The following is a 144,179-nucleotide window of genomic DNA, read 5'->3' as shown; positions in this document are numbered from 1 at the left end:
AATGGGCGGCAAGTAATGGAAAGATGTTCCAGATGAGGCGAGCAGGAATGCGACAGAATGGAGATATTCCTGGGATCACACCATTTCTTGTTGATCATGAAACACACTCCTCCGTCCCTGGATTTACCGGCCTCTGCTGTTCTGTCCGTCCGAAAAACAGAGAAGTTATCACTTGGCATTACAGCAGTGTCCGGGACCAAGGACAAAAGCCATGTTTCGGACAAACAGATGATGTTACAGTCCCTAATGTCCCGTTGGAAACTAATCCTGGCTCTAAGATCGTCTGTCTTATTATCCAAGGATTAGACATTTGCGAGCAGAATGCTCGGAAGAGGAGGACTGTAAGCCCTTTTCCTGAGTCTGTCTCGAATCCCAGTGTGTTTCCCGCGGAGTTTCTTGATCCGTCGCCTTGGGGGGTTATTGTTTATCTCCGCGTTCCGAAGAATCTCCAGAGGCCACGCTGGATTCGTGGCTAACGTGTCCTAGAACAGGTTAGTGTAGCGGTTTCCAATGTCCATAAGTGTTTCTATGTTATAGGTGATCAGTGCCGACGTGAAATGTGTAAAAAGAGAAAGTAAAAGTAAGTAAAAAAGTAAATTAAAGCAAAATCTAAGCGGAGCGGCCTGGACGGCGTCCGAACACAGCGGCGCCATTTTGAATACATTTTGAATAATTGTTGGCAATTTTAATATCCATGTCGATAATGAAAAAGATGCATTAGGATCAGCATTCATAGACATTCTGAACTCTATTGGGGTTAGACGACATGTTTCAGGACCTACTCATTGTCGAAATCATACTCTAGATTTAATACTGTCACATGGAATTAATGTTAGTGGTGTTGATCCTATGCAGCAAAGCGATGATATCTCAGATCATTATCTAGTCTTGTGTAAACTCTATATATCTAAAGCTGTAAATTCTACTCCTTGTTACAAGTGTGGTGGAACCATCACTTCTACCACAAAAGACTGCTTTGTAAGTAATCTTCCTGATTTATCTCAATTCCTCAGCATATCCAATAGCTCAGAACAACTTGATGATGTAACAGAAACTGTGGACTCTTTTCTAGCACTTTAGATACAGTTGCTCCTTTACGCTTAAGGAAGATGAAAGAAAACAAACATAACCCCCGGTATTTATTCAATATAGTGGCTAAATTAACGAAAAATAAAGCATCAACAGGTGTTGGCATTCCCCAAGAGCACAGCAGTAATGACTTTATGGACTACTTTACTTCCAAGATCGATACTATCAGAGATAAAATTGTAATCATGCAGCCGTCAGCTACAGTATCGCATCAGATATCGCACTATAGATCCCCTGAGGAACAATTCCACTCTTTCTCTACTATAGGAAAGGAAGAATTGTATAAACTTGTTAAATCATCTAAACCAGCAACATGCATGTTAGACCCTATTCCATCTAAACTACTAAAAGAGCTGCTTCCAGAAGTCATAGATCCTCTTTTGGCTATTATTAATTTGTCATTGTCATTAGGATATGTCCCCAAAACCTTCAAATTGGCTCATTAAAAAAACACAACTTGACCCCAATGATCTTAATTACCTGACCGATGTCAAATCTCCCTTTTCATAACACACGATGTACTCGTTACATCGTCAGAAGAAAGGCATCTACGCTAATATTTGTCTGTTTCTTTCTTATTCTGTTTCTCAGTCCGTGTCTGGATCAGATGGTGGATCGGCGCCGGCAGATGATGTCTCCCTGATCGTCAGCGGAGGCTGGGACACCTGAATGAGCCCCAGGGACATATCCCCAGTGAAGACCTCGACTTAAATGCAATAAAACTAAAAAGAAAAGAAAATAACTAAAAATATAATAAAATACATAACTACATAATACTATTATTGTTAGAAATTACTATATAAAATATAAATAAATAAATTTATACATTTAAAATTTTAATTAAAACAATAAATAAACAATTATCTCCTGGCCAGAGGAGAACTGGCCCCCTAACTGAGCCTGGTTTCTCCCAAGGTTTTTTTTCTCCATTCTGTCACAGAGGGAGTTTTGGTTCCTTGCCGCTGTCACCTCTGGCTTGCTCAGTTGGGGACACTTAATTTCTAGTGATTGTCAATTTGATTTAGCAGATACTATTTAAACTAAACTGATCTAGACAATGACATCTCTGAACTCAATAATGAAATGCCTTAACTGAAAATTGAGTGTTTAATTTTATTTTATACATTACTAACACTCTATCCTCCAATTTGATGCTGTTAAGTGCTTTGACACAATCTGTTGGTAACACTTTAGAATACTGTTCCATCATTAATGAATAACTACACAAGAACACATGAGTAACGCAATATTAGCACTCTAGTAACTATTAGTAACTAACAAGAAACTCTGATTAATGAATTAGTAAGAAATAGTGCTTAGTCAAATGTGGTAGTTCACTATTAGCTAATCAGTAACTATTATTTTTTCATACCTCCCTAAGAACTACTGTATACGTACAGGTTCATAATTAATATGAATAATACATAATGAATAATTAATTCTAAAGTAAAGGTCATGGTAACCCACTAGTAATGACTCAAATATTACCAAATTCTTCAGAAGGAATTACTAATTATTTGGATCAGTATTCTAAAGTGAAGATCATGATAACTCCCTACTAACGACTGAAATCACTGTAAGCTTTTGAGAGTGTTGTAAAGCATTGGATAGTAATTATTCAGGTGTTACTACATCCTTTTAAAGGAATTACTAATTTTTTGGATCAGTATTCTAAAGTGAAGATCGTGATAACTCCCTAGTAATTACTGATGTCATTGTAAACTTTTAAGGTTTTTGTAAGGTTTTGTTTAGTAATTCATTTTGCTAGATTTGGTAACACTTAAATCATTACTAGTGGGTTACCGTGATCGTCACTTTAGAATACTGATCCAAATAATTAGTAGTTTCTTCAGAAGGATGTAGTAACACTTGAGTCATTACTATCCAACACCTTACATACATTTCAAAAGCTTAAAATGACATCAGTCAATATTAGGGAGTTATGATGCTTTTCACTTCAGAAGACTGATCCAAGTAGTTAGTAGTTCCTTTAAAAGAATTTGATCATTCTGGAGTCATTACTTGTGGGTTACCATCATCTTCATTTTAGAATTAATTATACATTATGCATAATTCACATTAATTATGAACCTGTATACAGTAGTTCTTAGTAGTTCTCCAGGATTTATATAAAAAAATAGTAGTTATTGATTAGCTAATAGTGAACTACCAGCTTCAACTGAGCGCTATTACTTACTAAATCACTAATCATAGTTTCTCGTTAGGTAATAGTAATTACTACAATGTTAATAGTGCATTAGTGACTTGTTCCTGTGTAGTTATTCATTAACAAAGGATCAGTATTTTAAATTGTTACCAATCTGTTAAAAGCACTATATAAATAAAGGTGACTTGACTTAACTTAATATAGAGTCACGTGACGTGCTCATGAACCTAGTCACACTTGAGTAGAGCTCCGTACGTCTGGCCTATTAATTAAAGTCTCCGACCGCAAGCGATAAGATGGACAAGATGGCGAACACGGTTACACACTTTGAGGACATTCTAAGAAAAAGCTCCCCAGAAAAAGCAAGAGATTTTCTCAGATCCCTTTCATCCACCAACTCTCAGTGAACTCCAGCTGGAAATTTGCTGTCTAATCGGAGAAGAAATGCTCTAAATGGTTAGGTGACTGTGTCTTTCACTGTTCACTTTAATGTGCACTTCTTAATTCATAGTTCATTGTGCATACAGTATCGCTTACCGATTATGATATTTTATTTGTTTTAGTTGTATTCTTTATCTCTCTTTTCTTTTCTTTCTTTTATCTTTTTTTTTTAAATAGAAATACTACCTAGTCAATATGTGACTATGAGGCCAAATGTTGGTGCTACAGTAATGTGCAGGTTTTTGTTGACGCCATTGACCATGTTAAGGGGTGCTGGCAGATCAAGGATTGTTCTTGTGGTTTAATGGTAGACTCAACTGGTTTTATTTTCAAACTTGTATTTTGTCTTATTATGCAGTAATTCTGTTTGATACCTATGACTGACCTTAATATTCTGAGAATAAACGTACAGGTTTTCTGGATTTTTTACGAAGAAGAAAGATTGATATAGTGTTAGTTCAAGAATCCCATTTGAAAGAGGAGGATATACAAAGGTGTAATAATAAGTTTTATGAAGTGGTATCTCACTCATCTTCGGATACAAAAACCAAGGGTGCCCTAATATTGGTGCGGAGGACTTTAAATATTACTATTTTAGAGAAAGGTTGTGATACAAATGGTAGAATAACACATATAAAAACAATAGTGGAGAATAGGAATATTGTATTTCTCTCAGTTTATGCCCCTTGTACTCCTAACCCTACTTTTATCTCTTGAAGTTTTCAGATTTTTAAATTGTATTGGGTGCAGATAAGAATTCTGTAATGTTGCATATCCTAGATAGATCTGGACCAAAGGAATCATACTCTCAAGCTTTGTGTTCTGACAAACTTCGGCAATGTGTAACCTCATCCTCATTGGTGGACAATTGGCATTTATTAAACCCTTCTACTAAGTCTTTCACTTTCTTTTCTGCTACTCATAAATCCTATTCGCAAATTGACTATATTTTCATATACTTCTTTATCTTCAGCTGTTTGTGAAGCCGATATCTGTTCCTTATCTCTGTCAGATCATGATGGAAATTTGTGCAGATTATCTTTGATCCCTCGGCCATCTCGTGCCACTAGATGGCCATTTAACCCTAAATTGTTACAGGATGAAAACTTTTGCAGTCAACTCAGAAATAAATTTGCTGAGTTCATTGAAATGAACCAAGGTTCAGTGGATGATCCTCGAACACTTTGGAATGCAGTTAAAGGATTTATAAGGAATTGTAACCCACCTCCTCTCCACATGGAGGGATGTTGAAAGACGTTCACAACTAGCTACAAAATGGCATAGGCATTCACCTATTTTCCACAATAATAACCTTTTGTCAGTCAGTACTCCATTTTATTGTGCACAATTGACTCATAGTAAAGTAAACACTCTGGGAGATATCTATGATGATAGTGGTTTAAAATCCTTCCAGAATCTTAAAACTCAATATAATCTGCCAGGCACTTCCTTTTTTATGTATTTGTGTATTAGATCGGCCCTATGGACATATGGGCTGCCTTGGAACTCTCAACTGCCTGTTCACCCTTTGTGCATGTTTTATTTTCCGATCAGGAATGGGGTATGTTTAAATTGTCTTCTAAAAACCCTAATCACCAAATGATTAATTGGAAATTGCTGCATAGGGTTTACTTGACTCCAATGAAATGTTTTTATATGAATCTGTCGTCTTCTCTCTAAAAGTGTAATCTTTGTTCCCAAGGAGTTTTAGGCACGTTTTTGAATTTTTTTTGGGAGTGCCCGTCTCTCTCACCTTTTTGGACTCAGTTCTCACAGGACCTATCATATTTGTTGGGTACTGAGATATGTTTGACTCCGTGCCATTTTTTCATGAATGACTTTTGGGACTTCACCTTGTCCATCCAATAAAGATCTTTACTGTTAGCTGCTCTCACAGCAGCAAAAAATTGCTGTCTAAGGCGGTTTAACTCTCCGGCACGGCCTAATTCTTCAGGAATGCTCTGCTAGTGCTGAGGCTGTACTTATGACCATTGGAACGATTATCTAGGGCTGGTCGTAACCTTGGTTCCCTGAGATACAGGAACGAGTACTGCGTTCTGTGCCGTGCCATGACGCTGCATGACTCTGTGTCATTGCTTCCATCGAATTTACCTAAATTCCTATGGCGATGCGCCCTCTTATATAGCCAGATGGCACCGCCCATTCTGGCGGGCTTTACTGCCATAGGCTCGTGCAGCACCGCGTTTTTTTATTCACTGCACGAACCAATGGCCATGCAGTTACACGAGATTGAAAAAGTCTGCAGTCCTCAGAGAAAAAGGAGTTTTCCCATAGTGTCTAGAGACGCAGTACTCGTTCCCGTACCTCAGGGAACCGAGGTTACATAAGTAACCGAGTACATTTATCCACCAGCAGGCGTTATTGCATCAAGTCAGTCAGCACAGACTGCGATGAAACTTGCGCTGAAAACATAGTACTGCCTGCGTCAACAGGAGATCCTCCTGTCCTTCATGCAGACCATCCAGGGAGCACACAAGACAAAGAACTGCCACCTTCAGTCGAAAATGCAATGAAAAGGAGGCGTGCAAATGAGCTGGATGAGGACATAAACTATAACCGCTGTAAGCTTCTCAAGCTTGAATGCGCAAAAGTAGAAGAGGAGATCCTGTAAAATAAAAAGTGAATGCAAAAAAAATAGACCTAGAAAATGTGAAATTAAACCTGGAGGTCATTAAATTACAAGAGGAGTTAAAGCCTCTTGGCTACACCTTCAACGTTGTTGAAATGTAGTGTCATATTGACAGATTTATTTTCTGATACTTTGTTAAAGGCCAGTATTAAAGAATTGTTAAAGTATGCCATTTTTTAGACCTGCTGTTCATTATTACACCATGTTCTAAATTATTATGCAAGTAACATACCAGTAGGATCTCATTAAAATAAATATTTAGCTTTTAGTTTTTTTTTTCAAAGAAAGTGTTTGTTTATTTTATTTCTCATGTTTTAAGATAACCAGTATCAATCTTAGACAGGTTAGTTAATTAGTTTGCCAGGTGATAGGGAAACCTACTTAAAGAGGTTGCACATTATTAAGCAAGTCGCAGCTCTTGCAACAGGCATGAAAACAATATCGCAAAAACTGAAAAGAGATCATCCAACTGTCATAAGATTTGTGAGTGATTCACAGCACAGAAGAATTCGATCAGATAAAGGCTTAAGAAAGGTGTCTGTCAGACAAATTAATGTTATTAAAAGGGCAGCTATAAAAAAAAAAAGCCACTGTTGAGCAGCAAACAGGTATTTGAAGCTGCTGGCGTCTCTGGAGTCCCAAGAACCTCTCGATGCAGGATCCTTCAGAGGCTGGCAGTTGTGCATAAAGCTGCATTTCGACCATCCCTAACCAAAATTCACAATGAGAAACGTTTGCAATGGGCTCAGAATTACATGAAGACTAATTTTCAAACAGTTTTATTCACTGACGAATGTCGTGCTACAAATGATGGTCCAGATGGACGGAGTTCTGGATGGTTGGTGAATGGCCACCCTGTTCCAACAAGACTGAGACATCAACGGTGTGGATCACGTGATGCTTTCATGATCCAAGACGCACATTAGCTGAGCTCTGCATATGTAGCCCGTTTTTTACTGTTGTTGGACTTTTGTTTCATTTGGGTTAGTTTTTTCGTTTGCCCTTGGTCTGTAGATGTCACACAGTCAGAAACTCGCTTATCTTTCACCATCATCCTCGCCAATTAAGAAGAAAACTAAATCAGCAACCGCAGCGGGCCGAGCGGACATGGAAGACAATATGGTGATTACTATGAAGCGATTTGAGGACATTTTGAAAACTGAATTAGCAGCAATGTGCACCGAATTTGCCTCTCACTTGACTACGGTCCAAAATATGTGCTCTAAAGTAGACTTTTTAATCGGGGAACAGAGAGAGCAGAAAAAAGTGTTCAACGAACACACTAGGCGTCTGGATGCCCTCGAGCAACAAGTGATTGATCTACAGGACCGCAGCAGAAGCAGTAATCTCCGCCTGCTAGGACTACCTGAAGTGGCCAAGAAAGATGAGCCTATTGGCTTTCTGAAACGGTCACTGCCGGTCTGGATCCCATCACTTGCAGGCAGAGATATCGAGATCGAACGTGCACATCGAGTTTACTCCAGAGCTTCGACAGATCACTCCAAACTGCGAGTGTTTCTCTTCAAACTGTTACACTACAACGACAGGAATTTTATTCTAAACGAAGCAAGACGCCACGGTCCTGTAAAAGCAAATAACGGTGCGATGTTGAGCTTTTTCCCCGACTTCTCTCCCACAATGGCAAAGAAGCGGAGCTCCTTCAGTACAATACGGAAGGAATTGAAAGAGCCAGGCCTACAGACCTTTCTTCAGTATCCTGCTACGCTGAAGATTGTCATGAAAGAAGGCGAGACCACACTAATGCACTCACCGGACGAAACGTGTCCATTCCTGAGCTCCATTCCCGCTCCTCATTCTCCTGGGATGGACGTGGCATGAGGGTTTGAAAATACAGAGTGGTTCGAATTCTGATTTACTAATCTGGAACTTTGTGTGACAGTCTTCTACTGGCAGTTTCTTCATGAAACTTGGTATCACTAATGTACAGTTTTTAATGTACATGATGTAATTATTTACCTTTGCTTCCTCGTTATAGAGAGTATACATATCCCCTCCCCCCTTTTTTTTACTCCACTTTATTACTCGTGTGAATTCAAAGTTATTTTATTCTCTTATAATTGGGCTAATGGCGGTGTTCTATAGAATTGCACAGGCTGTCATGTTAATGTCACTGACTTAGACAGGGGAGGGCGGCAGCCTGGGGTTTGCTGCGACTGACAATAAAACTAAAGGTGTTTCTCACTGATCTCACAGACTTTGAGATTGTAATAGGAACAGATATGAATGCTGTAATGTCCAATGAACTTGATAGATCTGGTGACAATTTTTCTTACTCCCAGACTGTTTCTACTGAGCAACTTAATCAGTGCATAGCCCCTTTTTCATTAGTAGATGCATGGCATTTATTCAACACCCTCCCAAAAATCATACACATTTTTCTCAGGTAGACACAAATCATATTCACGGATTTTTCTTTTTTTTCCTTTTCCTTGACCTCAATGCTACTTGAAGTCGACATCTTTCCCCTTTCACTTTCAGACCATAGCAGTAACTTTTTGAAGCTTTCAATTACCCAGTGACCTTCATGAGCCCCCAGATGGCGCTTTAATTCTAATTTATTAAAAGATGAGTTTTTTTGTGATCAATTCAGAAGTAAAGTACATGAATTTATTGAGATCAATAAAGGCTCGGTAGATGACCCACAGATATTGTGGGACGCGACAAAGGGCTTCATAAGGAATTTTTCAATATCATTTGCTTCCTTTCACCAGAAAATTCACCGTAAGGAAATCTCTGACCTGGAATCCAATCTCCGATCATTAGAACAGGCAAACCAACATACTTTTAATGATTGTACGGCAGCTAAAATTGAAACTATTAGGAAAGAACTTAATTTGTTGTATAGAGAGAGAGAGACAAATTTCTTATTCAAAGATCCAGACAAAACTATTATTTTCAAGGTAGCAGACCTAGCCATTTACTGGCTCTAAGACTACGTAATAGTGAAAAAGTTGCTAATATTACAGCGGTGAAATCTCAAACCGGCGAGGTTCTGACTGACCAGAAGAGCATAAATTACACTTTTCGTTCCTTCTATTGTGAGCTATATAGTTCCAACTCTAAATATAAACCCACATCTTACACTTTTTTTATCTACTCTTAATCTTCCACATCTGTCAGAATCAGACTCTTGAGTCTTTAGGTAGGCGCTAGGCCCGATCCTCCAGTGCACGCCTCTCCAGAATCCGCACTTCCAGAGCGCCCCCAAGAGTCCACGCTTCCAGTGCGCCTCCAAGTGCCCGCTCCTCCAGAATGCCAGCCAGATCAAGCCCCTACTTCCCCCAAGGAATTTTTTTTTGGGGGGGGGGTAGTAGGGCTCCAGCTGTAGAGGCCGAGGCAGGTCCCCTGACCCACCATGGATCCCGGAACTGGCGCCACTCTGGAGGCTGTCTGTCGTCATGTCTCCTGGTCCCTGGAGGCCTCCAGAGCTTTATAAGCCCTGTGTTTCCCTGTCTTCACGTCAGCTGTTATATGTCATTCTGGTCTCCTACGTTCCCTATGATCCGGCTTGTGTTTCATTAAAAGTCTGTTTGTTGAAGAAATCCTCATCTCCTCGCTCCTTCGTTCCCTCGCTCCTGGTGTTGCGTGACAGGCAAACGTCCCCGAATTAAATTATCTACTTTACAGCATAACAGATCAGATGGTGGCTGGTCCTTTCCAAATGTTTTATTTTACGCTGACTCATTTACTCTTCATGCACTGTCAGCCTGGTTTAACCCTCTATAGGAGTAATTGTGAATTTACAACTTAAAAAATAATTGAATTTATATTTTACATATATTTAGGATTAAAATAATTTTCCAAAATTTGTTTTCTTGATCTGACCTTTGACCTTTTTTTTAGGGATCCGTCATTTATAACTGACGTTGTCCCATTACGGTAAATTATTTTTGCCAAAGTGTCTGAAACTTCACACACTATCAAATGCTTTTTCATTATCTTTAAAAAGTAAAAAGGTCTTACTTTTAATCAAAAAACATTATGAACATTCAATTTTTTTCTCATGCTTAGTGTTTCAAAAGCATTAAAACAACTTTAACATTGTGTTTCACCTTGGAATTTCAAATCAATTATTGTAGCACAAGTGAAAGTCAACAATACTCTTCTTTTTCAGTGTATCCCAGACATAAGTAGATGTTGACTTGTGCAGTCATCATTGGAGCATTGCTGCCTGTCAGTATAGTAATGACAACAGACATATGCATCTTTCCTGACCTCTGGTTGTTGTATGGATCACATCTTTCAAACTTTCAAACATACAATAACGTACCCAAATGCCTGATTTCCATAACCATCACTGCCGTCACACTCATTGCTTCTAACCTCATTGGTCCTCAACAACTTGTTTTATTACTACAACCTGATTTTCTGATGCACTCATATCACTATCATCAATACTTTCTGAAATAAGTACAGACTTGTCTCACCATCTTCCAAAAATTAACCTAAAACACATGCATAAAGGCTATTATACTGCCTGCCAATACTGGTCAGTAGTGCCAGCTACACCAAATATGCATCACATAATATGACTTTGTCAGTTACGCATGACGCTCAGATTTGTTGGTCTCAGGTTTGTTGTTTTTATAAAAGTGCATTAAAAATGACAAAAAACTTTAGAAAACACATTTGGATGTACAATTATATTTTTTATAACTTGAATTTATATGTATTTTCTAGCCTAAAATGAGCTCAATATGAAGCCTTGAGAGCATGTGACCTAACATGTGCTAATGTCTCCTTTGCTACTTAGTTACCAAAAATGTGAAGCACATGGCTAATATTTTTTATTTTACTGGTTGAAGGGGATTTCATTTGACATCACTAAAATAAAATTTTGTTGGTTGAACATTAATATTGTATTTTAAATGCAATTTTCTTAGCGTCATTTATAAATGACGATACCCCATAGAGGGTTAAACCAAATGTGTCAATCTCATGGTGGGCCATTGAAGAATCTCTTGTTTCTCCACAAAATATAGAGGATTTGGTTTATGCTTGTGTCTCACTTAGACAATTTAAACTTCGTTTTGGCCCTATCATAAAACATTTTATTTCTACTTGGAGAACGGCGACCAGGAAGATAGAGCCAAACTTGAGATGGTATCGTCATTCACCTTTGTTCCATAATAATAATTTTTTATCAGGTAAAACCCCATTTTACTGCCCACAATGGATTAAATGTAAAGTAAATTCCTTTGGTGACATTTATGATGACAAAGGCCTGAAATCATTTCAAGATATTAAGGCTCTTTTTAACCCACCAGGTACTTCCTTTTTCATGTATCTTCGCATTAGGTCAGCGATTCACGCATATGGAGTTCCCTGGGATGCACAATTACCCGTACATCCCTTGGGAAAAGGCATTCTTCCCACTCATAATTCTGTTATTTCTGCTTCAATTATTTACTCTTTTCTCCTCAAACAATCATACAAACTATTATCCATAACTATCTGGTCTAAGGATATCAGTGGTGACTTACAAACTTTATTTTCTGATCAAATTTGGGAGACAATCACATTGGGCCTATTATCAATCTAACGTAGAAATGACCGCAGATCCGTGCGCACAAATCAACTTACGACAGAGTTCACGTGTGATTCATGAAACATTCGTATGCCGCCAGTCTCATCGTACGAATGATCACACGTTGGTAAATGTGGCGGAAGAACACAATCATCGTTTGAATATCACGCCCCTAAAAACAACCCGGTTTAGGAGCCTCGCCCCTAGAGTTTACGACATGGAGAAACGAAACCCGGTCAAAAGGAAGTAATCTCATTAAAGAGAAATTGATCTCACTCCAAAAACACCCGTTAACCTTGTAATTGCAAACAATTAGGCTACATTCATTTCTGTATTTTTATAATAGTCCTATTTAGTTCCCCTCACTCTACAACAAATATTTTAAATTCAACTGTATTTAGAACAGACCAAGAATGAAAAATAAGTAGTTAATTATATATTAAACTATAAAATAAAACATAAAATAGGCTATAGTGGCATTCATTATACACAGCATACAAGCAAAACTGAAACGGCATTGGGCTCACGAGCCGGTCTCATTCCACAAGAATCCAAATGTTTCCATTTTTGCCATATTTGTAACATTTGGTTGCTAAACTATTATTCATTATGTAGCTTAAATAGGGCTTTGTACTTCACTCGTGTTCTAATATCTGTGTAAAATCCTTCACATGCACAAAATGTTTGTTTGAGCGCTGCACGTTGATTTTTACAGCAGGCCTTTTAAAATAAACAGTGTAAATAAACTTTTATGTTTGGTTGACTGCATTTTAGTTTGATGATGAATGGCTGAAATGTCAGGCAACGTTAGAACTAATGTTTTTTGTGTGTGTAAGGTACCCGTGTGATCAGATGGATTAAATCAAATAAAGATAGAAAAGAAATACAATGCATTAACAGTGTCACAAAAACGAGTGTAGCCTATACTTGTTGCAGTTTTTTCCCTTTTGTTTATGTTACTTAAATTAGGCATATAGCCTATTATATATTTTGTGTAGTCCTATTTATTTTATTCCTTTTATAGACTTAAAACACTTTTATATGCTTGTGTCACCTTCCCCAAATTGCAATTTAGGTCCACAGGGGGCACTCGGTACATATTAAAAAAAAATTTGGTAATCCTCTGCACTTTCTCCTTTCTGGTCTCAGCTTGCTCATGACATATCATTCTTATTAGAAAAGGATGTGGTTTTGACTCCAGGGCCCGTATTCATAAAGGTTCTAAGAATTCTCTCAGAGAGCTCCTATTTTAGCTTAAAAATTTCTAACTAGGAGTCTTAGATTGGTCCTGAATCACTCTTAAGCTGAGAGTAACTTTGAGCAAGGAAAAGACAAAAACTTTTATCTTAGTGAGGAGGCGGTTGCTAGGAATGACACAGTCTTTTGAAGACTGTGATTGGTTGGTTGTCAAGAAGGAAATAAAAGAGCGCTTTTAAGAGAAGGGTATATTATAAGCCTTCACTTCGAAATTACAGGCGTAATTTTTCCTCTCGCTCTCTCACACACACACACTGTCACGGTGCACACAGCATGGAGGAACAAGGAACACGCATATAAGGACGTAACTCAAATAATAACCTTCTTTAATGAAGGCAGGGCAGGAAAAGGCAAAGCAGACATCAAACACCGGGGAGTAACGAGTAGACCAGACGAAACTTAACAGACAGGACTATAAATACACTGGATAATGAGACAGACACGGCTAGACAGGAATAAACTAATGATTACATCAGACAAGGACAGGAAACAAACCAAATATGGGCACAAGAGGCAGGAACACGACACACACGACAGAGGTCTGACATAACTAGTTGGGCGCTCAGGACAGAAACATAGGCCGTTTCTCAATACCAAGTTCGCAGAGTCTGGACTTCCGTCCTTTCGAGTTTGGACTTGCCAAGTTCGACTCAGAAGAACGAACTCTCGAGGACGGGAGGACGAACTGAATTCTGGGTTATGGCCCGTATCAAGTCCGCACAAGTCACCTCTCGATGCATCCTCGGTAAAAGGGGCGGATCAAGAACACATCCGGGGATTTGAACTGGACTTGGCTAGATGTGAACTTTGAATTGGAACAGTACTTGGGCAGCGACTGATGACGTTTCACAAGTCCACAAGAACACAAGTACAGACAAGTACGCATATTGAGAAACGGCCATACACCGGACGGGGCCTCCAGCGCGAAACCGACAGCCGAAGGCCGAGGTGGAACAGGAAACTCAGGAGGCCATGGCAGGTGGTCTTCATGGCCGTGGACCTTCTACCCCCCACCCCCCCCCAAAATTTCCCTGGGGCAGCTCGGGGGTGTCCGGGACCAAACATACTGGCAAAAGTTAAAAAGACCTCGGTCACTGTCTGGTCAAATACGGCTGCAGCCGGCCGGCATGAAAATAACGGCAGCAGCCGGCTGGCTTGACCAGACACTCAACGGCAGGGACCGGCGGGCTGGAGGAAGCCACAGCCGGCGACGGGCCGAGTGACCGCGGACGGCGGGTTGGCCTTCCCCGCGAAACAGCGAACTAGAGGGGCCGCGGACGGCGGCGTGATACCCCGCGGGTCCGTCCCGACAGTGAGCCGCGGACCCCGAGAACGGCGGCGTGATCTCCCGCAAACGGCGGGTATGAGTCAGCGGCGATCCGGCGGGCTTGACTCAGCGGCGATCTGGCGGGCATTGAGTCAGCGGCGATCCGGCGGGCTAGGGTGAGCCGCGGATGGCGGCGTCACTTCAGGGAGCCGTGGACGGTGGGTGGACTTTCCCCACAGACCGCGGCGTGAGTCCCGCGAACGGCGGGCAAAACCCAGGAACAAAAAAAAAAACACACTAGAAAACTGGACAAAACAAAACGAAGTGAAGGGACGACGCTTACTGTTTGGAGTGGTCTTCTGTCACGGTGCACACAGCAGGGAGGAACAAGGAACATGCATACTAGGATTAACTCAAATAATAACCTTATTTAATGAAGACGGGGCAGGAAAAGGCAAGGCAGACATCAAATACAGGGGAGTAACAAGTAGACCAGACGAAACTTACTTAACAGACAGGACTATAAATACACTAATGAGACAGACACAGCTAGACAGGAATAAACTACATCAGACAAGGACAGGAAACAAACCAAATATGGGTACAAGAGGCAGGAACACATATATATTGCCTGTCTATTAGACGTATATGTAGTCGTTTAATAGCTGTCTAATTGATGACTATATATTCTTGGGCTATGGTTAGACGTCTATTAGACGTATATATGTAGTCATTCAATAGCTGTCTATTCTTGGGCTATGTTTAGACGTCTATTAGATTTTCACTGACAGCCCAAAATTAGCCTCGTTTTAGCCTAGACGTCTGGGCTGTGTTTTGACGGCTATTAGACGTCTATTAGACGCAAAATTGCTTGCTGGGACACTACAGAGGTCTGACATACACATTATATATGTATATATATTCTTTATTTTTTATTTACAATGCTGTCATACTTACTGTGTTTTATAGGAAATTAACAGAGACATAGCCTAATAAGTGCTGTAACAGACCCAAATCATCACTGCTGCATAGTTGCATTTTTCCAGTTGCCAAATATGTTAATGTAGTGATTACGTCCATTTCTGGCGCTATGGCATTTCAGCGCGGTGTCGGAAATGTTAGCATGTCTCTAATAAGATCGGTCACAAAGATGATCCCTACTTCACGTTAATGTGTAGCGTCTTATTAACTCACTGTCATGCATTGTGTGCAACACATTTCTTCTTCCTCTTCATGTTTCGTCCATTTTCTCCGCTGCTAAAGAAACCCTTAAGCCCCTTAAAAGTCCTCGTCCGTAGGCCTACTCCTAACAATTTTGGACCTTAAGACCTCTTTTAAGGGTTGCATTCTGAATTACTTTTTTCTTTACTAGGATCTTTTCTTTAATTCTAAGAGGAAACACCCACATTTCTAAGAATTTTCTTAGAATTTTGTTACTAGGAGCAACTCTTAGCACTAAAATTCTTCATGAATACGGGCCCAGATCTTTTCTTCTTAAATGATTTTTCTGAATTGGCTCTGTCTCCGCAACAGAGAAGCTTACTTTTAGCTCATACTGCTGCAAAGAAAATGTTATTCAGTCGCTGGGTTCCTCCCCATTCAATTACCAGACGGGTTTTTTTCTCTTTTGAGTAAGTATTTTTCTCCACTGCAATGTTTTGTATTTTCCTCAGCACAGTGTGGGTCTGCCTAGTGGGTTGGTGGGTGGGGGGTATGACTGCAGTCTAGATTGGAATTGGTGTGTTATGTTTTGTACTATCCTGAACTGACTGCCAATAAAATAATTGTTCTCAAAAAAAAAAAAAAGACTGAGACATCAACAAGGAGCTGGTGGAATCATGATTTTGGCCGGAAAATTGGGAAGTGAGATGGTAGGTCCCTTTAGGGTCCCTGACAGTGTCTAAATGACCTCTGCAAGATATGTGGAGTTCCTAACAGACAATTTTCTGCTATGGTATAGAAAGAAGAATCATGCCTTAAGAAATAAAATGATTTTCATGCAGGATAAAGCACCATCCCATGATTGCTATGGGCATAAAAAGAGAAACAAATCATGGTGTGGCCACCATCATCCCCCGACCTCAATCCTATTGAGAACCTGTGGAGCATCCTTAAAATGAAGGTCTATGAGGGTGGGCGGCAGTATACCTCCAAACAACAGCTCTCGGAGGCAATACTGGCATCCTCAAATGAAATACTGCCAGAAACTATACATGGACTTACAAGTTCAATGGATGAGAGAATTGTTAGTCATCTCTAAGAAGGGTGCATATATTAATATGTAACTTAACCTGTATATAGTTTTATTTTTTAAATTGTGTTTATTTTTGGAAAAATTATCTGTCGATGCAGCACATATGACAGATTTCTGTTTTGAGTTCATTATAACCCATTGAATGTTTTCAAAGTGCATTCTACATAATTATTTGGAACAACATATTTTGTTTTTGTTTTTTGTTTGTATTTATTTATTTATTCAAAATATCAATAAAACTCTTGACATTATCAGTTCTTTCACATGTAATAACATTCTCATTGTAAAACAATAGTTGAGGATGAAATTAATCCTTAATGATACTGACTGATTCGGAAAAACAAACAAAAATGGCATGTGCATAATAATTTGGAACGCGGGTGTAAATGTAATTGCTGTTCATAACACAATATTATGTTTTAATATTTATTATTCTCATAGTGTAATATAGTTTTTTTGTATGCTTACTGTATTATTTGTTGTACAGACACCACAAAATATATTTGACAAGAAAAGACAAGATAGTTTTTACTTTCAGCAGAACAGATTTTTCCCCCCAAGAATTCATAAATATAAAAAATGTAAGTAATTGAATGCACAACTAAGAGATATTAGATTTTAGATATTCACAAGTGAAATTAGTAATACTGTAACGTAATAAAAAATGTAATATTAAAATTTAAAGCAAATAGTTTAATTTAGCTCAAAGGGAATCATTTATGATTTTATAAGGAATTTGAACAGACTCACTGTTTCACGGCTGATCACTGAGGCGGCAGTGATTAATTGACCAAGCCATATAACATCTGTCAGGAATCCTGGCCATGAACTTCCATTAACTCACCACCAGAGGTCATGGTCAGAGGTCGTGATGGCCATCTCTTTGACCATCGGTCTTGATTATTTGCCCCAAATTTGACGGTCTCACTCCTGAATTGGAATTATCAATAAGTGTTCTTTTGTCTCAAGGTTGTAAGCTGTTCTGCGAAAAAGTTGGTTAGTTTGCTTGCTTCAGACCAGTGGTGCCAGAATCAAATTTATGACATTGTCCTGTTTCCTTGGGGCCTCTCTGAATTCCAGCTCCTCAGATTTCAATGTTCTGATGCATCTTAAATTTGTCTGATTCAGTCTCTGATATTCTACAATACAAAGTACACTTATAATAAATGGAATTTAAAGTTTAATTCAAATAATCTATGAAGAATAATGCAATTTTTATAAAGATTAATTATTGTAAATAACTTGTACGTATTGGCCAATTGGCGAATATTGACATATTATATAAAAAGACAATTACCCTATGTGTTTTGTGCAGTTTAAGTGAAATGGTTCTGCGTAATGAAACGCCTGACAGTTGCACCCTCCTGCACTTCTGGATCTTGGAACTGTCTATATTGCTCATCCTGTGGGACCTCCTCAATCTCTTCACCTCCCAGATCATCAACTGGCATCTTTCACAGCATGGCCAAATTATGCAAAACAATGCATGCTCCTGTCACCTTTGCTGCTCTCTCTGGCTCCATTGCAATTCCTAATGAGGACAATTGATTAAAAACTTGTACTCCATTTGAATTATTATCCTGTCTAAACAGATAAACAAATAATCAAACAAATATAAATATGCAGTCACATAGGCTTACGCCTGTGAAAACATGACCACCTCCTTTTTAAAACACCAATACTTCTTTCAACTGTTACTCGTGTCTTGGTATGTGCAGAATTGTATTTTTCCTTTGCTTGCGAGGACCGATGGTGTCATCTGCCACTTTTTAAGTGGGTATGCAGAATCACCCAGCAGAATGCCACTAGACTCGCCAGAATCAAATTTGTCGTAAATGATTGATCTCCTCAGGATAAAGCTGTTGTTCTTTTAACCAGGCCATCTAATGACACAGTTTAAAAAACATAAATTTGGGTCAAAGATGACTTGGGTGTTTAGCGAATGAAATCCCTTCCTATTAACAAAAGCATTCTCATCCACTGTGGGTGCTTCTATCTTGATTTGTGTCCCATCAATGCAGCCAAGTACATCAGGGAAACTGGCAATGACATGGAATTTTTGCCTGTTTGTATTTTGTCCGTTAATGCTTGGCATGCATATGTAGTTGTTCATATGGCGACAAAGGGCAAGTGACACCCTGCAGACCACTCTTCAAACTGTAGATTTGTGAATCTGTATGCTGTCGCTTACGAAGTTCTGCATTGAACCTGTTGCATAGCGTAAAGCAACGCACATGTAGGCTGGGAGAGAGAGCGTCATTTTAGTCTTTTCAAGTTGAATATCAGACGCTATCAATTCTGTTATGCGCAGTATTTCCTCTCTTTTGAAGCGTAAACGAGCATATACGTCGACATCATCATACAGTTGCATGCAAAAGTTTGGGAACCCCTTGCAGAATTTGTGAAAATGTGAATAATTTTAACAAAATAAGAGAGATCATACTAAATGCATGTTATTTTTATTTAGTGCTGTCCTGAGTAAGATATTTTCCATAAAAGATGTTTACATATAGTCCACAAGACAAAAAAAAATTGCTGAAATTATTAAAATAACCACATTCAAAAGTTTGGGAACCCTTTCTTAATACTGTGTGTGGTTACCTGGATGATCTACGACTGTTTTTTTGTTTTGTGATGGTTTTTCATGAGTCCCTTTTTTGTTCTGAACAGTTAAATTGAGCACTGTTCTTCAGAAAAATCCTCCAGGTCCTGCAGAATCTTCAGTTTTCCAGCATCTTTTGCATATTTGAACCCTTTCCAGCAGTAACAATCGTTCTTAGTGTGAAAAGGTGGATCTCAAAATCATACAGTCACTGCTGGAAAGGGTTCAAATATGCAAAAGATGTTGGAAAACTGAAAATTCTGCAGGACCTGGAGGATTTTTCTGAAGAACAGTGCTCAATTTAACTGTTCAGAACAAACAAGGGACTCATGAACAACCATCACATAACATCGTAGATCATCCAGGTAACCACATACAGTATTAAGAACCAAGGGTTCCCAAACTTTTGAATGGGGTTATTTTAATAATTTCAGCAATTTTTTTGTCTTGTGGACTATATGTAAACATATTTTATTGAAAATATCTTACTCAGGACAGTACTAAATAAAAATTACATGCATTTTGTATGATCTCTCTTATTTTGTTAAAATTATTCACATTTTCACAGATTCTGCCAGGGTTTCCCAAACTTTCGCATGCAACTGTAAATATCCAAAGGACAGTCGTCTACGAACATGCGGTTCTTCGTTATCGATCACAAGCTCATCAATGTGATCAAATCTGGCTACCATCTCTTTTCGACCATTATTCATGGGCAGAGGCTTCCGTAAATATTTAGTTGGAACAGAGTTACATTTAAACTAAGTTTAATGGTGCAACACACAAATAGTTAGTAGTGCATAAGTTGTAACTTAGTGTCTTTTTACATCGCAACTAAGTTACGTTGTAACTTGTGCACAGCTGGTGCAACCGGCCCCAGGTCTAGATACGGACTGTGGGTGACTACGGTGACTATCTGGTCTCGATACAGACTTTATCTGGGTGACTACAGTAACCATCTGGTCTGGATATGGACTGGATCTGAGTGACTATACGGTGACCTCAGAATAAAAAAGAAACAGACCGTCGGGTGTTATGGTAAGTGTTCCTGGTTCCTGTTGACCTAATTAAAGGGTTAGTTCACCCAAAAATGAAAATTAGCCCATGTTTTACTTACCCTCAAAGGATCCGGATGAATATCCCGGAGCACCTGTGTCGGCGGCCTACTGCCACTATTTGCAAGAAACGCAGCAAGAGACGTGGCAAGCGCGGAGGTACTGCTATCAGACTGAAAGCTGGAATGGATATCTTTGTTTGCTGCTCTATTCGACGTGCGGCGGATGTACCTTTTCGCCACCGTAGGATTCGGCCTATTGTACCTGGCTCCCTTGATGTGCCTACGGTGTGTCTACTTTCACGGATTCGCCGGGGTGGATTGCACCCTCAATTTCTTTGCTCGCTAAACAGGGGACCTCCAACAGAGGGCGATCCACCGCCTCCGGATGGCATTACATAACGTGCCGTCTTTGGTAAATAAGACTTTCATTTTACATGACTTTTTTATTTTGCGAAAACTGGACTTTCTGTTCATGACGGAAACATGGACTAAAGATGGGGACTTGAGTACTTTTTCCGAACTAGTTCCTCAAAACTGCTGTTTTTAAAAACTCTTTCTGTGGCCACATTATTTAGACTAATGCTTATAAGAGTTTTGAGTCTCTAATTGATATGGCTAATAGAGGTTTGTGTGCTGTTGTTTACCGACCCACACAGTTTAATAATGCTTTTGTGAGTGAATTTGCAGACTTTTTGGGGAATGTTAACTATGTATGATCAAATTTTATTGCTTGGTGATTTTAATATCCATATCTGTTGTCCTGGTAATCCGCTATCTAAGGATTTTTGGTCATTCATGGTCATATTTTGGACCTGGTATTTTCCCATGGTTTTCCCATTATGGACATGGAGATTGGAAACACTGGTTTCTCTGATCACAATTCTGTGACTTTTACTACTGTCGATCAAGTAACGTCACTACATCTGCTCAGGCCCTCTGGGTTCACTACTTTTCTCCTACAGCCTGTGAGGACTTTGCTACTGCCTATGTCATATAATACAAAATAAGTGGAGCAGTGTGATTGATTGGTTAACCTTATTTCATTTTGGAAATTGTTGTAGCAATTTCTGTCTTAATCTATTATATTGTTTGCCGTGGATTAATTTATTATATTGTTTGTGGTGGATTCACTTTTATATTGTTTGCTGTGATTTTGTAGGACCATTGATGGTACTGTTTTCCCTCTTTCACAAACTGCAATAACAACAAACACTAATTGACACACCTGTGGAACCCCGTTCACCTCAGCGATCTAATTTGCCAGCTGATCAGATCACTCCCAATAAAAAGGACGCTAGATCTCTTACCGGGAAGATGCGCTCCGGACAGATGAGCGAGCCGTGTGCTGAAGCGGACTGTTGCTGATCTTTTCCCTCGGTGTTGTTGCTGGCTGGATTTCCTGTGCCTGGTGGAGTCGAATCCCAGACTCTGCTGTGTCAACGCTCACAAAACTCCGACTAAAGGGAAGTGGTTCTTGTTTTTCCCCACGCTGATGTGGTTTTAATATCTGAGTTGAAGGAGGCGTTCTTAGATGTCCACTTCTGATAAGGTGACGGATCCAGGAGTCGACGGCAGGGCAGCAGATACGATAGCATTGTTGATGAGTCCATTTGAAGTAGGAAAGGAAAGTTGTCATTTTAGTCATCTAAGATTTTTTCTAAGTTGCCGGGCTACGAGCAAGCGGCCCATTGATTTCACGATCTCTCCACTGACAGACGCAGAGCGGCGCCGCGGAAATCCTGGTCCGGGATTTTTCGGGATTGGGATTGGCTGTTTGAGGTCTCGCTGAAACAGACATTCTTTGCCGGCGGCAGGGGAAACACGGAGCTAAATCCGGATTCGACTGGATTTGACTGGATTTGGGTATTGTTTCACCCTGGGACAGAATATTGGACAATTCATGTTTTATTGTCTCCCCTGGCTTTTGGGGATGAAATTGTGATTTTACTGCCCTTTTAAATTTCATTTTTACAAAAAATAATAAAGTGCTATTTTGGTAATTCTTGTGTCTTTCTCTCTGTGTTGGTGTGGCTGGGAATCTAGATTTATTTAAAATTTACAGACTTCCAATCTGTTACACCTACAAGGCAGCTGATGAATTGTCAATCATAAACCGGTTCTCAGAAAGCTTTGACGCTGATGCATATGTAGTGGCTCAAATAGCAGGTATGATTTTATTTATTAGTCGCCACGCCCCTTGTATGTGTTAACCAATGATATGCTCCTCGGAGCATGTAAAAGCGGGACGTTATGGCATTCCTGGGTGTCTGGGTACTGTTTGTGCTGTTCCATCCGAGGACTGTCCCTTCCGGTTGGCGAGCGCTTCCTGTTGCTCTTGTGGAGTTGGACCCGCGTCCTGGCTAGCGGTTTGTACCTCTTATAGTGGACTTTTCGTACTTCATTCATCGATTGGTCGCCGCTCGTTATCTGCATGGATTTATAACTGTAGCACAATATCTCGTCCTGTGCCGTGGCAATGCCTATTGTTGCGTGATCGCTCTGTTAGATCAAAGGCTGTGGCCGTAAAACGAAGGAGCAATTGGCATTTTAGATGTAAACTTTTGGGGCAACATTTCTGATGCTGCTGTCTTGTCCGCACTACATCATCTAGGCCTGGCGTTGCTGCTGGAGCCTGCTTGTTTGTGTGTGCGTCGCTTTGGCCAGGGTTTGAACGGCTCGCATCTGTTTGTGTGTGTGTGTGTGCATTTTGATTGTAACTCTTATTTTGTTGGTTTTGTTCTTTGTTTTCTTGGTTTGCTTGTAATTGCATTTGTGTTTAATTTTTGCTGTAATGTTTGATTTACTGGTATGGAGTGCTAAGCGAAGGTTAGCGTGAATCACAATTAAGGTCATTCATGTTTATTTGGTAAAATTTAAGTCTGAAAACCAGCTTGTAGTAAGATTGTTTAAAGTAAAATATTATTTATTTTAATTGTTTACTTATTGTTTTGATTGTTAACTGTTTCTTGAGAGTGGTTGTTCATTTGTCTTTGTTTTTTTTTATTCTTCTATTTCATTTTGAATATTTTGTCATTGTTATGGAATTTGTTTTGTGATATTCAAAGTGTAATTTGGTAAAGTCCGGTTTTTGTTGCAGGAGCTGAGGTCCAGGGCGGGCAGTTAACCAGTCTTTATGCGGTGGAGGGTCCCCTGTCACTGAGTGCTGTTGTTAATTTCCCGCATGTTTGAGTGTGTATGGTGAGATTTGTGCACCTGGTGATACGATTTGTAGTATAGGAGCCTTAGGCTCAGTTGCTGCCTTCCCTGCCCCTGGTAAACCTTGCTCTTCTGTTTGGTGTATGCAAGTGTGTATTGTTTGTTTTGTAGCCCTTAGGGAATTTGTGCGGAGGACATTTGTGAACTCCGCAGAACCGCTGATTTGTCTCTCCGTGCCACCAAGGAGGTCAACCACAGGTGCCTCTCAGTCGCCACCAGGGCTGCCATAGACCACCCAATGGCCCGGGTGGTCTATGGCAGCCCTGGTGGCGACTGAGAGGCACCTGTGGTTGACCCTGTCGGATATTAAAGACCGCGACAGGGTCTTCCTCCTGGACGCCCCGCTGTCGCCTTCTGGCCTTTTTGGTGACGCTGTTGACTCTGTTGTCAGCAGGCACCGGCGTTCCAGCGGTTTCTCCCTCGTCGCTCTTCAGCTCTCGGGGCTGCCGTGTGCTGGCTCCTCACATAGGGAGGCGCAGAAGGAGAGCGTGGCCACCCGTGCGCCTCCTCGTAAGCGGGGTGCGCGGCCGAAGACCTCTCAGCCTAAGCAGGATCTGCGGACCTTGCTTCATGCAAAGAGGTCTTCGACCAAGAAGCCCTGCTGATGTGTCATTATCTCCCCTGGCACATCAACAGGCTCAAGATGCTGGCCGTATTTCAGGCTCTGAAATACTTTCTCCCAGACCTGAGAGGTCACCATGTGTTAGTTCGCACCGACAACACATCAGTGGTCTCTTACATCAACCACCAAGGAGGTCTGCGGTCGCGCCCCCTGTACAGGTTAGCACACCAGATCCTTGTGTGGGCCCAGGGCAAACTCCTCTCATTGAGAGCAGTTTACATCCCTGGGCATCTCAATGTGGGAGCAGACACCCTGTCGAGGCAGGGGCTTTTATCCAAGGAATGGATGCTTCACACCGAGGTGGTGAAGCAGATCTGGAGAGTGTTTGGCCAGGCTCAGGTGGACCTATTCGCTGCTCAGGAGACAGGAGTGCAATGTCCCATCTGGTACTCTCTACATCATCCAGCTCCGCTGGGGCTGGATACCATGGTACAGACGTGGCCGAGGCTTCATCTGTACGCCTTTCCCCCGATTGCTCTGCTCCCTAGAGTTCTGGAGAGAGTGCGCCGGGACGGAGTCCGGCTGCAATTAGTAGCCCCGTTCTGGCCGGGCCGAGTTGAGTTCTCGGACCTGATTTCCCTCCTCGACGGCTCTCCATGGGAGATTCCAGTCAGGAGGGATCTCCTTTCACAGGCAGGAGGCGCCCTTGTGCACCCCCGCCCGGAGTTGTGGAAGCTGTGGGTGTGGCCCCTGAGGGGGCATGGCTCATAGCTTCCGGTCTCTCAACCGAGGTTGTTGTGACCATTCTCCAATCCAGAGCTCCCTCTACGAGGAGACTGTACACCTTGAAGTGGAGACTCTTCACTTCATGGTGCGGAGATCGCCAGCTCGACCCAGTTAACTGCCCGGTTGGTACAGTGCTGGAGTTCCTGCAGGCTCGACTCTCCACAGGGTTAGCCCACTCCACCTTGAAGGTTTTCGTGGCGGCAATTTAGGCTTACCACACCCCTCTTGGTGGACTGACAGTGGGCAGACAACCCCTAGTTACACGTTTCCTCCGTGGTGCACTGAGGCTAAGGCCTCCAGTACAGTCCCGGGTCCCCCCTTGGGACTTGCCTGTGGTGTTGAACACTCTCTGTAGGCCTCTATTCAAGCCTATTGAGGAGATCTCAGATCTCTGAAGAGAGTTGAGGACCTGCAGGCCCTGTCAGTGGCCCCTACCCATTTGGACTTTGCGCCTGGTATGGCCAAAGCCTTTCTATACCCTCATGCAGGGTATGTCCCCAAAGTTCCTTCAGTCACACCACAGCCTGTTGTACTGCAGGCCTTTAGTCCTCCTCCCTTTCGGGAGCCTGACCAGCAAAAGCTAAACCGTATGTGTCCAGTGCGAGCACTGGACGCATACGTCCACAGAGCTGCCTTGTGGAGAAAGGCGGACCAGTTGCTTTTCTGCTATGGTCCCCCTAAGAGAGGTCTTCCCGCTTCCAAGCAGACCCTCAGTCGATGGATTGTGGATGCCATTCAGATGGCCTATGAGTCTTCTGACCTCCCCTCGCCGATGGGAGTCAAAGCTCATTCCACGAGGAGTGTGGCGGCTTCCAAGGCCTTTCTCGCAGATGTCCCTATTCAGGACATCTGCAACGCTGCGGGATGGTCTACGCCCCTGACCTTTGTCAGGTTTTATGGCCTGGACATACGAGTCACTCCAGGCTCTTCCGTTCTCTCGCCCTAGCTGTGCTCCGTATGGATACACACAGGGCAGGGACTTGGAAGTCTGGTGCCATGGGTATCTCGTTCCCCTAAGCGTCTCCTGACGCAGCTCGAGTTCCTGAAGAGGAACGTCTTAGGTTACGTATGTAACCCCAGTTCCTCGAAGGAATGAGACGCTGCATCGCGAGGCCACACTTCCGGCATCCCTGCCAGCGCTTGCTTCATTCAAGAAGCTGATGCCAGTTTCACCGCACATGCTTTTCGTTACAGCTGGTCATTACGTCACCTCGCCCGTGACGTCCCTCCCATCTATTGGACAGATTTCATTGGTATTCAGAGCCGGTTACACTGTAGGCGTTCCCCACACAGCGTCTCGTTCCTTCGAAGAACTGGGGTTACATACGTAACCTAAGACTTTTCCCTTGTAATAGGGTGGCGTAGTCTGCTACATCAAGATTTTGCTGAAAACTTTCCCTATATCCCCCCCGTAACACATTTTTTAGTAACACCTACCTGAGCATCGTTAACAGCATTGCCCCCTTGAAGCGTTCTACTAAAAAATCTGCTCCTTGGTTTAATGACTCTCTTTGTTCACTTCGACGGAATTGTAGACAAGCAGAACACAAATGGCATAAGGACAGGTTGCAGGTGTCCTATGACATTTTAAGGGAGTCTCTCTGTTTTCCAGAAAGCAGTTAAGTCTGCTAAATTTAAATTTCTTTCTGAAATTGTCTCAAAAAATCACCATAGACCAAGAGTTTTATTTTCAACTATAGACGCTGTTTTAAATCCTGCTGTTGTTGTTTTCCCTGATGTGTCTGATCTCCTATGTGAAAACTTTCTGTCGTTTTTTGTTGAGAAGACAACAAGGTTAAGACCACAATCACTTGTGACTTCTCATGCTCTTCCTGAAACAATTAGGTGCTCTTCTATTTGGAGCATGTTTGATTTAATTAGCCTTCAGACTTGCAAAGATATTATTGATCATCTGAAACCGACTTTTTGTAGTATTCCATCACACTTTTTTAAAGGTGCCATAGAATGCATTGATACAGTTTTTTTAAATTGTTCTCTGATATCTACACAGAAGGTATGTGGCTTAAGTAAGGGCAAAAAATCTCCAGAAACGATTTTACATGTCCATTTACAACCCTAGGATTTCTCCCTAGAATGAAACGGTCTGTTATTGGCTTATTTGGCAGGGTCATGAATAATAATGAGCTCTGCTCTGATTGGCTGTTTCACAGTACGGCTCATCAGCAAGAAGGAAGCACAGGGAGGAAAATATATATTTAAATACTTTCTCTCGCAGTTATATCGTCGGGTAATTATACTATATATAAAACGCGGGCATCAGGGAGCCGTTATTAATATGCGAGGCATTGAAACTGCTTTTGAACGATCCATCAATCGCGTTATAGTTTCACTTTCAAGAGGCGTGATCACACAAACTATGTTTACATTATGGAGCAACAGTACTTACCACACATTTCACAAGATCAGATGCTTGTCAGTGGTGCTCAGGATCTGTAAGTCATTCGCCATCATCCTCATCTCTCCTTACTGAGAGTGAAATCTTATGTACTGTAACAGGCTACCGCTAGCAAGGAGCTAACCATGTCCCTTTAGTGGCTCGCGTTATTTGCTTTCTGTGCCTTTCTGAATACAGACACCAACCCATCCCTGCACTTCACACCCCCTGCACGGCCTGGAACATAAAATTTATTTTGCTATTTTCACTGTTATCCGCACTTGTTTATTTACAATACCTGCAGAGATTCTGATGGTTCGGCCGGCTTAGAACAAGGGCAGGTTTATGCAAATGTTGGGGGCGTAGTGATCCCGACTGTTGCGTCACAGTCGGTGTTATGTTCTGATTCGCCTGTTTTTCAGTGGTCTTTTTTAATCACGAGATTTACATATGAAGGAGAAAACTGTGGTGTTTGAGGCTCACTGTATGTCATTTCCATGTACAGAACTGTTATTATTTAAATATGCCAGGGTAAAGACAGTTTTTCATTCTATGGCACATTTAAGCAAATTGTTGATACCATAGGGCCTGATCTCCTGTTTTTTATTAACGTGTTTGAGTACTGGTACGGTCCCTGACTGCCTAAAACATGCTTCAATCACTCCTCTTTTGAAGAAACAAAATCTGGATGTGTCTGATTTAGGTAATTTCAGACCAATTTCGAATCTCCCTTTCATTTCAAAAACTTTGGAAAAGGTTGTATTTACTCAACTACATTATTTTCTGGGATCTAATTCACAATATGAGACTTTTCAGTCGGGATTCAGAAAAGTTCACAGTACTGAATCTGCTCTATTGAAAGTGACTAATGACATTATGCTGGCTACAGATAATGGGAGTGCTGTTGCTCTGGTCATTTTAGATCTCAGCTCAGCCTTCAATATGGTTGATCATACAATTCTTATTTCACGACTGGAAAATCTTGGAAGCATGCAGGATACAGTTTTAAAATGGTTTCAGTCCTTTTTAAATAACAGGAAGTTTTCTGTATGCATTGGAAAACACACTTCCTCAGCAGCACATCTCTCCTGTGGTGTTCCGCAGGGATCTATTCTTGCTCCAACATTGTTCTCTTTATACCTGCTGCCATTGGGCTCCATCTTTTTAAAATATGGTGTATCTTTTCACTTATATGCTGATGACACCCAATTGTACCTGCCCTTAAAACATAATGATTCCAGCTCCATAGAGGTCCTGCTGGCCTTTTTACAGGAAGTGAAATTATGGCTTACACAAAATTTTCTGGCCTTAAATGAGAATAAAACCGAAATAGTACTGTTTGGTCCAAGTGATTTCTATGATTTAGGTGACCTTGACCTTGGCGACTTAAGTTCTTATGTCTCCCCATGTGTGAAAAATCTAGGTGTGTTCTTTGATTCAGGTCTCAAGTTCGATAAACAGATTAATTCTGTTGTTAAGTCATGTTTTTATCATTTATGACGTGTCACAAAAGTTAAACGTTTTCTTTCTCTAAAGAATTTTGAAATAGTTATTCGTGCATTTATTACTTCACGCCTTGATTACTGCAATTCACTCATGCAATTCATTATGGAGCTAAACAATCTTCGATTGGATGCCTTCAAATGGTTCAAAATGCTGCAGCCAGGCTGCTGACTGGTAGTCGCAAATTCGATCATATTTCTCCCATTTTAACTCCTCTGCACTGGCTACCAGTCAAAAAGAGAATAGAATTTAAAATTTTAGTTTTTGTTTTCAAAGCATTACGCGGCCTTGCTCCAACTTATTTATCAGATCTTTTACGTTGTCATAATCCGTCCAGGGCACTTAGATCCGGCAACCTTGGAGTGCTTTCTGATTGTCGATTGAGGTTAAAACATCGTGGAGATCGTGCTTTTGCGATAGCGGGCCCTAAACTCTGGAATAGTCTCCTGGTATTAATCAGAATGGCGTCATCGCTCTCCTCTTTTAAATCTAAACTTAAAACACATCTTCTGATTGTGGGTTTTTAATGTATTATTCTAATTTCATGTATGCTGTCTTATAGATTGTTATAGATCCTGTTTTTTATTTGAGCTTACTGATCTGTACAGCACTTTGGTCAACCTTGGGTTGTGTTTAAATGTGCTTTATAAATAAACAATGAAATTAAATGAAGTGTGTGCACACTTACTTCCGACTTTGCGACGTTTGCATTTACTGTAAAGGAAACTTGCATACAAAATCTGGCTAGATATAATTGATGTTTTTCAAATTAAATAGCGGACAGTTGTATATCAAAGACAAGAGAAAACATCCTCCCTACATTATTGCGTACCTCTGTGTGGAAATTCATCAAGATAAAATGCGGAGATTGCAGTTCATCAGCGTCAGTCAGTCTACAGGGATCTCCTTATTCAAACACAAACCATTCAAATGTGCAATACTGTGCATATTGATAGTTGATTTTGTTCTGACTGCTATTCAAAAGATCATAAGGTTTGCGACTGTCAAACGAGATGCTCTGAGATTTCTGCATGTATATGTTTTATTAACTTTATTTGATTACATAATTTATAACTGTAACTGTACAATTTAACAATGTAATTATGGTAGGTTTGCATTAATTAAACGATCAGTGATTTGCATCAGAGATCAGTGTTTGCATTTCCTTGTGTATTTTTATTAATATTTATGTTTTTGTGAAATATCTGTTGTATAAATCATTATCTGTCTATAAGCAGAGCATTTATATTTTAATGATTTCTTTTGCATTAATTATCAGATAAAACAAATCTTTGAAGTAGTCATGTATTAGTTGTATCCTTTAAACAGCCCATTTTTATTTATATATATATATTCAAATATGTTTGATCATGCAAAGTTAACTATGTGTAAAATATTAAAATATGTTGTGAAAATGATGATGGAACAAACTGATGTATATGCACATTTGAGAAATTGATATTTCTGAAGATCATTAAGGTAATTATTTAATAAAAAAAAAAATCAATGTAATACAAACATTTTCGAGAAATAAGTAATTTGTACATTTACATAACTGGTTAAGGAAAATACATCCCACTATATCAAAATGGTCAACATAGAAAATTACATCAAATTTATTATTTTACTTTTCATACAATTACAAAACAAATCATGGGTATTTTTTATTTTTTATCTATTGACACTTTATTTTCTATTTAGTTTATATTAATACATAATTCGTGTAGCTTTACATTAATACTCACTAATTTGCGTTATGGCAGGCTGGTGTTTTTGTAATGCTTCCTGGAAGCACTAGAAGTCGCTACAATCACACACACATGTTGTTTTTTGTGGTTTATGGGGACTCTCCATAGGCGTAATGGTTTTTATACTGAACAAACTGTGTGTGCTATTGCCCTACACCAACCCTACACCTAAACTTAGCCCTCACAGGAGACTTTGTGTGTTTTTAGATTTTCAAAAAAACACCATTTAGTATGTTTTTTTTTAAGCCTTTTGAATTACGGGGACAGGCAGTGTCCTCATAAACCACCTTCATATTGTAATACCTCTGTCATACCCATGTCATTATACAAATTTGTGTTCTCGTAAACCACATAAACATGCACACAGCTACTACATAGCGCGTATATCCAAGCAACTATGACGGTTATTATTAGCAATACAGTGGATAGAAGAGATAAGACCTTTGAAATCAGTTATTTTTTCAGATTCATGTGCATCATTGGCTAGTTTACTATACAGTCACTCGGAAAGTAGACCAGACATTTTAATGGAAATAATGCAAACGTTATACAGAATTCAAATGATGGGTATTACAGTGGTATTTTTATGGTTGCCTGCACATATTGGTACTCAAGGAAATGAAACTGCAGACAAAGAAGCAAAAGAAGCAGTTAAAAACAACGACATTAACTTAACTTAATCTAAGAGTGAAATCAAGAGTATTATTAAGAAAAGACTGAAGGAAAGGTGGCAAAAACAATGGGATAAGGAGAAAAAAGGTTGATGGTTTTACAGAATTCAAAGGAAAGTCAGAGAGATGAGAAGTGCAGCGGAAAACAGGAGAGATGAAATAGTAATATCAAGTATGAGATTTGGACACACACGATTAAATAGTACACTTTATAAAATGGGTAAACATGATATGGGAAGGTGTGAATTTTGTGGGCAAGAAGAATCAGTGGAACATGTTATTTTGTACTGTCAGAAATACAAAACTGAAAGACCGATTCTAATGTAAAATTTAGAAAAAATAAAAAGGCGATTTAAACAGAGATATATTACAAAATAACTAGAGAAATGAATGCTATAGTTTTATTTTTCATTACCTTAAAATAACAAAATTATGGGAAAGAATATAAAAAGAAAAAGGGGGAAGTATTAGTCAGTTTGATCCACACTCCATACCAGTTGGTGGCGGAAATACACCATTTTGTTGTTTGTCAACCGCCAATAAATTTCAAGAAGAAGAAGAAGAAGAAGAAGAAGAAGAACTAAATACGGTTGCCATCGATTATTTATCAGCCTGTATTTTGGGATGATGGCGATGATGAAGAAGCGCTGCTGAAGCTCCATAAAGCGTAAGATAAACAATATCGCAAATTACATTTAGATGCCATGCTAAGTAGTTAGCAGGCTGCCTAAATTTCAGTTTGTCTGCTGTCACCACAAGCTGATTTTCTATAATATACACACCTTAATTCTTTATCAGTTTGACTAATATGTACTAATGTTAAGTTGAACATTTTATGCCGTTATTGCCTTTATCTGTGTTTTCACGTGACAGTTGTCGCTTGTTAGCATGATGATGTATGATGTTTGTATGATGATGATGCATCTCATGCTAACACGAGATATTAAATACATACCCTTTCAAAACATATAATTTATTTAGTTTTTTTTAAGTGTTAATGTAAAATTTCACCAGCTGTCATTCAAATCTTGCATGAAAAACATGAATTACAGTTAAATGAACGCTAACATGAAAGTCATCATATACAATGGGAGTGAATACTTGTTTCTTTTTATTATTGACTTCAAAATTGTGCGTCCTTAGGTACCAATAATTGCCCATCAGTGGAACAAAATCTGCAAATACAGATGAAGCAATCAGACTGCTTTCTATATTTTTTACAGCGCTAAAAAGATACAGATATACAGTGCTGCTTGAAAGTTTGTGAACCCTTTAGATTTTTCTATATTTCTGCATAAATATGACCCAAACATCATCAGATTTTCATATAAGTCCTGAAAGTAGACAAAGAGAACCGAATCAAACAAGTGAGAGAAACTTATTTTCTTTGTAATTTATTTATTGAGAAAAATGATCTGCAGATTGCATATCTGGGCGTGGCAAAAGTATGTGAATGTTTGCTTTCAGTATCTGGTGTTGACCCCCTTTTCCTGCAGTAACTGAAGGTAAAGTTTCTTGTAAATGCTGATCAGTCCTGCACAATAACATGTAGGAGTTTTAGCTCATTCCTTAGTGCAGAACCACTTAAACTCTGTGATGTTGGTGGGTTTCCTCCTATGAACTGCTTGCTTAGGTCCTTCCTCAACATTTTAAGTGGATTATAATAATAATAATAATTATTATTATTCATTTTATTTAATGGCGCCTTTCTAAACACCTAAGGTCTTTTTTTTTTCAAAGAAATTCAAACAATAAATACTGTTCAGTGTTTCCGCTACATTCATTCTGCCGTGGCGGCCCGCCACACCAAAAATCATCCCTGCCACGGCTGCAGCTTTTCAGTGACGTCACTCGATTCATTTACAGTCTGGTAATTTATAGTGGAGGAGACGTTAGTCACACACTAATTATTAAAAGTATAATAATTATTATACTTTTAGTGTAACTTAAGTGTAATCATAGTAGTGGTGTACGTTACGTGTAACGATTCGATTCAACATTACACAGTAGTTGTGAAAATGAAAATTGCCAATTTACACATTCGAGTGATTTTAAGCCATTCCAGCGCAAGACGAGGCAAATAGAACTTATTTCACTGTCCGTGCGCTGATTTCTGTGGCCACAGCTGCCGGACACGGCACCCGCGCACAGATTTAGCGCGCGCAAACACCGAGTTCATTCTTCATTCGCATTTCCTTGTGTTTGAACAGACGCATACATACAGAATTATGTGAAAATGGACGTCTCAACAGTCATTCTCGATAACGCAGTCACTCATCTTCAGTGAACGAAAACAAGGTCTTAAAGGGACAGCTGCCTATAAACACATGCTGTTATATATGACAGAAGAAAAGGGGCATGGTCCACGGGAAAATCATTGTGTCATGACTGTGTCATTTCCCCCCCCCCCCCCCCCCCCCCCCCCGGTGGAAATACAGCCTGCCGCCACAGCTGTAAAAAATCCTAGAGGAAACACTGCAGTTTTGTGACTCTATAATATGCCGTGACAGATCGCTGTAGCACCTCACTTCAAGCGGCATGTGACCGATCATCTCTTACTACTTCTAGCACAAAATAAGCATTAATGAACATCAGAAGGTATCTTGTTTCAACTGTGAAAAGATGTCAATAAACACAATTTTTCAAGTCCACCGACGTTAATCTACACTCCTGTCTGGTTTGTTTGTTGGACAAAAATGGCAGATTTGGCATTATGATTGTTCAGATTGCCTGTTAATCAAACTCACGGCGAAGGGTCAATTGAGCAGCCAAGGTTGGGCAAAGTTTAGAAATAACTTGGTCTAAAAAAAAAAAAAAAAATGCAGTTAATGCCATATGCTGAACTTTTCACACGTTTCTTTAAATAGATTTTTAATGATGTAAGGTCTTTTTTGTCATTTGGAGCGACCACTCATCATGTGGTGCGACCAATAATAACAATAACTGTATTAAATTTAAAATAAATTATCTAATTTCTGTGGCTGAAATATGAATCACTGCTATAGTATGCTTAAGTGAATGGTATTTAAAAAATATTTTTCTCAGTTTTATGCAATTTACAGAAAAATAATTCTGCTACCTACAATTAAGAAGGCAACACTGAAATTATAGAACACAAATATGAGATCATTATGTACAAAAACTGAAAAGAAAGGCAAATATTTTGTTTGTAAACACTTCAATTACTGAGAACATCTAAAAAAATGTTAAACATGTTAAGGAAATTAATTCATTTTAATATAAATCATGGTCGCACCACATGACATTTTTTAAGGCTACTGCTGATTTATCTAGATGAAAAAACACTTTTTTAAAATTTGCCTGTCAAATTCTTATACGTCAATGACCCATATATACAGTATCTCACATAATGAGTACACCCCTCACATTTTTGTAAATATTTTATTATATCTTTTCATGTGACAGCACTGAAGAAGCTTGTGTAACAGTGTAAATTTGCTGTCCCCTCAAAATAACTTGGCCCAAAGTGTCAATATTTTGTGTGGCCACCATTATTTTCCAGCACTGCCTTAACCCTCTTGGGCATGGAGTTCACCAGAGCTTCACAGGTTGCCACTGGAGTCCTTTTCCACTCCTCCATGACGACATCACGGAGCTGGTGGATGTTAGACCTTGCGCTCCTCCACCTTCCGTTTGAGGATGCCCTACAGACTCTCAATAGGGTTTAGGTCTGGATGCCTGCTTGGCCAGTCCATCACCTTTACCCTCAGCTACTTTAGCAAGGCAGTGGTCGTCTTGGAGGTGTATTTGGTTCCAGTAATCCATGTCCTAAGTCTGCTTGTTTTCAGCAAACTGTTGGCGGGCTTTCTTGGGCATCATCTTTAGAAGAGGCTTCCTTCTGGGATGACAGCCATGCAGACCAATTTGATGCAGTGTGCGGCATGTGGTCTGAGCACTGACAGGCTGACCCCCCCCCACCCCTTCAACCTCTGCAGCAATGCTGGCAGCACTCATGCATGTATTTCCGAAACACAACCTCTGGATATGACGCTGAGCACGTGCACTCAACTTCTTTGGTCGACCATGGCGAGGCCTGTTCTGAGTGGAACCTGTCCTGTTAAACCGCTGTATGGTCTTGGCCACCGTGCTGCAGCTCAGTTTCAGGGTCTTGGCAATCTTCTTATAGCCTACGCCATCTAGAGCAACAATTATTTTTTTCAGGTCCTCAAGGAGTTCTTTGCCATGAGGTGCCATGTTGAACTTCCAGTGACCTGTATGAGAGAGTGAGAGAGAGAACACCAAATTTAACACACCTGCTCCCTAGAGGTGTGCGATATGACGATTTTTGAACGTGGACGATAAAAATGTCTCCACGATCTGCTTTTGAAGAAATATCGTAGTATCGTGGTACAGCGCACATTGTCAAATACAGTTCTGGCACCTCCGTCTCTACATACTGTACAACACGACATACAGCAGTAGAGTTACTCTGACAGGATACTGCACTTATTCGCGATCGCAAAAGTACATTATTTGCATACAAGCCTTGCTGGTTAAATGTTTAATTCACACGCTGGTCTGACGTGCGCTTTTTCTGAGCGCATACACCAGAAGCGCGTGCACTAAAAAGTCCTGTCTAACAGCGCCTGATTACTGAACTAAGTTATCTTTTGCGCTAATGCTGTCAATACACACAAGGTTTACATACAGACTCAGTTGGTTATCTCTAATATGACAGTAAATAGTTAAGAGAGAAATGGATGCGTGCCTGTACAGTTGGGCAAAAAAGTATTTAGTCAGCCACCAATTGTGCAAGTTCTCCCACTTAAAAAGATGAGAGAGGCCTGTAATTTTCATCATAGGTACACTTCAACTATGAGAGACAGAAGGGGGGGATCCAGGAAATCACGTTGTCTGATTTTTTAAGAATTTATTTGCAAATTATTGTGGAAAATAAGTATGTGGTCAATAACAAAAGTTCATCTCAATACTTTGTTATATACCCTTTGTTGGCAATGACAGAGGTCAAACGTTTTCTGTAAGTCTTCACAAGGTTTTCACACACTGTTGCTGGTATTTTGGCCCATTCCTCCATGCAGATCTCCTGCATGGAGCAGTGTTTCCCACACATAGACGACTCTGTGGCGGTGCGCCACAGATTAAATTCCGACCGCCACAGATTCAACACCGACCAATAAAAAAAAAAAATCAATACCGACCGTCATATATTGCGTTTCGTTATTCTTTTGTACGCTATTTAAAACACGCAGCGAATTCGTTCAACTGCATTTCCTTTCCCTGCTCTCTCTTCATCTCTCTGTCACTCACGCGTCTCTCCCACACACACACACACACACACAGCCCCTCCTCTCCGTGCACACCACATCTGTCTGGATCATCTGTGGAGAGAAGACGGCTGGCGAAAGGTTGGTATCTCGTGAACACTTTTAACACACAATCACAGATTAAAAAGTGCTATAAAATATTTTATATTCTGAATACAATAGTTTCAGTGTGTTGATGTTACTGTAAGTCCCGACCCTTAGCAAACGCGATTGCGCCTTCTTTAGAAAGTTAACTAGTCGCAAGTTTGCGGTAAAATGTAGTCTAGCCTAGTTGGGTTGTCGAGGTCAAAACACTATATGTAGCAGCTGTGAATCAAATAAACGTATTATAAATTATGTCGTTTCTTTACTCTTACACCGAATGTTGTCCTTTAGGGGATCCAATCGTATCCCCTATCCAATCGTTCTTTTCATCTGCAACCCCCCCCCCGGACAAACATCTACCACCCCCCCCCCCCCCCGGGCTGACCACCACACATTGCCTTCAAACCTGTGGGAAACACTGTGGAGCAGTGATGTTTTGGGGCTGTCGCTGGGCAACACGGACTTTCAACTCCCTCTAAAGATTTTCTATGGGGTAGAGATCTGGAGACTGGGTAGGCCAATCCAGGACCTTGAAATGCTTCTTATGAAGCCACTCCTTCGTTGCCCGGGCGGTGTGTTTGGGATCATTGTCATGCTGAAAGACCCAGCCACGTTTCATCTTCAATGCCCTTGCTGATGGAAGGAGGTTTTCACTCAAAATCTCACGATACATGGCCCCATTCATTCTTTCCTTTACATGGATCAGTCGTCCTGGTCCTGTTACATTTACATTTACATTTATTCATTTAGCTGACGCTTTTATCCAAAGACTTACAATTGCTATACATGTCAGAGGTCGCACGCCTCTGGAGCAACTAGGGGTTAAGTGTCTTGCTCAGGGACACATTGGTGTCTCACAGTGGATTCGAACCCGGGTCTCTCACACCAAAGGCATGTGTCTTATCCACTGCGCCATCACCACCCCCGTTGCAGAAAAACAGCCCCAAAGCATGATGTTTCCACCCCCGTGCTTCACAGTAGGTATGGTGTTCTTTGGATGCAACTCAGCATTCTTCCTCCTCCAAACACGACGAGTTGAGTTTTTACCAAAAAGTTCTATTTTGGTTTCATCTGACCATATGACATTCTCCCAATTTATTTTTTATATTTGTTCATTCAATTTCATTGAATGCTCCTGCTAAATACACCTATTGTACCTGAAAATAAAGCACTTTGTTTTATTTATATATTGTGTATTTGTAATGTGTATCTTTGTTTTTATTTTTTAATAAGAAAGATAAAATAATGACACAGATTTTTATCTTCGCTCCACTTTGGCCTAAATATCTGCCATGTCTTTTTATTGTTACCTTGAAAGGCTTTGTCTTTCTAGTTTGGCTGTAATGCTCAGACAACTTGTAAAACCAACATGACAAAGAATCGTGATAAAAATCGTGAATCGTGATATTTCTAAAATAAAAAGCGTCATATAATATTTTTTCCATATCGCCCACCCCTACTGCTCCCCATTCACACCCGAGACCTTGTAACACTAACAAGTCACATGACACCGGGGAGAGAAAATGGCTAATTGGGCCCAATTTGGACATTTTCACTTAGGGGTGTACTCACTTTTGTGGCCAGCGGTTTAGACATTAATGGCTGTGTGTTGTTATTTTAAGGGGACAACAAATTTACACTGTTATACAAGCTGTACACTCACTACTTTACATTGTAGCAAAGTGTCATTTCTTCAGTGTTGTCACATGAAAAGATAAAATATTTACAAAAATGTGAGGGGTGTACTCACTTCTGTGAGATACTGTATATTAGGGGTGTAACGATACATGTATTCGTCCCTCAATCCAGAAGGGGACGCCCACAGTAATGCAATAGTGTTTGATGACCGCCAGCAGAAGAACAGCGAATGCCATGAGTTGGGCACTTGAAAACAAAGCCCACTAGACAGTGACCATGTGCTGATTCTGAACACGTCTCTCACTGACAAAGGAGTACACTTTAAAGGCTTGCGCACTCAAATGTTTGCGAAATTGAGCTTTGTGTTTGTGTATCCTACCTGTCTCATTTGGCACAAATCCAAATATTCCATAATATTTCCATATTTGCGACCTAGCTGAATGCGAAACTATTATTTATTTTTTTAAATTATAGGCTTTGTACTTCAGTCACGTTCCAACAGTGACACAGGCAGGCGCACTGATTTTTGGTACACTGTATTATATTTTGATAAAGTACCAACTGCGCTGTCAAGTTAGCAATGCTAAGGCTGCATAATTAATCGAATTTCTAATCGCGATTACGATTATGGATGCCACGATTACATAATCGTTCAAATCCGCGATTACAAAAAGAAATAATTAAAAATGCCCACTTGCATTATTCTGTGTGCTTAAGAGGTGTTTGCAGCGCGAGGTTTAACAAACTCAAACACACTGGATAAAAGACATTTTGTCTAACTGATAGTCATTGTCACTCTGTTGTGCATTATAGATATGTTATACGCCAATAGTGTCAAAAGCGGAACAAAATAGCAGGACTCGTTTGAACTGCGCACCACACTGACCTTTTATCCGCTCGCCTCAAAAGAAAACAGCGCAGCGCGAGCTTAGAGCATATGCGTTTATTACAGTGATCAGTCGCGATGAAGCGTTAAACAACGCTGTGAAATCCAGTAAGAAGCACTCGAGTTCAGCACAGAGTTCTCCACATCTCTTTAATTTAAACTAGTTTAAATACAAATAAATCGGAGCAGCAGGAGCAGTGCAACAACGATCCAGTTAGAAGACGTTTCAATCCACAAATCACCCACATTTACCATAGTTTTACTGTAGTAACACTAACGTAACAATGGTATGGTGGATATTCATATTGAGTATTATTATATTATTAATATACTAAATATGTTAAAGGAGTAATGGAATATAATTACATTATTTTGTTAATTATTCTATCAGTTGATGTGGATTTGTAATTGACTGAATGTCTTTAGGCTACTGTTTTTCAATGCAAACACCATAGAAACCATATAGTTAGGCTACTTTTTTACCATGGTAATGAGGTGCTGTACTTTTGGTTATGTATAAAAGATGAGGCTGTTACAGTTTTCACAATGGTACTGTCAAATGTACATCTACATCCCAACTCAAGCTCTTGCTACTCTGATCTCAAGCTCCTGTTCTAATGTGTATTTCTAAGAGACAAAACTTGTAATATTACATGTTCAGTGCCACCAAATCAGGTGATGGTGCCACTGCTCTCGAATGTTAGTCTGGAGCCCTGATAATATAAATTGTACTGTAATATGTTACTGTAATTTGACATTTCGTCTGTTTAATTGTAAATGAAATGTATAGCTTTAGTAGACCATTTTTTTTCTTTTAGTTTTAGTATAACATTATTATACTATGCATAATTTTACCTATTTTTGTTCAAAGAAACCAAACCAATGTATAGTTGACATTTGAGGCTCAATGCTATAGAAAAGCAATAAAAATTTATATATAAAAATATGGCATGCAGCTTCAAACAATGGCATAAATCTGTTCAAAATAATCGTTATTAATAATCACAATTACAATCTCAGGGGAATAATCGACAATTATGATTTTTGTCATAATCGTGCAGCCCTATATAAGCAATGCTGGACCAAATATGGAATATTTGGATTTGTGCCGAATGAGAGAGGTAGGATACACAAACACAAAGCTCCATTTCGCAAACAGTCGAGTGCACAAGCCTTTAAAGTCGGCATGAAATCAAAATTTAAAATTCTTATTTTTTAATGGAATACTGTAGTTTATTATAAATAATTTATCCGTGCACTTTAATATTTTTTTTTTTATTCATGTGCCTTTGTAATCTTTAATCAAAAATATTAACCTCCCCTCCCCCTCAAAACAACTCATCTCTTCCGGTCACGATTGAAGGCGCAAGGGCAGAGCTAGTGGCGAAAGGGGTAAACGCTGGGATAAACGACAGGGGAAAGGCTGCTGATGCTTCACTTTATATAAATAAATGCATTGACCAGTGCTGACATGAGCAATGGGAGAGTACACTACCCTTAAAAATTGAAAGGATATTAGGATATTACCACAACATTATACTTAGGACATCAGAATCAGAATGAGCTTTATTGGCCAAGTATGTTTACACATACAAGGCATTTGTTGTAGTGACAGAAGCTCCACAGTGCAACAGAAAGACAGCAACAGGACAGGACACAGATAATAAAATAATAATATACAAATAGGCAATGTACAAAGCAGCAAAAACACAATATATAATATAGACAACTATGTATGTACAGGTCAAGTATGTGCAAATTAGAAATGAGAAAATAAAGGTAAAATTAGTGAGTGTGGTGAATGTATAGTGTATTATAGTTGTGTGTTTCACGTTTATTGTTGAGTGTTCATGAGATGGATTGCCTGAGGGAAGAAACTGTTCCTGTGTCTGGTCGTTCTGGTGCACAAAGCTCTGTAGCGTCGACCAGACGGTAGCAGTTCAAAGAGGGAGTGTGCTGGGTGTGAGGGGTCCACAGTGATTTTACCAGCCCTTTTGCTCACTCTGGATAAGTACAGTTCTTGGAGAGTGGGGAGGGTTGTACCAATGATTCGCTCAGCAGTCCGGACTACCCTCCGTAGTCTTCTGAGGTCAGATTTGGTAGCTGGTACCTGGCACACATCATCTTCGCTGATTTGAATCGTAGGTGTGGGGGAGAGAGGGGTTGCTGGAGGTGTGAATGGTTGTGTGGAGAGGTGTTCAGGGCGGGTGTGGGGTGATCTTTCAAAACGACAAAAAAACTTGTTCAAGTCATCTGCCAGGTGTTGATTCTCCAGAGTGCTGGGGGATGGTGACTTGTAACTAGAGATATCCTTCATTCCTATCCACACTGAAGCAGGATCACTGGAAGATATATTTTTTTTCCTGAGCTTGTCAGAATAATTCCTCTTTGCCACTCTGATCTCCTTTTCCAGTGTGTATTTGGCCTGTTTGTACAAGACTTTATCCCCCTTTCTGTAAGCATCTTCTTTGGCCTGACGGAGCTGTCTGAGTTTTGCAGTGAACCATGGTTTGTCATTGTTGTAGATTAGATGAGAGCGATGTAAATTAGAGCGACGATATCTCAGATCATTATCTAGTTTCATGTATATTTCCATTCTAAAGCTGTAAAGCCAACTGCTTGTTACAAATATGGTAGGTATATATCTACCACAAAAGACTACTCTATAAATAATCTGCCTAATTTATCTCAATTCCTCAGCATATCCAATAGCGCAGAACAACTTGATGATGCAACAGAAATTATTGACTCTCACTTTTATAGCACTTTAGATACGGTTGCTCCTTTACGCTTAAGGAAGATTAAGGAAAAGAGTCCAACACCATGGTATAATGAGCACACTCGGGCCCTAAAGACAGCAGCCCGGAAAATGGAGCACAGCTGGAGAAAAACAAAATTAGAGGTATTTCGTATTGCTTGGCGCGAAAGTACCCTATCCTACAGAAAAGCATTAAAAACTGCTAGATCTACTTACTTTACGTCTATTTCAGAAGAAAACAAACACAACCCCAAGTATTTATTTAATACAGTGGCTAAATTAACAAAAAATATAACATCAGTAGGTGCAGACATTACCCAGCAGCACAGTAGTAATAACTTTATGAACTACTTTACTTCCAAGATCGAAACTATTAGAGATAAAATTGTAACCATGCAGCTGTCAGCCACAGTATCGCATCAGATAGTGCACTATAGATCCCCTGAGGAACAATTCCACTCATTCTCTTCTATTGTAAATGAAGAATTGTATAAACTTGTTAAATCATCTAAACCAACAACCTGTATTTTAGACCCTGTTCTATCTAAACTCCTAAAAGAGGTGCTCCCAGAAGTAATATATCCTCTTCTGAATATTATTAACTCATGATTGTCATTAGGATATATCCCAAAAACCTTCAAACTGGCTGTTAAGTCTCTCTCTTTAAAAAAACACAACTTGACCCCAAAGAATTAATTACAGACCGATCTCGAATCTCCCTTTTCTGTCAAAGATATTAGAAAAGGTAGTATCATCACAACTATGTTCCTTCTTAGAGAAAAATTATATGTGTGATGATTTCCAGTCAGGTTTTAGACCATATCATAGTACTAAGACTGCTCTCATTAAGTCAAGTCAATTCAAGTCAATATTATTTGTATAGCGCTTGTAACAATGCAAATTGTGTCAAAGCAGCTTTATATATCGGCTTGATATAAAGCTGGGTGGCTTTATATCAGCTTTACAGTATTTAGACGGGGAAATAGTTTGTCAAAATAGTGTCATTCTTCTCTGGCCAAACAAAATCAGCAGTTTAAATCTAGGCTAAAGCAGAATCAGATTGTGCAAAGGACTCATCTGGTTCCTGTGGTCTTGTCCCGATGGCCGTCTTGGAGACAGGGTCTTCACTGGGGATCATTAGAGTTACAAACGACCTGCTTTTATCATCTGATCGTGGTTGTATCTCTCTATTAGTGCTACGAGATCTTAGCGCCGCGTTTGACACTATCGAGATGTGTTCCTTTGGAATTCTTCAGCTTTTAAGAACTGCTGGGTTTTCCGGTAGTGGGCGGGACTAATGCGCAAACGACAATCTCATTGGCTGGCGCTCACCTATTATCCTCCCTGTTTTGATTTCAGGGAATCAGTTCGAGCGAACGCAGACAACCTGATTAATATTCATGAACCCAGCAGTTCAATAATCCTTAGTGCGTTTTATATTGTTCTTATTAGTTGTAGAATTTATAGTAGTTTTATCTTATCAGTATTATTTGTAGTCCCCCCCCCCCTTTTTTTATAGAAACACTAAATGACAAACAATATCTTAAGCTCCACCACCAGACCTAAGTTCAGTCAACATGACAAATATGCATTCATACATGGTTATTCTAATTACTAAAGTTCTATCATCATTTAATGCTAAATTATATCATATAATGTTTGACTGACTGATGCTAAGTGAGATATAAAAAAAAAAACTGGCATTTTCCAAACATAAGATTCATATATATAAGTATATCAGGGCCCGTATTCATGAAAAATCTTAGTGCTAAGGGTTACTCCTAGTAACAAAATTCTTAGAAATGTGGGTGTTTCCTCTTAAAATTAAAGAAAGGATCCAAGTTAAGAAAAATGTAATTCAGAAAGCATCTTAACCCTTAAAAGAGGTCTTAAGGTCCAAAATTGTTAGGAGTACGGACGAGGACTTTTAAGGGGCTTCAGAGTTTCTTTAGCAGTGGAGAAAATGGACGACACATGAAGAGGGATAAGAAATGTGTTGCACACAATGCATGACAGTGAATTAATAAGACGCTACACATTAGATCGTGCAGGGATCATGTTTGTGACCGATCTTATTAAAGACATGCTAACATCTCCTGGCAACTGGAACAATGCAACTATGCCGCAGTGATGATTTGGGTCTGTTACAGCACTTATTAGGCAATGTCTCTGTTCATTTCCTATAAAATACGGTAAGTATGACAGCATGGTGAGAAAGAGAGAGCGAGTACGGTAAAACAGGAAAAATTACGCCTGCAATTTCAAAGTGAAGGCTTATAATATACCTTACTCTTAAAAGCGCTCTTTTATTTCCTTCTTGACAACCAACCATTCACAGTCTTCAAAAGACTGTGTTATAGCTAGCAACAGGGTCAGCCCCTCCTCCTCACTAAGATAAAAGTTTTTGTCTTTTCCTCGCTCAGAGTTGCTCTCAGATTGGTCCTGAATCACTTTTAAGGTAAGACTCCTAGTTAGAAATTAAGATAAATTAGGAGCTCTCTAAAAGGATTCTTAGAATCTTTAGGAATACGGGCCCAGATAATTAATATTAGTCTGGTGAGTAAACTAAAAAAAAATACAAGCCAATGGAGATTTTATTGCCAAGTAGAGGGTTGATAATATTTACAATAATCAATTCAATTTGATAGGTGTCGCTCACATTGTCCCACAGAAACATTAAAATAGTGTAGATTAGTGTACAATGTTTTATAATAATAATTTATTCTATTTAGTGAACATTTCATTTAACATATTTAAAATTGGGGGCATCCAAGTTATTTGACATTTGAACATTTAAAAAAAAAAAAGTAACAATAGTTACTTTCCCTTGTAATTAGTTTCTTTTATAATGATGTAACTCAGTTACTATTTGTGAGAAGTAACTAGTAATATAACTAATTACTTTTTTTAACTAACGTGCCCAACACTGCATACTATACAGTGATTTATTACTTGTCTTTGTTGAATAATACAGAATATAAAAAGCTTTAAAAAATAATCACATATTAAATCGCAATATTGCTAAAAAAAATCGCAATTAGATTATTTTCCAAAACTGTTCAGCCCTAGTGTTCGCCAAACCCATCTTGAATGTTTGCTGCTAAAAAGCTATTTTTTTGTTTCATCTGACCGTAGAAGCCAGTCCCTTTTGAAGTTCCAGTCGTGTCTGATAACTGAATATGCTGGAGTTTGTTTTTTGATGAGCTAGGAGGAGTTTTCTTGAAACCCTCCCAAACAACGTGGTGATGTAGGTGCTGTTTGACCATTTTTTTTAAAGATTGGATGAGTAAGGGAATTTGGGCTGTGTTTGCTGTGATCTTTGTTTGGAACTATTTTCGATTGCAAAATTGAGCAAAAACAAGCAATATTATGTCTAAAATGTAAGTCACTTATTGCTTTACTGAACTTGTATAAAATGATTATTAAATGTTATGCTGATATCTGCAGAAAAACGATATTCTTTGTGTGATATAGATTAACTATATTAAATTATATAAATATAAAAAGCATACAGAAGCATTTTTGCCATCTACAATTTAGAATGCCTGGAATTTTTTGTTTAAATAGACTAATAAATAAACGTGCGTGCACTCTGTGTGTGATTTGGTGATATAGCCTACTTCATAATGTCAGATCGCACATCATTACAACAACACTTACCATATTATCACAGAAGATATACTGTATATCGCACACCCCAGATTCGGCTTGAGTGGAAAATGAATCATCTGCGGTTGTGCGAGCACTTGTTTGCACGTGAGAAAAGGTGCTTTTAGGAGTCTAACGTGCAAAATTCGCCCTGGCCGCCCTGACTGCGACGCTGTAGAAAAGATTTGTGTATTTTAAATGTGAAAGTGAGAAATTGATCGATGGAAAGAACTTAATTGTAGTTACATGTTTGCTAACCAAATAAACCAATTAAAAGCCATTTGTGTGGTGTGGATTTGTGTTCATGGTTAAGTGCTAGTCTAATTTCAACATTATAGGAGACATTTACTAGCCTTGGTCTTTAATTAACATTAATTTGTGTGCAGCCTACATTACAAACTGTCCAGATTGAAGTGTAGCCTTAATGCAATTGGTCAAATCGGTGTTGTTTTGAGCAAATAAATTGCATTCCCACTGAAAAACAAACGTTGTAGCGGGAAAATTTCCCCTATAATTTTTATTTATTTATGTCCCTGTACACAAACAGGGACACGTCAAATATTATCGGGAAACCCGCCACAGCAATAATTAATCTCTCTTCCATTTTGCTTGGGAACCAATGTGGTCGGAACCAAAGTTTACAAGGCTGCGTTCTCTGGAACCCTCACAAGCGGAGGACTTCTACATTCCGATTGGTTGCCGCCCAACCGCGTCATAGCTCATTACCATAAAGTTGACCTGATTTCCACTCTCCTCGACGCTCTCACCGTCTAAGACTCGCCGCGCCGCTCTCGCCGGAGCTCGCCGCCGGCTCACATTGAAAATGAATGACTTCCGGCCACTTTGACGCTCTCGCTGGCGGCGGTGTGAACGCACAGTAAGACCTAACTCGATTGTCTGCTCCAGTTCCTGTCAAGGCCTGGCTCCTTATCCCTTAAACCTAATTCAACCAACACAGAACAAAGAACGTTGTATCTGGAAAATGTTCCAGCGACGGAAACTCCAGGACCTCCTGACCGTTTAACGCGTAATTCAATGATTTTATCAACAAGGGAAGACTGTCTTACAAGGAGACGCCTGAGCGTTGAAGCGCTGCTGATGCACACCCAAATTGTCTGCCTGACCCCCGGACAGCTCCCGTTTCGTCCTCCTGCATTCCAAAAGAAAGCGCCTTTTCCTCTTCTTTGGCAGACAAATAAGCTCAAACTTGCATAGAGGATTTCTAAGAAAAAGGCATTTATTTATTCTCATTGCTATTAGAGCAAATATAGCCACGAAGGATGTGCTTAATGTCTTTCATATGCTTGGTGTGATTATTTAGAATTTAGGATATTTTTAATCTATGCCTTAACCCGTGTAGTAGATAAAATTAGTATATGTACTTTGTGTGTCAAATACTTAATGTCTGATGTTGAATGAAAGCTGGTTTCATCAGCAATAATTTGGTGTGGATGAAAGTTGACATTAAGCATCATAATGTATGATTACAACACGTATAGAAATCTGCTAGGATATTTCCTTCATGTGATTAAACTGATTAGCAGATAAGGTATGCACGGAAAAGAAGCCAAGCAGGGCTCCGCCCTACAGGGACAATTTGATTGGAAGGAGCAATCTAGTGGGTGGACTGAAAGCAGCCTGCTAAAAACGGACAACCAGCTCTGCTCGCTGCTTGCTAAACTCTGGCTTCGGTTCACTGATCGCGCTGTGAAGCACTCACAGACTTAAGATCAGGCTGATCACCCAGACTCAAACACTTAGTCAAACTTCTTACTGAAGAAACTTAGAACCTGAAGCCGCAAGAAACTCTAAACAACTTCAAGGCGTCGTCACTCTCGCGTCACCAAGAAAACAACCACTCATCGGAGGGCTTTCCTAGAAACGCATCACGCAACGACGACCTCAGCAGCCAATCAGCAGCCCCGGGGGTTTCCCCACCAGGAAAAGGCAATGCAACCGGAGATCAGCTGTCAAACTCAACTTGAAAAGCAAGTAAACAAACAATCTCCATAATTTTGCTGGAAACTGGTGAATTGAAAATTAACCCAACCAATTCTGTATTATTATCGTGGCCGTGAAATAAACAGAATTGCCAAGATACACTAAGTGCTAGACGCAGGACACATAGTTGAAGTGTATGCTATCAATTTTGAATCCGTCTAATCAAATCAACCCGAATCTCTAAGATTTGATTCCCTAAAAGCTAAAATAAGAGCTAATAAATTCATTACAGGGCAATAATTGAGATGTTCCAATCAACTAAAGATGTTATAAATCTGCCTGGAAGAGGATGTTTGTCTATTTCGTCCTAATGCATGGTGAGGACGTGAGTAGTTGAATCTTGGGGTCAGAAAGCCTAAAAAATATATATCAAACAGCCTCTACGTTACCACATGTTGTTAAAATGGGTTTCAAGAAAAAACTCCTGTCTCATCAAAAAAACTAACTCCAGCATATTCAGTAGTCAGATACGACTGGAACTTCAAATGGCACTGGCTTCTATGGTCCGATGAAATGTGAAAAAGAGCTTTTTGGCAGCAAACCCACCAGATGGGTTTGGTGCAAACAGTGATAAAAACTACCGCATGTCCACATTTAAATATACTGCTGGATTTTTAATGTTGTGGGCCTGGCTTTTTCCAACCATACCAATACGGATTTCCGTATTTTCCAACCTCTGAGGGACGACCCATGTGATTAGCATTGGTCCGAGGCGCCCCCCCCCCCATTTTTTTGGGCTATTACCTAAATAAACTGCGAAAAGATTGTTTTCTAAAACATCATGGACTGAATGCTCCTGAGAGCGCTGCACGAGCTCGCGGCACCATCTGCAGGACAGGTAAAAGCGTTCAAATGATTCAAAGTGCCAAACGCGAGTAGAATCATCTCTGAAACGTGTTACTCCACCCGGTGACTTTATGAATGGCAGTGAGAATTTGAGATTGCTAGTGCTGTCATAAAATTTGCAACGGTTGTGATGTAATTATATAATAGGCTGTAGTCAAACATGCTACATGTCTACTGTTACAGTACTGTTTTTAGTTTCAATTCACTGTTAGTGCTAGCTGCGCTGTGCTTGGTTTGAGCCACTTTAATTTGCATTTGGGAACGCAACATTTGTCATTGGAAACGTTTATAGATCTGTTGTTGTTTAAGAGAAGTTTCAGTGTCGCATAATCCTTCAGAAATCATTCTAATATGCTGATTTGCTGCTCAAGACATTTCTCATTATTATCAATGTTAAAAAACAGTTTTTTCTGCTTGATATTTTTGTGTAAACAATACCACACAAACATTTGTATAAAATTAAAAAAGAGAGCGAAATTAATAATTTTATTCATCATGAATGAAAGTGATAAAGTGAATGAAGACATTTAGAATGATTTCTACTTAATGCATTAACAAATGTAATTAATATATTTTATAAATTCAAATAAATGCTGTTCATTAAACTTTAGATTTATCAAACAATCCTGAAAAATAAAGTATGACCATTTCTACTCAAAATATGAAGCAGCAAAATTGTTTTCAACATTGATAATAATGATGAGAAATGTTTCTTGAGTCAAATAAATTGTAATGATTTCTAAAAGATCATGTCACACTGAAAACTGGAGTAATGATATAGAAAATTCTGCTTTGCATCACAGGAATAACATTACATTTGATAATATATTAAAATTAAAATATTTTACAATATTGCTGTTTTTAATGCATTTTTTATTTTGATCAAATAAATTCAGCCTTGATGAGCAGATGATGTTTATTTTAAATCATTAATCATTTATCATTAATAATTGTAATGTTTCCAAACTTTTGGCAGGTACTTTAATAGTAATAACAATTCTATATACTTTACTATAATACATTATAGTACTTTATTATAATATATTATATTGTCATCATGATTATTAAATGCTGCTTTTTATATTTTATAGGACAATAGTATGTATTATTATTACAATATAAGATATATCTTTTAATGTGCTAAAATATATACTTTTAATAATAAGTGCTGGGGGTGTGTCTTGGGGCGTGGTCAGATTTTCCTTTCTTTTTCGTCTCTAGCTGATTACATGCCTGACCAACAGATAAAAAATCTAAACCTGACTGCCTGTTAGAAATCTTATAATGGACCATGGTTGGATCTTCCACCAAGACAATGATCCAAAGCAAACATAAAAATCAACGCAAAAATTTGTCACTGAGCACAAAATGAAGCTTCTGTCATGGCCGTCCCAGTCCTCTGATTTGAGCCCTATAGAAAATGAGTGGCGTTAACAGAAGAGAAGCACCACCAACATGGAGCTGGTATTCTGAAGGATCTGGAGAGATTCTGGATGAAGGAACGATCGCTGATCTCTTGTCAAGTGTTCTCCAAATTCTTCAGGCATTATAGGAGAAAACTCAAAAATGATTGAAAACTAGTTACTGGGTGCCAGTAACTGTGGCTAATGTGAACTATAGAAAACATTTATTTCATACTAAGTGAGTTTCCCCCACTTTCCATTGTTTTACTTCAGTGAAAGGTTAAAATTTTGTAAATGTTTTGAATGAAAGATCAAAAGGATAAACAATGCAGATTTATTTTCACAGCCACCTTTGCTCATATTTACCAAGGGTGCCAATTTTACTGGGCAGCACTGTATGTGAAATTAGTGTTAATTTTTGTTTTCTGTGAAAACAATCTTTTCTCGCAAAATTAACGATGCAGAATCCGATTTTGATATAAATACAGAGCCATTTGGCCTGGCTTTTAGCAGATATTACTCCTTGAGGTCAATGAGGTGAAAAGCGGTCTTGTGATATCAGTATAAAGTTGATTTTGGGGTAAAACCTTTGATAGTGCTTGCATTATATTGTTTAGTCTTTTATTGCATGTGCTGTTTGTTTGGGTTTCATTTGGGAACGCATGTAAAGTCTGACGCGCTTTGTGTTGCACATCATTTACAAGCTTGGAGCGTGTCTCCATCTCAGCCGCTCAGTCGACAAACTCTTCCTCTACATATGCTGCGAGTTTGAGTTGCTTAATGTTCATCTGGGAAAACAGTGTGCGTTATCTCACTAGATTTATAACGTAAATCATTCATATGCCGACACAGGGTAATACATCAGCATATTTCAAAATTTGTTGTACATCGCTATTTCAAAATAAAAGCTTGAACCCTGGCTCTGAGTTTGCATGTGGCCAAATATTAAAATTATATGAAAAAAAAAAAAATATATATATATATATATATCTATATATCAAAATCAAATCACTTTTATTGTCACATCACCACAGCACGTGTGCCTTCGTGAGTGAAATTCTTGAGAGCGTGCTCCAGACACTGCAGAAACAATTTACATATAGACATTGCCATACATACGTACAGACTTATACAGATGACAATGTGTAATATACACATACATATACTCAGTACACACAGTGTACTATTAGACAGACATACAGTTACCGATACACATTATACACAGTATGTAGTACACATTCTACGTTATATACACACAGTAATATGCGAAGATGCAGCAGATTATATATAAACCGGATGTGCAAATGTCATGGATGTGCATTGGATGGTATCCAGTGCTGGCAAAAAGATTGTTGTATTTGTGCAGTAGTGTACTGGTAGTCCAGTTTGAACTGTATGGAATTAAAGTGCAGTGCGTGGTATATTGTAAAGTGGGAGTGTGCTGTAGGGTGTATTAGTTTTTACTGTTCATTAGCCTGATAGCCTGAGGAAAAAAGCTATCCCTCAGTCGGCTAGTGCGGGATCGGATGCTGCGGAGACGTCTTCCTGAGGGCAGCAGAGAGAGCAGTCTGTGGGACGGGTGGCTGGAGTCATTGATGATCCTCCGGGCTTTCTTTATACACCGCCTGGTGTAGATGTCCTGGAGGGAGGGAAGCTCACCTCCAACAATGTGACGGGCAGTTCGCACGACCCTTTGCAGAGCTTTGCGGTTGCCAGCAGTGCTGTTTCCAAACCAGGCGGTGATGCAGCCTGTCAGGATGCTCTCCACAGTGCAGGTGTAGAATGATCTGAGGATGCTGGGGCTCATTCCAAACTTCCTCAGCCGTCTCAGGAAGAAGAGGCGTTGGTGTGTCTTCTTCAGCACTGCATCTGTATGAGCGGACCATGTGAGATCCTCAGTGATGTGAACACAGAGGAATTTGAAGCTGTTTACTCGCTCCACAGGTGTCATGTCGATGGTGATGGGTGTGTGTTCTCTGCTCTGTCTCCTGAAATCCACCACCAGCTCCTTGGTCTTGTCGATGTTGAGTGAGAGGTGGTTCTCTTGACACCATTTAGTCAGGGTTCTCACCTCCTCTCTGTAGGCCGTCTCATCGTTGTCAGTGATCAGGCCTATCACCGTTGTGTCGTCAGCAAATTTGACGATGACGTTGGAGCTGTGTGTTGCTGTACAGTCGTGTGTGTACAGGGAGTACAGGAGTGGGCTGAGGACGCAACCCTGAGGAGCACCAGTGTTGAGGGTCAGCGGGGATGAAGTGTTGTTGCCCATTCTGACCACCTGACATCTGCCTGTCAGGAAGTCCAGGATCCAGCTGCACAGAGATCCGTTTAGTCCCAGAGTCTGGAGCTTCTCAACTAGTGTGGCAGGCACTATGGTATTGAATGCTGAGCTGTAGTCCACAAACAGCATTCTCACATAGGTGTTCTTATTTTCCAGGTGGGAGAGAGCAGTGTGCAGGGTGAAGGCAATAGCGTCGTCTGTGGAACGGTTTCTGCGATATGCAAATTGTAGGGGATCCAGTGAGTCAGGCAGCACAGAGCAGATGTAGTCTCTGATGAGTTTCTCAAAGCACTTGCTGAAGATGGGTGTCAGAGCAATGGGCCTCCAGTCATTCAAGCATGTGATTTTATTTTTCTTTGGTATGGGCACAATGGTGGATTTTTTGAAGCATGCGGGAACCACAGACAGAGAGAGGGAAAGGTTAAAAATGTCTGTGAAAACCCCGGCCAGTTGGAATGCGCATGCTCTGAGCACACGGCCTGGGATGCCATCGGGACCCACAGCCTTGCGGATGTTCACCCGTCGGAAGGATCGGGTTACATCTGCGACAGAAAAGGAAAGTGCGCTCGCCTCTTTTGCTACAGCCGCGGGAGCGCGCTCTGTGTGGGCGGTGTTGTGAGCCTCGAAACGAGCATAAAAGTGATTAAGTTCGTCCGGTACAGAGGCGGCAATGTTCACAGTAGCTGGTTTATTCCCTCTGAAATCTGTGATGTTGTTGATACCCTGCCACATGCTTCTTGCGTTGTTGGTTTTGAATTGTTCTTCATCTTTGTTTTTATATTGTCGTTTGGCAGCTTTGATTGATTTCCTGAGATCGTAACTGGCTTGTTTGTGATCGTCAGAGTTTCCGGATTTAAAGGCAGATGTCCGCGCTGACAAGGCTGCTCGAACATCGCTGTTAATCCACGGTTTTTGGTTGGGGTAGATGCGGATTGTTTTTGTCGGTACTACATCCTCTACACACTTCCTGATGAAACACGTTACAGTATCTGAGTACGCCTCTATGTCGTCATCAGACGCTGCCCGGAACATGTCCCAGTCCACGTGATCAAAACAGTCCTGTAGTATAGCGTCTGATTGGTCCGACCAGCATTGAATTGTCCTGAGGGCGGGTGCTTCTTGTTTCAGATTTTGCCTATAAGCAGGCAGGAGCAGAACGGAAGTGTGATCCGATTTGCCGAAAGGTGGGCGGGGGAGCGATTTGTAGGCGTCCCGGAATGGAGAGTAGCAGTGGTCAAGTACACGATTACCACGCGTGTTGATGGTGATGTGTTGAAAGTATTTTGGAGCTATTGTTCTGAAGTTGGCTTTGTTGAAGTCCCCCGTAACAATAAACGCTGCATCTGGGTACGCGGTTTCCTGCTCACTTATATTCCCGTACAGTTCCTTGAGTGCCTGGTCTGTGTTGGTTTGAGGGGGAATGTAAACAGCTGTGATTATGATCGCTGTAAATTCCCTCGGTAGCCAGAATGGTCGACACAGAAGCATATGAAATTCCAGATCAGGGGAGCAGGAGGATTTAATAGAGTGTAGGTTCCTTTCATCACACCACGAGTTGTTGATAAATAAACAGACGCTCCCGCCTCTGCTTTTCCCTGTGAGCTCTTTCGTTCTGTCCGAGCGGTGCACGGAGAACCCCGTAAGCTCGATGGCTGAGTCTGGAACCACTGCAGACATCCAGGTTTCTGTGAGGCAAATAATGCAGCAGTCCCTTTTTTCCCGTTGGTATGAGATGCGTGCCCGCAGTTCACAGAGTTTGTTGTCCAGTGACTGAACGTTAGCCAGCAAAATAGTTGGGAGAGGAGGTCGGAGGGGACAGCGTCTGAGTCTGACAAGGACGCCGGCTCTCTTCCCCCTTTTCCGGCGGCGTTTCCTCGGTCGCGATCGTGCAGTCCAAACAAAGGGCTCTGATGCGGTGTCTGTAAACAAGGCGCCGGCGTTCAGGAACTCAAAGTCCGGTTTGCGTTGCGCGACGAAGGAACCAATGTTTAAAAGCGTGTGTCTATCGTAGACAGTTATACTGACAACATCTAACACGTGAAACAACAAAATAACAAATAAAACATAAGAAACATAAGAAAAACTGCAGAGTTTTCTTGGAGCTCGTAACACGGCTGCCATGCTCGGCGCCATCTTGGTTCTTGGTTCATTCTGTGTATGTGTATATATATATATACACATACACAGTGGGTACGCAAAGTATTCAGACCCCCTTAAATTTTTCACTCTTTGTTATATTGCAGCCATTTGCTAAAATCATTTGTTCATTTTTTTTCCTCATTAATGTACACACAGCACCCCATATTGACAGAAAAACACAGAATTGTTGACATTTTTGCATATTTATTAAAAAAGAAAAACTGAAATATCACATGGTCCTAAGTATTCAGACCCTTTGCTGTGACACTCATATATTTAACTCAGGTGCTGTCCATTTCTTCGGATCATCCTTGAGATGGTTCTACACCTTCATTTGAGTCCAGCTGTGTTTGATTATACTGACTGGACTTGATTAGGAAAGCTACACACCTGTCTATATAAGACCTTACAGCTCACAGTGCATGCCAGAGCAAACGAGAATCATGAGGTCAAAGGAACTGCCTGAAGAGCTCAGAGACAGAATTGTGGCAAGGCACAGATCTGGCCAAGGTTACAAAAAAAATTCTGCTGCACTTAAGGTTCCTAAGAGCACAGTGGCCTCCATAATCCTTAAATGGATGACGTTTGAGACGACCAGAACCCTTCCTAGAGCTGGCCGTCCGGCCAAACTGAGCTATCGGTGGAGAAGATTGTTGGTGAGAGAGGTAAAGAAGAACCCAAAGTGGCTGACCTCCAGAGATGCAGTCGGGAGATGGGAGAAAGTTGTAGAAAGTCCAACCATGCAGCCCTCCACCTGTCGGGGCTTTATGGCAGAGTGGCCCGACGGAAGCCTCTCCTCAGTGCAAGACACATGAAAGCCCGCATGGAGTTTGCTGAAAAACACCTGAAGATTCTCTGGTTTGATGAGACCAAGATAGAACTTTTTAGCCTTAATTCTAAGCGGTATGTGTGGAGAAAACCAGGCACTGCTCATCACCTGTCCAATACAGTCCCAACAGTGAAGCATGGTGGTGGCAGCATCATGCTGTGGGGGTGTTTTTCAGCTGCAGGGACAGGACGACTTGTTGCAATCGAGGGAAAGATGAATGCGGCCAAGTACAGGGATATCGTGGACGAAAACCTTCTCCAGAGTGCTCAGGACCTCAGACTGGGCTGAAGGTTTACCTTTCAACAAGACAATGACCCTAAGCACACAGCTAAAATAACGAAGGAGTGGCTTCACAACAACTCTGTGACTGTTCTTGAATGGCCCAGCCAGAGCCCTGACTTAAACCCAATTGAGCATCTCTGGAGAGACCTAAAAATGGCTGTCCACCAACGTTTACCATCGAACCTGACAGAACTGGAGAGGATCTGCAAGGAGGAATGGCAGAGGATCCCCAAATCCAGGTGTGAAAAACTTGTTGCATCTTTCCCAAAAAGACTCATGGCTCATGACTCAAAAGGGTGCTTCTACTAAATACTGAGCAAAGGGTCTGAATACTTAGGACCATGTGATATTTCAGTTTTTCTTTTTTAATAAATCTGCAAAAATGTCAACAATTCTGTGTTTTTCTGTCAATATGGGGTGCTGTGTGTACATTAATGAGGAAAAAAAATTAACTTAAATGATTTTAGCAAATGGCTGCACTATAACAAAGAGTGAAAAAATTTAAGGGGGTCTGAATACTTTCCGTACCCACTGTGTATGTGTATGTGTATGTATATATATGTGTATGTGTATATGTGTCACGGTCGTGTGGAGTGAGATCAAGCGCATGACGAAGAAGACCGTTCAAACAATCCTTTTAATAATCATCCATAGAGGAACCGGTATTCCAACATAGTGTCCAAACATCAACACAAACAACATTAATAGCCGGTGGGGACTGAACAGAAACAGGGACTATACTTATACCAAAGCAAGAGAGGGACTAATGACTTAATGGAATGAACTCAAGTGAACAGAATGAACTAATAAGGGCAACTCAGGAAAACTAGGTCAAAGACTAAAGCCCTATTCGGACGCGACTAGTTTTCTAAACTACGTTTGAGTTTCGATTCTTATCACCTGATGTCTGCGATTTGTCATGTACCAATTTGGATGGGATTACCATCTCTGTTGCTGTCCCAATGTGCCTACTTTTGGTGAAGAAAAAGTACTCACTTTTGAGCGTGTAGTAGAAGAGTAGGCAAGCTTTAGGACTTACTATCACGTCACACAACTGCATCTTTAATGGACTGCTCTGTCGCATCTGTTACACGCACACTGTCACTGTAAACTGGCCTGTCAATCATCTTGTCACAGTTAACATCGTCCACATTTCATTTAATTTAACTTTCTACTGTATTGGGGAGAAAAGAAGTAGCTGGTTGATCTGCCAGTCACAGGTCTTTCTTGCTTAGAACTTTGCTCATATTTTCTGTATAGTGATGCAATTAAAAGTTAACGACCAAATGGATGTTTATAAAAGTTCACATAGCTGTTGCAGATAAAATATAATACGGATAACAATAAATACATATTTTACCAGGTTAAATGTTGATTATTATGCTGCGTTCCAGGCAGGTTTTTGAGCCTGTAAGTCACGACTTCAAACCACGACTCACGACTTTGTAGCGTTCCAGGCAAGTCACGCCAAACTGCCTGAGCACAAGGAATTGTAGCTAGATGTAAACAAACCAGCAAAGCGGACCTTACTGGGGTTATGCTCATTTACAATCATTTCTATCGCCAAAGGTGTTTCCTTGGTTATTTGCGGGAAACAGAGGAGGAAAAACGGCGCATAAGGCAAGAGAAGCTGTTATACCTTTTATTATATGTTATTTGTATATCCGTAGGGGCTGCCATTGTTGTTTCGCAGGCTATGTGACGTCATAGCGCAGAACTGGGAGTACATCGATCCAGTACGAGTTCACGGGTGGGAAGTCAAGGGTTTGACTGCCATTCCAGTGCACTTTCAAGGGTAGAAGGTTGGAAAAACACGGGTTACAGGTTGCCTGGAACGCAGCATTAGTAGCTAAAACCCCTTTTTGTAACCCGTCTACCTAACGGTCGATCGCGCGCATCCGCCACATTTGTAGTTTTTTTTAATGCGTTTTATTCGCGTTTGTAATCCTTCGCCAGAGCGCAATGGATTGGGGGCAATTTTAGCCATTAGAGTGTGCACGGATCCACACGTCAAAAATCAACCTGAAATAGTAGAGCATCCGGGGACATTTTCTTACTCTTTTCAACATACTATGCTTTGGAACACACTTATTGTAATCTCACATACTATTTAGGATAGATAGTATGAACACTGGGATGCAGGGTGTGTTTATTACAGAGGTGGGAGGGTCTATTTTGTACATGGGCGTTGCAGAGAGTGCATTTGCGTATAGTCATTCAGATTGATTACATTAGTATAATCACACAAATGCCATGGTGAAGCTAAATGGGTATAGCAAAACCATGTTAATACTTTAGTTGAACTATTTTATTTTTTTATTTATTTGTAGTAAACCCTTGTTTAATTTTCATAAAGGTACATATGTAATTAAAACATTATGTAATTGAGTGCAGAAATTAATGTAATCTTACCTGACGCTGATATTACAATAGCCAGTCTTAACAGTTTACGTGATCTGGCTCTTGATTTTATTACTGTTATAATTTTTTTTCTTTGATGGGAGGCAAATATATCACGTCACGTTGGCCAAAACACACAAGGAAAAGCGTTGTGGAAAAAAAAAAATATCGCCGACAATTACAGGCATTCAAATTTAGACGGGATTAGTTTTCCCAGAGGATCACTGAGTTTGCTGAAAAGCAGTAGGTAATTTGCTTTGGAATTATTAGAGGTTGTGTGAGAAAAACACAGACGTGGCAGATTCGGACGGGATTAAAATCACCAAGTATTGCCCGATTCGGACGGTAATTGTTTCTCAGGGGGACGTAAGTGATTTTCACCATATACAGGGGGTAGTTGGTGATTTAATTGCCGTCCGAATCCAAGACGTCTGTGTTTTTCTCTCACCACCCCCATGAAAATCCCTGGCCAAATTACCTACTGTTTTTTGACAAACACGGAGTCGTGTGGTAATTGAATTGCCGTCCGAATCCACATCTCTGAGTTTACAAGAAGAAATCGATTCTAAATTCAGCGTTTAAACCCTTTTTTGAGCACTCCCGAACACCGTACAGTAGCTGTTGTACTTCGGTGTAATTTGCATATTTAATTCTGAAATGCTGGAAATTAAGTATTTAAAAGAACAATACTTCATAACTGCTCCACCACAGCGACTGGGAGCAGAAAGAGAAGAAAAGCACGTAAACATTCGAAGTGGGTCTTTATTATGGCAGCAGCAGGTATGCAATACAATTTTAAAATGTGTTATAAACGGATATATATTGCATATAATTATATACAACTATAGCGCGTATTTTCCCATTTTTAAACATGAGATTTAAATAATCAAATAATAAATAGGATTATACATTATAAAATATGCTTGGAATAATAAGAATATATTTTACATAAGTATTTTAAAATACATTTTACACAATAAGAATAAATTTGTAAATAAAATTAATTTTATTAACAGCAGACAATCACGTGACTGGCCACGTGAGCAGCGCGTTCTCTGGTTCGCAGGGTGCACTGTGAATGAATCACCATCCGAATCCACGAGTTTTATTACTGAGGTCATATGTAAATAAATTTTTACAGATGTCCATATGAGAAACAATTACCGTCCGAATCGGGCTTAAGTCTGTGAAACACAAATTTCTCTAACGACCCCCTATAAAACTAGTCCCATCCGAATAGGGCTTAAGGCAGGAGAACAGGAACACAAAAGTCCACATCTGTGACAATAGTCAGTATGTCTGTTGGGGAACCATCAAAACAAAGTGTTAACATATTTAGCAGACATGCTACTAATTCTCTAATGACTGCTAGTTGACATGTATTTGCAGAGTTACTTATCAACAACTGTCTAAGGGTATTAATACAAAATAATCAAACTGATATTACAGTAAAAATAGTTCAAAGCAAATGTGTCATTACACATTCATCTTGTAATATCTGATCTTATGTCTGTTTCAGAAAAAAAAAATATGTATATATATTTTATTACTTATAAATGGTCTTTGTCTGCTTTAAGCAAAGCAACATAAGTAACACACATGAGTATTTAAAAACGTGTATCTAATATATCGGATAAGATCGTATCCAATAAGATTGTGTATCCAATATATACTGCATTACAAATGGCATATATGATGCCTTTGCCAAACATATGTAAGGGAAAACACTGAGATACCGGTGCCTGAAAGTGCACATTGTCAAGCAAAGTGCTTGTTTATACATTTACAACTGTATGCAAGTTTATACATTTATTCAATAACGTGTGTTTGTGTATAATTGGCAGAAAACAGAATGTGCTGTCTCTAATTGCACACAAGTACCATCATGCATCCTAAGTCTTTAGGATCATAAAGAACATTAGTATTAATTCAAAGATGTTTAGTTGAATCAGGCAGTGGATTTTCCAATCTTAAAAAAAAAAAAAAAAAAACCCTGTAGGCCGAATTTTGTTCTTTTTAGCCATTTTTTCTAGACCATAACATAGGCTCCCTTAGCTTTTTAGCTATACAGTTTGTCTAGTTTATTTTGTAGTCTGGAGTATATATATTTTATTACTGTCAGATAAGGGTTTTTTTAAAGATAAAAAGGTTGGTTGCGAAAGAGCAACTTCTGCTGTCCTATATCCTTCTGCTTTGCTATATTACTTCCTTTAGGAATTTACCCATTTTGTAAGCCCCTAGTTTCGCCTGTAAGCCTTTTGTGTTTCTGTTCTGTTTTGATTAGTTAATACATTTTCTGCTTCACCTTTTTATAGTTAATGAAGGAACTGTTTAACTTCCAGAGTGATGCTTTTGAGATTTTGAAGGTATTATTTAACAAAAAAAAAAGTACTGAAATATAAACAGTTTTGTGCTCAATCATAGGACTGTTGCTAATAGTAGCAAAATATTATTGATATTGTTTTTGAGATCAGTCAAAAATCAATTAATCTAGATTTTTTTAATCTAGACTTTGAACAGTTCTTGATACACCAGGTATATTGAGTAAGCAACAAATTAATATTTTGAAAATACTTCAAATAGAAAAAAAACACATACACAAATATGGGACTGCTAAATATTTTTTGCATGTCTGAGAGTTTAATAAAAGTCTAATTATGCAGTAAAATGTAAGTGAATGTACCTCAGGATTCTTTATACTACTATACATTATATTGTTGGATGAAATGGTTTTACATCAAGTCTTTGAGATTTCTGGTTTTCCTTTTCCTTGCACCAGACACTCGTCTGCTGAGTAGGTGAGACTTTACTAAACACATTGATAAGAATTTTTCGGATATCTTCCCCTCGCTATTCCAGAACTTTTGCCACTCATAATTTCATCTCCTTTTATATGCATCCAGTTCATCATAATTGTCACATATCGCGTTACTTCATCCTGTTTTGCAGCAAGCTCACCTTGTTCTTCAAACCTTCATCTTGCTTACCCATAAATTCAAGTGTCTCGGTCACGCTTACTGAACATGTATCGTCTTTAATTGTCTCCAGAGATTGCATGCGGTTGATATTAAAGTAGCATGTTCATCTGATAGTCTTGGGTCTTCATGCGGAGAATTTTTTTTTCTTAGCTTATCATTTAATGAATTGACAGCCTATCAGTTAAACTTCAACATGTTTGCTATTTGTATATTTGTATTGAATTGATCTATAGTATTGTTACAGTTTACACCGAAAAAAAACTTCATGGACTGACTGGTTAAATTGAGCCGCAGCCAAAGTCAGTTTTAAAGTCTGTATTAACTGTAATTTGCAAAGGACTTGACAATCCTCCAAGGTTGGTTAGCAAAAGAATATCATAATGCTCCAGGATACTGAGGAGGACACCAGATGCTGAATAAACTGTTTTTGCGAGAACAGCTTATAACTACTACTCACACTAGGCACAGTTGCCTTGTACCGAGCCTGTGCACATTTCGCCCCACTGACCTGCACTCACGCTGCACTTAACGTTCCGGGCCAGAGCCTTACGATGGAACTTTTTCATTAGAAAAAAACAGGAAGAAAAGTGTTTTTGCTAAGTGTTTTTTGTAACAGTAGATTCTCTTTTAGGGAATATTCACAAATAATTTTTATACATAAAACATTGTATTATTAAAAAAATTAAAACAGAAGGTATTGCACTCCCAAAAGAGCTGAAAGTTTGTTCTGTCCTTGAAACTAAAAAGAGATGACACAATGATGACAGAATTTTCATTTTTGTATTATGTTACATATTGATCATGTGTCTGTCTTCTACAGATGTGACCAGTGTCATGGAATATAATGAAAAACTTGCTCGTTTTCGTCAGGGTCATGTCAACCCTTTTGACAGGAGAGAGATCGTCAGCAGCACTGAGGGGAAGGATCCTCCAAAACATGGTGTGTCAACTTTTGTTAAATATATTCTACTCTCCTGAAGGTACAGGCAAATTATTACCACCCTTAAAAATAAAGGTTCTTTTTTTTTTTTATTGGCATTGATGGTCCCATGGAGAACCTTTAACATCCATGTAAGCTTTTTGTTACACAAAAGGTTCTTAAGATGTTTTTCACGCAAATAATAATATATATATATATATTTTAAGAACTATCCACTTAAAGCTTCTTTTGGGAACCTAAAATGGTTCTTCAATAGCATCACTGCAGAAATACCCTTTTAGAAAGTTTACTTTTAAGAGTGAAGAGTCTGTATGCAACCACCAACTTTATAGCAAACTACATAGGTAAAGTCGTGGCAAACAACCATCCAAAATGCCCTAACATTTTGGTAGCATCTTTTGCATGGTTAAGCACCACTCATATTTTAGTGTACAGGGATGTGAGACTGTTAGAGAGAACAATAAACTGGAACTAGATGACAGAACTGGTGACTGTTGTATCACTTCCTGGACTGAACAGCAAATATGCACATTCACAAAAAGATACAAAGACTCAGTCCCCCTCTTCAGTTTGCACATTTAACATTCTCTAAAACAGGTGTATGTGACAACATGCTGTGCTGTGACGTCTATGCAGGTCAGTCCAAAAATCATCTTATATATGCATAATATAATTTATTTTTTTAATAATCTTAAATGCTGTGATAACACATTGACAAAATGTACTTTATTTATTTATTTGAAAAGAAATAGATGAATCCCATGCTTAGACCTTTTGCAGAGTTTTAATAGTTCCCGTTTTATTGGTGTTTCAGCAGTCTTTGATTCTATCAATTTCATGAAAGAACATGATATAATTGAAAGATTTTATTCTATTATTAAAAGCGTCTCCTGGAATAAAAATAATTTTTGTTTGTTTGTTTTATGACAATTTATTGCTTAGTTTTTTGAGGTTTGAAGTTTTGAGGCAGATGTCAGTTTCTGGTAGACCACACTTTTTAGGATGATCTTGTGGAACAAGTTGAAATTGGTTACGGTTTTTCAGTTTTCGGTGTATAATAGGCATGTCACAATTCTCAATATAATATCAAACCATTCGGTACGACATCCGCGGTTCAATACGCGCTTGTGAATTGCGGTTTTTCGGTTTTGCATTTAAATAATATCCATGTTTTATTTCTCTCAGAATTGGCTGTGTGTGTGTGTGTGTGTGTGTGTGTGTGTGTCCGTGAGTTCATGTGCTGAGATGAGGAAAGGCCTCCCCGCTTATATTTGAAAAAGCGACACACGCTGAGCATCTTCCCTTGTAATGACATGCAATGATAAGCCTTTCTAAACTTGTCCAACAAAAGAGAACATTATAACTTGTTTTTACTTGACAGCATCAGTTGAGTGTATGAAATAACTTCCTTTTGTGATCTGATGTGGCTTCTTATCACAGAATCACCGAAAATATATTCCATTCTGTAATAAAGGCTGTGATTAGAAGTGGTGTACAAATATACTTATTATGTAATCATTATGAAAATACCCGAGATGGCTTGAAGTCAAATCAAGTCACCTTTATTTATATAGCGCTTTTAACAATATAAATGGTCAAAGCAACTGCACAATATCAAAATAGGAAAATAGTGTGTCAATAATGTAAAATGACAAGATTAAACACTTAATTTTCAGGCATTTCATTATTGAATTCAGTGATGGCATTGTTCAGCTCAGTTCAGTTTAAATAGTGTTTGTGTAATCAGGCTGATGATATCGCTGGAAATTAAGTGTCCCCAACTAAGCAAGCTAGAGGCGACAGTGGCAAGGAACCAAAACTCCATCGGTGACAGAATGGAGAATAAAACCTTGAGAAAAACCAGGCTCAGTCAGGAGGCTAGTTCTCCTCTGGCCAGAGGAACCAGCAGTTTGTTCCAACTGCAGCAAAGTCAGATTGTAAGGGCTCAACTGGTTCCAGTGGTCTTTTCCCGATGGCTGTCTAGGTGGCGGGGTCCTCACTTAGGATCTGTCTCTGGAGCTCATCTAGGTGTCCTGGTCTCCGCTGACATTCAGGGCTGTAGAGGTGCTGATCCACCATCTGATCTGGATACAGACTGGATCTGGTGACTGCAGTGACCATTTGGGCTGGATACGGACTGGATCGGGTGGCTACGGTGACCTCGGAATAAGAAAGAAACAGACTAATATTAGCGTAGATGTCAATCTTCTTACGATGTAACAAGTACATTGTGTGTTATGGGAAGTGTTCCCGGTTCCAGTTGACCTAATTAATGCAGCCTAACAATCCTTTAATGGTTTGAATATTAGAAGCGTATTAGTGTGTTATGTGTACGCCAGGTTAAAGAGATGGGTCTTTAATCTAGATTTAAACTCAGTGTGTCTGCCTCCCGAACAGTGTTAGGTAGATTGTTACAGGGTTTGGGCGATAAATAGAAAAAGGATCTGCCGCCCGTAGTTGATTTTGATATTCTAGGTATTATCAAATGGCCAAAGTTTTGAGAACGTAATGGACGTGGAGGACTATAATGCGATAAGAGATCGCTCTAGTACTGAGGAGCTAAACCATTCTGGGCTAATGTGGTCATACTTCCTGGTTCTAGTAAGAACTCTAGCTGCTGCATTTTGAACCTGCCGGAGTTTGTTTATTAAGCATGCAGAACAACTGCCCAATAAAGCATTACAATAATCTAACCTTGAGGTCATAAACGCATGAATTAACATTTCTGCATTTGATATTGAGAGCATAGGTCTCAGTTTAGATATATTTTTAAGATAGAAAAAAAGCAGTTTTAGAAATGCTAGAAACGTGGCTGTCAAAGGAGAGATTGCTATCAAATAGCACACCTAGGTTCCTGACTGATGACGAAGAATCGACAGACTAGCCATCAAGTGTTAGACAGTGTTCTAGGTTATAACTTATAACCAATAATTAACACCTGTTTTTTTCAGAATTTAGCAGTAAGAAGTTACTTGTCATCCAGTTTTTTATATCAACTATGCATTCCATAAAATTTGGTGTGTTTCACCTGGCCGTGAAGAAATATAGAGCTGAGTATCATCAGCATAACAGCGAAAGCTAACCCCGTGTTTCCTGATGAAATTTCCTAAGGGTAACATGTAAAGCGTGAAAAGTAACAGCCCTAGTACTGAGCCTTGAGGTACTCCATACTGCACTTGTGATCGATTTGATACCTCTTCATTCGCTGCTACGAACTGATGGCAGTCAGATAAGTACGATTTGAACCACTCTAATGCACTTCCACTAATGCCAACAAAGTTTTCTAGTCTATTCAAAAGAATGTTGTGATCAATAGTGTCGAACGCAGCGCTAAGATCCAGTAGCACTAATAGAGAGATACAACCACGATCAGATGATAAGAGCAGGTAATTTGTAACTCTAATGAGAGCAGTCTCAGTACTATGATACGGTCTAAATCCTGACTGGAAATCCTCACATATATAATTTTTCTCTAAGAAGGAATAGAATTGTGAGGATATTACCTTTTCTAGTATCTTTGACAGAAAAGGGAAAAATCGAGATTGGTCTGTAATTAACTAGATTGTTGGGGTCAAGTTGTGTTTTTTTAACAAGTTGATACAATTCTTCCTCTCCTATAGTAGAGATTGAGTGGAATTGTTCCTCAGGGGATCTATTATAGTGCACAATCTGATGCAATACTGTATGATGGCTGCATGGTTACAATTTGATCTCTAATAGTATCGATTTTGAAAGTAAAATCGTTCATAAAGTCATTACTGCTTTGCTGTTGGGAAATGTCAACACCTGTTGACATTTCCCAACAACAAATGTCAACAGCTTTATTTTTTTGTTAATTTTGCCACTGTATTGAATAAATACCTGGGGTTATGTTCACTTTCTTCTAAAAGAGACGAAAAATAATCAGATCTAGCAGTTTAATGCTTTTCTGTAGGATAGGATACTTTTCCGCCAAGCAATACGAAATACCTCTAGTTTAGTTTTCCTCCAGCTGCGCTCCATTTTCCGGGCTGCTCTCTTTAGGGCGCGAGTGTGCTCATTATGCCACGGTGTTGGATTCTTTTCCTTAATCTTCCTTAAGCGTAAAGGAGCAACCGTATCTAAAGTGCTAGAAAAGAGAGAGTCCATAGTTTCTGTTACATCAAGTTTTTCTGCGCTGTTGGATATGTTGAGGAATTGAGATAAATCAGGAAGATTACTTACAAAGCAGTCTTTTGTGGTAGAAGTGATGGTTCTACCATATTTGTAAGAAGGAGTTGAATTTACAGCTTTAGCTATATGGATTTTACACAAGATTAGATAATGATCTGATATATCATCGCTTTGCTGCAGAATTCCAACACCATTAACATCAATTCCATGTGACAGTATTAAATCTAGAGTATGATTTCAACAATGAGTAGGTCCTGACACGTGGTGTCTAACCCCGATAGAGTTCAGAATGTCTATGAATGCTGATCCTAATGCATCTTTTTCATTGTCAACGTGGATATTAAAATTGCCCACAATTAAGACTTTATCTGCAACCAGCACTAACTCTGATAGAAAATCAGCAAATTCTTTATAAAGTCTGTATGGTGCCCTGGTGGCCTGTATACAGTAGCCAGTATAAACATCACGGGGGATTTAACATTAATACTTTTTTTCTCTAGATAATGTTATATATGAAGCACCATTACTTCAAAGGAGTTATACTTAAAGCCTGTCTTCTGAGAAATACTGAAAATATTGCTATAAATTGTAGCAACATCTCCCTCTTTGCCTTTTGGACGCGGCTCATTTTTAACAACTGTAATCTTGGGGGGTAGACTCGTTTAAAATAATGTATTCATCTGGTTTTAGCCAGGTTTCTGTCAAACAGAGCACATCTAGTTTATGATCAGTGATCATATCATTTACAAAAAGCGCTTTCGTAGAAAGGGACCTGATATTCAGTAAGCGAAGCTTTATCATTTGTTTCTCTGTGTTATATAAATTTTTTATTTGTTGAACATCAATTAAGTTGTTACTCATAAATTGGTTTGGATGTTTTTTGTATTTTCTAGTTCGGGGAACAAACACAGTCTCTATAGTGTGATATCTAGGTGAAAGAGTCTATACGTGCTGAGAATTAACTGACTTCTGTGATGTGTGAAGTCGAGCATCATTAGCGCCGACGTGGATAACAATCTTACTGAATTTACATTTAGCATTAGCCAGAACTTTTAAATTTGCCAATATGTCAGGTGCTCTGGCTCCCGGTAAACATTGGACTATGGTGGCTGGTGTCGCTATTTTCACATTCCGTACAATAGAATCGCCATTAACCAGAGCACTTTCATCAGGCTTCTCGGTGGGTGGGGAGAACCTGTTTGATCGGAACGGAAGAGCGGTTTTGACCCGCGACTAGGCCGCCTCACAGTCACCCAGTTGCCCTGCTTCACGGGCTCTAGTACTGGAACCGAACAATGTACAGGACTCCCTCAGGGTTCCCACGGGTCATGGAATTTCTATTCCAGACATAGAAAGTCAGGGAGTTCTATATTATTTTTGTCCAAGTCATGGAATATCAGGGATTTTTGTTCGTCAACTCCATTCAGTACTCGCGCGCTGTGTTCTGTGTAAAGAGTGTGCACAAACAGCCGCGTCTCTAACACGTGTGAGCCATGAATTGAGCTTTTCTCAGCATCTTTCTTGTGCCTGAATTGGCAAATACATAAAGTATGAAAATACTCATCTTGGCAAGTAACTTTGTAGCTTTAACAATGATTAATCTATATTTAATTTTTACAATGGAGTACATGCACCCTGTCGACCGGCCATTTTTTGTTTTATTTTAGAGCATCTTCTGTTACGGGCTTGCACCCAAACTGCACTGCAATCATTTTCCCAAATTTAATTTGTGTGGAAATATTACGTTATTATTATAATTAGTCTGTAAACGGCCATTAACAGAGGCCAGAGGCTAACAAATGCTAACACGAAACATGCATGCTGCACTCGCGGTTTTAGATTAAAAGCGAACGCTCAAATTAGTCAGGTTAGTTTGATAGATAATATAGGGCTGGGCGATAAAACGATAACGATATGTATCGCGATAGACACGTGAACGATATCAATAAAAAATGTGTTCGATAAAACGTTCGATATTTTTTATTCTTCGTCGGAAGAAAACAAAGGTTACGAAGCAAGTTTGGTTGCATTAACAAAGGCACTCGCTCTCTGGTAACCTAGCAACGTAGGGAGTGACACGCTAACAGCCAATCATGTAACAGTATCAAGTTTGGTTGCGCCATATCGTTGTCTCGTGTCTAAGTGCGCACGCGCGGCTGAGAGTGCACGTCTGCAGCCAGACCCTATTGGCTGGTCTGCTGGATTCCTCTTCATAAGCAGAAAATGAGTGCCGCAGCGAGCGAGGAAATTGTAAATAAAAGAGAAAGTCAGCTCGCCAGTATGGCAGTTTTTTGGATATTATAAGTCTGGCCGTAGTCAGACCAAATGTCGTCTGCAAATTATGCAAGACTGTCGTCCCCGCCAAGACTGGTAATACCACGAACTTGATGTACCACCTTAAAAAAAATCAATAATTATCGATATCGACCGATATGAAACGCTGATATCGTGATACAGTTTTCAGCCATATCGCCCAGCCCTAAGATAATATCAGAAATATGGTGGAAATTAAGTTATATTTTACCACTTAAACAACAGAGAGTGAAAGTAAGATAGAGATTCAACAGAAAAGCGAAGCTACACGGAGCTACAATCGCAAACCTCTCAGCAGCACGGCCAAACAGGAAGTCCCAAAAATGCAAATAAACAATATATTGTTACAGGCGAGTGTTTATTGTCCTTACATTTCATCATTCAATACGTTTAATGTTATATCTTCTTTATATTCAGTTACAGCGATAGATGCCTATTAGGGTTGCGGCGATAGACGTTGTTGACGGTTTTACCAGTGTGAAGATGCAACACCATTTGTGTCACTTGCCCACTTGCCAAGACGATGGCAGAAGAGTTTCAAAATGACATGCAAAAGCGCCTGTTTTAAAAATATTTTGGATTTTGAAAAGCCTTTTGACTTCTGCCATTTATCTAAGGTGATATTGAAAGTTTTTTTTGTAACATTAGTTTCTTATTTATTCGGTTCCACAGTGTTTGCTGATTTTTATTTATTTAAACTGTGTATTTTTTTATATTTTACATCAAGTATGCCATGTCTTCAAGCTTTCTTATTCGTTTTGCTAATAAATATACATTTCTTATTTATTTCAGTCATAACCACTCTGTTCGAGTCAGAATATTCCTGAACATTATGTTTGGCGGCCGGCTTCACTTTGAAGGGTTCAGTTCTGAGCTATTCAGGTTTGAACCCTCTGAAGCCTAAGCAATTGCCAGATATTTTACATGCAACAGTTGTATATTCCAAGTAGAGTAATATAGTACTGTGAATAAATTTGGACAATTTAGCAATGAGCTGGACAGATGATATATCTCTGTTAGTGATGCACGATATACCGGTACGGGAAAAAGTACCGGTATATATTATATTTCAAACGGTACGATATCATAATTTTGCTCAATTCGGTATTTCATACGCTGCAGTTGCAAAATGCACCTGTAGGTGGCAGTGCTTCCCAAATTGCTGCGCAACCAGTAAAATGTGACAACAGAACAACGCGATCAAACAGATTCAACTCTATCAACGCACCCGAAATTAATAAACAAAGAGAACAGTAGAAGTGAAATATGGCATTACTTTGGATACAAAACAGATGACAAAGGTGAACAAACTGACCTTACTACACCTGTATGCAAGCATTGCTATAAATCATGTGCTTCCACAGAGACAACACATCAAACCTTTTTAAGCACTTGTCACTTGCTCATCCTGATCTTTTCAGGTGAGTGCATCATTCATAAATTCAGATTTAATTTGAACTTTTATTTACAACTGATCAACACACACACGGATGTGATACAGTAAGATCAAACGTGCATGTGAGACACGCTAGAACCAGTGAAGTTTTGGTCACGTAATATATACATTTGCATTTCATACAATCGAATATTAATTGGATTTGAATTGAGCAATAATTTTGCTATATTCATTCATATCAATGATATGAAGGGAATATTTCTGCCGCGCTGTCGACCGCTAATAAGAAGCAGCCGAGAGAGTGAGATTTATCTTTAATGCTTTAATTTTCTTTGGCTGAGTCTGAAATCTGAAAACAATCTGAGAGAGAGAGAGAAATAATAATGTGATTTTGAATATTACTTTGACTGTTAGAATAACACTTTACAATAAAGCAATATTTATTGCCTTAATTGCGCAACCTTAGTTGTATTTTTTTTCTTCAAACTCAGTTAAAATGTAACCTATGTTCCCGGTAGGTCAGACATTTTGTTTGCGCTGAAAAGATAAGAAGATTTGAATATATTTTCATCTTATTACTTCAGTTAGCCTATATTTTTTTTCTCCAACATCAAAATGTAACATATGTTCCCTGTAGGTTTTTTGTTAATTTGATACAAAGTTATTAAGATATGAATCTGTTTTTATTATTCTTATTATTCTTATTATATTTAATAAAACTGTTCTAAATTCACTTATCTTTTGAGGCTGGTTATTTGTCACCTATGGTATCGATTTAGTATCGATACCAGGGTATTACATTCTGGTATCGTACCGAAGCCAAAATTATGGTATCGAGCCATCCCTAATCTCTGTGGACAAGCAGTTAAGTGATCATGTATCTGCATAAGGAGGAGGGTAAGCACATGTCTGTGCGACAGACTATGGCAAGTGTGAGTACGGATGAACTTTATATATCTTATTAATTGTAGTGGGAGGAGTTACGATCAACTGAGCATCAGCTGATGCAGCAGGCACGCCTGAACTCCATTCGTCGCTCAAACTAGATTTGTTACCACAGTGTTTACGGATCTTCAGTTTGTATACTTAAACTTTGTGTAAGTTATTTGTTATTTTATATTAGGCTTATAGCATTTTGTATTTGTTTTGGTAATAAAGGTTCTATGTTCTACGTTGTATTTTGTTGTAGCTTGAATTGAATTCAAGCAATTGATGCTGACTTGCCGCTAATTTGAAAGTGAAAGTAAAATGCACACGCCACTTTTACAAGCTATTTAAAACAGAAGGAAATTGAGGAAAAGCGGGAAAACTACCCCAACCCAGCCTCTCCCCCCACGGTGAGACCGGTATTACTGGTGTTGTCACACGTCGATTAAACGTTGGAAAAATTTCCTCACCGTCACAACCCTAATGCATATGTGAATTTTCTGCACGAGGGCACCCTCTGGCGTCCAGTATGAATGAAACACACATTACATGTGTTTATAGCGCTCAGTAATGGCCAATCCATCCTGTTTTGTGTAAAAATCTGAAAAAAATACCTCTTTTTAAACATATAATAATCCACGCTTTTTCCCGTGTAAAGAGGTTTACAGAAGTTTTTTGCTGCTAATTTGTTGCAACCCCCCCCCCCCCCCAAAAGACACGGAAGTACGCGTCCTTCAAATCTTTTTTTCCACATTTTTATTTGTTCTATATGTACCTTACATAATTTTTTAATACTCTACTCAATATGTGCATGGACAAAGATGGATGCTTTATGCAAATGTATGTTTATTATTATTGAAACCATAGTCAACACAGAGCATGAAGACTAGACATGTTTCAAAGGTCAGATGTTTTTCAAAGAACTTGTTCATGTTTGTTAGACACATGAAAAAAAAAAAAAAACAGGTTCCCATTACTTCTGTTTCTTTGCACTGAGCAATTTACTTACATAAACCTTTTTACATTTTTGCAGGACAGGGCAGTTCACTTCTTCTGAACATGCAAAATGTACATTTATTATTTATTATTTATTATTATATTTGTTTGCCACTCTCTCTGTGCCCACATACTGCATTTTGATGCAGTATAATTTTGATTTTCATTTATATATTTTACTGTTTTTGTTGTCAGACAACGGAATTAATATGAAATAGTGACTGAAACGTGACCCATTAAGATTACATAACCAGCTCTCCCTTCCAATATGTTAATCTGCACAAAAATCCTGATAATCGAGCCTTCGTCTGATGAAATCAAATACACAAGATAATGACAATAAGTGTGCTGTGACTTCAGCTATACTTGCATGTAAAATTAAAGAAACAACATAATATCTGTGTTTAACTGAAAGGGCTGCTCCTCTCCGCCGCACGCTGAACAGAGCAGACGCACAGAGAGAGAGAGAGAGGTGTGTGCACGCGCTGGGACAGCAAGACCTCGCGCTCGTGCGTCAGCGAGTCTCGGTAACTAAATAAGATTTGGGCAAACCCTAAAGATTTGTCACTAGGCGATATTTTGAAGAGGGGAAAAAAAAGTCGCTAAAGGGGTCTCGCTAAGTTGGCAACACTGTGCATCTCTATTTCTCCAACTATGGGCTTTGCCACGGGTCAAACAGAAAATGCGTGCTGCGTTAATCGCGCATTAATAAAATTAGTTTATTACATGGATAAGTTGTGCAAAACGAAGTAAAATCAATGTGACCCACCTATCAAGTAGAAACAATGCAATCTTGGGGTCCGCTTCCAGGCCTTAACGCGGTATTAACTTTGACTATATATATATATATATATATATATATACCACAGTGTCGGACCGAGTCCCAAAACGCACTTGTAGCCAATCAGCAGTAAGGGGGTGTGTCTTGTAATGATAGAGAAGAGAGCACTCAATTTGAGTGCACGGGACGGACATTAGCGGAGCGACTATAGATAGAGAGAGATGGCAGATAAAAAAAGGAAAATATCAGAGAAACAAACCATTATAAAGAAAGGTTACGATCAGGCAAGAGGTAGGACCCACATAAATATCAGAGCAGCTTTCCAGCGGTGGAGAGAACTAAAGGAGCGGGAAGGCCTGGAAGCGGACCCCAAGGTTGCATTGTTTTTACTTGATAGGTGGGTCACATTGATTTTACTTCGTTTTACACAACTTATCCGTGTTGACTTTTGTTTGAATATGCTTGCGTGTCATTTTCACTTGTTTCCACGATTGTCGTTTCCATGGTCGTGTACGTACATGTGGGATGGAGATTTCAAAATAATGGTGAGGTCCTGTTGGGGTATGGGTGTTTGTTTTGGTGCTTTCAGATATCAACATTGTTTGGCAAAAATCGCTTAGTGCACCTTTAATGATTACATGAAGACACACCATGTCACACAGACTTAGTAGCTAGTGTTGATGAATTGTTTAGTGAGAAACAAAAGTGCTTGCTCAAGGAAAGATCAGTGTGTGATCTGAATCAATATCATGTGTCCACAGAGGTGAGGTCGGAGATCTTTTCCTCAGAATCCAAAACTCAAAGTTCAGACCGAGCAATGGATCTGGGCTTGGCCGAAGACCATTTCTCTCGACCTGTGGTAAGCACTTAATCTGCAGTTGTGATTCAGTGATGACTATTCAGTGATAAAATCAGTGACATACCGCCACCTGCTGGTGGGTTTCAGTTTCATTTTTAAAGTATAATTTCAGTTATTTAAATAATTTAATATTTCTATGTTCAACAATTTATATTTAAAACAGCAATCTCAACATAAATGTATTAATTTAACTGCATTCATGCCACCTCTGAGCCTCATTAAACGTACCTACAAGCCACTTTTATGTTCTTCTGTGCCATCTCTGTAGTACAAATAATTTTTTTATTAATACTGATTTCATATGATTGCTAACTTATTTGTCGTATTCTACTTATTATATTGTTTAAATTAGAAATTCTAAAAAGCTTATAAATTTAAATTTTTGAATTTGACATAGATGACATACTTTTAATAAAATTAGAAAAATAACATTACAAAGGTTAAAAGAAAATGCCCCTGTAAATCACTTTGAGTCAAATATTATCTTGTATTAGGAAGGCTAATTTTTGATCAGAATTTTTGATTATTGATCAGAAGGTACTCCTAATTTTTTTTTTTTTATTAGGAGGACAAGCGCTCCTAAAAAAGAAAAGTATGCTTATTGTAACAGTATTTTAGATCCCTGCATGAGGTCTTAAAGAGACAGCAGCCTAAATAAACTTGCTGCTGTCTGTCATTACTGTCTATTTATACAGTGAAGACTATCCAGTGTTATTTTACAGTTGAATAGATTACAAATTTAATTTGTATCTTGTTTTTGTTTGTGCTATTGATTGTCATTCATTTATTCGTTCATATTTTATTATTTATTTGTCTTGTTTAGTTATAATAAATTCAATTCTGAGTGCACGTGATTCTTGGGTGGGGAGGGGGCGTGGCCCATGGGAAATAGTCCTGCCACCACAGCTGGAAAAAAATCCTAGAGGAGACACTGCAAATTAAAGTAAATAATTTGGCCCGATGAGAAGCAGGAAGAATGTACAAGAATTAAACTGGACGAGTTCTTCCTGCACTCTAAATCCCCTACTCCACACCGGAGCCTTCATTTCTTCCCTGATCTTCATGCCGAGGTTGCGATCATGGGAGAGGCCATATTCAGTTTGCTTATTCAGCCCCAACATCGCTAATTATTCCAGCATTCTGGGGCTGAAGCAGCATAGTTATGTTGCGATGCCTAGGGTTGAACAGATACTTGCCAGCTATCTGTCTCCTAAGTCAGCATCTTCCCACCGGCGCTACCCACCAAGCCACTCAGAACAACTTCAGCTTTGGTAGGTAAAGCTTTCATGGCAGCGTTTCACGATTCAGTTAATTTACGATTATCACTATTAACTCAATATCACGATGCGTCACATTCTCAGTTTTCAGTATTACTGCACATGGCTAAATTTTTATATAAATTTTAAATCAAATAAATTTTGTGCAAAATTTACTTTTTTTTTTTTTTTTTATATAAGCAGGCTACTTTTTAAAATAATTACTTATTTAAAATAACAGTTCTTTAAGTATCTGAAAGTTTACAGAAAATAGTTATGGGTTTTAATTTTTTTCCTCAGCATTATTGCCGTTTGATTATCATAGACAGTGGCAGCTTTAACAGGCTGCATTCAGACTAATGCACAGATCTATTTCGATATATGTTTTGTCCTGTTCTGAAAACATAACTGACTGTGTGTACATCTATTTCGTATAAAAGTATTTGAAAATCCAAGAAATATTCCGAATCGATTCAGAATCGTTGAAAAGAGAATTGCGATGCATCGGAGAATAGATTTCTTTCTCCCACCCCTACACAGATGACATCAGGGAGCTGGGAAGAGCCGTAGATTTTTCAGTTCAAAGCGGTCACATTTACTGTGGTACACCCTGAGCAGGATCTGGTGATGGAATAAGAAGTGTTTACCCTCTTGAGAAAGGAGGCTATAGAGCACATCCCTCCGCTCAAGAGGGAGTCCAGCTTTGACACCTTATACTTCATTGTTCCTAAGAAGGATGCGTCCCATCGTAGATCTGCGCCAACACAACTGCTCAGTCAGGACGTTCAGATTTAAGATGCTGACGTTGAAACGCAACTGCAAATCAGGTCTGAGGACTGGTTCATCATCATAGATTTGAAGGATGCGTACTTCCGTGTCTCCATCCTGCCCAAACACAGGAAGTTCCTGAAGTTTGCTTTCAGGCCGAAGCATACCAATACTGGGTTGTTCCATTCGGTCTAGCACTGTCACCCCACACTTTCACCAAGTGTGTGGATGCCACCTTGGCTCCTCTTGGACACCAGGGCATCCACGTAACTGTTGGGTCTGATGGCAGCAGCGTCAAAGGTGATACCTTGTGGCCTGCTGTACATGATACCCCTGCAGTGGTGGCTCAGGACCAAGGGATTTTCTTTGAGGGGCAACACATTTTTCTTGATCAATGTCACACAGTGCTACCTTTGTGTCTTAGTCATGTGAAAGAAGCCTTCATTCCTGTCTCAGGGACCTGTGTTGGGTGCTTTGTGTCGTTGTGTAACATTTACAATGGACGCATCCTTCACGGGTTAGGGAGCGATCATGAGTGGTAGCTCAGCCCAAGGTCTGTGGGAAGTCCATCATCTCTCCTGGCACATGAATTACCTGGAGATGCAGTTAGTGTTTCAGGCTTCAGGCACTTTTTCCACTATGGAGGTCTCGTATATAAACAGACAGGGGGGTCTGCAGTCGCCTCCACTTTGCAAACTGGCACACCAGATCCTCCTGTGGGCCCAGGGGAAGGCTGCTGTCTCTGAGGGCAGTCTAAATCCTGGGGCATCTCAATCAGGGAGCAGACATCCTGTCAAGGCAGGGGCTGAGGAATGGAGTCTCCACCCTGAGGTTGTGGGGCAGATTTGGAGTATTTTTGGTCGGCCTCAAGTCAACCTGTTTGTGTCTCTGGAGACCACTCACTGTCCTCTGTGGTTCTCCCTCACACATCCAGCTCCTTTGGGACTGGATGTCATGGTACAGATGTGGCTGAGGCTGCATCTATATGCCTTTCCCCTAATTGCTCTGCTCCCAGGAGTTCTAGAGAGAATCCACCGGGATGGGGTTCAGCCTTGTACTAGTAGCCCTGTTCTGGCCAGCCCCGAGTTTGGTTCTTGGACCTCGTGTCCCTTCTTGATGGGTCTCTATGGGAGATTCTGATCAAGAGAGACCTTCTGACTCATGTGGACGGCACGATTGTTCATCCTCAACTGGAGTTGAAATTGTGGGTGTCACAAAGAGGCGTTCCCAACGGTTTTCCGATGCAGTGTCTCATTTATTTCAGGGAATCACGGTTACATATGTAACCTTTGCTCTGGTGTAGCAATTGGAATCAATAATGTATGAAAGATTTATGTTGTCATAACTTTATTTATTAGAAAAGGTATTGTCAAAAACAGCCAATCTGAGCCAGATAGATAAAAGAAAATATATATATATATATTATTCTCGATGTCCTTTTTGGAACTTGAAACCTGAAAGTTTCTCTGTCTAGACAAAACGGGTGAAACATTCATCAAAATATCGTTTGTGTTCCACAGAAGAAAGTCATAAAGGTTTGGAACAGCTTTAGGTGACAGAATTGAGATTTTTAGGTGAACTATCCCCTCATGCATTGAAACCTCTCATGATTCAGCATGAGTTGCTTATCCTGTTATTTGAAGCACTGAAGTGTGTGGATGTTTGCACAGGGTTTGTTTGTGGCATCTGATGTAGAGCAGCTAAAACAAGCCATAGCAGAGTGCAAGAGGCTGATCCTGGAACTGCCTGAACATTCAGAGAAACAGAAGGACACAGTCGTCAAACTCATCCACCTTCGGCTCAAACTACAGGAATTAAAGGTTTGCACTACCAGTCAAAATTTGCAGACAATTATTAGTTTTAATAATGAACAATGAACAAAGTGAAAATAGTACAGTGGCTGAGGAAAAAAAATATAACATTACGCGCATATATATATACACACATACATACACATTATTTATATATATATATATATATATATATATATATATATATATATATATATATATATATATATATATATATATATATATATATAAATAATGTGTATGTATGTGTGTGTGTGTATATATATGTGTGTGTGTGTGTGTGTGTGTGTGTATACATACACACACACACACACACACACATGCAAATAGTAAAAACACCAGCAAAAAAAGAAAACATCTTCATCCGTTTGACAACACGTGCTGCAAATACTCGCAACACAAACAAATACAGAAATGCGCTGCAAATACTCACAACACAACCAAATACAGAAATGTGCTGCAAATACTCACAACTCAAACAAACATGGAAACGCGCTGCAAATACTCCCAACACAACCAAATAACAGAAACGCTCTGCAAATACGCAGAGACCACATTAGAAATGTTTAAAGGAAGTGCGATAAATGACCAAACTTCCTGGGACATGCTTATCACTCTATTACTCTACTCTGAAAGGCAAGATTTTTGTTTAACACCCTGATCATGTGATTCCTTAGCTTTTTTTGGATATTATTAGCCTAAATAAGATGATGAAATACACAATTACTGTAACTGTGAAACGTTTCGTAAGCTGGCTAACTTTCTTTCCCAACTTCCCTTATGGAAATTAACCATGATTTTACTATTAAAATAATAATAATAAAATAAACATGGTTACTACTATAGTTATAAAAAGGTAACCACAAATTAACCATGGTTTTGCTACACTAACCATAGTTCAACCATGGTATTTGTATAACTGTGGTTATACAAATGGAAATCAGTACACCAAAAAAGGTATACTACACTACTACACTTTTACTATAATAAAACCATGGTTAATTTTCATAAGGGTTGTTGAGGTCCACTTTAAACATTTCCCTTATGGAAATTAATAGTCTCAATAGAGACTCTTTCACCTAGATACAATATAGAGACTTTTTTCACCTAGATATAAAATATAGATTCTGTGTCTGTTCCCCAACTAGCAAACACAAAAAAAACTTCCAAACCCATTTAAGGGTAATTAGGGGTTCAAGCGCTGAAACCATATTGTACTTGTTAGAATGGTCATGGATCAGCAATCTCCATGTAAAACTGATCGTGCAGACCATTTGTCATAGAGACTTGAAACTTGGAGAGACGTTAGCATTCGCACCACCTACAACGTGACCAAGGCAAATGGGCGCCAAAATGCTCAAAAGGGGCAGGCCACTTTTAGTAAAAATGCCTATAACTCCAGACTTCCCCCAGACTTCCTCCAGACTCCAGAACCATTAGGCCAGTCGTGGCCTAATGGTTAGAGAGTCGGACTAGTAATCCAAAGGTTGCGGGTTCGAGTCTCGGGCCGGCAGGGATTGTAGGTGGGGGGAGTGAATGTCCAGCGCTCTCTCCACCCTCAATACCACGACTGAGGTGCCCTTGAGCAAGGCACCGAACTGCTCCCCGGGCGCCGCAGCATAAATGGCTGCCCACTGCTCCGGGTGTGTGTTCACGGTGTGTGTGTTCACTGCTGTGTATGTGCACGTTGGATGGGTTAAATGCAGAGTACGAATTCCGAGTATGGGTCACCATACTTGGCAGTAAAAAACAAAAGTAAAAAAAAAAAAAGAATCAGAACACTTACGTAAGAGCTTAATCTTAGGTCACAGGAAAAAAAAAAGTGGAGCTTAGCCACTTGGTGGTGCTATAAGAGGGGGGGGGGGGGCATAAAAATGGCTGTAACTGCGCAACCATTTGACCTATCAACATGAAAATCGGTTTGCATGGTCTTGGTCCAAAGTGTCTACAAGGACATTTGCGTATCTAAAAAAAACATGGCTACCATTGGCCAACGAAATTTGAGCACCTGTTAGACAAGGTTGACGGCGGCCATACGGAACAAAACTCGATGGACCTGTTCAACTCACGGCCACTGGGGGTGATATCGCATTTTTCAAAGGCGTAAACGATTTTACATGGTGTGGTTTTTCGTACATTTGCATGATATTCTTATCATACGATAGAACTCCTCATTCTGGACAACTTTGTCTCTTGAACCACTGCTGGCAATCAAATCGTTTGTTAAATGATTTAGATGATGTAAAAAAAATACTTTTGCGAACTAGTCCTAGGTTTTTTCATTTCTAAAGGAAAGGATGTGACGTGTGGCCATGTATAGTGACCCATACTTGGAATTTGTGCTCTGCATTCAACCCATCCAAGTGCACACACACAGCAGTGAGAAGTGAACAAACACACACACACCGTGAACACACACCCAGAGCAGTGGGCAGCCATTTATGCTGCGGCGCCCGGGGAGCAGTTGGGGGTTCGGTGCCTTGCTCAAGGTTCTCACCTCAGTCGTGATATTGAGGGTGGAGAGAGCGCTGGACATTCACTCCCCCCACCTACAATCCCTGCCGGACCTGAGACTCTAACCCGTGACCTTTGGGTTACAAGTCCGACTCTATGCATTAGGCCACAACTGCACCCAGAAGAGATCGCTTGACCCCAATGTGTTTTGACCGACGTGACCTTCTGATCTGGAGTCAGACATGCTACAGTTGTGCCACAAGGTTTTTCGCTCAATCTGGAAAAAAAAAAAAAAAAAACACTGCAGTACAACCCTCCCCCCAAGTGTCCTGTCCAAATTTCCCCAAAACCCTATAAAGCTTAAAGGGCAACTCAAAACTTCACACAACCTGCTGAGCACATGCGAGAGGTGATTCTAAACAAGCATGCAAACTTTTAAGGGTATCGGACCACAGCTGGTGCTATAACAGTCATAAAAGTTTTAAAAACATAATATTTCTATGGTAAACAACCTGGATATGCCAAAATTCTTTAATCATTGATTTAGGTGGGTACAGCTTTGCTAAATAATATGTAAGCGCTTGAACCCCGGTAATTGTTGTTTGCGGCTATATTAATGTAATTTTATATATATATATATATATATATATATATATATATATATATATATATATATATATATATATATATATATATATATGAAGTGAAGTGACATACTGCCAAGTATGGTGATCCATACTCGGAATTCGTGCTCTGCATTTAACCCATCCAACGTGCACACAGCAGTGAACACACACACACCCGGAGCAGTGGGCAGCCATTTATGCTGCGGCGCCCGGGGAGCAGTTGGGGGTTCGCTGCCTTGCTCAAGGGCACCTCAGTCGTGGTATTGAGGGTGGAGAGAACACTGGACATTCACTCCCCCACCTACAATCCTTGCCTGTATGTGTATATATATATATATATATATATATATATATATATATATATATATATATATATATATATATATATATATATATATATATATATATATATAAATAAATAAATAAAATATTAGGGCTGTCAATCGATTAAAATATTTAATCGCGATTAATCGCATGATTGTTATAAGTTAACTCGTGATTAATCGCAACTTAATCGCACATTTTTATTTGTTCTAAATGTACCTTAAATTAGCCCTTTAGGCGCCAGGGTTTTTTTTGGAAAAAAATGCTGGATTTTGACATCAAGATTTCAAAAGCTTGTGGCTTGAAAGGTCTTAAAGATATAGATCTACGGTAAATTAGAAAAATGTTGGACATGACCGAAAGTTTATGTAGGGTGTAAATATACTCATCTAATTAGCATTTTATGACGTCATCAGGGGGTGGGCCCTCTTGAATTTCATAATATTCAGGAAATAGTAGATATTGAATTGGTTTGATTTTTTTTTTTTTGTCTTTTTATCCTTATTCCAAATGATCAGAAAAGAGGAAACCAACAATAAAACAGGATAAAGTACTAAATTATTACTATATAACTATACTATGTAGTAGTAAAACGCATGTGAACAGTAGCCTACTTTTTGATCAGTTCATCAGTAATATTCAGGAAATTATAGATATTGAATGGATGTTTGAACTTATTTGCATGTTTGTTTGTTTGTTTTTTTGTCTTTTTATCTTCATTTCAAATGATCAGGAAAAGAGGAAATCAACAGTAAAACAGGAGAAAGTAATAAATTATTACTATATTACTGTGCCATAGTAAAATACATGTGCCTATTTTTTGATCAGTTGACCAGCTATCTGCCCAATCAGGTATCTAGGTGACACAGTTTATAGTTCTTGAGAGTATGGTAGCTCTCATTGCATGGCACAGCGCACAGACCATCATTACTGTGCTCATCACCTGCAGATTACCAACCCAAAATGAAAGTGTTTTGGTAGCAGCCTCATGCTGAAGGGCTGTGTTTCAGCAGCAGAGACTGAGGGACACATCGGAGTAGAAGAAAATCTCAATGCACCAAAATATTGAGATTAATGAAAATATTGCCTTAATGAAAACCTATTCCAGAGCATTCAGAACCTCAGACTGGGCAGAAGGTTCACCTTCCAACAGAACAATGAACCTACGCACACAGCAAGAATGACTTATAGACAACTCTGTGAATGTCCTTGAGTGGCTCAGACGCAGCCTGAGCTTGAACCCCATCAAATATTTCTGGAGAAACTTGAAAATGTGCATCTGCCCCCATCCAACTTGACAGAGCTTGAGAGGTGAAGAGGTGAGGAGAAGAAAAAACAGATAATTGCCAAATGATGATGAGCAAAGCTTGTCGCATTAAACAAAAAAGACTTGAGACTGTAAAGGTGCTTCAGCTAAATATTTAGTTAAGGGTATGAATACTTATGCAATGAACTTTTCATATACAGGTACTTTTCAAAAAATTTGCATATTGTGATATGTTCATTATTTTCTGTAATGTACTGATAAACATTAGACTTTCATATATTTTAGATTCATTACAACACAACTGAAGTAGTTCAAGCCTTTTATTGTTTTAATATTGATGATTTTGGCATACAGCTCATGAAAACCCAAAATTCCTATCTCAAAAAATTAGCATATCATGAAAAGGTTTTCTAAACGAGCTATTAACCTAATCATCTGAATCAACTAATTAACTCTAAACACCTACAAAAGATTCCTGAGGCTTTTAAAAACTCCCAGCCTGGTTCATTACTCAAAACCGCAATCATGGGTAAGACTGCCGACCTGACTGCTGTCCAGAAGGCCATCATTGACACCCTCAAGCAAGAGGGTAAGACACAGAAAGAAATTTCTGAACGAATAGGCTGTTCCCAGAGTGCTGTATCAAGGCACCTCAGTGGGAAGTCTGTGGGAAGGAAAAAGTGTGGCAGAAAACGCAGCACAACGAGAAGAGGTGACCGGACCCTGAGGAAGATTGTGGAGAAGGACCGATTCCAGACCTTGGGGGACCTGCGGAAGCAGTGGACTGAGTCTGGAGTAGAAACATCCAGAGCCACCGTGTACAGGCGTGAGCAAGAAATGGGCTACAGGTGCCGCATTCCCCAGGTCAAGCCTACAGAGAAGCAGCACTGGACTGTTGCTCAGTGGTCCAAAGTACTTTTTTCAGATGAAAGCAAATTTTGCATGTCATTCGGAAATCAAGGTGCCAGAGTCTGGAGGAAGACTGGGGAGAGGGAAATGCCAAAATGCCTGAAGTCCAGTGTCAAGTACCCACAGTCAGTGATGGTCTGGGGTGCCATGTCAGATCAGGAGATTTTGGAGCACTTCATGCTTCCATCTGCTGAAAAGCTTTATGGAGATGAAGATTTCATTTTTCAGCACGACCTGGCACCTGCTCACAGTGCCAAAACCACTGGTAAATGGTTTACTGACCATGGTATTACTGTGCTCAATTGGCCTGCCAACTCTCCTGACCTGAACCCCATAGAGAATCTGTGGGATATGGTGAAGAGAAAGTTGAGAGACGCAAGACCCAACACTCTGGATGAGCTTAAGGCCGCTATCGAAGCATCCTGGGCCTCCATAACACCTCAGCAGTGCCACAGGCTGATTGCCTCCATGCCACGCCGCATTGAAGCAGTCATTTCTGCAAAAGGATTCCCGACCAAGTATTGAGTGCATAACTGAACATAATTATTTGAAGGTTGACTTTTTTTGTATTAAAAACACTTTTCTTTTATTGGTCAGATGAAATATGCTAATTTTTTGAGATAGGAATTTTGGGTTTTAATGAGCTGTATGCCAAAATCATCAATATTAAAACAATAAAAGGCTTGAACTACTTCAGTTGTGTTGTAATGAATCTAAAATATATGAAAGTCTAATGTTTATCAGTACATTACAGAAAATAATGAACTTTATCACAATATGCAAATTTTTTGAAAAGGACCTGTATATTAAATATATATTAATTGATATATTAAAATATTATATTAAAATAAATTTAAGTTGTGACAATTCTGTTTTTGCTTTGTCAATATGATGTATGGAGTGTAGATTGATGTGGGGAAAAAAGTAATTTAAAGCGGTTTAACATAAGGCATCAGCATAAAACGTGAAAAAAATGAAGGGGTATGAATACTTTCGCAAGGCACTGTACTTTGTGCTCGAAAAACAAACAAAAATTAGGGCTGCACAATAAATCACATGTGATTGTCATGTGCATCCTGTCAGTAAAGCCGGTTCTTAGTAAATCTCCATCACGTGCTTTCAGATTGAGCAGCATTTAATTCACAGAGCCATAGATCACTGACGGGCTACACAATATCTCGTTCATAATCGAAGATGAATCGCATTCAATTATTAACGCGATATTACGTGGCTTGTTATTATTCAGAACCTCAGACTGGGCAGAAGGTTCACCTTCCAACAATGAACCTAAGCACACAGCAAGAGTGGTTTATAGACAACTCTGTGAATGTCCTTGAGTGCACGGCGTGTAGATTGATGTGGGAATTGATGGGGCTGCTTGTTATTTTAATAATATCACAAATTTAAATGTGATTTTATACAACAGTTCAGTAAATAAGTTGTGTTATATTTTAAAGGGGTCATCGGATGCCCATTTTCCACAAGTTGATTCTTTAGGGTCTTAATGAAAAGTCTATAACAGGGCTGGGCAAATTTTTTGACTCGAGGGCCACATCAAGTTTTCCACATTAAGTGAGGGGCCGCATAATATGTTTATGACAAATGAAGCTTTGATTTATTTTTTTTAATTCTAAATTGATACTCACTACTGTACTATGTATATGTATACTGTACTAAGTGTGTGTTCACGGTGTGTGTGTGTTCACTGCTGTGTGTGTGCACTTTAGATGGGTTAAATGCAGAGCACAAATTCCGAGTATGGGTCACCATACTTGGCCGTATGTCACGTCACTTTCACTTTCTTCTTGCATCAGGACCGCTCCTAACCCCAACTCCAACACATCTGTCTGAACAATAAACAGTCTCTCGAAATCAGGGCTGTGCAAAATAGGTCCCTCACTCAACGTTTCCTTTAATTTGATTCATCTGATACATGGTTTTATTATAGTAAAATTGTCGCAACCACATTGTTTTGGCATATTGACTACCATTTTATAACCACAGTTTTACTACAAATATCATGGTTAAACTATGGTTAGTGTAGTAAAACCATGGTTAATTTGTGGTTACGACGGTTTAACTATTAAGTAACCATGTTTTTTTTTTGTTTTATTTGTAGTAAATCCATGGTTCATTTTCATAATCAGGGCTCGCAAAATCGCTAGCCCGACATCCCGGGGCTATTGCGTCTTCAAGTCGGGCTACCAAAATGTATCACTGCCCTGCCCGAAGGGCTACCTTAAATACAGGGTTCCCGCGCAATGTTCCCTCTAAGCTGAGCGCACGCGCGACCGCGCAGAAGAAATTAGTTGGGAAGCCATTTGATTGAATGGAAAATAATAGCAATGCTCGGGCAAACCGCTATAGAGCTGATGTCATGACAGAGTTAGAGCCGGTGAATGCGGTTTACAGGTTTCATAGAAAGAGAACGATGTGCACCAAATGAGTCGCTGTAGAAACTGAATACTTCAATAGTTGCGGTGCGCTCAACACGAGAGCCAAAGCAAACCCAATGACATGTGAAATAAAATGTCCTCATGTATTAAAGAAGAGTGGCTTGATTAAGTGCTGGAAATAGCAGAGGATGGGCAAAGAACGGCAACAAAACTCTGAAACATGTACACGAGTATTGTGTTACGTCCCTTTTTAGTCTAGAGGTATTGTGAGGCGTAACAAAGAAAGAAATTAGCCAAATAAAAGAAAATTAAAGGCAGATAAAGAAAAACAAGAAGAGAAACACTTCAAACCTCAGCCCTGGAGTGAAAACGCAACAATTCTTTAAAGAAACAGTAACTGCCATTTATTAAGTACGGAACATGGGTTGTAACAGAAAACAAGGTTTAATTAGAGTGAGTGTAGCCAAAAAAAATAACAAACAAAACACAGCTAACTAAAGGATTAAAGGAGCTGACTAACCTATACACAAAACAAAGATGAAAACCGAAAAACACATGAACTTCCCTCAGCTCCCTCTCTTAACAATAACCAGGAGAAAAGATATTCAAAAATAAACAAGGCACTCACTCCAAGTTGGCTACTTAAGTAATTATATACAAATTTTCAGGTTTAAACAAAAGAAAAGCAACTAGTTATCTGCTCTGATTAAGTGGGGTACGTAACACACGCAGCCCACTACCCCCTTGTAGCTACCCACACAGGCTAGGCAAGTTAGTTAGCAACACACAGTCAATAAAGAGGAATAAATCACAGTACCTTTTAGTTACCCCCTCACAAGGATTTAACTATTGGGCAGTTCTCACAAATGAGAAAATATTCCTACACAAAGAACAACAGGCTACCCTCATAAGCAGACAAGGCATTTCAGTCAAGAGCTGAGGAGAAGTGATCCTCCTTAGCAGCATCTAGAAGCTCCATTTATACTGCTCCACTCTCTGTCAGGCATGCTCACAACGAGTAACAGCTGGGGGTAATTAACCTGAGAGAGATAGTGAGGAAGAGGCAGAAAAGAGCACAAAACACAATACAAAAAAGGTACAAGGCCTACATTTAGAGTAAAAAGAAATCAAACGCCCAAGGGCGTAACAATTGTACAAACTGTACTTCATAACAATGTTTAGACCGCTATAGAAGAATTCATATGTTCACGTTTTTTTTTTTATATTTAACTTACAGATCTCGGCTTAAGTTTTGCTTCAGTTTGTATTCTATTCTATTCTATCAGTTTAAATAGTTTGTTTTGATAAAATATTATGTTAGGCCTATATTATAGACTCAAAAACAAGGTCAATTATTTATCAGGTTTTTGACTTTGAGTCTCTTGCTCATCAAGGCTGTATTCATTTAAAAAATACAGAAAAACAGTGATATAGTGAAATATTATTGCAATTTCTAATATTGGTTTCCTATTTTAATACCTATACTTTAAAATTGTATTTATTCCTGTGATCAAAGCTGAATTTTCAGCATCATTACTCCAGTCTTCAGTGTCCCATGATCCTTCAGAAATCATTCTAATATGCTGATTTATTATCAGTGTTGAAACTTGTGCTGCTTCAAATTTATTTGGAACCTGTGTTTCTTTTTTCTTTGATTCTTTGATTAATAAAAGTTTAAAAGAACAGCTTTTATTTAAAATAGAAATATTTTCTAACAATAGAAGTCTTTACTATCAATTTTATCCATTTAACACATCCTTGCTGAATAAAGTTTATTTAACTTTCTTTAAACTTTTTTAAAGTATCTTTAAAAAGAAATAAAAAAAGTTCTGACCCCAAAATTTGGAATAGTTTATATTGTAACACAAAATCTCTATTTTGACTAAACACTGTTCTTTTTAACTTTTTTATATTTTAAAAATATCACAGGTCCCAAAAAATACAGTATTTAAAAAAAAAAAAAAACAGTACAACGGTTTCCAACATTGATTAAAAATCAGCATATTAGAATGATTTCTAAAGGATCATGTGACACTGAAAATACGGCTTTGCTTCACAGGAATTAATTAAATTTTAAAGTATATTAAAATAGAAAACGTATTTTAAATTGCAATAAAATTTCACAATATTATTTTGTGAAATAATATTCAGTATTTTTATCAAATAGATACAGCCTTGATGAGCATAAGAAACCTCTTTAAAAAACTTTATTGATCCAAACTTTTGAACTGCAGTGTCTTGTACAGTAAAAATGTGTTCTCATGTAACCTAAAATGTACATGATTTAGTTACATCAAGTGTCAAATCGAATATAAATAGCACATTAAAGTTAAAAGTTACACACTTTTTTGTGTGCGTGCTGTACAGGTCTGGTATAAAGAATGCTTTTGCTCAGGTGCCCGAAATGTCCGCCCAATAGAGAAAAGTTTTGTTCAGCAAGAAAATTAGAGGGAACATTGCTCCCACGGGTCCTTAAATTTCATACAACTAAATTTAAGAGTTTTTAAGGCCTTAGACAGTTTTAAATACGTTAAATGGTATAAGAAATAATTTTTCAAATTGCCTTAAATAGATTTTTAAGAATTCTGCAGATACCTTGTAAATAGTAAAATAAAACTCCTTGATATTCGTTGATATTTGTGTATTGAAAATTTTTTTGATTGACATTTATGGTCTTTATTTTATTTGGGCTAGTTAAATTAATTTTCGGGCTACCAAAATCTGAAGCGTACCTGCCCGAAGGGCTACCAGGGATTTTGAAATTTTGCAAGCCCTGGTAATGGTTCTGTTGTGGCCTGTGCTTCTTGCAATGTTTCTGTATTTGATTGTGTTGTGAGTTTTTGCAGCACATTTCTGTATTTGCATCTGGTTTCTGTATATGGTTGTGTTGTGAGTATTTGCAGTACATGTGTTGTCAAACTGATGACGATGTTTTCTATTTGCATGTGTTTTCTTAGGTTGCAGCACATTGAGCTCTCTCGGTCACCGTAAAATAGGCTTTAAACAAAAATGCTATATTTTTAGTAACACATTTGTTAACTTCAGTCAAAGCTAAATCTTTAATTGTCTTTCCCCATTTAATGCATATGTTAACTAAAATGTGATGTACACATTTACTTTTATAGATATACAATGTAAGCATCATAAAAAGTATGCAAGTACATTAATATGGTACTATGCACGTTAAAATGTTACTCTGAAACACTCTGCTGTTGTATAAATAAATTGTGGAATATTGTGTTTTAATGTTGTGTTGGATATAAACAGGACCCAGAGGAAGATGAGCCGAACCTGCAGGTTCAATTAGAGCATCGATTCTCAAAGGAGAAGAGCAAGAGTGTCAAACAGATGTGTGACAAGTGTAGCACTATCATATGGGGCCTCATTCAGACCTGGTACACCTGCACAGGTCAGACCATCTCAACTGAACCCAATGCAACATTATATTAAAAACACATTTGATTCAGTCATTAAGTACTGTCGTTCCAAACCATTACCCAAAGAAAAATGATTATGCAGCTCATTTCAATAAAACACTACTTTCAAAAAACGTAAAGTTCCCAGTGGCTGTAAAGCTCCTAAAAGAACACAAATACTAATAAAGCATGATAGAACTATAAATTCCATAAATATCCAATGTACAGTGTTGGCCCCCTTCCTGATTTTTTTTTTTTTTTTTGCATGTTTGTCACACTTTGTTTCAGATCATCAAACAAATTTAAATATTAATCAAAGATAACACAAGTAAACACAACATGCAGTTTTTAAATGAAGGTTTTTTTATGAAGGGAAAACAAAATCCAAACCCACATGGCCCTGTGTGAAAAAGTGTTTGCCCCCCTCCCCCCTTGTTAAAAAAGTTCAGTTTCTCTAGCCACACCCAGGCCTGATTACTGTCACACCTGTTCGCAATCAAGAAATCACTTAAATAGGACCTGCCTGACAAAGTGAATTAGACCAAAAGATCCTCAAAAGCTACACATCATGTTGAGATCCAAAGAAATTCAGGAACAAATGAGAAAGAAAGTAATTGCGATCTATCAGTTTGGAAAAGGTTATAAAGCCATTTCTAAAGCTTTGGGACTCCAGCGAACCACAGTGAGAGCCATTATCCACAAATGGCGAAAACATGGAACAGTGGTGAACCTTCCCAGGAGTGGCCGGCCGACCAAAATTACCCCAAGAGCGCAGCGACGACTCATCCAAAAAGTCACAAAAGACCCCACAACAACATCTAAAGAACTGCAGGCCTCACTTGCCTCAGTTAAGGTCAGTGTTCATGACTCCACCATAAGAAAGCGACTGGGCAAAAATGGCCTGCATGGCAGAGTTCCAAGACGAAAACTGCTGCTGAGCAAAAAGAGCATAAAGGCTCGTCTCAGTTTTGCCAGAAAACATCTTGATGATCCCCAAGACTTTTGGGAAAATACTCTGTGGACTGACGAGACAAAAGTTGAACTTTTTGGAAGGTGTGTGTCCCATTACATCTGGTGTAAAAGTAACACAGCATTTCAGAAAAAAAACATCATACCAACAGTTAAATATGGTGGTGGTAGTGTGATGGTCTGGGGCTGTTTTGCTGCTTCAGGACCTGGAAGACTTGCTGTGATAAATGGAACCATGAATTCAGCTGTCTACCAAAAAATCCTGAGGGACAATGTCTGGCCATCTGTTCTCAAGCTGAAGCGAACTTGGGTTCTGCAGCAATGATCCAAAACACACCAGCAAATCCACCTTTGAATGGCTGAAGAAAAACAAAATGAAGACTTTGGAGTGGCCTAGTCAAAGTCCTGACCTGAATCCTATTGAGATGCTGTGGCTTGACCTTAAAAAGGCGGTTCATGCTCGAAAATCCTCCAATGTGGCTGAATTACAACAATTCTGCCAAGATGAGTGGGTCAAAATTCCTCCACAGCGCTGTAACAGACTCATTGCAAGTTATCACAAACACTTGATTGCAGTTGTTGCTGCTAAGGGTGGCCCAACCAGTTATTAGGTTTAGGGGGCAAGCACTTTTTCACACAGGGCCATGTGGGTTTGGATTTTGTTTTCCCTTCATAATAAAAAAAACTTCATTCAACAACTGCATGTTGTGTTTACTTGTTATGTTTGATTAATATTTAAATTTGTTTGATGATCTGAAACATTAAAGTGTGACAAACGTGCAAAAAAATAAAAAATTAGGAAGGGGGCCAACACTTTTTCACACCATTGAAGTTCGTATGACAAGTGCACTATATTCCGAGCCATCTAATATTATTTGTATTTTAAAAAAATAATATAAATGATTAAAATTCAAAGTACTCATAGTCTTCCCATTTTCTGTCTTGATAACTTATTTATCATTCTTTAAACATAATTCTTTCTCATAATTATTTAAACGTTTACATTTTTGAATTCCACAAAAAAAAAATAGGATGGACTATTCTTTGACATTTCAAACATGTATTTCCATAGTGTGATTTGTGGTGCACTGTTCACAAAACCTTGGACACATCAATAGTGAAGTAATTAGCAAGTAATTGACTCTGGCTTTTCAATCTGACACTTAATTATAAAAATAATTATAATAAAAATTAATAATTTGTTACATTTATATAGCGCTTTTCTGGGTACTCAAAGCGCTTTACGTGGAAGGGGGGGAATCTTCTCAACCACCACCAGTGTGCAGCATCCACCTGGATGATGCGACGGCAGCCAAATTGCGCCAGAAACCCCACCACACACCAGCTTATTGGTGGAGAGGAGACAGAGTGATGAAGCCAATCAGTGCATGGGGATGATTAGGAGACCATGATGGTCAGCGGGCAATGGGCAAATTTGGCCAGGATGCCGGGGTTACACCCCTACTCTTTTTATTTTTAATGACCACAGAGAGTCAGGACCTCGGTTTAACGTCTCATCTGAAAGACGGGCTATATTGGTAATTAATATTAGTTTAATTGCTTAAGCAAATTCAGATCTTACTGTGATGACTGGTTGTCTATCCAGGATGTTTCTGTGCCTTCACCTTGGGATGCTGGATCCCTGAAATTAGTTATTTGGCGAATGGATGTATTCAGATCTTACTGTGTGATGACACAACTTAAAGGGATAGTTCACATTCAGTTGCTGGTCTCCATTGGCTTCCATAGTATGGAAAAAAACTCTATGCAAGTCAATGGGGACCAGCTGAAAGTGAACTATACCTTTTAATGTTCAGTTTTAAAACTAATATAAATTGCTTTCCATTTCTGGTTCCAGGCTGTTATTACCGTTGTCATAGCAAGTGCATGAATCTTATCAACAAACCATGTGTGAGGTCAAAGGTCAGCCATCAGTCTGAGTATGAACTCAGCATCTGTCCTGAAGTCGGTCTAGACAAACAGGACTACAGATGTGCTGAATGTCGGACACCCATCTCTCTACGTAAGTCTCTTTCCAAACAGACATCACATCTTCTGTTGCTTTTCCAACATTTATCTTTGTCCCTGATGATGACACAAATGTGAACAGATGTTTGTTTGTTTTTCATTTTGTTTGTTTTGTTTTTGTTAATAAATTCTTTATGGTTATAGTCAGAAGTGCTAGATTCAGTGTTGTATGATTGCTCTATAATGGAAAAATGGTGACTTAACTTTGATATTTATAATTCAAAATACTTTGCATTGGAAGTTGTAAAACGTTGTCTTGTGTTGTGTAGGGGGTGTTCCTAATGAGGCACGGCAGTGTGATTATACAGGTCAGTATTACTGCAGCAGCTGCCACTGGAATGATACAGCCATTATTCCATCTAGAGTCATACACAACTGGGAGTTTGAGCCCCGTAAGGTACAGTAACACTGAATCTGTGAATCTAAATGTTGTCTAATGTGTACATAAAGGCTCAGATATATTCACAGCAAAGTTCTTTTTCATTTGTTGTTTAGTGATATAATGTTAGCAAACATTCCAATGCTGCCCACGCTGCTGAAAGCAGTGTTTAGATAAATATGTAAATTGCTTTTTTTTCAACAAAAAAAACACAGTCAGAGTTGATTTTTGTTAGAATTGTAACTTCAGTTTCTACTATTAAGCATCTCTCCAGTGTTTTGTCACTGGGTGTCTGACCTCGACAGATTTCATGTCAGAGGGCAGAGCCACTGTGCACACCTATCTATTATATAATTGCCACGGATCAATGGTAGTTCCAGCCAATGTTTACCAGCCGGAGCTAAATTTTTCCGGAAAGATTGCTTTGATGATCATATATCAAAATAAAGAAACGGGCCTCTGCTTTAAAAAAAATAAATAAAAAATAAATAATTCTATCTTCTTGTGTTCATGTTTTATCACCACTTGAATGCAGATAGGTTTCATCAGAAATACAACATTTTGGACAAAAAACTGAGAAAAATGAATTTTTATCAAAGTAGTGCACTTTCAATCAAAATACATTCAGATGTCATATTCTTTCACCTGTAAATAATTATATGAATAATTTTTATTGTATTTAATAAACAGAACAAACACACACACATATATATATTTTCTTTTTGTGTGTGTGTGTGTATGTATATATAACTAACTTTTTGCCATACCTGCCAGTAGCCTGATAAAATTTACCGAAACTCGAAAAAAATTTGAAACTCTTTTTGCAAAAACAGGCAGTTATTACTACTACAATGACTAAACATATTTACAATGTTTTTAATTTGTCCTTTACTTTACTTACAAGAAAAAAACAACAAACAGATTTATTGATTTATCTTCGTTTTTTGTCCCAAAATCATTGAGATTCTTGTCCTTTGCATGTTTTCAGCAAATGGAGCAGTCCATTGTGTTACTCCTGTTTCACACATACTCAGTTTGCAGAATGTATGTGGTGTTTTTTTTTTTGTTTTTTTTTTCGCACCGATGTTAACGGATTAGATCAGGGATATTCGATTAGCTTCATTTAACGGCCGGATTATGGAACAGAAAATTTGAAGAGAGCCAAGGGGGTGGGGGCCGTCCCGATCTCTTTCTGGAGGACCTATTGAATTGAAATTTAAAATCTATAAAAGGTTAACATTAGTGCTGTCTGTCAATTGATTTAAAAAAGTAATCACACATTTCTCTGTAATTAATCATGATTAATCGAACATTTATATTGTCATAATTTCACTTAGAACCTCCAAATTAATGTAGAAACAACATAAAGATAGTATATTTTAAATGTTTTTAATGGCATCTTTTTACAAAGTAGCCTGTTATTAATGAAGTATTGATACCAATACTGCTACTGGTGTCTCTACTAAATGCATTTTCCCTCAATTTTACCTATTAATTATAGCTATTCAACATTATAGTATGATTGAAAGCCATTATTTTTTAACATTTAATAGGCTCTGAAATATTAAGTGATTTTTAAAACAATCTTCACATAAACTATAAATTGTATATGCATAAACTATACAGATTAATCTTTATTCAGCTACAAAAGTTAATCAGCGACTAGAGAAGTCGAGTGTTTTCTTTTTCTTTTTTTCTTTGATTTACATCACATGACAGACTTCAGCAGGTTTCACTTTAAAAGCAGCGCTGTCTCTTTAAAACCTGATGCACATGACGCGAATCTGACACATCCTATTTTCTCCAAACTTTTTATGGTCATTTAAGACTTTATAACTCATTTAAGACTACGTTTACGAGGTAATTCGCCAAAACCACGTATTTTGACATAATTGTGTGTGTGTTTTTGTCCGTTGAAGCGCTACTGGGTGCGCTGTCTGAAGCGGCTCGGTGTATGTGTTCAGCCGAACGCGCAACCATTCAAACTAAAGCCTACTTCACTGCCCCGTTTAGGCGGCGTAACCCCAGGTATGTGTCACCACATTCTCGGGTTATGAAGAATAAAGAAGAGAAAAGTTAATCTTCCGAAATGAAGCAGTAATATCTTCTCAGGCAAAAGTTATTAGAACCGTGTCTAGGGACAAGGTGGCCATCACACTGCTCTGACTTTATCAGTCCGTTTGTATCCTATGATTTGATTCGCTCTTGTCGCTTATGACAGAACAGCTAATCACGATGATCTTGTCTTTGGAAAAAATAATTTTATTCGCTTACTTCAGAAACAGCGAATCTCTGTAAAAATTGCCTGTTGTTCTCACTACATTGTATTGTTATATTTCGTAAACGTTTTACAATGCCGATTTTTACTTGCATTTGGTGCTTGGCGAGTGTTAATTTTAGGCCCTGTGTGTGTGTGTGTGTGTATATGTATGTATGTATGTATGTATGTGTGTGTGTGTGTGTATATGTGTATATATATATATATATATATATATATGTATGTATGTATGTATGTATACACAGTGCCCTCCAAAAGTATTGGAACAGTAAAGACAAAATTGCTCTGTTGGCTGTGGAGTCAAGACATTTGCAAATATGATTAAAAGATGAATATGAGACAAAACTAAAGAATGTCACATTTTATTATTAGCCGTTTCAACACATATATGTTTTACCAAATAAAAAGAACAGCGCTTTTATAGTTCCCACTCCCCACATCCCACTCATTGATGTGAGCATAAGTATTGGGACAGTTGAACATAAGGCAGATATAAAAGATTAAAAGCTATTATTTAGTTGCAGATCCCTTGCGCACAATCACAGCAGTGAGTCCGTGACCCATAGACATCACCAGAAATGCACATCATCATTTGAAATGCTTTTCTCAGCCTTTAATGCAGCCAATTCCAATTACTGCTTGTTTTGGGAAGTTTCTGCCTTTACTCTCCTCTTCAGCTGGTGAAGTTCATGTTCTATCGGATTTAAATCTGGAGATTGACTTGGGCAATCTAAGACTTTCCATTTCTTTGCCCTTATAAATTCCTTGACTGAACTGGCAGGGTATTTTGGGTCATTGTCCTGATGCAATATGAAGCACTTCCCAACGAATCTGGTGGCATTTTCTTGAATATTGGTTGGCAAGATGGTTTTGTACCCTTTCAAATTTATTCTTCTACTGTCATCATACATTAAGTCATCAGTAAAGTTGAGAGGGCCTGTTCCAGGAGCAGCCATGCATGCCCATGCCATGACACCACCTCCACCATGCTTTACAGTTGAGGCTGTATGCTTGGGATCATTGCAGTTCCCTTTTTTTCTCCACATTTTTGCGTTCCCATCACTTCGATAAAGGCTCATCTTTGTCTCATCGGTCCATAAACACAGTTCCAAAACTCTTCTGGCTCACCTTTGTGCTTTTTTTCAAACTCTAATCTTGCCTTTCTATTTTTGGTGCTGGTCAGATGTTTGGATCTTGCTGTGTAGCATCTGTAATTCTGTGTCAAAGTCTCCTGAGGACAGTAGATTGTCAGAGCATCACCCCAGCTTTCTGGAAGTTGTTGGTGATTTTACAGACACGTCTTTTAGGATTCATTTTCACAGCTTTTATGATTTGTCTGTCATCAACTACTGTTGTTTTCTCAGCCGATCAGGTCGTTGTGGTTGCTTGTGTCGCTCGTGGTTTCCAAACTCTTGATTTCTCCATGCCCTTTGTTTTTGCTAGAGCTATAACTGACTTCCTCTTTTCTTTTAGCATCCAAATTGCTTGCTTTTCTCTCAAAGTCAGCTCCCTCGTCTTCATCCTGGTCTGTGTGTGTCATCATTGAATGCAAGATTCAGAATGCAGAGGTAATGGATATAACTGATACGACACATTCCCTGCTTTTAATATCTGAAGAATTAATGCAATAGGACACAGCTGATCACTTAGACCTGTGAGGCAACTGTTCCAATACTTATGCACACATCAGATAGGGGGATGAAACTCTAAAAGTGCTGAACGTCTTAGCTGGTAAAACATCTATGCGTTAAATCACCCAATAATAAAATGTGACATTCTGTAATTTTGTCTCATTCATCTTTTAATCGTATTTGTATATGTCTTGAGTCCACAGCGAACAGAGCAATTTTGTCTTTACTGTCCCAATACTTCTGGAGGGCACTGTACTATAACATTGTATTTCTGCATGAACACAGTTCAAATATATTTGTGTAGTTGTCAAAATTCATGTACTGCGAGTGTTTTATAACGGATGATCGCTGAAGAAGCGTGTTTTGAAGAAGTTTGTGGTGTATATAGACAAATATATAGACTTTTTTTTTAAAAAATAAAGTGCCACCTGAGCTGCCAGAACAACAGGGGCGTGTCTAGAGCATTTTAAATGGGGGGGCCAGTCTAGGGCACTGCCTCAAAAGAGGGTGGCCGGGGGGAGGGGTTGGATACACGATGTTAATAGGCCTATATTATATAGGCTATTAATTGCACAGTGTGAGATTCATTGGTCCTCACAGAACTTTGTGAGATCGCGATGAACAAAGAGTGACAGCTTTATTGGTTATGAGCACTCTTTGCAAGCTTTCTAGGCAATCCATTTAAAATGTAGAACTTTGTTTTTTGCCCACACACATGTTGCAAAGTTTTGGGAATGACATCTGCATATTTATGCAGGATTCGCTCTCGAAGTATCAGCATATTGATAGTAATAGAAGGGACTAAATATGTGAAAATGTGCATTAAGAGAGCACCCCCACTTATTTCAGAAGCAGCCTTGGTGATTATTTCTGGAACCTGGTTGATATGCTTCTATAACTATACAAAAACAACAAAATACAAATGTACTACATAAAATTATTTAATAAATGCATATTTACAATTTAAGCACTTAACTAAAATAAGTATTAATAAAATTAATAACTAGAGAAGGCTAACTATATTCAGCTTGCTTCCATTTAGTGAGAAAAGCCTACTCTTCACTTGAATTAGAAAAAAAAAAGCTTTTCTGGTATTCAGTGATGCGAGGATAACGTTTGAGCATACACACAATATCTGAGTAAGACCCGAGCCAATTCATAAAATAACAATGTATATTTAAAAGCACACGTCCAGTTTTGTGCAAGTGAAGGAAATCCGCTTGCGAGTGGAGAGATTCGTGCTCGCGCATTACATGATTGCGTAACATTATGCGCTCTCGACATTTGTCATTTAGATCACGCTAAAATGTCTAAAATTAATCGAGAAGTAAGCGGCCCTAGGCAGCTGACTACACATGCCAAGATACGCCAGATGCAGTTAGAAATTTACTAAAAACAAGCCTATCGCAAGACATCTGGTAGAGGGGGCACCTGGGGTGGCCAGCCAAATTTCACCCCTGGCCACCACGTAGACACACACCTGCAGAACAATAAATAATTTATAAAAAATAAAGAACAATACAAATCAGAAAATTTTACAGGATTTGTTTGAATGTCAGAACTTGTTCTCTACACTACACTGCAGACGCACACACTCGCAGATGCACACACTGACACACACACACACACACACTCACTTACTTTGTTCAGACACTTTGCATTGCAGTTAACTCACTTTTTCTGTTTATTTAGTGTGAAATGCTCCCACACCTTGGATGACTTGGGTCGCACGGATTTCTCTGCCTCCGCCATGTATCTTTCCTCTACCTCCGCTCGTTTTTTATTTTAGCTCCGCCCTGTCTGTGAGGCGCCGAACTCTGCTAGCATCCGTGCGTGAGAGAGTGTGTTCACTCCGCTCCACGCTCGTTTTTTTTTTTTTTTTTTTTTAATAATCAAACGTCTCCGCGTCGTGCGACACAACGAATCGATTATCAAATTCGTTGCCAACTCTTTTAGTAATCGATTTTTATCGATTTAATCGATTCGTTGTTGCAGCCCTAGTTTTGTTATCAATATTATTTCAGTCAGGACCACTCTGTTTGACTAAGATTATTGTAGAGGTCCTGAACTTTATATTTGGCGGCAGGCTTCGCTCTGAATTGTTCAGATTCTGAGCTATCCACAAGTTTGAACCAACGCTCAAAAGTTTGTGATCAATAAGATTTTTAATGGTTTTTAAGGGAGTCTCTTATGCTCATCGATTTTAATTGATCAAAAATACAGAAGAAAAAAAAAACAGTAATATTGTGAAATCTTATTGCACTTTCTAATATTGGTTTCCTATTTTAATATACTTTAAAATATAATTTATTTATGTGACGCAGTACTGACTTTTCAGCATCATTACTCCAGTCTTCAGTGTCACATGATCCTTCAGATATCATTCTAATATGTTGATTTATTTGAGTGTTGAAACTGTTGTGCAGGTTCATATTGTTTTTTTGGAACGTGATATTTTTTCTTTGATTGATTGATGAATACAAAGATAAAAAGAGCAGCATTTGTTCAATATAGAAATCTTTTCTAACAATATAAGTATTTACTATCACTTTTTATTAATTTAACACATCCCTCCTGAATAAAATTATTAATTTATTTAAAAAAGAAAAAATGTACTGACCCCATACTTTTGAATAGCATTGTATATTGTAACACAAAATTAATGTTTTAAATAAATGCTGTTCTTTTTAAATTTTTATTAATCAGAGAATCCTAAAAAAAAATTGTTAGGATTCAACGGTTTCCAACATTGGTTAAAAATCAGCATATTAGAATGCTTTCTGAAGGATCATGTGACACTGAAGACTGGAGTAATGATGCTGAAAATTCAGCTTTGATCACAGAAATAAATTGTTTTAAAGTATATTAACATGGAAAACTGTTATTTTAAATTACAAAAATATTTCACAAGTTTTTTTTTTCTGTATTTTTGATCAAATAGATACAGCCTTGATGAACAGAAGAATCTTCTTTTAAAAAACATAAAAAATCTTACTGATCCCAAACTGCTGAGCGGCAGTGTATATTCCCCCAACAAAATGAAGTACACAGTTAGCTGCTTGAAGCTAGGCAAACATTGTCTCCTTTACGTAGGCATAGAGGGACTGAAGATGATGTGCTAGCATGAATAGCATTATCACACTATCATTAAATTATCAATTTTAGAATAGTTACAAATATAGCCACGTCAAACTGCGGCCCTAGAGAAATTGTGTGAAGAATGAATAGGCTAAATATCTGTGTTAATGTGGACCCTCTTAAGTTGAAATCAGACTATAGCACAGTTGAAATGTCACCAAAAGTCACGTGTAGCCAGTGAAATGTCATCAAAGGATACCCTTCTAGGTGAGTCACTTCACACGTATCAGTCATTGAGCAGCAGCTCAGCTCCTCTATCCTGAATGGAGAAACACCACTCCCCAAAGGTTATCACCAAGTCTCTGACTAAACATCGTCATTAAAATTGCCAATGAAATCTGACAATAACTGGTTTCTAAACACACGGATCACAAAATTGTGTTTTCTCAGGCAGACCAGTCAATTTCAATTTTAAATTCAAGTTTAAATTCAACCTTTGTTGGCCAAAGTGCTGTACAAAGTAAAAAATAAAATGCAATACAAATAAAAGCAAGTAAACACACACATTACAGAGAATTAAAAGCACAAGAATAAAGATGCTGGGTTTTTTTTTTACCTAGATTTGAATTCGGGTAACGTGGAGGCAGTTCTGACAGGTAGTGGCAGGCTGATCCATAATTTAGGACCAGCTAATGCGAAGGCTCTGTCTCCCCTGCGTTACAGTTGAGAGCGTGGGAATTCGCAGAAGATGGCTATCTTGGGATCTAAGTGACCTAGTCGGATTGTAAGTGGTGAGTAAATCGGAGAGATACCTAGGAGCTAAGTTGTTAAGAGCTTTGTGGACAAATAGCAGAATTTTGTAGTCGATTTGATATCGGACTGGTAGCCAGTGCAATGTGCATAAAATTGGTGTGAAATGGTCTCGTTTGCAACTTCCTGTGAGTAGCCGGGCAGCCGCATTTTGGACAATTTGAAGGCGAGAGATGGAAGAGAGGGTTAACCCAACATACAGAGAATTACAATAGTCGAGTCCTGTGGAGATAAAAGCGTGAATAGTAGTTTCAAAACTTTTCCTGCCTAAGAAAGGTTTGACTTTGGCTAACCGATGAATATGATAAAAACTGGTACTAACTATTGTATTAGTTTGTTTGTCTAATTTGAGACTATTATCAAGGTGTAAACCAACATCCTTGACATCTGAGGTAAGATATGGAGTAAGTCAAGGTCAATGGATTTTCCACCTGAATGCTCTTTTGGCCCAAATTTAATGATTTGGGTTTTATCCTCATTGAGTAGCACAAAGTTATTTGTGAGCCACACTTTGATTTCTTGCAGACAGGCTTCCAGTCTTTTAAATGCTTAGTTATCATTACGTTTTATGGGTATATAGAGTTGTGTATCATCTGCATAGCAGTGGTACAGTACCCCAAATTTACTCATAATAGATCCCAGAGATAGCGTATACAGTGAAAATAACAATGGTGCTAAAATCGATCCCTGGGGTACACCACAAGTAAGTCGAGCCATCGAGGATGAAAGGGCGCCTAAACTAAGAGGAAAACTTCTATTAGACAGGACAGATTGAAACCATTTGAAAACTGTACCAGAAATGCCGATCGAAAGTTCAAGCCGGGATAAAAGAATCCTGTGGTCCACAAAGTCAAAAGCTGAATTCAAATCTAACAACACTAATGCCATAGTATCACCAGCATCTGTGGTCAATAAAATATCATTAAAAATGATATTGCTTGGCAGATAATTTTGCAACTGAATGAAAACAGCTTTTTCAAGAATTTTGGATAAGAACGGTAAATTAGAGATGGGTCTATAGTTTGCATATATTGCTGTCAAGTGAGTTTTTTTTTTTTTTTTTTTTTTGAGAATTGGGATCCCATTAGCGAGTTTAAAACAAGGCTGGGACTGTTCCAGTCGACAGACAATTATTAATAATGCATAAAATGTCTGGTCCAACTGTATTGTAAGGCTCCACACATCCGGTCCAAGGAAGGTCTCCGATGGTGGATGAAGGTTTCCTGCGTGTTCGGTCTTTCCGGTGTGCAAAGTTCTTCAATTTAAATTAAACTCTAATCTGACTCCATTTTATCATTTAATCTGACTCCATTTTAGCTTGAAATACAAATTGATTGCTTGTCTATTTCTAATTTGTATTCTTCTGATATTTGATTATTCCAGTTAACTCTTGACTTTATATTTACTCGTTCATTCGGTTGCTCATGTCTTTAACAAGGATGCAACTTAATCTACTAGAGTCAATAATTACAGAGTAAAACAGAATAAGGTCAAATGTAACAATTTATTCTCAGTCAGGTAAATACTGTATGTATTATCTCAATTCCACAGCAATTCAAAGAGATCAAATCATATCAATACAAAACATCAAATTCTCAAGATAAATCTATGAGTAAAGAATGCAAACCTGACTTTATAGAAATACATAGTGTGAGTATTCAGACATACCACACTACGGGCTTCTCGCTACAGAAATCGCGCCGATCCTTTTGCCAAATTTCTTTAAGTACTTCAGACCAGAATAAACATCCCCCAAACTCGAGACAGGAACTAACAATTTGGATTTGCTTTGATCAAGCCGAGTTAGCACCTTTTTGGGACAGAAGGTAATTTGCATTAAAACCACTGGGAACTGACCCACCCTCTATAGTATGCAAAATATCTCTGAACTCTCAGGATCTGTATTCCCTTTTAGTTTACTTCTTACAAGAATGAGACCATTGTACCAGTCGCCCTGAGACAATTCAAATGATACCAAACATGACTGTAAATAACACTTGCATTAATGTAGAATATTACATTCTTCTATTGACCATTCTGAGTGAAGGGAAGGATGGGTGATGGGAAGGAAGGGATGAAAAGGAGTTTATGCATATGCGAGGGAGGCATTTTCCCGCATTTTCTCTCAGTGGGATGTGGAGACAGATGTCTGTATGTTAATGCACTGTGTGTGTGTTGTCCATCTCAGAAGTTCAAAGTGTCTGAGATTCTGTAATCCTTACAGTATTGAAGATCTGTTTTAAAAAACGTGATGAAGAATGTCGTGAGGAGAAAAAGTATGTTTCAATTTTAAAACTATATCTATACATGTCTGAAGAGAAACCGGTGCAAATTCACTCCACTGTGAGCAGGAGAAAGAGAGATTGGATACAGGTTGTATCGAGGTAAACACTTGAGCTCGAGTAGTATTAATTTTGTTAGAAAAAAAGTTTTCACACTCGAGAAGAGATAACAGAGGAAGACTTAACTGAGGGATTAAGAACAGAGTCAATGGTTGAGAATAATAATCTACAACAGTGAGAGTCTTTTACAATAATATCAGATAAAAAAAATATGCTTAGAAGTCCTGACAGTCTTTTGGTAATTACGTAAGGAAACATTCAAAATTTCAAATTATATTTGGAGCCTGTCTTTCTTCCATTTACAAGCCATCGACATTGCTGTCATAGTGATCGGATATCGACATTGATCCAGGCCTGAGACTTGTTTCGAGGATGGACGAGCTTTCGAGATGCAATAAAATCCAAGATTTCTGAAGATTTACTATTAAAAGATTGAATCTGCTCGTCAACATCTAGGTATGATGTAACCAAGCCAGAAATAGGCATATCTTCAGCCCCCAAATACAGTTTGGAGACGTGATTGGAGTGCGAAGTCAAGATGCGAGACCAACGTGCTTGACGTGGTAAGGTTTTAGGTGGAGCTGGCAGAAGTGTAGAAAAGAGCACTGGTCTGTGATCAGAGAGTGGAGTGTCACAGATGATGTCAATGTCAGCCACAGACAGCCCATATGTGAGTATTAAATCAAGCGTATGTCCATGACAGTGTGTAGGACCATTTACCCATTGAACAACATTCAAGGAAGACAGTAAATTTAGAAATCTCTCTTGCGTGGAACCCCGAGAGCACGCCAGTGTAGGAAGTCAAAGGAACTGGACTGCGTAGGTGGTGAGTAGAACTCATAGTTTTTTAGATTGGAGTGGAGCCCAAAAGGCTTTGGCATAGCATGATAGATATCAATAAGTTGTTGGCGGTCATAAACAAACAACATGTGACTGGATAAAAACAGTAATGTCAATAAAAAGAAGTGAGTAACAGAGACAGTGGACGGCACGCCATCTTATCAAAACAGTCAATGCTTATGCACTGTCCTAAATGTGCGTCTCAGAACACCAATAAACAATCTGTATGGTCAACATTCTTTAAATCTGTTTGAAAGCTGTCCTGAGTGAGTGTTTGTGACGAACTAGAAGACTGTTAAGCAAGTATCTGTGCAATGGATTAGCATTTTGAAGCTGTCGTGAGCTGAACTAGAAGCGAGTGTCTGTGCGACAGAAGTGAGAACTGACTCAACGATTGTCTGTGTGACAGACTAAAACTGTTTTTGCGTGTATCTGTGTGACTGAACTCAAGGCTGACTAAGCGCATGTCTGTGGCACAGACTATGGCAAGTGTGAGTACAGATGAACTTATATATCTTATTAATTGTAGTGGGAGGAGTTATGATCAGCTGAGCATCAGCTGATGCTGCAGGTACACTGTGGTCTGCCTGAAATACACTTAAGCTACATTCGTCACTCAAACTAGATTTATATTTGTTTTGTCAACAAATGTTGACAAAAGAGATTAATTTTCAGCTGTTGCTTGAAAATTGTCGGGATTTAGCATTGTCTGGGATTTAACATTCCAGATGGTGTGGCTGTTCTATACGAAAGCATCAATGTACTGAACTTGATGCGAGCCACATTGAGCCAAGTTGAGCTGAAAGTTATGTTCTTTTATCCATGCAGAAATATCTGCTAGGCAGCCTGAGATCCATGCAGGTACCATTGGATCACCTGGTTTAAATGAAAGATAGAGCTGTGTGTCATCAGCATAGTATTGGTAAAAGAAACCATGTGCCTGTATGATGGGTCCCAGTGATGAAGTGTATGTGGAGAAGAGGAGGGGTCCAAGAACTGATCCCTGAGGAACCTCAATGACTAGTTGATGTGCTTTGGATACCCCCAAGCTACCCTGAAAGACCTACCTGTGAGATAGGATTCAAACCCACAAAGATGTCCAGTGATTAGAGGGTGGACAAAAGAATCTGATGACTCAGAGTATCAAAGGCAACAGATCCAGCAGAATGAGAACTGATTATTTGGAATCAACTTTCGCAATCCACAAGGCTTCAGTGACTGATAGTAATGCAGTCTCAGTTGAATGGCCACTTCTGAAACCTGACTGGTTAACATCCAGTTGGGTTTTCTGTGAAAGACATAATGATACATAGCTAAAAACAACTTGTTCAAGTGTTTTCGCTATGAATGTAAGGAGAGAGACCGGTCTGTAGCAGTCTACAAGTGAAGTGTTTAATGTAGATTATTGAGCAGTGGGGATAACAGAGCCTGCTTGAATGCGGTGAAGAAAATGCCTGTGAGAAGAGATATGTTGATGATATGTGTGAGTGCTGGTAAGAGTGTAGGAGAGATTGCTTGGAGAAGGTGTGAGGGGATTTGGTCCAGAGGACAGATTATACAGATGTGAGTTCATGTATGTGTGTAGCTGAGAACTAACTGCTGATGGTTTTAGTTTTGTCTGTGAGGAATGTAGTAAAATCATCAGCTATTAAAGAGGTGTAGTGGAGAGCACATTCCAGGGCCCAATTTATATGCAGTTTCTGACCTTCACTCACCTTGAGACGGTTTCCTAAGGTTTGGCCTGTGACTGCCATAAAAACTGTTGGAATTTGCTGGATCAGTGTGTTACCCCTGTTGGCGTTTGTTTTCACCCGACTGAACATGCTTAATTGGCGTTTGTTGGCTCGTGGAATGTCTGAGCAGTGTGAAAGGGTTTTCCAACAAAATACAACAAACTATGACGTGGCCACGAAAAGTTTCCATGATGATGCGCATATTTCACTTAAAGCGTGCTTCACCCACGGCCTCTTTCATTTTATTAGCCCTCTTTTCAGGCGAAGAATGACATTAACCTTCTGGGGTCTGATGGTTGTTTTGGGGGCCTGGAGAAGTTTTGACATGCCCTGACTTTTGTGCTTTTTTCAGTTGCTTATAAACATATAAATGGCTAAAGTCTAATAACACTGTAAGCAGCACAAACTAGGCTATAATAATGTGTTAGCAGCATTTATGTACATGATTTTGTTTTTGAGAAAGCAAAGTTTATGCGCGGTTAGTGAAAAACTAAAATTTTGAAGTCACTGAAATAAGGCCAAAAAACAGATACAGAACATTTGTTCACAAGACTTTTGAGAACTAGATCTTGTAGCCTAGAGTTTTTGCTTCAAAATGATATGAAAATCATGCTCACAGAAAACAATATATTGATTTAAATTTTCTAAGACACTTTTTGAGTAAAAAGGGTCTATGCGAGAGGGCGTGAACTATCATTAATGCTGTGATTAACACCTGAGAAGACAAAGGCCGCATAATGAGCTGCATAATGAGCCATTCAGTCAGGTATGTGACTGAGAGGGAAGAGTTACAAGAAAGAGGGCAAAATGAATGTATATATTTTTTGTTTGTAGTTTATTAAGAATATATTTAGCTATTGTTGACATTTTAGCATAATTACTCCAGGCACATGATCCTTCAGAAATCATTCTAATATTCTGATTTGCTGCTCAAAAAAACACTATTATTATTATTATTATCATTATAATGTTAAAAAGAGCTGAGAAGTTGTTTTTTTCAGGTTTTTTTGATGAATAGAAAGTTCAGAAGAACAGCATCGTTTGTACTGATACTGATCTGAACACTGATAATTAAGCAGTTACACACCTTTGTGCCAAACATTCATTCATAGTGTTAACACTCACGCTAACTTTACTTTTATATCTTCTGGTTTTATGTTATAAACACACCCGGAGCAGTGGGCAGCCATTTATGCTGCTGTACATTCACTCCCCCCACCAACAGTTCCTGCCGGCCTGAGACTCGAACTTGCAACCCATTTGGATTACAAGTCCGACTCTCTAACTATTAGGCCACGACTTCCCACGTTTAGTAGTTTAGATGGAATAGGGTCTAACATACATGTTGCTGGTTTAGATGATTTAACAAGTTTATACAATTCTTCCTCTTCTATAGTAGAGAATGAGTGGAATTGTTCCTCAGGGGATCTATAGTGCACTGATGCGATACTGTATCTGACAGCTGCATGGTTACAATTTTATCTCTAATAGTATCGATTTTGTGTAAAGTCCCCCCCCCCCCCCCCCCCCCGCAATGGAGACAGGGACTAACAATTGTAATTTGCAATTTAATGAAGTCGAGTTAGCACCTTTTGGGACAGAAGGTAATTTGCATGAAAACCACTGGGAACTGACCCACCCTCTACAGTATGCAAAATATCTCTGAACTCTTAGGATCTGTATTACCTTTTAGTTTACTACTTATAAGAATGAGACCATTGTACCAGTCGCCCTGAGACAATTCAAATGATACCAAACATGACTGTAAATATCACTTGCATTAATGCAGAACATTACATTCTACTTATTGACCATTCTGAGTGAGTTGAGTGAAGGGAAGGATGGGTGAGGGGAAGGAAGGGGATGAAAAGGAACTGATGCATATTTCAGAGAGGCGTTTTCCCGCATTTTCTCTCAGTGGGCTGTGGAGACAGATGTCTGTATGTTAATGCACTGTGTGTGTGTTGTCCATATCAGAAGTTCAAAGTGTCTGAGGTTCTGTAATTCTTACACTTGGAAGTAAAATAGTTAATAAAGTTATTACTGCTGTGCTGTTGGGAAATGTCAACACCTGCTGATGCTTTATTTTTTGTTAATTTAGCCACTGTATTGAATAAATACCTGGGGTTTTTGTTTTCTTTGTCTTTGTCTTTTTGTTTGGTTTGTTTTCTTGTAAAAGAGATGAAAAGTCATCCGATCTAGCAGTTTTTAATGCTGTTAATGGACAAATGAATACATCAATCTTTTTCCATCATGTTTGGACTTAATGTGTTCGTAACATTGCCAAAGGTATTCTGGTTGTTGTTTGGTATGTGAATAATGCACTGATAAAACATTAGTGACACTTTTCTAACTTTGTGTTTGGACTATGCAAAAAAGTTCCATAGGAGAAAAGAAGGGTGGGCCACACCATGTCCCCTGCTCTGATGGAAAAGGGCAATCACGGCATGGAAATGGAGAAGCGCCAAATTGCAATCACCTCCTCATCGGAAATGGCTAAAGGTGCCCTTCCAAAAGACAGTCCTTGTTCTGAGTCTCAGCACTGTCAAGGAAGGGACTGTAACAGATACAAGTTCTGAGTCTCCGGCCTGCTACAGGGAAGGCAGCAACAGATAAACCACTGTTCTGAGTCTGAGTCCCATGAGGGAAAAGACATTAACAGATACACCTTTCTGAGTCTCCGGCCTGCAAGGGTGAGACAATATAGCAGAAACAACCAACGATTTGAGTCTCCCATCCAGAGAGACAGAAACAGACATTCCATGCTCCAAGTCTCCAGCTTTTGAGGCAGGTTTCACCTAAAAGTAACTGGTAGAGGGGTTGGTGACACTTAGTAAGATGTAGGTTAAATGTTATGAAGAAGTGATCAGTGATTGAGATGGCTGAAGCCACACTTTACAAACATTAAACATATTGTTTCTTCTTTTGTTATTGTTTGCTTAAAAGGTTGTATTTATTTTGGTTTCTTTAAGGTTATAGGTATACCCTAAATATTTGTTTACAAGGTGTGTCTCTTTTTGCACAATAAAGATGAAGAACGATAGCATCCAAATACCGCTGCCACCTTGCGTGGGAATCCCTCGCTCCCCTCCCGGGCCTGTAGGTACTGGTCGGCCCTGACCGGCAGTGCTTATTCGGCCTGTGGGAAAGCTGGTTCCGCCCTACATGCTATGGCATTGTTGCAGGTTCATCAGGCCAAGGCACTGAAAGACCTGTACAAGAGTGGGCACGACCCAGAAGTTCTCAGAGAGCTTCGTACCGCTACTGACCTCGTGCTACGAGCGACGAAGGTCACTGCGATGTCCACTATGGTAGTCCAGGAACCCCATCTCTGGCTGTATCTGGCCGACATGAGGGAGTCTGACAAGATGCGGTTCTTGAATGCCCCGTGTCCCAGACTGGCCTTTTCAGCGGCACAGTGGAGGACTTCGCCCAGCAGTTCTCTGCTGCACAGAAGCAGACTGAGGCCATCAGGCACATCCTCCGTGCAGCTGCTGCCTCCACCCGGCGGCAGCGCCTCAGTCTACTCACCCCCTGCCGCTGCCCCCGCTCCCGCGCAGCAAACGTAGCAGCGCCATGGAGCCGGTCGCAGGGCAGCCGTCCCGCCCGTCCAGGCCCCTGCCAAACCTGGTGGCAAGCGGAAGAGCAAGAGGCCCTGAGACGGGCGACCCTTCGGGCTGTCCCTGTCGCCCCGTGTCTTCACGAAAGTTGCGGAGGCAGCCCTTGTTCCCCTGAGAGAACAGGACGTTTGCATTCTCAACTACCTCAACGACTGGCTCATACTGGCTCAGTCTCAGGACCAGTTGTGTGAACACAGGGACTTGGTGCTCTCGCACCTCAGCCAGTTGGGCCTTCGGGTCAACTGGGGAAAGAGCAAACTCTCCCGGACGCAGAGGATCTCTTTTCTCGGTATGGAGTTGGATTCGGTCGATCAGACAGCACGCCTCATGCAGGAACATGCTCAGTCGGTGTTGAACTGCTTGAATACATTCAAGAGCAGGACAGCGGTCCCACTGAAACAATTTCAGAGGCTCCTGGGGCATATGGCAGCTGCGGCGGCAGTCACGCCTGCTGGGGCTGCTTCATATGAGACCGCTTCAACACTGGCTCCATGGCTCCCGAGGTGGGCGTGGCAATGCGGCACTTACCGGGTCTGAGTCACACCAGCCTGCTGCCAAATCTTCACCCCGTGGTCAGACCTCTCATTTCTCTGGACAGGAGTGCCTCTGGAACAGGTCTCCAGGCATGCTGTGGTTTACACGGATGCCTCTACCACCGGCTGAGGGGCCACGTTCGACGGGCTTGCAGTGTCGGGGGTTTGGACGGGCCCCGAACTGCACTGGCACATCAATTGCCTAGAGTTGCTGGCAGTACGCACAAGACGCACTTGCGAGGCAAGCACGTACTGGTCTGCACGGACAACACTGCGACCGTTGCGTACATCAACCGACAAGGTGGTCTACGCTCCCGTCGCATGTCGCAACTCGCCCGCCACCTCCTCCTCTGGAGCCAGAAGCATGACATATACGTTAACCAGGTATAAGTTGGATATTCTGATTAATAGCAATTAATCATATAAATCATATAATCATCTTAAGTGATTCCCTAAAAGCTAAAATAAAGATATAGAAACCTACAATATATATATATATATATATATATATATATATATATATATATATATATATATATATACAGTATCTCACAGAAGTGAGTACACCCCTCATTTTATTATATCTTTTCATGTGACAACACTGAAGAAATGACACTTTGCTACAATGTAAAGTAGTGAGTGTACAGCTTGTATAACAGTGCACATTTGCTGTCCCCTCAAAATAATTCAACACACAGCCATTAATGTCTAAACCGCTGGCCACAAAAGTGAGTGCACCCCTTAGTGAAAATGTCCAAATTGGGCCCAAAGTGTCAATATTTTGTGTGGCCACCATTTTCTTTCCAGCACTGCCTAAACCCTCTTGGGCATGGAGTTCACCAGAGCTTCACAGGTTGCCACCGGAGTCCTCTTCCACTCCTCCATGACGACATCACGGAGCTGGTGGATGTTAGAGACCTTGTGCTCCTCCACCTTTGAGGATGCCCCACAGATGTTCAATAGGGTTTAGGTCTGGAGACGTGCTTGGCCAGTCCATCACCTTTACCCTCAGCTTCTTTAGCAAGGCAGTGGTCATTTTAGAGGTGTGTTTGGGGTCGTTATCATGTTGGAATACTGCCCTGTGGCCCAGTCTCTACTTCAGTGTGTCACAGTACATGTTGGCATTCATGGCAGCCCCAGACCAAGACACTCCCACCACCATGCTTGACTGTAGGCAAGACACACTTGTCTTTGTACTCCTCACCTGGTTGCCACCACACATGCTTGACACCATCTGAACCAAATAAGTTTATCTTGGTCTTATCAGACCACAGGACATGTTCCAGTAATCCATGTGCTTAGTCTGCTTGTCTTCAGCAAACTGTTTGTGGGCTTTCTTGGGCATCATCTTTAGAAGAGGCTTCCTTCTGGGACGACAGCCATGCGGACCAATTTGATGCAGTGTGCGGCATATGGTCTGAGCACTGACAGGCTGACCCCCCCACCCCTTCAACCTCTGCAGCAATGCTGGCAGTACTATTTCCCAAACACAACCTCTGGATATGACGCTGAGCACGTGCACTCAACTTCTTTGGTCGACCATGGCGACCTGTTCTGAGTGGAACCTGTCCTGTTAAACCGCTGTATGGTCTTGGCCACCATGCTGCAGCTCAGTTTCAGGGTTTTGGCAATCTTCTTATAGCCTATGCCATCTTTATGTAGGGCAACAATTATTTTTTTCAGATCTTTAGAGAGTTCTTTGCCATGAGGTGCCATGTTGAACTTCCAGTGACCTGTATGAGAGAGTGAGAGCGATAACACCAAATTTAACACACCTACTCCCCATTCACACCTGAGACCTTGTAACACTAATGAGTCACATGACACCGGGGAGAGAAAATGGCTAATTGGGCCCAATTTGGACATTTTCACTTAGGGGTGTACTCACTTTTGTGGCCAGCGGTTTAGACATTAATGGCTGTGTGTTGAGTTATTTTGAGGGGACAGCAAATTTACACTGTTATACAAGCTGTACACTCACTACTTTACATTGTAGGTCACATGAAAAGATATAATAAAATATTTACAAAAATGTGAGGGCTGTACTCACTTCTGTGAGATACTGTATGTGGGTCGCGCCAATTTAAAAAGAAAACAATAGGGTCACTCTGAAAAAAGTTTGAAAACCACTGCACTATTGTATGGTGTCATATTGCAATCATGTTGACAAGTTGCTCACCTATATCATATATTATGGGCTAAATGTAATTTTTTATACCTTTTTATAATTTAAAAGTTTCTCTGAGATACTTTGTCTTTGCTGTTGTGCTCATTTCTTTTTAATGCTGCATGAATCTCTCTCTCATTTAGGCTGCATGAGCCTCATCTGGCATGACATCAATATATTATCAGACACCGTTTACACTAAAATGCAGTAAAATCAGAATCATTCTCATGTGAAAATTTTGGTGGCCAAGTTTTAGTATTTCCCTTTTTAGTTTTGTTATTGGCGTTTTAATCAGGCTTCTTGTCAGGTAAGTAAAATTCTCTCTCACTTGCCCCTTTAAAAAATGTACAAGCGTTAATCGAGCCCTGTGGTTCCCCCACAGTTTACTTTGGCCCTACACGTATTACAAATTGCGAACTTTGTGTCTTCTTCACTCACAATGAAGAACTTCCACACCGACAACATGTTTACATGCAGTTGTGAGCATAGCTGTGATGTCAAAATGGACCAGCTCGGAATCGATAAGACATGAGACTGACTGGCCGGTCACCAGTCTAGGTCAAGCATGTGGAAAATCGTCTGATTCCGGTCCCTGGCTGGTTGATCGTTGCATCTCTAATTTACATTATCATAATTGCATAATAATTTGCCACTGTTGTTTTTCTCTGGATCTTCAGAAAAGTTTTATATATATATATATATATATATATATATATATATATATATATATATATATATATATATATAGACGTGGTCAGAATTGTTGGCACCCTTGGTAAATATGATCAAAGAAGGCTGTGAAAATTAATCTGCATTGTTAATCCTTTTGATCTTTTATTTAAAAAATTCACAAAAATCTAACCTTTCATTGGAGAATAAGAATTTAAAATGGGAGGAAATATCATTATGAAATAAAAAATTTTCTCTAATAAACATTGGCCACAATTACCGGTACCCTTTTATTCAATACTTTTTGAAACCTCCATTTGCCATTTTAACAGCTCAAAATTTTCTCCTATAATGCCTGATGAGGTTAGAGAACACCTGACAAGAGATCAGAGACCATTCCTTCATCCAGAATCACTCCAGATCCTTCAGATTCCCAGCTCCATGACGGTGCTTCTCCTCTTCAGTTCACCCCACTCATTTTCTATAGGGTGCAGGTCAGGGAACTGAAATGGCCATAGCAGAAGCTTGGTTTTGTGCCCACACTGTAAAAAAATTCAGACCTCCCCAACTCAAAGTTTTCTAGTGAATGGTTACATCTAAATATTTCCATTGGCCCAACTGAATTTCTGCTAACGGAATTTTATAAATTGTGGCAAAAGTCTGTTAACATTGGCTCAATGAGAAATAATATGTTGAGCCAATTGACCCATTGACAATTGACCTATACCAATATAACCCCTTCCCTCGAATGCAGATTAGCCAATGGCAGTCGAGTATCAGTTGCACGGGGAGCGGAACTCAGACATCTTTAGGTTTCAGCACCATAGAGAAACATTGGAAAATCCGAAGCTCGCATCGGTTTTATGGGGTTTATGCTTTAAAAATGGAAAAACTATGTGCCTGGGATACTTGTAACACTGATTCCAGATATCCTGAGAGGATGAGCAATATAATTTATTACATTTCCTGAATCCAAACAAAACAGAGTAAAATGTCCCTAAGTATTCAACGCCAATACAAATGAAGACAAAAACGTACATTTTCTGGTTGTCATGCACTCATTAAGCTACAGTTTTGATCTGCTCAAGCAGAACGTTAATGTTATCTTGTGTTTTAGCAAGGTATCTCTGGCTAAAACAATCTAAAGTTAAAGTTATTGAGTCCATGCTAACGTACAAACCTAAATAGCGGACTGTTCTCGTGTCTTGTACAATCTACATTTCAGTGCCTCTCCATATTAAACTGGTTAAATGTACATTAATTTAATTGTACCGTGCGATACATGAACAGTGTTAATCCTGCATGTTGTCATCCGCGATCGTGCTTGCATTGTGATCTCTAAACCCTCTCTTCGAGTTACCCACAGTATTTATTTTTTAAGTATTTCATAAATCCCTCCATGGAATATTGAATTCCCATTTGATGGCCTTCTGTGTCCAAAATTGTGCAAAAACATTGTGAGACAAGGTTTTCACACTGCAGCTGTCATTGTAAGACAGTGAGCAACTCCGTTTGTTTGTCAGAGGGAGCAACAGTAGCTAAGGGGGGCAGGGCTTACCGATAGGACAATTGGGAAAAAAGAAGACTACCAAACCAAGTTATTGGCCCAATTAAATATTTTAAATAGTCGTAGCAAACATTTTTTGTTTCACCTAATTTAAAAATGTATATTGGTAAATGTATAGTGCTAAAGCAACCTTACTGAATTGTTTAGTCCTTGTTGTCCCAAAGAAAAGGAAAAAAGTATTAAATGATTTTACACTAAACACTGCCACATTTTAAAACTTTTAATGAAATATACAACAATATTGTGAAAATACCTTAAAATTATAAATGCATTGACATTTTCTACACAGTACATCTTACAAAATCATGCATTTTAATTCTCATTAGATACACAAAGCTGGTGAATTGCACCTTAATACATTCACAAACGTGCAAAAAAAGTTGAAAACACCATAAAATAATAATTGAATAAATTATAGTAATAATTTATCTGAGGTTACTTCAACCAGTGTTTAGGTTAATGTCACTGAATTATTACCATTCTCACAAAAGGTACTCTGAGCTCATGAAACTGCATCTTAACTATTTAAACATTAAACATCAAATACATTCACATATTAAAAATGTAAAAAATGACCTGCCTAAATTAAAATGGTAACAGTTCCTGACAACAGTGTGCTACACACGCAATTGGAAAAGAAGACACTAGGCTTTGCTATCCATCATCCAGAGTTGCTAATATTCAAAAAGATAAAAAGTTATAGACACTCAAGTGCCTTGAAAAATGTTTTACAACACTGAATGTTTTTTTATTTCATATACAAATACATGAAATCAGTCCTGGAGCAATCCAAAAAAAGTAATGGGTTGAAAGTCACATGTCTCATGAGTTTATATTTCAAATTTGAAGAAGATATCATGAAAAATGAGATTCCTGCAACCATTTTTCTGAGACTGTCTATTCCCCCCTCCCACCCTGTTTGAGGAAAAATAACCACCAAATGTATTGAAGAGTTCCACAAACTAATTTAGTCATTATACTTACCACTGTATAGTTTTTCAATTAATCAGAATCTTAGACATCATATAAGTGATTTACTTGAGTACTAGAAAAATACAATAAGAATAATTTGAGTAATAAAAAGAAGAAAATTTCTTTGTATGTAGTACATACTCAAGTATATACTATGATTGCCAGACATACACTGATATTGCCAGACATGGTCATACAGTCAGTAATCACACGCTGATGTGCGTCCATACAGATGATAATCATACAGATGGGCCATATAGTGAATAATAGCCGTTATTGACAGCATTCGCATTGATAGCTGTCATACAGTTGGTAATCACACGTTGATGTGATGATAGAAAATTAGTCTATAAATGATATTTTGTTGTCCTTCAGCATCGGCTCCGCTCTCTCGCTCTCCTGCGCCCAGGAATTTGAATTCACTACGCTAACGGTTTCTCTCAGACGCATGCGTACACACATTTTTTGCTGCAAAGCTTGTTCAGCTAGCACAGATTTTTCACTTCTGCTTGATAGATTGGCTGAGCACAATGTAATATGTTCGGTGAATGTATATTTTTTATTTTAACTTCAGACCATCAGCTAAAATTACTACAATGCATTTTTTTGTTTGGGGACAATTATTGGGAAGCAATTTGTTGAGCCAATATTTGTCAGTTTCCACAATTTTTTCAAAAATTTTTGTGGTGTTTTTGAGGTTTGTGTTTGGATTATTGTATGGTTGGAAGATCCAAACATGGCCCATTATAAGATTTCTAACAGAGTCAGTCAATTATTGATTTTTTTCATCTGTTGGTATTTGATAGAATCCATGATGTCATGTTTCTAAACAAGATGTCCAGGACCTCCAGCAGAAATATAGGCCCACAACATTAAACATACAGCAGTATATTTCATTGTACACATGGGGTACTTTTTATCCCTGTGTTCACCAAACCCATCTTGAGTGTTTGTTGTTAAAAAGCTCATTTTTTAGCTTCATCTGACCATAGAAGCCAGTGCCATTTGAAGTTCCAGTCGTGTCTGACAACTGAATATGCTGGAGTTTTTTTTTTTTTTTTTGCAATTCTCCAGCTGTGGTCCTTGGAGAGTCTTTAGCCACTCAAAGTCTTCTCCTCATCGTGCATTAGGACGATATAGACACACGTCCTCTTCCAGGCAGTTTCGTAACATTTTATGTTGATTGGAAATTCTTAATTATTTCCCTGATGGTGAAAATGGGCATTTTCACTGCTCTAGCGCTTTTCTTAAAGCCACTACACTAATTTGTGAAGCTCAATTATCTTTTGCTGCACATCAGAAATATATTCTTTGGCATTTCTCATTGTGATGGATGATAAAGGGAATTTGGACTTTGGTTTTCCTCCTATTTCTGTGAAACAGGAAACCATGGCTGGATATTTCATGTTCATAATCGCACTGGTGTGCTCAAAATTGTAAATATGAATGGGAATATACTTCAGAGATATTTTACTCATACGAATTTCTAGGGGTACCAATAATTGTCCAACGTGAATTTGAGAAAAACATTTCATGAGATTTTTCCCCCATTTTCAATTGTTTTAGTTCAATGAAAGGCTAGTTTTTTTGTGAGTTTTTTTTTTTTTTTTTTTTAATAAAAGATCAAAAGGATTAATAATGCAGGTTTATTTTCAGAGCCGCCTTTGATCATATTTGATCAATTCAATGCCAACAATTCTGACCGTGTGTGTGTGTGTGTGTGTGTGTGTGTGTGTGTGTGTATATATATATATATATATATATATATATATGTATATATATATATGTGTGTGTATATATATATGTGTGTGTATATATATATGTATGTGTGTATATATATATATATATATATATATATATATATATATATATATATATATATATATATACTGTATATATGTATATACTGTATATATGTATATATAATAGAACAATTCTTTCTGGTCCTCAAATCTAATTGACTTAGAGGAGTGTGATATTCAAGTGATTGTTCCACAATTAGATGGCAACAAGAGATTGTTTTTATGAGTGAGTTAGCAGTAAATACTGCTTAATATAGAAAAGACTGAAACAGGGTTGTAAACAAGGAAGTTATTTTTACTTTCAATAACACCAATAAGACATAGCCAACAAATTCACTGAGCAGTGCAGTCACCCTTAACAGATGAAAGCGTAGTATGACAAAGATATTGCTTTCCTCAGCAGACATTCAAACTGATGATTTATTATGAATATGAGATTGAGCTGAAGAATGAATGCTGTATTAGATGCAGGTTATCATACTTGATATGTATGAGCAATATCACACAAGTAGCCGTGCGATATGGCTGTATATCGTCATGCTGTGATTGCCACGGCTGAATCACAGTCGTGCCGATATACAGCCATATGGCACGGCTACTCATGTGATATTGCACATTAGGGCTGTGCGATTTGGGGAAAATATCTAATTGCGATTGTTTTTGACAGATATTGCGATTTGATTTTCGATTTTAAATTTGCAAAGTCAAGCTTCAGCTCAATATTGTCAATAATGTGCAGCACAGTATGATATCGTTACCCTGCTGAAAAAACAAAAAAACAATAGAAACCATCACAGAAATTCTTATAATTTCCATAAAAACCATTACAAAATTCATTTTTGTTTTGGGCATTATTCCAATAGGAATTACTGTTGTTCTATTGGTTGGCATCTGCTAGATTACATCAAAGACTATATAAAGAGACTTTGATTACATCCCACCAATAGAATGCATCAAATGCACCATTATAGTTTACATTAAAACAATACAATTCCCATTATAACCATTAAATCCATTACATTTTCTATTGTGTTTTGGGAGGGGTTCTACTGTTTTTTTTTGTTTTTTTCCTGCAGGGAAGATTATAATGGTATTACTACTTTTACAGAATTACTGAATTTCACAGGAAAGATTTGTTTATTTTTTATAAATAAAGAACTGTATGTTCTTTAGTCAATTATTAAAGTATTACATGTTACGTGGGCTGATTCATTAGTTTTTAAGTATTTGGGATTTTAAGAACAAGTGGGAAATGTGCTGAATGTAAAGTGAAATTGGCAAGTAGTTATTTATATTCGTTTTAAACGCGGAGCCAGGCGCGAGTTTACACAGGTTGCGCGCGTGCGTCAGGCCTCGTCCATATTGCCAGATGCGCTCGTGAGAGACTTGCGGAGCAGAACCGGGCGCGAGACCGTGAGTATAAAAGAGCATTACGAGACAGGCTGCGTGTAAACGGCTCGTCTGTGAGACGCGGGATACCGCAGGATGGGGCAGGGCGCAGCGAGTATGAGAAGCATTCAGAGACACGGGCTGTGTGTGCGGTCTTCTGAACTAGCGAACATGCATTATAAACTTATTTCAAATTAATCTGTTGGGGAGATAAAATGTGTAAGATAAGGTTCATGTAGCCTACAAATAAAAACATCTAAAAATGTATCTTTTATTCTCCAGTACTGAAAGCAGAACCTATAAGGGAGCTCTTGATATGCTCTTGCAAATTACCTTTTTTTGTTCGTTGTCTGTCATTTCGAAGCTGAAGTTAAATACGTTTTACATTAGTTTTAATTTGCCTAACTTTCGATCTGACCCTTTTTTAAACAGTGGGTGTTTACGCAGTTAGCTAGAGCAGTGCTGATCGGGGAGAACGGAGGTGCGCTCACTCAATTGGTTAGTAAGACTGTCACTCAAGGCTGGCAGTCATGCATATATGCTCTGGAACGAAGTAATATCGCGTCGACATCGCAGGCTTTGCGATTGGCAAATCGCGATTGCGATTCGATTTCGATTAATCACACAGCCCTATTGATAATTAGGTTAATAGTGAGAATTGTCCCTAAAACTGAAATGTTACCATATAAATATTTTTCTGTTTGACAGTGACTCATGACTTAAGACACTGATTGTGGTGTGTGCATTGATGTGTTCAGGTGTGTCGTACATCAATGCGCTATCTTGCTTTGATGATGTCCAGGCCTGTGCTCAAACTGAAGGAAATCAACCCTCTTCTCTTTAACTTTGTGGAGGAGCTGGTGGAAATCAGAGTAAGTTTTTTAATTGTGACAGCGTAAACCTTTTTTTAATGATTTGTAAAGCGGGTTATTATGAATAATACATTTTTTGAAACAGCATTCAATAGTAAGCGATCTAATTATATCTCTTATCATTCTTGTACTTCAGAAATTACGTCAGGATATATTGTTAATGAAGCCATATTTCATCACCTGTAAGGAAGCCATGGAGGCCCGACTCCTGCTGCATGTAAGTAATTAGGACACAATCTCATTTAGGCCATGTCACAAATGGTGTCCTACACCCTTTCATTTCTCCTTGGAGTTTAGACTTTAGTGGCATAAGATGTATAAATATACATCTGCTCCAGCGGTGAAACAACTGATGACAGCTCACTCAGGGCTCAATCAGCTCAATCAGACTATCGTTGGAGCGGCCTTCGTCACACAGACAGGCAGCTAGATTTGAGAAAGGGGTAAAGATTTTTTGAGATAAAAAAAAAAAAAACACTGGGTGGATTTTTATCATTATAGGGTGGTTGTGTGTACACACTGCCAACACGCATTCAAGATGGTGTAGGCTATAAGAAGATTGCCAAGACCCTGAAATTGAGCTGCAGCACGGTGGCCAAGACCATACAGCGGTTTAACAGGACAGGTTCCACTCAGAACAGGCCTCGCCATGGTCGACCAAAGAAGCTGAGTGCATGTGTTCAGCGTCATATCCAGAGGTTGTGTTTGGGAAATAGACGTATGAGTGCTGCCAGCATTGCTGCAGAGATTGAAGGGGTGGGGGGTCAGCCTGTCAGTGCTCAGACCATACGTCAAATTGGTCTGCATGGCTGTCGTCCCAGAAGGAAGCCTCTTCTAAAGATGATGCACAAGAAAGCCCGCAAACAGTTTGCTGAAGACAAGCAGAATAAGGACTATGGATTACTAGAACCATGTCCTGTGGTCTGATGAGACCAAGATAAACTTATTTGGTTCAGATGGTGTCAAGCGTGTGTGGCGGCAACCAGGTGAGGAGTACAAAGACAAGTGTGTCTTGCCTACACTCAAGCATGGTGGTGGGAGTGTCATGGTCTGGGGCTGCATAAGTGCTGTCGGCACTGGGGAGCTACAGTTAATTGAGGGAACCATGAATGCCAACATGTACTGTGACGTACTGAAGCAGAGACTGGGCCGCAGGGCAGTATTCCAACATGATAATGACCCCAAACACACCTCTAAGCCGACCACTGCCTTGCTAAAGAAGCTGAGGGTAAAGGCGATGGACTGGCCAAGCATGTCTCCAGACCTAAACACTATTGAGCATCTGTGGGGCATCCTCAAACAGAAGGTGGAGAAGTGCAAGGTCTCTAACATCCACCAGCTCTATGATGTCGTCATGGAGGAATGGAAGATTACTCCAGTGGCAACCTGTGAAGCTCTGGTGAACTCCATGACTAAGAGGGTTAAGGCAGTGCTGGAAAATAATGGTGGCCACACAGTTGACAGTTTGGGCCCAATTTGGACATTTTCACTTAGGGGTGTACTCACTTTTGTGGCCAGCGGTTTAGACATTAATGGCTGTGTGTTGAGTTATTTTGAGGGGACAGCAAATTTACACTGTTATACAAGCTGTACACTCACTACTGACACATTGTAGCAAAGTGTAATTTCTTCAGTGTTGTCACATGAAAAGATATAATAAAATATTTACAAAAATGTGAGGGGTGTACTCACTTCTGTGAGATACTGTAGCTATCTGAGGATAGCTATGTGACTGCTCCCCTTCTTGGGATTTTTAAGTAGCGGTCACCCTGAGCCATGGCTAAGACAGTGCTATCTCCCCTGCGGGGTTTTAAGTAGATAGCCATTCCCTTGGTCTGGGCAGCTCTTTAGGAAGGTCCTTTTTCATAAGACTCTTTGGATATAGCTATCTGCGTATAGCTGTGTCCTAGCTGGGATTGTTGGTAGCAAACTTGAGAACTCCTCTAGGCTTCCAGACTCTCAGTGGTCTTATGTATCTGGCTACTATCGCTCACATAGCATAGCTATCTGAGGATGGCTGTGTTCTTAGCTTGGTTAGGGTGTTCAACCTTATCTGGTTTCGGGTTCAGCAGGTGCCCTTTTATACTTTCGGGTACCCACCTATGATGTCACGGGCCACGTGGACCGATAGGATTGGAGTTGTTTTACACATGCTTCAGGTACCGGTCACTCAGACAGCGTTCCCCAAAGTGTCCACCAGGACGCAGCATCTTGTTCCCTCTCAGGGAACCACGGTTACATGAATAACTCGAGACCATTTGTTTCTATAATTTTGTCACAAAATTTACTCCATAACCCTGTCCCAGCTGGTCAGCACAGGTTTTTAAGCAGGCTGGTGACACACCATCTGGGCCTGGTGCTTTCCTTCTTTTGTTCTTTCTGAAGACCTGGCGCATATCATCTTCACTGATCTGAATTGAATGTGTGGGGGAGAGGAGGGTTGCTGGAGGTGTGAATGGTTGTGTGGAGAGGTGTTCAGGGCGGGTGTGGGGTGTTTTTTCAAACCTGCAGTAGAACTCATTCAGATCGTCTGCCAGTTGTTGATTCTGCAAAGTGCTGGGGGGTGGTGTCTTGTAACTGGTGATATCCTTCATACCTTTTCACACTGAAGCAGAATCACTGGAAGAGAATTTGTTCCTTAGCTTGCCAGAATAATTCCTCTTTGCCGCTCTGATCTCCTTTTCCAGTGTGTATTTGGCCTGTTTATACAAGACTTTATCCCCCTTTCTGTAAGCATCGTCTTTGGCCTGACGGAGCTGTCTGAGTTTTGCAGTGAACCATGGTTTGTCATTGTTGTAAGTTAGATGGGTCTTGGTAGGAGTGCACATAACCTCACAGAAACTGATATAAGATGTTACAGTCTCTGTGAGCTCATCCAGATCGGTGGCAGCAGCTTCAAAAACAGTCCAATCAGTGAGAGAGAAACAGGCTTGTAAATCCCGCTCTGTTTCATTAGTCCATCTTTTAACAGTTCTTAGTACAGGTTTTGCAGATTTAAGTTTCTGCCTGTAGGTTGGTATGAGATGAACCAAACAGTGATCAGAGAGTCCTAAAGCTGCTTGTGGGACAGAGTGATATGTGTCCTTTATCGCTTTGTAACAGTGATCCAATATATTACTCTCTCTGGTGGGACATGTGATGTGCTGTCTGTATTTTGACCATTCGCGGAAGAGATTTGCTTTATTAAAGTCCCCGAGAATGATTAAAACAGAGTCCGTGTGTTGTTGTTCTGTGTCTGTGATCAGATCAGCGAGTTTCTGAAAAAATGGTCTCGCGTTCGCTTGCGGTGGAATGTCAACACTCACGAGAATGAACGAACAAATCTTCCGCAGCGAATAGTCAAGTGAATATTATTTGTATAGCACTTTTAACAATGCAAATTGTCAAAGCAGTTTTACATCGGCTTGATATAAAGCTGGGTGGCTTTATATCAGCTTTACAGTATGTAGACGAGGAAATAGTTTAGAATAAAACAGCTTGCAGTTAAAGAAGAGCGTTTCTAGATCAGAACAGCACATTATCTTTAACATATTACATGTTACATCTGTACACCACCTCTCATTGATGTAAAAGCACGTCCCTCCAACACGCGATTTTCCCCGTTGATTCTGCGTCGCGATCTGCTCTGATCAGCTGGAAATTAGCCAGATGTAGCACGCTGTCCCGTATGTCGCTATTCAGCCAGGTTTCCGTGAAACACAGAGCAGCATAGTTTGAAAAATGCTTGTTTGTCAGGGAGAGCAGAAGTAGTTCGTCCGTTTGTTGGGTAGAGTGCGGAGATTCGCTAGATGGATGCTAGGCAACGCCGTTCTAAATCTGCGCTGACGAAGTTTCACAAGCACGCCAGCTCACTTCCACCGTCTGTGTGTCCTGAAGCGTTTGACCACAGCTACGGCTCCGCCAACTACAATGTCCAGAAAAACGTCAGAATAATCAAAATCAGGTAAAAGATTTTGTGGTGTGTTCGGCCGAATGTTCAGCAGGTCATCCTTGGTAAAATTGATCGTGTTTGAGAAACAAAAAACAGGAAAAACACTGAAGAGCAAAGCCCTGTAGCTGCCATCTGCGGCACATCTTAGATCATTAGATCTGGTGTATCCCCCTGGGGAAGGACCTTCTTTCTTAGGGACACACCCTATGGCACCCTCGTCCAGATCTTTGGAACCTCTACGTGTGGCTCCTGGATGGGACGCAGCAGACTTAAGTGATCTGCCACCGGAGGTGGTAGAAACCATCACTCAGGCTAGAGCTCCCTCTACGAGGCAAGCCTACACTCTGAAGTGGAGTCTGTTCGCGATCTGGTGTTCTTCTCGCCGAGAAGATCCCTGAATATGCACAATAAGAGTAGTGCTTTCTTTCCTGCAGGAAAGGTTGGATCGCAGCACATCACGATGCAGTGGATGCAGTTTATGCAGTGGATGCAGTTTAACTGGTCCCTGGGAAAGCACAATCTCATCGTTAGGTCTCTGAGGGGGACACTTAATTTCTAGTGATTATCGCAAATTTGATTTTGCAGATACTATTTAAACTAAACTGATCTGGACAATGACATCTCTGAATTCAATAATGAAATGCCTTAACTGAAAACGGAGTGTTTAATCTTATTTCTATACATTACTGACACTCTATCCTCCAATTTGATACTGTTAAGTGCTTTGACACAATCTGTATTGTTAAAAGCGCTATATAAATAAAGGTGACTTTACTTGACTGAGGGGTGCCAGAAGGTTGAATCCTCCTAGGCCACCCCTGGTGCCCTCCTGGGATCTCTCTACCATCCTGTCTGGCCTTCAGAGAGATCCCTTTGAGCCGCTGGAGTCAGATGAGCTAAAATTCCTGTTTGTTAAGACAGGGCTCCTGACCGTGTTCACTTCCATCAAGAGGGTTGGGGACCTCCAAGCATTTTCGGTAAGCGAAGAGTGCTTTGTGTTCAGGCCGGTGCTGCGCCATTCTCCCTTACACAGGCCTTTCTTTCCCAGTCGAGATTCCTGACGTCGAACCCTGGTCGAGCATCCTCCAGCACCCCGGTAGTCAGATTCAAGGGACAGTCTGATGCCAGGCCCATTATCATGCCCGGGTTAATATTCATGCTCAATGTTAGCATGCCCGGGTCCCCGGTCAGCCCTTGTACTGGGCTAGGTGTCCATATGGCTTGACTCTCTGCAGGCGATCCCATATGTGTATTCTTCCATGGTAAGGTTTCCCTCTCGGCGAACCCATGTCTTCCCTTGACAGACATGTTTGGTCAGTAATTGGTCAGGTCGTATTTGCGCTTGGGGTTACCACCTTCGCGTTGCATTTGTTGGACACGCTGCGGGGTTGCCAACATTTGTAGCACCACAAGGTTGTGACGGTGTTCAGGTTGTGGCGCTTGACATAGACCCCTATGTCGTCACAACATAACTCGTAGTGAACGACAGAAAGGGAACGTCTTGGTTACTTAAGGAACCCTCATTCCCTGTTGGAGGGAACGGAGACGTTATGTCCCTATGCCACAACCTCGAACCATCGCTGGTTGCCAGGGACTCGTTCTCCTCAGCATAAAACCTGATGAGTGAATGCACCTGTCGCCTATTTATACCTGTATGCACAGGGAGTGGCTCAGCATGCAAAATCCACTAGCCAAATTTCATTTTTTGCCGTTTTTCTTAATTAGAGAGGATCCGGACTCCCAAGACCCCTATGTTGTTGCGACATAACGTTCCATAACAGACGTGTTTTTGTCTGTGTTGTATCTGTGATCTTGTGTACTGTATAAACTACTTAAATTTTTCAACTCTGATTAAATAACCATTCAGGTAGGATTAGGGTAAAGATGGTGGATTTTAAAATAACAGATGCTATAATTGTAATATCACAGCTTCAAGATCGCCAGCACTTTGTGGAGAATGACGACATGTACAGCCTACAGGATCTGATTGACACCTCCAGCGGGCATCTCAGCTGTTCCCTTACTGAAATTCACACAACTTTTGCCAAACATATTAAACTGGACTGTGAGGTAGGTTTGTGGGCATAGGACATACGTGTGTGTGTGTGTGTGTGTGTATGTGTGTGAATATCTATATATATTATTCCTAAAATATTTCATGACTAGAAATTTATCATTTTCAGTGGTTGTGTTGTGTAAAATGGTCACGCTTTATTTTAAGGTCCAATTCTCACTATTAACAAACCATTAACTATGACTTTTGCCTCAAACTGCTAATTTGCTGCTTATTAATAGTTAGTAAGGTAGTTGTTAAGTTCAGGTATTGGGTAGGATTAGGGATGTAGAATATGGTCATGCAGAAAATGCGCTTTATAAGTACTAATAAATAGCCAATATATTATTAATAGGCATACTAATAAACACCTAGTTAATAGTGAGAATTGGTCCCTATACTAAAATGTTACCTGTAAAACAAACCACCCTGAAATACTTAGGGTGTTATTTTACAATTTCAGCTCAACTCTGAATCATATGTCTAATGTGATCATGGTATGACCCCTTGAAAATAAGCAGCCTCAAAGGTAAAATTAGTTTAGCTATGTGTGAGTGTGCTACTGTGCCAATGTCTTTTTTTTTTTTTGTCTTAACTCTCTCTGTCTTTGTACCATCAGAAATGCCAGGCCAAAGGCTTCATGTGTGAATTGTGTAAAGAGGGTGACATTCTCTTCCCATTCGACAACCACACCTCTGTCTGTCAGGACTGTTTTGCTGTTTTCCACAGGTTTGTTTTTGAACACATCAGATACATTGCCATTTACCACATGCTATATGCATTGCTATGGGGCCTCGGAAGGAACATGTTTGGTTTACTAAACTTTGTTCTGACCTTATCATATTAACTTATGGGAATGTGATAATATATCTTGACCATAAGATAATTTCATCAAAATAAGCATAATAAATCCTTATCTTGTGGCGATGATTGAAACAGACTTGTATTAATAGAGCAATGTGCAATAAACAGAGTGACATAAAAATATGACAAATGACACAAAAATATGTCATAAATAAAAGGAATCTAAACCACATACTTTAAGGGATTCTTTAAAGGATATTTCACCCAAAAATTTAAATTAAGTCATTTATGCACCCTTGTGTTTTTCTAATGCCATATGCCCTTCTTTCTTTTTCCCAAAAAAAAAAAAGGAAAGTTCTGCTCGTGTTTGTCCATATAATTGGCAGTGAATAGCGATCATTATCAAGCTTTTCAAAAAAGACACAAAAGTATCACAGAATGGTCCCAAGCGACGTGTGCCAAGTGTTCTGGGATATACGATAAGGTTTGGTGAAAAACCATCAGAAATGTAACATTATTTAATGAATATTGTGACCTTGACTGTTGGGCTCTGTGGACACGGGACATTAAAAAAAATCTCCTTTTGAGCATATGATATTAAAACAACACAAGTGTGAGTAAATAACTTAAAGGGTTACTCCATGCCAAAATGAAAATTGTCATGAATCACTTTCCCCCATGTCGTTCCAAACCAGTAAAAGCTTTGTTCGTCTACGGAACACAATTTAAGATATTTTGGATGAAAACCGGGAGGCTTTTGACTGTCCCGTTGACTGCCAGGTAGTCAACACTGTCAAGGCCCAGAAAAGTATGAAAGGCATCGCCAAAATAGTCCATCTGCCATCAGTGGTTCAATCTGAACTTTATGAAGCGACACAAATACTTTTTGTACCCAAAGAAAATAAAAATAACGACTTTGTTCAACAATTTGTCTCATCTGCGTCAACGTAGTGCCATTTTGCAGAATATCTGCTGGATGCAATCTGCATATGCTGTTCTGTGTCAGCCGCACCGCACGGATACGTCTTCTATGTTTATTTATGCTTTGATTTGAATGAAAACAGCGTATCCGTGCGGTGCGGCTGACACAGACTTTACTTGTAGCAGTGCTGAGAATTCAACGTTCTTGTAATGCAAAAAAAAACAGTAATGCAAAATTCAAGCTTGTGTGGCTAGAAGTGCTTGCATTAATGTACCTGTTTAGTCCCTCTAAGTTTAGCTTTTGTTTCTTAATTGTGATATGGCTGTCTATCTTAGGGATTGTTACTATGATAACTCGACCACATGTCCACGCTGTGCAAGAATGCTGGAACGGCAACACGAGGAGTCTCAGAACCCGTAGATGAGCCTGACAGATGGATGCATCAAAAATACTGTGAAAGCTCTTCAGAGTCAGAACTTGTCTTATATTCAGTGTATTTGTTCTTGATGTTTTAACCATGGTTCTTGTCAGCTTCAGAACTGACATTGATTGAAGTGTGATCAGCATAACAGGAAAACATCACATTTTGAAAACTATATTCCCATAAATATAGAACATGTTACTGTTACAGTTCTTTAATCCAAAGAGAAATAATCCGTGTCAAACTTTAACAATGACATGTTCCTCTTAAGAATGTGACTGTGAAATCAATTTGATTTCTTCCTACATGTAATCCTGGGTAGCATGCTTTTTAAGGGACAAGGAAAAAAATACTACAAGGCTACACTGTTCTGCTTTATAGTTAAATCCCCATAATACACTGTGGTTTCATGTAGTAGATAATATGCTGATAATTAATTATATATGATAATTAATGTTCTAGAACAAATGCTGTGTAAATATTTCTGGTTTAAGATTATCTCAGAATGGAGTCTTCTTTAATGCAATTACCCGGTGTAAAATTGTATGCTATTAAATGACAGAATGCTATTTAATTTTTTCTGTAATAACTGTGCAAGATAACATATAAAGTGTTATGAAGTCCAATATCAAGATATCTACACACAAAGCATGAATAAAACAAAAAAAATGGAACATGCTCAGCTGTCTTCCAGCCTTGCTTTTAGCATTACTCAAGCAGAGTAAGATGACAACCACATTTAAATTATTTTTTTCTCTTCAACATAGATGGCACAGATAATGAATGGCTTTGCTTAGTTTTGTCATTTCATCTGAACACACACACATATACAGTCAGGTCCAGAAGATTTCAGACACTGACTTGAGTTTTTGTGCTTTTGCCTTTATACACCACTATCATGGCTTTTGCCTTTATACACCACTACAATGGATTTGAAATAAAATAATTAAGATGTGATTGAAGCAGTGGTGTTCCATCCATATAAGCTGCGAATGCTCCGCATACCTAGGCCGCTGTGAATGAGTTCACTGGCTAATTAATATAAACAATTATAAGTTGATCCCTTGTCATTTGAGATGTAACTTTATGCTTAAGGAAGTGTTGGAATTATTGATTTGAAAAACAACTGTAAATCTGCATTAGTTACGGAAGCAAGCGGATTCACAGCAGCTCAGGGGCGTGCAAGATGGCGAGGGTCTCAACCACCACCAGTGTGCAGGATCCACCTGGATGATGCGATGGCAACCACAGCACAATGGTGCCAGTGCGCTCACCACACACCAGCTACAGGTGGAGAGGAAAGAGAGTCATAGAGCCAATCAAGTGGATGGGGATTATTAGAAGGCCATGGTTGACAAGGGCCAGTGGCGGCAATTTGGCCAGGACACTGGTGTTACATCCCTACTCTTTACGAGAAGTGCCATGGGATTTTTAATGACCACAGAGAGGCAGGACCTCGGTTTAACGTCTCATCTGAAAGACGTATAGTGACTATACTGTTAAAAAGCACCGTCTTTCGGAAGAGACGTTAAACCGAGGTCCTGACTCCCTATGGCCATTAAAAATCCCATGGCACTTCTCGAAGCCACACAGACCATAGGGTGAGCACCCCCTGCTGGCCTCACTAACACCTCTTCAAACAGCAACCTAGTTGTCCCATGAGGTCTCCCTTCCAGGTACTGACCAGGCTCAACCCTGCATAGCTTCATTGGGCAACCAGTCTTGGGCTGCAGGGTGATATGGCTGTAGCATGAGGTAGTTTTGAGAAGCCGAGGATAAAAGTTTCCTTGACCTCAAATCATTCTTTTTGTTGAAAAAGTCAATCGCTCAGAATTTAAATGTAAGATCTTATTATTGGTCCAATAATTAACCGAGACTGTTACAGTATATCTTTGAACTTTGCAACTAACTTACCGAGACAGCACCAAATGGTGGAAAAATGAAAAGAGAGGGAGAGTAAAGTCAAAGAGAATGATGATGAACAAAGACAATGAAGTGCACATTTGTGGCACTGACGTTCAAACAATGCACTCATATGTTGTGCAAGGCACTATAATTCCTCTGCCGGATGACGAACATGGTAAGAAAATGTCAGAGATCAATTCAGGCTCAATGAGGTAGAAAGATACAAAAGATGGAATCTGAGATTGTATGGTCTGGCAGAGCAGGCAGATAAAGTGAAAATGACGTGACATACAGCGAAGTATGGTGACCCATACTCTGAATTTGTGCTCTGCATTTACCCATCCAAAGTGCACACACACAGCAGTGACCACACACACACACCCGGAGCAGTAAAGACATAAAAGACATTTATGTAAAGACATAAAGGCGCAGGTGGTGGATATCTGTTGTGAAGTTCTTCCAGAGCTCACCAGCAAAATACAACAAGAGGTAGATATAGTACACCGTCTTGGAAGGGAACTTGAAGGAAATGCCACGAGAGGGAGAACCGTTATCATACAGTTTCTGTACAGTTCCTTATGAGATATGCTTTGCTTTGAGATGTGATAAAATGTGATAGAGCGCATTGGTCACAGTCTGATAGGGATGCACCGATACCCATACTGCTATCTGTATCAGGCCCGATACTAAGCCCCTGTTCTCATACTCGTTAAAATGCCCTGATACCAAATGCTGATACCACACAGCTTGTGATAAGTGCCATATTCAGACAAAATTTATCATCTATTTGATAAATAGATACAGACGAGTGCTCCTGTCTGCTGAGAGGTTTGCGACTGTAGCTCCGTGTAGCTTCGCTTTTCTGCTGAATTTTACTATCACTCTCTGTTGTTTAAAGTGATAAAATATAACTTAATTCCCTCCATATTTCTGATATTATCTATCAAACTAATCTGACTAATTTGATCGTTTGCTTTTAATCTTTTAATCATTTGAGCTTTCCTATAGCTCAAATGGTAGAGCATGGCGCTAGCAACGCCAAGATCATGGGTTCGATTCCCAGGGAAAGCAAGAGCTGATAAAATGTAAAACTGTAACTTGAATGCAATGTAAGTCGTTTTGGATAAAAGCGTCTGCTAAATGCATAAATGTAAATGTAATCTAAAACCGCGAGTGCAACGCGTGTGCCATGCATTAGCATTCGTTAGCCGGTTAGCTTGTCATTCGCATTTCCACTTGCGTTTCTATTCGCGCCTATTATGGTTTTCTTTTTTCTCGCTCTGTTTCATCTCTCTCTCGCTCCGTTTGAACTCACGAGTTCATCAAACAACAGTGGTAAGTAAATCCTTCCTCTATCACGGTGAGTAATGGCTTCTCCTTCTCTTGTTATTTACACTTCATGTCACATGTACAGTTTATCTCTCCCTGTCGGCGATGAGGGATTCACATGTGATAAATGCAGGGAAATAGTTAGGCTGACAGAGAAGATTTTAGAACTGGAGACACGCATCCAAACCTTAACCGAGGACAGTAAGAATGTGAGGGCTGTAGATACGGCTTTGGATGCAACTAGCTCAGCGAGTACATTGTTCGGTTCCGGTAGAGCCCGTGCAGCAGGGCAACTGGGTGACAGTGAGGTGGCATAGTCGCGGGTCAAAACACCACTCTTCCGTTCTGATCAGAACATCAAACAGGTTCTCCCCACTCAGTGAGAAACCTGATAAAAGTGCTCTAGTTATTGGCGATTCTATTGTACAGAACGTGAAAATAGAGACACCAGCCACCATAGTCCATTGTTCGACCTCGCCAGTCAGAGATCACTAAAAATAATGTTAAAGAGGTGTGTGAACTTGCAAGTACGATGTCAGACAATGTAATATGCTCTGGTCCCCTTCCTGCTGGGTGACGAGATTCATAGCAGACTAACATAGGTTTCATAGACAATTGGACAAGTTTTTGGGGCAGACCTGACCTGTTGAAAAGAGATGGTGTTCCTGGGGCGGTGCCGCTCTTCTCTCTAGAAATATGGCACATAGTCTTAGTACTTGACTAACTGGGGCCCAGGTCAGGAAGTAGACAGACTGGCTAAACCGACCGTCTGCTAGCCGCCTCACGTCACAGAAGTCAGTTAATTCTCAGCACATAGAGACTCTTTCACCTAGATATCACACTATAGAGACTGTGTCTGTTCCCCGAACTAGAAAATACAGAAAAAATCCAAATCAAAGTAATAGTAACAATCTAACTGATGTTCAACAAATAACATTTTTTTTTACAATACAGAGAAACAATTCATAAAACTTGGCTTACTGAATATCAGGTCCCTTTCTACAAAAGCACTTTTTGTAAATTATTTGATCAATGATCATAACCTTGATTTGCTCTGTTTGACAGAAACCTGGCTAAAACCAGATGAATACATTACTTTAAACGAGTCTACCCCCAAAGATTACTGCTATAAAAATGAGCCAAGGTAAAGGGGGAGGTGTTGCCACAATTTATAGCAATATTCTCAGTATTTCTCAGAGGGCAGGCTTTAAGTATAACTCGTTTGAAGTAATGGTGCTGCGTATAATATTATCTAGAAATACACGTGTTTGTGATAAATCTCCTGTGATGTTTGTACTGGCTACTGTATACAGGGCACCATACAGACTTTATTAAAGAATTTGCTGATTTTCTATCCGAGTTAGTACTGGCTGCAGATAAAGTCTTAATTGTTGGCGATTTTAATATCCATGTCTATAATGAAAAAGATGCATTAGGATCAGCATTCATAGACATTCTGAACTCTATTGGGGTGTTTCAGGACCTACTCATGGTCGAAATCATACTCTAGATTTAATACTGTCACATGGAATTGATGTTAGTGGTGTTGAAATTCTGCAGCAAAGCCATCACTTCTACCACAAAAGACTGCTTTGTAAGTAATCTTCCTGATTTATCTAAATTTCTCTGCATATCCAACAGCGCAGAAAAACTTGATGTAACAGAAACAATGGACTCTCTCTTTTCTAGCACTTTAGATGCAGTTGCTCCTTAACGCTTAAGGAAGATCAAAGAAAACAGTCCAACACTGTTGTATAATGAGCACACTCACACCCTAAAGAGAGCAGCCCAGAAAATGGAGCGTAGCTGGAGGAAAACAAAACTAGAGGTATTTCGTATAGCTTGGCGGGAAAGTACCCTATCCTACAGAAAAGCATTAAAAACGTCTTAGGTTACTTGTGTAACCCTAGTTCCTCGAGGGAACGAGACGCTGCGTCGACGACGCTTTGGGGAACGCCAACAGCGTAACCGGCTCTGAATACCAATCAAATCTGTCCAGAAATGGGAAGGGACGTCACGGGCGAGGTGACGTAATGACCAGCTGGTATAAAAGCACGTGCGGGGAAACCGGCATCAGCTTCTAGAATGAAGCAAGTGCTGGCAGGGATGCCGGAAGTGTGGCTCCGTGACGCAGCGTCTCGTTCCCTCGAGGAACTAGGGTTACACAAGTAACCTAAGACGTTCCTCTTCAGGAACTCGAGCTGCGTCGACGACGCTTTGGGGAACGAGATACCAACGGCTCCAGACTTCTGCACCCCTGCCCTGTGTGTCCAAAAAAGGCGCACAGCTAGGGCAAGAGAACGGAAGAACCTGGAGTGGCTCGCATGTCCAGGCCATAGAAGCTGACGAAGGTCAGAGGCGTGGACCAACCCGCAGCGTTGCAGATGTCCTGGAAGGGACACCTGCGAGAAAGGCCTTGGAGGCCACCACACTCCTAGTGGAATGAGCCCTGACTCCCATCGGCGAGGGGAGGTCAGAGGACTCATAAGCCATGTGAATGGCATCCACAATCCACCGACTGAGGGTCTGCTTGGAAGCAGCCAGACCCCTCTTAGGAGGACCGTAGCACACTAGCAACTGGTCCGTCCTTCTCCACATGGCAGCTCTGTGGACGTACGCGTCCAGTGCTCGCACTGGTCACATACGGTTTAGCTTCAGCTGGTCAGGCTCCCGAAAGGGAGGAGGACTAAGGGCCTGCAGTACGACAGGCTGTGGTGTGACAGCCAAGTCCAAAGGTGGGACCCGGGACCGTACCGGAGGCCTTAGCCTCAGTGCACCACGGAGGAAACGTGTAACTAGGGGTTGTGCGCCTACTGTCGATCCACCCAGAGGGGTGTGGTAAGCAGAAATTGCCGCCACATAGACCTTCAAGGTGGAGTGGGCTAACCCTGCGGAGAGTCGAGCCTGCAGGAACTCCAGCACTGTACCTACTGGGCAGTTAACTGGGTCGAGCTGGTGATCTCCGCACTATGAAGTGAAGAGTCTCCACTTCAGGGCGTACAGTTTCCTCGTAGAGGGAGCTCTGGACTGGAGAATGGTCTCCACAACCTCGGTTGAGAGACCGGAAGCTATCAGCTGTCAATATACTGGGTACTTGCAGTTGTGCTGTTAGAGCGTTGTTGAGAGAGAACAAGAATGTATTGGAAATACTTACCTGAGATTATTTTTTTATATATATATCTCTGAAATATATGACAGTATTCTTGAAAAAAAAATATTTTAATGTATTACTGAATAAAATATTAGTTAATTATCTAAGAAAGAAAAAATTAATAGCCATAATATGGACTTTTGTAAATGCTGTGATACTGTGATGCTCATTGCTGATTTCACCATTAACTCTACACTTGAACAGTTTATGTTGCTGTATATGGTATCATTGTAATCCTTGATCATCAAAACATAGGGGTAGACATAACTTTTTCTGTGTTATCATGTTTGGTTCAGGAGAGATGACACAAAATACATCATTTGGTTATGGCAACCACAAGGGCTGCATCCGAAACCGCATACTCAACGAGTAGGTACTTATTTTCAAGAAGTACTTACTTAACGAGCGCTAAAAGAGTACGTACTCTACAGCCAAATCTCGTTGAGTATGAATGAGATCCGCCATGTTTACGTTATCATGTGATCTATGACGTTATTACAAGTGCAAAAACAAAAGATATGAGTGACAGGTTTAATTCATCTATCTGTAAATATTCTGATGCTGATGAAATGTGCTCATTTTTGGTCTTGTTGAAGAAAAAGCTGCCCTTGTGATTGCAGTAGCCTATAACCCACAAATTTTGGGTTGATTTAAGTTTTTATTTTTTAACTCAACTAATATAACCCTACAGTTTCATCCTTAAAGAAATTATTTTTTATTACGAAAAAACAAAATCGTTCATCCACATGCAAAACTGGCTTAAATCTCCTTTGTTTTCCTCTTTTTCTTGTTAAATGTCGCTCTCGTTTCAACAAGAAACGAGAGGGTTTCTCCTTATTTTTATATTGTAGACATCCATCGATTAGTGATGAAAAAAATTGCCGCGATGGTGGAAACAACACAAGACTGTGCTGCGACTGAGAGCAGCTCGATGGTGTTTAGTGTCCTGCAGCAGCAGCAGCAGCTGAATAGTTCTGCGTTCAAATGCACACAACAGGCTAAAGCTTGCTGCAAAACCCCAGCAAACATAACCATGAATGTGTCTGCGGGAAATAGCTAGTAAGGAGATGTTTGAATTATTTACTAATAAACTAATGTTTTCTGAGTCCGTGTCGCAAGGATGAAGTTGCTGATCCTGACTCGCCGTCTCCTCATTAGACGCACCTTTAGAGAGAAATGCATCTTTATTGATTATGATTATAATAAAAGAGTTTTTGTTTTCAATTTTTTTTATTTCGTTAAGTGATAATTTAAAGCTTTCTATAGATATATTTATCATGTCTGTGAGGCATGTATTCGCTCAGCTTCGGTTCATTTTTGTGAAGCGCTCCTGTTCAAGACGGCAGAAAGCGCATCATGTTTGTTTTCTTTGTTTGTGCACACAAATACAAGTACACCCTTTACAGGTCCGAATGAGGTATTACTCTTACCTTTCTAAAAAAAAAAAAAAAAAATGACAGCATAGGCTATTTTAATTAGTTTCCACTGAAAACAATGCAAGTGTTTGCGCTGGTGCCTCCATGTCCTGCAGAGCGCGCTTTAGCTTCCACTCTCCGCACAAACTTAGATATATATATATAGCCTACATTATTATTATAGCGCAGGTTTAACGTTTAAACATTGTTATATACTATTTTATTTTTGGCAAGTTGTGATGATATGAGAAGGCTAAATTGATCAAACATAGGCTATGATCAGTTCATGCAGCTGGCCGCTTGGTCGTTACTTAAAAAAACAAAAACTTATAGGCTATTTAACGAACAAAAATGCTCCAAACGTTTTTCTAAATTAACTTAAAAAACAAAACCAAATATAATAATTTTGCCATTACACACACAACTGAACTATTTTAATAGCCGAGAAGGGGAGAAAAAAAGACGGGCTCGGGTCGGACACGCTGGCCGGTAATTCTGATAAGCTGTGGGACGGGCTAGGGCCTGAGCTTCTCGGGCCAGGGCCAAAGTTTTAGGCCCGTGCAGGGCTCTAGTTCATTGTTAAAGCTACTACCATCTTTCCCTGAGCTTGTATATTCTGCAGTAAGAATAAATAATAATAAAAATAAAATAAGAGCGACAGGCGCACAAACATCTCAAAGCATCAATAAATCCACAAGCCTACCTAGTATGTTTTCCTCCATGTTTGTAATTTCTGTGTCAATCAGCTGCTCAAAGATCTTACCTTTGGAGAGGATTGTTGATTTTACTCGAAAAATGTAAGTATTACTACTCAGAAATTAAGATTCCTTCAGAATGCATTGGTTGCCCAACACTTATGAACAATAATAATGATAAATGCTGACCAATAATTAATTATATTTTTTAGTGAAACAAGCAAAATGTAATTTAATTTTCTTTTTCATATGCCATAGCTATGCATGACTGTACACTAGACAAATGCAGCCAAGGTGAATACATCTCAATTTTCAGTCAAGTCATGAATTAATGCATATGATAATGAAACAATTATATTTTATTTACTGACAACAGGAAACATGAACAAATGAGTAAAATGTAAATAAAAGTAACCATGACAATAAATAAACAAGTCAACAACACATGAAAAAGCTTTATTCAAACATAATTGTTCTAACAATCATGTATTTACAGGCAGTGAACCACATCTACTGCATCTCAACACAGCTGAGCCAGTTCTGCAGCTTTATTCTGATGAAGACCACCGTGTCCAGCTTCACCTGTCTCTGCTGTCCATCACGTCCCTCACTGCAGCAGTCAGACTTTATATTTTTGTTATCCTTTTTTTCCCACAAATACCGCGGTCACCTGCTCCACCACAAAAACTCTGCATCAAATGCACAGAAATCAAGAATCAGAAAAGCGCTGTAACAGCTTCGTTTGAAATGGCAATAATTAAAATAAACTAAACCTTAAGATTTAAAATAATTTGTTATTCATTTCAGTAACTGAAAGGTTTTCAGCTCACTGAGAGCCTTTGAATATTCTTGTAGAATATGTTCCTGTCTCTTATTAAATAGACATTTAATGGTCTTTAAGATGTATAAGGTTTATGTAAATGCGCTTTGGAGACGTGCGTGTTTACTGGAGCTCTACAAATATACTGTAACGTCACTGTCTAGCATCTACACCTTCAGCAAATCAACAGTTTACTATACAGTAGCTCAAGAAATGCGATTTTAACAGATGTAACCGTGTTTTTGATCGATAATACTCACATTTGTAAGCACCCTGATCTCCGTCAGGTTCGATGATGACGTATCCTCTCGCGGGGGCTTCTGGGATAGAAAAGTGTCCATCGGATGAACACTTCAGAATCTGGGCAGAAGCAGTAGGACATCCGGGAACTTCTCGACTACTCTTCTATGAATACTGAGGTTTCGGACATACTTATTCATTCACCTTCTGCTTTTCCCCTACTATATAGTAGGCATATTCGGACGCACTTTAAGTAGACGCACGTCCGAATCTCGCGAGAATTAGTACATCACCCAGGTACTTCCTGCCTACTCTTTTATGGCTGTGTCCAAATCCTTCTGCATCCTCCTTAGGATCCTTCCTACCCGGTTGAAGGAGGAGGGATCCTCCGACGTCCGCAAAACCCGGAAGTCGGTGTTTGTGAATTTGGACAGCCTACCCTTCTTTCAGTTCCCTCCCTTACCCGTTGCTCATATCCTGTCGCCTAGCAACCGTGACAGCGCCAAGCAAGAAGAGGGAAAATGGACAAACAAAGAGTTATTCTCCTCATTTTAATTCTTTTGGAAGAAATAAAGCAATTAAATAAATTAAATACTTTCTTTGCTCGTTGTCGGAGAGTTTTTTATATCAGACTACAAGACAGTCACATCCAGGTAAGCCATTATAGCCTATTTTTATTTGTTTTTAAGTATTCTACTAATTTCTCCTACAAATTCATTGAGCCGAAGCATAAACTTTAGCTTGTTTTGTCAGAGAAACTCCTCTCCCACTCCGCTACCGCTCGCTTCGTCCGCCATTACGCTCTGCCGAAAAGAATTATGGGATAGGTAGGACGGGAAAGGATCCACCACACCCATCCTTCCAATTCGGGGAAAAGGAGGACGTATTTGTGGGCCGCATTTGAAGGATCCTACGAATTTGGACAGCCTTCGTCGTGGCGCTGTGACGTAACATCCTTCAAATGAGTACTCCGAAGGATGCAGACCCTGAATTTGGACACAGCCAATGAATCCGAAGGATTCGGACATACTTATTCGCTCGCCTACTGCATTTCCCCTACTATATAGTAGAGAAGTACGCGGTTTCGGATGCAGCCCAGGTGTTTTTGGAATGGCTCCATTTCTGAAAATGTTTGGGCCGCAAACTATACAAGTGTACCAAATTTCATGCTTTTATGAAAAAGTGAAAAAAAAAATCACATATCACCTGGACTATAAAGGGTTCTTCTGTTAATCACTCCGCTCAGTATCCACTCTGGGTTTTCCATTCCCGCTCACGGAAAAACTGCTTAGTGTTCACTCCATTTTAAAAGTTATACTAGTATGTTTATTTTTTATATCATGAACGCCTGAACGCAACATTTATAATGCTATATGTAATGTTTTGGAAATTATTGTACACGTTTAATAAATAGAATTACACAATGTCCAAATGTTTAGCTGAAGTGTGTAATTTCCCTTTAATTTTTCTGACTGTAATGTTTAAGTTGTAAGTTTTTGACTCTACTAAAGCATAAAAATGCAATTTGTTTGCAGATATATTTAAGAAACGTACTAAGTTAACATACTTGTTAATATGAAAAACAATGCTACAGCCATTCTCCGTTGAAACTGCAAAACTAAATTCAACCACTAGGTGTCCACCTGACTAAAACTAAACTAAAATCTGCTGTCAAAATTAACAGTGGTTAATACTTGGTTTGAAACTTTTGTTTTTTTCCAATTTGTTGTGATGCTTTCAATAAAAATTACAAAGTGTGATTATTTTATTGGTTTGTAGTTTTTTAGTTCAGATTAATTCAATTTCACAAAATCTTTATGAAATTGTTTTGTTTTTATCCTTTGCAATTTTTTAGGTCCTTAATGAAAGGTGTGTTTTGTGTTCCTGCCAAGGTGCTTTACTCACAATAGGTAAGATCTGCAACATCTACTAATGTAAATACTGTTTCTTGCGTGACCATTGTTTCTGTTTCTGTTTGTATCTTGTTGACTTGTATGACTTAAAATAATTTAAAATAATAATTTAAAACATTTATATAATCTGTTAAAAAACTGAAATTATCAATTGCTACTGATAATTAAAAGAATTATCAGTAGCAATTGATAATTTCATTTTTTTAACAGATTATATAAATGTTTTAAATTATTATTTTAAATTATTTTAAGTCATATGGTGTTATTTGTAAAACTCTTCTCAAATTTTTATTTAAAGGTGTAAGCAATGTAGGTGTAAGAATTTCTGAGGATTACCACAGTTCCCCTCGTCACAACGTTTTTTGCACAACTTGACCACCACGCTGATCAGCTCATCAGAGTGCTGAAGAAGATAGGCGGATCTAAAGGAAAGAAAATTAACCTCACCTTTGTCCCGACTGCACAGGTATAGTTTACTTCTTCATTTAGGAATAAGTAAATTTTGTCTAGTCTGTGTTACCATTTGTCAGAAACCAATAGCATCTGCAAATGCACTCCATATGAATATAACATTTCTTTCATTGTATTTCACAAAGCTTCTGAGATTAACAGCAATTTTTTTTTCCCTTTAAACAAATTGCTATTTCGTATTTACACTACACACTATAGATAAATAACCAGAATTTTGAGGAAACTGATGTACTGACGTTCAAAACGAACAATCAAAGTTGCAAGCAACAGAAAGAACAGAACTACTTATTGCATAGTACCACCAACACACTGATCATTCACTCTGCAGTTTCCCAAAAAGCTTCCCTCCCTTTTCACTCCTTATATAGGTCAATATATCGACTTATCGCACGATATATGTAAATGAGCGCGATCATTTTTGGTGCTGCAATATTGCCACTGATAATTTTCTATAATCATAAATAGATTATTAAAATTTTTACATAATGAATGCCATTGCGCTACCTCTATCATCTCCTCTGCTCTCTGTGGCGGAGGTGGGGACGGGGCTCAGGCACGGCTCCACACACACTCACACTTGTCTCTTCTTGCGTGCATTTGGTTATGAAACAGTTTGCGAACCAGACAGAGTTGTCTGCGATACTTTCTACTGTGAAGTCATGCAGTGTCTGAGCTCCTGTCGCCAATCATCGTTCAGTATGAACACAGCAGACATACAAAATGTAAAATGTTCTTTGAAAGAGTGTACATGCATTAAAATGCTATTTTATCATTATACTGTCATTATAAAATCAGTGGCATAAAATGGTCTTAAAATGGCAATAATTGAATTTATCGCAATTAATTTTGGTGCAATATATCGCACAACAAAAAGTAGTTATCGTAACAGCCCTACTTGAGTGTACTCTGTAATTGACTAATTGCATAATCATTGATAATATTTGTATAAGTAAATGGTCATTGTACATGTGCCTACTTTTATAGTTTCACCCATTTCACATAATTATAGCAGTGTAATAGGTTTGTAGTATTGATGCTGCTTTTTTTCTATTTAGAATGAAACTGTTGAAAAGAAGAGGGAGTGCCTCCTCAGGGCAAATGAAGATCCGTGCAGTCTCTTCAAAGAGTATCTGGTAGGTAATACTAACAATTACTGCAGCAGTAACTGTATCCTAGGGCTTTTAAGAATATCACAATATCCATTTAACATTGTGGGATATGGCTTGTAGGAATGGCAATTTTGGTCTAGACCAAAATCACGTTTCTGATCATTTAATCTTGAAAATTAAAAAATTGCAATATTATAAAAGTAGAATTTATAGCAGAGCTGCTATATTAGATGACATCAGATCATACAGGTGTACTTAATAAAGTGGCCAGTGAGTGTACAAATTCGTAATCAAGCACTATTTTAAAACGTTTACGGAGAAAACTGCAATGCAAATGATCTCTTTGGAATTATGTAATTGGCTGGTGATTTCATTGTTGTCCTTTTTTGTGTTTGGAAAGGATTCAGATGGCTGTGCTGCCCAGAGGGACCTTGAACAAGTTGTCTTTGTCATCTACAGCATTAATGCTGAGGGAGGTGATGCCACCACCACTCCAGTTGATGTTGTAATAGTGATTGAGGGTGTTGAAGTGCTTCACGACTTGGGGAGACATCGCTTCTGCATGTGCACTCTTAATGGGTGTCATATATGCAATGAACCTGTTATCCTCAGGAACTGAAAACCTTCTTTGAGGTGCTTCAGAAAATCTTCCTCCAGCTGGATGCTACCAGACTCTCAACCAAGGTACAGATGCTTAAAAACAAACTGTATGAGTGAACCAACATTGAGCACTTAAAAGTTTGTGGCGTTTAACATAAAGGCCTGCTTTGCGCTTGAAACCATTTAATTGAAAAACACTTGAAAGATTATATACCTTTTTTCTTTTTTTTTGTGTGTGTGAGACACACCACTGTTCTGGGTGACATGCATGTAAAGCGTGTCCAGAGTTGTTGTTTTTTTTAAAGGTAAAGATAACCAACTTTAAATGCTGCCACTCATGGGTATGTTTAACTGTTTTTTTCTATTTTGTAAAACAGAATGATAAACAGTTGTGTTGTGTTGTTGATACTCTTGTGTTGGTGAATAAAGGAAGTAACAAATGTTGAGTTGAGTTTACTGAAGTAATTTGTGTGGAACCTGTTGACACACTAGAGTTTATTCAACCTAACTAGCAAAAATTTGTGAAAGCATTTTATTTTGATTAAGCTTGAATTTAATGTTTTGTTGTAAAATCATTAGTTTACTTCGAATAGACAAATATGTAATATGCAACTTCTAAACAAATTTAGTTTGTCCATATAACATAACTGACTTTAAAAAAAAACAACCCCATTAAGTTAGATAACCTTGAAATATTTTTAAACTTTCATAATTTTTGTGGAACCTGTTGACAAGAAAAAAATAAAGTCAAGGTTTAATTTTTTTTAGGCATCCATCTCATGAACACTTGACAACAATTGTGGAACACACATTATTTATACTCTTATTTAATTAACACACATACTTAGTCTACATTTCAGATTACACATAATATACCTGCACATACAACTGTCTATTGTTATATACCTGTACATACAATTGTCAATTTGTATATTGTTATTCCTTATTTACTTGTTCTATTTTTGAATTCTTCTTTTTATTATCTGTTTTTTTTTTGTTCTGTCACTGTCATTCTGTTGCACTGTGGAAGCTTATGTCACAAAAACAAATTCCTCGTATGAGTAAACAAACTTGGCAATAAAGCTCATTCTGATTCTAGATTTTGCTCGATGGAGCTCCCTCTCCTTATCCTTAATAGGTTGAGCAAATCTTATTAAAATGATTATCCTGCCAAAGTTCTTGTATCTTTTTCAGCATGTCCCATTCTGTATTAATAAATCCTTTCTAGACCTGCAAATGAATGGGTTCCTTTGGAGTAAAAAGCCAGCTCGTATTAGAAAATCTGTTCTCCAGCTTCCCAAATCTGAAAGGGGTTTAGCTCTTCCAAACTTTCAATATTACTTCTGGGCTTGTAATCTTACTAAATTACTTTACTGAGTTGACCTTAAGTGTTGTGCCTCTAGCCCGCCCTGGTTACACACAGAGATATCTTCTTCTCATTCCTTTCTAATATTTGTTCTCGGCTTCCTCTTGAGGTACACACAATTTTGAGCAATCCAGTAGTTATCAACCGTATTAAGATTTGTCTTCAATTCAGGAAACAATTCGGTTTGCACAAAGCCTCGATTTACATGCCAATTTCAAATAATCATTTATTTCCCTATCCCTTTCAGACTGTGTCTTCGATATTTGGGCAAGTAAGTGTCTTTGTACTTTTAATGACTTGTATGAAAAATAAATCTTCTCCTCTTTATCAGTTAAATTCAAACCTACTAATAGCCATCTTTTTCGTTTTTTTTCAAGTGAAGCATTTTATTCAAATGTTATTTCCCCATTTTCCCAATCGGCCCCCTGAATCAGAACTTGATTCGATTCTCACCCTTGACCCTGGTCAAGGACGGCTGATATCCACCATCTATTGTAAAATAATCTCCCTAACCTCATCTCACTAACTAACCTCACTCTCTTAAACAAACCTGGGAGCAGGATTTGGGCATTGACACATCTGAAGACAAGTGGAAGAACATTCTTGGTATAATTCATTATTCATCTATTTGTGCTAGACATGCAATGTAAAGTGCTTCCCTAATGCTAAACTGGCTAAAATATTTCCTAACAGAAGTGATGCATGCAACAGATGCAAATAATCTCCAGCTGATATGCTTCCATAATCATGTTCTGGTCTTGCCCGAGGCTAATGGACTACTGGTCAGACATTTTTAGAACACTTTAGCAGGCCAAATACCACCATTGCCCCTAATGACTGTTCTGTTTGGCCTTCTTCCAGATTCAGTTGTATCTTCCCAACCCGTTCTCATCAATCTGTGTATAAATAACACGACATTACACTTTCCAATTGCGTGTAATGCATATGACAAAGTCCAATTTTGCATGCATATGATACGCCAATCCTTCCCATTAACTTCGGTGGAGAGAAGATGCGTAGATGATGTACAATTACCATGCATCATTCTTCTACTACAGCAATAATGTGGTGAGATAACTTGACGGGTCATCCAGTTGCACATGCCAGAAACCATTCTTTACGTCACAGACTGTAAATACTCTTGCTTTTGACAACTCTGGCAAGATGTCCTCAATTGTGGGGAGAGGGAAATGACTCCTTTTTAAGGCTTTGTTCAGTGGTCTGGGATCTATGCAGATTCTTAACTTGCCATTGGGTTTCTTTACGACAACAAGACACTACGGGCGCGATTATACCTCGTTCTTGGAGATTTTTCAGCTCCTCCTTCAGTTGTCCCATCATCGCAACTGGTACTCTCCGCTTAGGCAGTTTCACTGGCTCCACCTTGTGATCAATTTCAATCTTGTAGTGACCTGGCAGACAACCATCACCTGTGAAAACATCTGTGAATTCACCACTAGGATATTCTCAGACTGCACACTAACCAGCTTCATGTCCTGGACTGCTCTGTTTCCTAGTAATGGTACTGCAGAGTGTGCATCAACGACCATAAACTCCAGTATGTACAGCTTTTTGTTGCGTGGATTTCTGTTTCATCTGGCATTTGCCTATTGGTTTCAGTGTACTTTTATTATACATCACAAGTACCTGGTCTGTTTCCTCTATTTGAACGTTTGGCTTCACAAGATTTATGGGGATGATGTTACACGTTGCCCCACAATCCAACTGGAATTTGACCATATTATTTCCGAGCAGCATGGCAGCAAACAATTGACTTCACTGTCTATCCAGACTCTTTGTGACTTTGTTCACAGACTCCATTGTAATGCTACAAAAATCCTCATACTGTTCACTCTCTGCCTCTGCTACATTATTCACAACTTTTACATGTCCTCGCTTTACCTTGCCCACAGCAGCGAAATGGTTGGCTCCTCCGCACTTTCTACATCTCTTCCCGTAGGCTGCACATTTCCATTTATCTCTTTCGTGTGTCCTTCCACAGAATTTGCAAATAACAGCTTTTCGTTCATCATCCTTTATTGCTTTACGTGTCGGTGCCTGTTTTACAGCATTAATTTCCTCTACTGATCTTCCCTCAATGGTTTTGCTGTTCTCTCTGGACAATTCAGTAGCTCTGCAAATCTTCACACATTTCTGTAGTGTCAAATTATCCTCTCTCAGCAATCTTTCTCTCAGGCTCGGACTATTCGTGCCGCACACAATCCTGTCACGTATTAGAGAGTCTTTTATGTCACCAAAATTACACGTACTAGCGAGCATCTTCAGTTCAGTACCGTATTTGTAAAATCCTTCATCAGTCCCTTGATTTCTCACGAAAAAACGATATCTTTCAACAGTTTAATTTATTTTAGGATTGCAGTGTTGATCAAAAGCGTCCACTAATTGCTGTACAGTTCTGTCCGCTGTTGATGAGCCTAATAAAGTTTCACACAACTCTCTACCGGTTTCTCCTACCAGATAGTAGAACAGTTTCACCTTCGTTCCTTCCGATGCCTCAATCAGCGTAAGATCAAGATAGAGCTGAAATTCCTCCTTCCATGCCTTCCATGCCTTTGCCAAATTATTCAAATCTAGCATCAATGTCGGCGGAGGTTTCAATCCGAGTGCGCCGTCCATTTTATCCAATGAGGCTCGTGAAGGTAGGCTCGAGTCTTTGCTAGCACGTTATCTTTTCCGTGCCGAACTAACACTATAGTCACTAACAATAAATTCCGTCGGCACATAGAAAGTTCACCGCTGACACCATGTTTCACTCTTTTTCTTCAGAGCAAATAAATAAATAACTCTCAGACAACTACTTTGTATCCGTGATTTACTGAACAGCTTAACTCAGCCACCTCATCAGTGTTACACTTAAAAGGGTCCGTGATACAACATGAGTCAAATAACAATCACATTGTTACAGTTTTCTCTGTGACACTTTTTTTTCCTACTGTGTTGGCAGCAAAATGTTAAACGGATTTGCTGTCAATAAAAGACTCTTGACAAGACGAATAAAATAACAAATACAATTTTGTGCAGACTACACTTTTATTTGTTAGCCTCTCTCTC

The 144,179-nt window shown here is 39.3% G+C and overlaps 1 protein-coding gene across 6 annotated transcripts; it reads left to right on the top strand.

The window, feature by feature from the left end:
* The first annotated feature begins 31,741 nt into the window (after positions 1-31,741).
* Positions 31,742-127,053, top strand: def8 (differentially expressed in FDCP 8 homolog). Of its 6 annotated transcripts, XM_079446893.1 has the most exons (13): positions 31,749-31,880; positions 61,513-61,632; positions 62,230-62,268; positions 72,959-73,056; positions 76,751-76,900; positions 88,135-88,276; positions 91,111-91,275; positions 91,550-91,677; positions 117,849-117,962; positions 118,099-118,179; positions 123,823-123,963; positions 124,566-124,675; positions 126,008-126,773. In XM_079446893.1, exons 2-13 carry the CDS (start codon positions 61,527-61,529, stop codon positions 126,090-126,092), a joined length of 1,359 nt encoding a protein of 452 aa, XP_079303019.1. In that variant the 5' UTR covers positions 31,749-31,880; positions 61,513-61,526; the 3' UTR covers positions 126,093-126,773. The 6 variants fall into 6 exon arrangements, with proteins under 6 accessions (XP_079303020.1, XP_079303019.1, XP_079303022.1 ...); XM_079446894.1 differs by lacking the exon at positions 62,230-62,268 and having other exon boundaries at positions 31,742-31,880; positions 126,008-127,053; XM_079446896.1 differs by lacking the exons at positions 62,230-62,268; positions 76,751-76,900.
* Positions 127,054-144,179: the final 17,126 nt, after the last annotated feature.

Source organism: Barbus barbus (genome assembly GCF_936440315.1).
Source record: "Barbus barbus genome assembly, chromosome: 22".
Taxonomy (NCBI): domain Eukaryota; kingdom Metazoa; phylum Chordata; class Actinopteri; order Cypriniformes; family Cyprinidae; genus Barbus; species Barbus barbus.
This window is presented reverse-complemented; position numbering and strand designations above follow the sequence as displayed.

Excerpts from the sequence above, each read along its gene's own strand:
- def8 (XM_079446893.1), top strand. The coding sequence starts at position 61,527 with ATGGAATATAATGAAAAACTTGCTCGTTTTCGTCAGGGTCATGTCAAC. Across the intron at positions 123,964-124,565 it reads ATATTAAACTGGACTGTGAG|AAATGCCAGGCCAAAGGCTT; the intron begins GTAGGTTTGTGG and ends TTGTACCATCAG. Across the intron at positions 124,676-126,007 it reads TGTTTTGCTGTTTTCCACAG|GGATTGTTACTATGATAACT; the intron begins GTTTGTTTTTGA and ends TGTCTATCTTAG.